At 36.4% G+C, this 144179-nt stretch overlaps 1 protein-coding gene across 1 annotated transcript; it reads right to left on the bottom strand.

Annotated features, from left to right (window-relative positions):
- Positions 1-79057: 79057 nt before the first annotated feature.
- Positions 79058-143491, bottom strand: SLCO4C1 (solute carrier organic anion transporter family member 4C1). The gene is made up of 13 exons (XM_033179026.1): positions 142516-143491; positions 138050-138313; positions 116008-116190; positions 108674-108770; positions 106917-107038; positions 105280-105386; positions 102789-102933; positions 101953-102148; positions 93259-93409; positions 90877-91067; positions 84483-84547; positions 83009-83146; positions 79058-80780 (listed from the first exon to the last, which is right to left on the bottom strand). Exons 1-13 carry the CDS (start codon positions 142868-142870, stop codon positions 80620-80622), a joined length of 2175 nt encoding a protein of 724 aa, XP_033034917.1. The 5' UTR covers positions 142871-143491; the 3' UTR covers positions 79058-80619.
- Positions 143492-144179: the final 688 nt, after the last annotated feature.

The following is a 144179-nucleotide window of genomic DNA, read 5'->3' as shown; positions in this document are numbered from 1 at the left end:
TATTATTTTCAAAAAATCTTCATCTGAAACATAAATGGCATGTTCTGGTGTGGCTACGTATAAACATCTCATTACATTTGCCTGTAGAATCATTAATTCATCAGTATTTGTAAACTTCTGTATTGAGATCTAATAAGAAAAGTATGAATTTTGGAAAGTAGAAGTGGGTTGTTTTTCCATAATACTCCAAGGCAGGACAATTTTCAAAAAAATAGATGATATAGCTGGGTGACAAAGGAAGAAGCTCCTGCTAAGTTGACTGGAGAGGTGGAGCAGGGGTTAGGTAGTTAGTCAGGAAGCCTGGAAGGAGGAAAGGAGGAAATGAGGCAGCCCAGGGAATTTAAAGAAAAATTACAAAATCTGAAACATTGCATCCTAGTGTCTCAGTTTGAGACTACTTTGCAATCTAAGACCCATAACTGTCTCCCTATGCACTCTAAGGAGAGAATGCAAGGGATAGAAAGCAAGTGGAAGTCCCCAAGAAGCTGCCACTCTGAAGAGAATGAGCAACCACAGGATGAAAAGGCTCAAAGACCTCCAGCTTAATTGGTAGAGCATCTCTGGAAGTGAACTCTCCAAAAACACAATTTAACCATTATGCATGCATTATATTTATTTCCAAAACCCTATTCATCATGGAAGATTTTTACTGAGTAATAACCTCAGAGTAAAAACTAATTATTGCCACTCTTCAACTGACCCCAGCTATCATCAAATGGTGGGAAACAGTTACATGGTTTATTAGGTTTAAAGTGCCATTTTCCATTTACCTTGAATCCCCAAATTTCTTTTAATCTTAAAAATGTTGTGTTGTCTTACTTGGTTTCCCATTGACTCTGGATTTGTAAATTTTTGTAAATAACAGACATATGTATCTCCAACTCATTAAATTATTTCTACTCCTTGTATTTATTGTCTACTCTTAAGAGGTTTGTATCAAAACCATACTTAGTGGAACATCGGTGTGCTTATATTTGTGAATGCTCACTTTAGAAGTTTGATCTTGGCCAGGTGCAGTGGCTCACACCTATAATACCAGCATTTTGGGAGGCCGAGGCAGGCAGATCACTTGAAGTCAGGAGTTCGAGACCAGCCTGGCCAACACGGTGAAACCCCATATCTACTAAAAATACAAAAATTAGCTGGGCATGGTGGATGATGCCTGTAATCCAGCTACTCAGGAGGCTGAGGCAGGACAGTGAGACTCTGACTCAAAATAAATAAATAAATAAATAAATAAATAAATAAATAAATGTTAGAAGTTAGAGCTGTTACTCCACCCCACATATCTACCTACAGTTTGATCACTATGGTAATTGCCTACCAGTGGTCAACAGGTCACTAGAAGTATTTAGAAATAAAATTTAAAAATTGACCTGCTCTTGAAGTAGAAGAAAACAATGAAATCATTTTAATAGAAATAGAGATTCCACTCATCTCAAATATCAATCCTCTGAAGAACATTAGTTTTAGGAAATTCTCATAAAGCTAAAGAATATTACAAGAATTTCTGGCTTAAGAAAATTAAAAATAAACTTTTAACATTTGGGAAAGTTGAAACACTTCAGTCTTAACTGACATCTTTATTTAGGTGCAGTCGTTTGTCAAAGAAACAAGCTCTGGAGAGTGAGACCACTGGGTCTTGGAATATTTATATTACTAAATTTACAAAATCTTGAGTTCAACTTAAGATTTCTGAATATGTCTACTAGTGTGTGTTAGAGGCCCCATCTTGAGCCCACCTTGTGTTGTTTGCTGAGAACCAAAGTTGACCACACGTCTGACATCTGCAGAAGAAAATGAACAAGCAGATACTTTTGTAGCTTCAGCTGATCTTTATGAGAAGTAGATGCACAGAGTCTTAGCCTATTCCAGACCAGAATCTGAGCCAACTGGTGAATGTGGCTGAGGGCAAATAAAATTTATGGCATATTAGCCTTGGTGCTAGTCTTTGCAGATAATCAACATCCTCTCCAGTTCTACTAAATACTTGGCATTGGACTGTAGCACTCACCACTCTGAATCTCAGTTTTTCAAGTGTCAGAATCTGGGTTCTGACACTGATCCTGCTGTTGTCGCAGTGGGCATTAGCAGTACTGACAGACACATACCCAAAGCTTTTATAGCCAACAGCTGTAGAGAGGGTCGGAGATGCAGAGAAAGAATATGGCAGATGTCCACAAGGTAACCAAAGAGAGAAAAACATTTTGCATCTTCTTTCTGCCCTTTCTTTATCTTCCTGTGGATTGGCAGCGAGCAGCATAATGAAGAGCAAGCCTTCTAACATACAGCATCAGCCTTTAGCCAAGCCCAAGTCTAATAAGGTTATTTTCCTGGCCTGATATTTTACCTTTTTACGAAACCATAAACTCTTCCCTCCCAATGCCTCAAAAATGAGTGCAGCAGTGTGACTGCAGGTTACTCACCTGGAGCCTTTACCAAGAGTCAGTACTGCAGAGCAAAAGCAGCCCTTGGTGTTCTAATCCTCTTTCTGCATCAGTATGATTGCAAACGTCATTCATTCTTCAGGATTTTTAGCATTGGTGATATGTATTAATTTGAAAGCATGCAGCTTAATTTTGTGATAATCAGTTGAGTTCACAGCACAGGCTCTGAAAAATTATGCATTTAGTCTGACAGTGCAATTGATACAGAAATTATAGTTGGTTAATGAATATAGAACACTTGAATACTATTTTTCAGATTACTTTCATGGGTTTTCTTCAGTTAATTTTATTATAATCACATAGTCTTTTCATTTTTAGCTACCAAAACAGAAAAGATACGGACAGTAAATTCAATAAACCTTAGAACGGAAGCATATACATCTAGAGTTGCCCTGACAACACTGAGCAAGATGCTGCTGGTGTTCTCACTCCTTTTAAGGCCTTGTTGCTGGCTACCTGTTACCAACACTCTTCAATCCATAAGCTTGAAAATGGCATGTTGTTGAACTGAATTGCTTTTTAACTACCAAATCTGAGACTCTTCAGGATACAAAATCAATGTGCAAAAATCAATACCATTCCTATATACCAACAACAGTTAAACTGAGAGCCAAATCAGGAACGTACTCCCGTTCACAATTACCACAAAAAGAATAAAATACCTAGCAATACAGCTAACTATGGAAGTGAAAGATCTCTACAGGGAGAACTACAAAACACTGCAAGCAATCAGATGACACAAACAAATGGAAAAATCTTCCATGCTCACGGATAGGAAGAATTGATAACATTAAAATGACCACACTGCCCAAACAATTTATAGAGTTGATGCTGTTCCCATTAAACTACCATTAACATTCTTCACAATAGACAAAACTATTTGAAAATTCGTATGGAACCAAAAAAGACCTCAAATAGCCAAGGCAATCCTAAGCAAAAAGAACAAAGCTGGAGACATCACACTACCCAACTTCAAACTATACTACAGAGCTACAGTAACCAAAACAGCATATTAGTACAAAAACAGACACATAGACCAATGGAACATAATAAAGAACCCTGAAATAAGACCACACACCTACAACTATCTGATCTTCAACAAACCTGACCAAAACAAACAATGGGGAAAGGATTCCCTGTTCAATAAATGGTGCTGGGATAACTAACCATTTGCAGAAGATTAAAACTGTACCTCTTCTTTGCATCATATACAAAAATTAACTCAAGATGGATTAAAGACTTAAATGCAAAACCAAAACTATGAAAACCCTGGAAGAAAACCTAGGTAATACCATTCAGGACACAGGCATGGACAAAGAGTTGCATGACGAAGATGCCAAAAGCAATTGCAACAAAAGCAAAAATTGACAAATGGGATCTAAACTAAAGAGCTTCCACACTGCAAAAGAAGCTATCGGTAGAGTATGAAAAAATAGTCAACATCACTGATTAGAGAAATGCAAATCAAAACCACGATGAGATACTAGCTCACACCAGTCAGAACTGGATTTTTTAAAAGTCAAAAAATAACAGATGCTGGCAAGATTGTGGAAAAAAACGAATGCTTACACAGTGTTGGTGGGAGTGTATATTAGTTCCATCATTGTGGAAGACAGTGTGGCAACTCCCCAAAGACTCAAAGACAGAAATACCATTCAACCCAGCAATCCCATTACTAGGTATATACCCAAAGGAATATGCATCATTCTGTTCTAAAGACACATGTACGCATATGTTCATTGCAACACTATTAACAATAGCAAAGACATGGAATCAACCTAAATGCCCATCAAAGATAGACTGGATTTTAAAAATGTGGTACATATACACCATGAAATACTATGCAGCCATAAAAAAGAATGAGATCACATCCTGTGCAGGAACATGGATGGAAATGGAGGCCATTATCCTTAGCAACTAACACAGGAACAGAAAACCAAATACCACATGTTCTCACTAATAAATGGGAGCTAAATGATGAGAACGTATGGACACACAGAGGGAAACAACACACACTGGGGTCTTTGGAGGGTGGAGAGTGGAAAGAGTAGGAGGATCAGGAAAAATAACTAAAGAGTATTAGCCTTCATGCCTGGGTGATGAAATAATCTGTACAACAAACCCCCAAGTCACAAATTTAACTGTATAATAAACCTGCACATGTGCCCCTGAACTTAAAATAAAGAAGTAAAAATAAAAATAAAAATCAGATTCCTTAACAATTAATTTAAAAAAATTAGAACACATATTGTCATTGCTATAATAATTATATTGTTTGATCTCAGTTTTCCAATTTAATATTTTCTACTTCCGTTTTCCTTTGACACTTAAAAACATTTGTCCTCAATGTATACACTACAACATGTTTATGCTTGTTTTTATCATTATTTTAAAAACAAACATCCTGGATATTTTTACTATTAACTATTCTAAAACATAATTTTTAAATAGCCTTAATAAATATCCTAGAATTCTATTTTAAAACACATAATTAACAAATATCCTTTTTCTGATTCAGAAAAAAAAAAAAGACTTTTAATTTGCTTTTATTGAAGGTTACTATGAAAAATTAAACTTTATTGTCACATATTACAACAGGGAGACATCTTAAAAATTCTATGTTGAATTCAGGGAACTGAATTTGAGACTGCATGATTTGTCTTATTATTGGTCTTTATCCTTAGAAAATAAGTCCATTGCAATAAAAATAAAACATGAGCATTATTATTGTAAAGAATTCCACCTTGTCTTTTTTCTTGTGTTTACCATAGTTCTTGACACATAAGTTCATTTATTTTGTCATAATATTAAACATAGATCCACTGCTTCATGTTGATTCTCCATTTATATTCTATTTTCTCTTTCACAACAATGATTGCCATGTTCCTTTTACTGTTCTATTTCTATCTTGATTAGACAGCTGTTGCTAAATTATCTTAATTCTCATATTCATCATACATGAAGGAAATCACAAGTGCTTTGAACTCTATTTTAAGCTGTTTATACCATTTTTAGTCTTATGGTTTAGATGTCTACCTTTTCCAGAAGTACAAGTAATCTTCATCTCCCCCAGAATCATTGTTCTAAAAAATATCATTGTAGGACTTCCCCTTCAGTTATGGAGAATTAAATTGTGTGAGACATACTTTCCCAATGAGAAGAAAACAGAAAATATTGATAAAATATTTTCTAAGTCTCTTTGATACCATTAAGGGCTTAGAAAGACAGGTTAAAGTTTTCAGATCCTTGTAGTAAACCAATTTCAAAACCGGCCTCAGGTCCCTACACTTTTCTTTTTCAACTCACTGCCTTTGCAGTGTGACTTTGTAAATCATATGATCAAAAGATAGACTCTCTTCTGATATCTCTTGTATATAGGCTGTATGTGCGACTTGGAAAGTTTTTAAGTTTTCTGATTTCTCTCTTGGTTCCTTCTACTGCTATGTGTACATGTTCTGTAAATGAGACATACATGTAAGATGACATACTAATAGCTAAAGTGCTCAGGCTTACAGCCAAACAACTTTTAGAAGTGGAACTTTCTCGTTGATTGGTAGCTGATTTAAGACAATTGAGAAAATCTAGTTGAAACAAAAGTTCTCAGCAGAGTCTGCCTAAATTGCAAAACAACACAATCATAGTTCAATAAATGTTTGTTATTGTAAGTTTCTAATTTGTGAAGTGGTTTTTTACATAGTATTTGCTGACTGGTATAATCCTGGAAGAAAGAAAAGTATAAAAAGTGAGTTCTAGTGAAACTATCCTTCAAGAATAGAGGATATAAAGACATTCTCAGACAAAGAAAAATTAAAAGAATCTGTCACTAGAAGACCTAACATTAAAGAATGGCTATAAGAAGTTTTACAAAACAGAAAGTAAATGATAAAAGAATCTTAGAACACAAAGAGATAAATAACAATAGAAAAAGCAGAAATATAGGTACATACAATAGCCTTTTCTTCTCCCCACCAGTTATCCAAACTATACGCAATAACTGAAGCAAAAATGTTTAACACTAACTGATACTCAAGACAATAGTATGGAGAGTAAAGTTCCTAAATGAAAGTAAGTTTTCCATACTTCACTTGAAATGTTAAAACATTGATGTCAGAGGACTGATGAGTCGCATATGTATATTGTAATACTTAGAGAAATCACTATAAAAACTATTCAAACAGGCCAGGGACTGTGGCTCATGCCCATAATCGCAGCACTTTGGGGGGCTGAGACAGGCAGATCAGCAGAAGCCAGGAGTTCGAGACCAGCCTGGTCAACATGGTGAAACCACATCTCTACTAAAAATATAAAAACTAGCCAGGCATGGTGGTGGATGCCTGCAATCTCAGCTATTTGTGAGACTGAGACAGGAGAATCTCTTGAACCTGGGAGGCAAGTGAGCCAAGATCATGCCATTGCACTCCATCCTGGCCAGCCTGGGTGACAGTGAGACTCTGTCCCCCAAAAAATAAAAAATAAAAAAACTATACAAACAATACACTCAAAAAAGTATTAAATAAATAAAGATCTAATCTTTAAAATGTTCAATTAACCAACAGGAAGTTATAAAAAGAGTAACAAAAAGTGAGAAACAGAGGGAACGAAAAGATATCGTATAATAAAATGACAAACTTAAACCCTAAGATATCAATAATTACCTTAACTAAAATAATCTAAATACACTAATTAAAAGACAGAGATTGGCAGACTGAATTTAAAAATAAAAAGAACACTGACAAATAACATTAAGGGAACATCACAGTAATAAGATGCCTTTATATTATATACCTTTAATATAACATGATAAAAATGACACTACCTCTGTCATATTCCTCCCCAAAATTCATGACCATAGTCTTATCATGAGAAAAACAACAGACAAAAGTCAGCTGAGAGACATTCTTCAACACTTCTGACCAATAATCCTCCAAACTGTCAAGGCCATCAAAAATGAAATTCTGAGACACTGTCAAAATCCAGAGGATCCTGCAGAAACATAGCTACTTGATAGGACCCTGGCACAGAAAAAGGACATCATAGAAAAACTAATGACGTTTGAATAAAAGGTGGATGTAAGTGAATAATAGTGTATCAGTTTTGACAAACATATAATAATATAGTTAACATAAATGCTAATAAGGAAAACTGGGTTCAGGGTATCTAAGAAAACTTACCTTGCAAAAACTTGCATGCAAAAATTCTGTAAATCAAAAACTTCTCTAATTCAAAAATTGTTTTTTAAAGATTAAATAATAAAATTATTATCCTAATCTAGTTGAAACAGCTGTCTTATACCCTTCTTTCTTAAAATCCTGAATCTGGTCTCAAAAAAACAATCCTGAATCTGATTATTTTACATCAGCTCTAAACCAAGGAGTGACAATAAAACAATCCAATTTGTGCATTTGGAAAAAAAAAAAAAAGAGGTACTACTTAATCAAAATTATCAAAAATAGACAGGGTGCAGTGGCTCATGCCTATAATCTCAGCACTTTGGGAGGCCAAGGTGGTTGGATCATTTGAAGTCAGGAGTTCAAGACCAGCCTGGCCAACATGGTAAAATCCCATCTCTATTAAAAATATAAAAAGTAGCTGGGCATGATGGCATGAACCTGTAATCCCCGCTACTCAGGAGGCTGAGGCAGGAGAATCTCTTGAACCTGGGAGGCAAAGGCTGCAGTGAGCCGAGATTCTCACACTGCACTCCAGCCTGGGTAACAGAGCAAGACTCCACATCAAAAACAGAAATAAATCTATTGAAATAAGAGGAACACAATATTATGCATAATAGAGTTGGCAAAGCATACATTTTAGTCCAAAATGGACTGCATATACAAAGGTGATTCCCTAAGATTATAACTGATCTGAAAAATTCCTAGTGCCTAGAGACATCTTGATAATCCTGACCCTGTGTAGGCCTAGGGTAATATGTGACTTTGTGTCTTAGTTTTAACAAAAATATTTAAAGAGTAAAAATTTAAAAACTCTTTTAAATAGACAAACTTTTATAATAAAGATTAAATAAAGAAAATATTTTTGTACAGATGTATAATGTGTTTGTGTTTGAAGCAAGTCTTATTACAAAAGAGTCAAAAAATTTTAAAAATCACTTGAGCTCAGGAGTTCAAGAGCAGTCTAGGCCAAAAAGTGAGATTCCCATCTCCACAAAAAATTATCTGGGTATGGTGGCACACACCTGTAGTCCTAGCTACTCAGGAGACTGAGCTGGGATGATCCCTTGAGCCCAGGAGGTCGAGGTTTGCAGTGATCTGTGATTATACCACTGCACTCCAGCTTGGGCAACAGAGCCAGATGCTGTCTCAAAATAAATAAATATATAAGTTGAAAAAATAAAAAAAGTTTGTAAAGTAAAAATGTTACAGTAAGCTAAGGTTAATTTATTATTGAAGAAAGAAAAATTAATTTATAAATGTACTGTACACTAAATGTACAGCATTTCTAAATTATATGGTAGCATCCTGGGGCTTCACAGTCACTCATCACTCACTTCCTGGCTCACCCAGAGCAACTTCCAGTCTTGCAAGCTTCATTCTTTGTGAGTGTCCAATATAGGTGTACCAATTTTTATCTTGTATACCATATGTTAATTATATCTTTTCTATGTTTCTATGTTATATGTTTAGACACACAAATACTTATTAGTGTGTTACAATTGCCTCCAGCATTCAGCATAGTAACATGCTGTACAAGATTGCAGCCTAGGAGCAATACCACAAATGGTATTGACCACTACACACCTATGCTATATGATATATCCTAAACTATATAATATATGTGGTTTGTGTAGGTATACTCTGTGGTGTTCAGACAATCAGGAGATCACCTGATTGATCTGATCTGATCTGATTGATTTCTCAGAATGTATCCCCATCATTAAGCAAAACATGACTGTAATAATATGCATGTTAACATACTATATATTATATACATAACAATATATAATTGTATATTAATTGATATACACTGTTATGTAGTGTATATTGCTAATAATAAGAGTATATGATATTTCTGAAAGAAATGAAGGAAGGTCTAGATAAGTATAAGTGGAGGTATATACCATATTCATGGATTAGAAGGCTCAATATTACAAAAGTATCTTCTTAATTCAGCAAACCCAATCAAAATCCCAATAGGATTTTTATAAAATTTGACAAATTGACTTCAAAACTTATAAGGATAAAAAACATTATTGAAGATGGAGGAAATAAGTGAAGAACTTAATTTCTCAGACAAAGATTTGTGATACTGGTGCAAGAATGAACAAATAGACGAATGAACAGAATTGACATGTTGATTTATTATTTAATTACAAAGACCATAATGTAGAACATTAAATGTTTTTCAAAATAAATGTTATTGAATTAATCATTTACCCAAAGAGAGGAAAAATGAATCTTAACTCATACCTCACATCATACACAAAATTTAATGCCAAGAGGATTGTTGACTTACATGTAAAAAATAAAAGGAATAAAGTTTCTGAAATATAAGAGGGTAATATTGTCACAATTTGACATAGAAAAATATTTCTCAAATGGACCATAAAAAGCATAAAGAGAAAAAGATATATAAATTGAGATTGTATTGAAAATGAATTTATGTTGTATATTAAAAACCTATTGAAACAAGAAGTGAGCAATCTATATATTTAGATAATATTTGTAATACAATTGCTTAAAATGTAAACACAAAAACAATCTCTACAATTCAGCAAAATGTCAATCTAACAGAAAAATAAAAGGTATTCTACAATATAGCATATGCATTGGTATATTCTAAAGGCTATACCAATGATCAGTAAGCATTTTAAAAGGTGTTCAAATTCATTATTTATCAGGACAATGCAAATTAAAACAAAAGATACCATTATACTCCCACAAGTTTTGCTAAAACTTTTAAGACATTTTCAAATATTGGCACAAATGAAATGCAACCATATTTGCACTCTCATCCACCACTGAAGGAGAGTAAATCGATAACATTATTTTAGAAAACTGCCAGTTTCTCATATTTATGAACATACTCATATTACATTCTAAGAAATTATTACCCAAAGTGTGTACTGAACAGAAATGGACAACTATATGCCTAAAAAATATGTATAAGAATAATTATAGCAGCATTTTCTGTGATTTCCCCAACTTAACAAGTACAATGTCAATTTAAAAATTGTGTGATATTTCTATGACAGAATATTGTATGAGCTGCAACTATATGAAATCATTAGATAAATGTGACAATTATATTGTGAAGAAATAAGACAGAAAAGAATGTCATGTTTTAATTCTTGAATATTCAAAACCTTGCAAAACTAACTCAGAGTGTTCAAAGATGAGATAGGTATTATCTTTGCAGTAACTTGACATGGATGGTAATTACATGAGTATATTTATTTTGTATACTTTCTTCCTAGTATACATGCTATTTCTTAATAATAAAAAATATTACATCTAAAATAACATTTCTAACCATATGCTGTTTTTCCCAGGAATGAAAACATCAGAAAAATGTATATATGAATGTTCATAGCAGCTTTATTATGGCCCAAACTAAAAACAACCTAGATGTTCTATAATGAAGGGATATTAAACAAAGTGTTGTACATTTATACCATGAAATGCTATTTAGTAATAAATTGAATAATTCCTGACATACACAACAACTTGGATAAATGTCAAGGCAATTACCCCAAGTGAAAGAAGCCAATCCCAAAAGGTTATGTACCGTATGAGTCCATTTACATAAGATTCTTGAAATGACAGAAAGTATAGAGATGAAGATTAGTGATTGCAATTGCTATTGACTGGGGTGAGGATCAGGCTGTTAGAGGGAGGCGAGAAGTCAAGAACTGAGGTTTTGGAACCTCTGCCTAGATACCAAAATATGTATGGAAATGCCTGGATGTCCAGACGGAAGTTTGCTTCAGGGAGGGGGACACTCACAGAGAACCTCTGCTAGGGCAGTGCAGAAGGGAAATGTAGAGTTGGAGCCCCCACACAGACTCCCTACTGGGGAACCACCTAGTGGAACTGTGAGTAGGAGGCCACCATCCTCCAGACTCTAGAATGGTAGATCCACCAACAGCTTGTCCCGTTCACCTGGAAAAGCTACAGACACTCAATGCCAGACCATGAAAGCAGCTGGAGTGGGGAGGTTGTACCCTGCAAAGTCACAGGGGTGGAGCTGCCCAGTAGCAAGGGAACCCACTTCTTGCATCAGCATGATCTGAATCTGAGACCTGGAGTCAACGTAGTTCATTTTGGAGGTGTAAATTTGACTCCCCCGCTGGATTTCAGACTTGGGTGGGGCCTGTAGCCCCTTGGTTTTGGCTAATTTCTCCCATTTGGAATGGCTGTATTTACCCAATGCCTGTACCCCCATTGTATCTAGGAAGTAACTAACTTGCTTTTGATTTTATAGGTTCATAGGTGGAAGGGACTTGTCTCAGATGAAATGTTGGACTGTGGACTTTTGAGTTAATGCAGAAATGAGTTAAGTCTTTGGGGGACTGTTGGGAGGCATGATTGGTTTTGAAATGTGAGGACAGGAAATTTGGGAGAAGCTTGGAGGGAATGATGTGGTTTGCTGTGTCCCCACACAAATCTCAACTTGAATTGTATCTTCCAGTATTCCTACATGATGTGGAAGGGACCCAGGGGAACGTAATGGAATCATGGGGGCCAGTCTTTCCTGTGCTATTCTCATGATAGCGCATAAGTCTCACGAGATGGGTTTATCAGGGGTTTTTGTTTTCACTTCCTCCTCACTTTCCTTTGCTGCCACTAGGTAGGAAGTGCCTTTTGCTTCCTGTTATGATTCTGAGGCCTCCCCAGCCATGTGGAATTGTAAATCCAATTAAACCTCTTTTTGTTCCCAGTTTCAGGTGTGTCTTTATCAGCAGTGTGAAAATGGACTAATAAAAAAGGTGATGGTGGATACTTAAATCTGTACATGTGATAAACTTGCATATAATTAAATACATGCACAAATACATACTCAAATGAGGAAATTAACAAAATTGGGGAAATCTTAGTAAGATTGGTAAAGTGTATCAAGGTTAATATCCTGATTGTGATGTTATAGTATAGTTTTACTAGATGTTAGCATCTGGAAAATCAGACAAAAGATATAAAGGATCACCAAATACCTTTATATATTTTTTTACAATACCACATGAATCTACATTTACCATAAAATAAAAAATTAATTAAAATAATGCATTAGCGTCTGTTAGAATTCAATGCACAATAAGTATGTTTTTAGATAGAAAGAAACTGAAGGAATATTTCTCCTAAAATAAATACTGAATACTAGTCTCATTTGATCCAGCAATACCACTACTGTGTTATCTACCTCCCCCCAAAATATTATTATACCAAAAAGCTACCAGCATGCATGTTTCTTGCAGCCTATTCATAATAACAAAGATATGGAATAAACGGATGGTTGGATAAAGAAGATGTGGTGTGTGTTTGTGTGTGTGTGTGTGTGTGTGTATGTTTGTGTGTGTTTAGAGAAGAGTGTGTGCGCGTGTGTGTGTGTAGAGAGAGAGAGAAAGTATGTGTTCGTGTGTGTTTGTATGTGTATGCACACTATGGTTACCACTCAGCCATAAAAAAAGAATAAAATCACATCTTTTGCGGCAACATGGATAGAACTAGAGGCCATTATCTTAAGTGAAATAACTCAGAATGTCAAAATATCACATTTCACTCATAAGTGAGAGCTAAATAACGTGCACACATGGACATAAATGGTGAAGAAATAGTGAAGAAGCAGAAATGTGGGTGGGTGGGAGATGAGGAATTACTTAATGGGTACAATATATGCTGTTTGGAAGATGGCTACACTAAAAGCTCTGAGTAGAATTAAGATATAATAAATAAAAACATAAAACATTGATGAATCATAAAACTCAATATTGTAAAGATATCATTTTTTTCTTAATTGATTTGTAGATTTAATGTCATTCCAATCAAAACCTAAGCAGGTCTTTTTATGTACATGCTGATTCTAAAATGTCTATGAAAAGGCAAAAAAGCAGATATGCCTCAGGCTATCTTAAATAAGAACAGTAAATTTGTAGGACTATAGCAATTAAGAGAATATGGTACTGGTATAAATAGCACAATAGAACAAAATATGCTGTGAGAACCACACATCAAACCTGATTTACAGCAAAGTTGGCATGCAGTAGGAAACAGCTATATTTCTAATCACTTTTTTATGATTTATTGGCTATCTATTTAAATATGAATTCATTGCTATCTCAAAACACACACACAGGAATCAGTGTTGTATATTTTAATCTTGATGGTGATTACATGGGTGTGTTAACTTTCGGCAAAAGTCATACTTCACACTCATTTGTGCACTTTTCTTTATGTGTATTATATGTCAGATTATGTTACATAAATATGTACAATTTTACATATTTATGTAGTAAATAGTATGTATTTATGTAGTAACTATTTAGCATTAAATATCAGAATACACTAAGAAGTGTACTATAAAAAATATCCTTACAGATTTATTTTATACATTGATGGCACTGATGTCCTGTCTATAATATATCCATTCCTTTTCTTCTGAAATTTTATACAACCCACCTACATTAGTCTGTTAGGGCTACCATAAGAAATACTACATATTGGGTGGTATAAGCAACAGGAATTAATTTTTCACAGTTCTGCAGATTGAAAGTTCAAGACCAAGGTGCCACCAAGTTTGATTTCTTTTGAGGTCTCTCTCATTGGCTTGCAAATGGCTATCTCATTACAGTGTTCTCATCAGGACTTTTCTCTGTCTCTTACATCCCTGGTGTCTCTCTTTCTTCTGATGAGGACACCAGTCATATTGAATTAGAGCTCCATCCTTATGACATTATTTAACCTAAATTATCTTTTAAAAGGCTCTACCACCAAATATAGTCACATTGGTGATTAGGGCTTCTACATGTGAATTTTAGTTTGGGAAGATGGAGGGGGTGGGCATAGTTCAGTCCTTAGCTGTACCAATTCTGATTTTAGGATCAGCCGTGTGACTTGCTCTGCCAAATTGGATATGAGAAAACATAATGCAGAGTCATGAGCCTTGATTCAGCTATAAAAATACAACAGTGAGGAAATAGCAAGCCATTAATCTATCTAAAAATATAATGAGAAGTTTCAGTAATAAAAGCAGAAAAAAAAAAGTCGCATAATATGGCCCTATAGACTGAAAAAAAAAATTATCCAATTTTTTTTTACATAGAAAGAACATACATACATACAGAGAAAGAACATAAGGTGACTCACATATCCTCATGCCCTCCTTTGGCTTTCACCAAGATTAGGATCAGGGATAGTATATTGGATAGCTTGAAAGGAATGTCAAGGACAGAGGAGTTAGGCAATCGTATTATCTGGAAAGAAGTAACTTTGTAGGCTGACCCACACCATATTGCAGACAGTCATGTTAAGATAAGGCTGGGCGCGGTGGCTCACGCCTGTAATCCCAGCACTTTCAGAGGCCGAGGTGGGCAGATCACGAGATCAGGAGATCGAGACCATCCTGGCTAACACGGTGAAACCCCGTCTCTACTAAAAATACAAAAAAATTAGCCGGGTGTGGTGGCAGGAGCCTGTAGTCCCAGCTACTCCGGAGGCTGAGGCAGGAGAATCGCGTGAACCCGGGAGGCGGAGCTTGCAGTGAGTCAAGATGGCGCCATTGCACTCCACTCTGGGCAACAGAGCCAGACTACGTCTCAAAAAAAAAAAAAAAAAAGATAAGGTAAACCACATCAAGTCAATGAAGATGGCTTAAGTATACACCACATGCTTAGATCTACACTAGATGTTTTTAAGAGCACATGCCAGATAACGTTTTCTCCCTGCTTTCAATGAATGCACCATCATTTTTGAAGAAGACTACACTCATCAGACAACAGTACTGCAATAGTGGATACAGATGGTCAGATTTAAGAGTCATCTAATCAGTCATAGAGAAACAGTAACTGTTTTGCTGCAAAGTGTTGTGATGAAAACTTTGTTTAAGATTAAGTTTGATACTCAAAAAAGAATTCCTTGCCAAAAATCTCATTGCAATATGTTTTAGAGTATATTTGTACATAAATATTTCATGTCACTTTAGATCAATAAAGCCAAATGCCACCAAGATTTCCAGCCTCCCTTCTATGAGACAACATGTTTATATTTATGGAAACTGAGTTCACATTAACCACCAAATAAATATGTGTCTACTAGCTTAAGAAAATTATTCACAAATAGAAATGAGGCCAATTACGTGATGTACTTGAGTGTTTTTTTATTTTATTTTCTCATTGATTTGAGAGGAATAACTGGTTTAGATGTTATCATGTTTCTCCATGGCCTTAGTCAAAGAATTCAGATATGCAGACCAATTCTCCCTCTTTATGCATGGTTTCAAAACAGAGTATAAAATGTACTCGGTGTTTTGCTCTTCATGGCTAAGAGATGTATGGAGTGTGCTGAAGGGGTTGAGTTCAGGGCACATTTTACTCACATTATAAAACACTTACAAGATAATAACAATTTTCAATTATATCCAGTCAGGCAGCAACACTCAAAAGAGATTTTAGCAAAATCTCCTTCCTAGTCTTCCAAATAAGCAGTGCTTTTTCATCTAGAGGCGTGTTTTTCAAAGTGTAGTTGCAATTTTCCATGGACTTGTAAGTTTTTCTTAAAGCACAGAGCTCTGAAGCAGGACTGTATACTCAATTTGTTGATAATTCATGTTCTTTCTTTCCCCATCTTTTTTTCTTTTCTTTTTCTTTTTCTTTTTCTTTTTCTTTTCTTTTTTTTTAATGACAGAGTTGCCTTGTCATCCAGGCTAGAGTGCAATGGTGCAATCTTCTCGGCTCACTGCAACCTCTGTCTCCCGAGTTCAAGGGATTCTCCGGTCTCAGCCTCCGAGTAGCTGGAATTATAGGCACATGCTACCATGCCTGGTTAATTTTTGTATTTTTAATAGAGACGGGGTTTCGCCATGTTGGCCAGGCTGGTTTCGAACTCCTGACCTCAGATGATCCTCCCATTTCAGCCTCCCAAAGTGCTAGGATTACAGGCGTGAGCCACCACGCCTGATCCACTTTTTTCTTTACTACCATAAGGATCCTTGTTCAATCATCCTCCATCCTCCACCATTGTTCTGCTTTCTCTAGTTTCTCCATCTCTCTCCTTCATTTACTGGTGTTGCTTTACTGTCTTTTCTCTCTCCTCCCCTGCTCCTTGTCCTTTTCTCTTCTTCCTGCTCTTCTTCACACAGCCACAAGAACTTTTGTCTTCTGCTCTCTCTAGAGCCAGATGTTAAGAAGTATGTTCCCCCCATACAGTGAGATCTGAGAGACAAATGGAAGTTACTCACGAGCAAATAATGACACCCCTGCAGTGGCAGCAGTTCTTATTTTCCAGATGATCTGTGGACAGATGATCAAGACTGGGCCAATAATAGCACCCTACTTATATTTGCTAAGTTTGGGGCAAGAGACATGAATCAGGCAAAATAGAATCTTACCCTGGTGAATTTTCTGTTGATGCTGATGAAAAAGAACTTCCCTTTGGATAGAAATTAGAAGAACATGACCTCAGGGATGCTCAGGGCCAGGCTCTTTATCAAGGAAAGAAGTCTGAAGGAATGAAGGTGGCACCCTGAGAGAAAAAGTGAGGAGTTGCAAAGGAGGATCCATGTTGCATAATTTCCTAATTTTAATCTATAAATACAACAAGCATTTTTGTTTTTTATATCCATTTGTTCAAGTCTTCTTCATATTTTTTGAATAAATATTTTATTTACTTTTAATTATTTTGCTAGGTTTATTACAGTTCAAACTGTTTCAGTTATTTGCAATTGAGTAAGTTCTAATTAATATAACTATTTTATACAATCCTATTCCTTGCCAAGACTTTCTGACATTACAAATTCCACTTTTAAGTTGTAAGGAAATTATAAGGAAATGTTCACACACATTCTGGTACAGATGTAATAAGACACTACATGTATGGAGAATGATTTGTTGATATTGACCAGAATATAAAATGAACCAAATCATTCACCTCACAATTCCACTTTTAATAATTCAATCTAAAAATATACTCACCCTGTGATAGAATTTATATATGTGAGTATATATACTTCAGTATTTCTTTTTGTTTGTTTGCTTTTTTTTTAAATTATACTTTAAGTTCTGGGGTACATGTACAGAATGGGGAGTTTTGTTACATAGGTATACATGTGCTATGGTGGTTTGCTGCACCCATCAATCTGTCACCTACATTAGGTATTTCTCCTAATGTTATCCCTCCCCTAGCCCCCCACATCCGGCAGGCCCTAGTGTGTGATGTTTCCCACCCTGTGTCCATGTGTTCTCATTGTTCGACTTCCAATTGTGAGTGAGAAATTGCGGTGTTTGGTTTCTGTTCTTGTGATAGTTTGCTGAGAATGATGGTTTCCAGCTTCATCCATGTCCCTGCAAAGGACATGAACTCATTCTTTCTTATGGCTGCATAGTATTCCATGGTGTATATGTGCCACATTTCCTTTATCCAGTCTATCATTGATGGACATTTGGGTTGGTTCCAAGTCTTTGCTATTGTAAATAGTGCTGCAATAACATACAGGTGCATGTGTCTTTATAGTAGAATGATTTATAATCCTTTGGGTATATATTCAGTAATGGGATTGATGGGTCGAATGATATTTCTAGTTCTAGATCCTTAAGGAATTGCCACACTGTCTTCCACAGTGGTTTAACTAATTTACACTCTCACCAACAGTGTAAAAGTGTCCCTATTTCTCCACACCCTCTCCAGCATCTGTTGTTTCCTGACTTTTTAATGATTGCTGTTCTAACTGGTGTGAGATGTTATCTCATTGTGGTTTTGATTTGCATTTCTCTAAAGACCAGGGATGAAGAGCATTTTTTCATATATCTGTTGGCTGCATAAATGTCTTCTTTTGAGAAGTGTCTGTTCATATACTTTTCCCACTTTTTGATGGGGTTGTTTGTTTTATTCTTGTAAATTTGTTTAAGTTCTTTGTAGATTCTAGATATTAGCCCTTTGTCAGATGAACAGATCGCAAAAATTTTCTCCCATTTTGTAGGCTGCCTTTTTACTCTGATGGTAGTTTATTTTGCTGTGCAGAAACTCTTTAGTTTAATTAGATCCCATTTGTCAATTTTGGCTTTTGTTGCCATTGCTTTTGGGGTTTCAGTCATGAAGTCCTTGCCCATGCCTATGTCCTGAGTGGTACTGCCCAGGTTTTCTTCTATGATTTCTATGGTCCTAGGTCTTACTTTTAAGTCTTCAATTCATCTTGAGTTGATTTTTGTATAAGGTGTAAGGAAGCAGTTCAGTTTCAGATTTCTGTACATGGCTAGCCAGTTTTTCCAACACCATTTATTAAATAGGGAATCTTTTCCCCATTGCTTGTTTGTGTCAGGTTTGTCAAAGGTCAGATGGTTGTAGATGTGTGGTGCTAATTCTGAGTCCTCTGTTCTATTCCATTGGTCTATATATGTTTTGGGACTAGCACCATGCTGTTTTTGTCACTGTAGCCTTGTAGTGTAGTTTGAAGTCAGGTAGCATGATGCCTCCAGATTTGTTCTTCTTGCCTGGGACTGTCTTGGCTATGCAAGCTTTTTTCTGGTTTCATATGAAGTTTAAAGTAGTTTTTCCAATTCTATGAAGAAAGTCGGTGGTAGCTTGATGGGGATAGCACTGAATCTATAAATTACTTTGGGCAGTATGGCCATTTTCACAATTGATTCTTCCTAAGAGCACGGAATATTTTTCCATTTGTTTGTGCCCTCACTTATTTCCTTGAACAGTGGTTTGTAGTTCTCCTTGAAGAGGTCCTTCACATCCCTTGTAAGTTGTATCCTAGGTATTTTATTCTCTTAGTAGTAATTGTGAATGGGAATTCACTCATGATTTGGCTCTCTGTTTGTCTGTTATTAGTGTATAGGAATGCTTGTGATTTTTGCACATTGATTTTTTTATCCTGCGACTTTGCTGAAGTTGCTTATGAGCTTAAGGAAATTTGGGGCTTAGAAGACAGGGTTTTCTTGTGTTGTATATTTATACAATCATGTCATCTGCAAACAAAGAAAATCTGACTTCTTCTCTTCCTATTTGAATACATTTATTTCTTTCTCTTGCCTCATTGCCCTGGCCAGAACTTCCAATACTATGTTGAGTATGAGTGGTGAGAGGGCATCCTTGTCTTGCGCCAGTTTTCAAAGGGAATGCTTCCAGTGTTTGCCATTCAGTATGATATTGGTTATGGGTTTGTCATAAATAGTGCTTATTATTTTGAGATACTTTCCATAGATACCTAGTTTATTGAGAATTTTTAGCATGAAAGGCTATTGAATTTTGTCGAAGGCCTTTTCCGCATCTATTGAGATAATCATGTGGTTTTTGTCGTTGGTTCCGTTTATGTGATGGATTACATTTATTGATTTGCATATGTTGAACCAGCCTTGCATCCCAGGGATGAAGCCAACTTGATCGTGATGGATAAACTTTTTGATGTGCTGCTGGATTCAGTTTGCTAGTACTTTGCTGAGGATTTTTGATTGATGTTCATCAGGGATATTGGCCCGAAATTTTTTGGTTTTTGTTGTGTCTCTGCCAGGTTTTGGTATCAGGATGATGCTGGCCTCATAAAATGAGTTAGGGAGGATTCCCTCTTTTTCTATTGTTTACAACAGTTTCAGAAGGAATGGTGTATACGGAACGGGTGGGTTCTTGGTCTTGCTGACTTCAAGAATGAAGCCGCAGACCCTCGCGGTGAGTGTTGCAGTTTTTAAAGATGGTGTGTTTGGAGTTTGTTCCTTCTGCTGTTTGGACGTGTCCAGAGTTTCTTCCTACTGGTGCATTCGTGGTCTCTCTGGCTTTAGGAGTGAAGCTGCAGACCTTCGCGGTAAGTGTTACAGCTTTTAAAGGTGGCACATCTGGAGTTCTTCGTTCCTTCTGGTGGGTTCCTAGTCTTGCTGGCCTCAGGACTGAAGCTGCAGACCTTTGGGGTGAGTGTTACAGCTCATAACGGTGGCATGGACCCAAAAAATGAGCAGCAGCAAGATTTACTGCAAAGACCAAAAAAACAAATCTTCCGCAGTGTGGAAGGGAACCCAAGCAGGTCGCTGCTGCCAGCTCAGGTGGCCTGCTTTTATTCCTTTATCTGGCCCCACCCACATCCTGCTGATTGGTCCATTTTACTGAGAGCTGATTAGTCCATTTTAAAGAGAACTGATTGGTTCACTTTGACAGAGCACTGATTGGTGCATTTACAAACCTTTAGCTAGACACACAGTGCTGATTGGTGCATTTACAATCCTTGAGCTAGACACAAAAGTTCTCCAAGTCCCCACCAGATTAGACACAGAGTGCTGATTGTTGTGTTTACAACCCTTTAGCTAGACGCAGGGTGCTGATTGGTGCATTTACAAACCTTTAGCTATACACAGAGGGCTGATTGGTGTGTTTATAATCCTTCAGCTAGACAGAAAATTTCTCCAGGTCCCCACCCAACCCAGAAGCCCAAGTGGCTTCACCTCTCATTGGCACTTACCTTGGGACTTTGTGACACCTAGCCCGGTCACTCTGGCAGCCCAGAGGAAGCTCGTCCCTAGATCCAGCCCACCAGGTGCTGGCCTGCTGCACCAAGTGTGGGGCCACCAAACCCACACCCACCCGGAACCCGAGCACTGCATGCAGCCCCAGCTCCCACTGGCACCTCTCCCTCCACACTTCCCCAGGAGCAGAGGGAGCCGGCTCTGGCCTCGGTCAGCCCCAGAGTGGGGCTCCCACAGAGCAGCGGTGGGCTGAAGGACTCCTCAAGCGAGCGTGGCCAGAGCAGATGCCAAGGCTGAGGAGGCGCCAAGAGTGAGCAAGAGCTGCTAGCACATTGTCACCTCTCGATGATACCAGCTCCTCTTTGTACCTCTGGTAGAATTCGGCTGTGAATCCATCTGGTCCTGGACTTTTTTTGGTTGGTAGGCTATTAATTACTGCCTCAAGGTAAGAACTTGTTGGTTTATTCAGGGATTCAAGTTCTTGCTGGTTTAGACTTGGGATGGTGTATGTGTCCAGGAATTTATCCATTTCTTCTGGATTTTCTAGTTGATTTGCATAGAATTGTTTATAGTATCCTCTGATGGTAGTTTGTATTTCTGTAGGCTCAGTGGTGATATCCCCTATATCATTTTTTCTTGCATCTATTTGTTTCTTCTCTCTTTTCTTCTTTATTAATCTGTCTAGCAGTCTATCAATTTTGTTGGTCTTTTCAAAATCCAGCTCCTGGATTCCTTGAGTTTTTGAAGGGTTTTTTGTGTCTTTATCTCCTTCAGTTCTGCTCTGATCTTAGTTATTTCTTGTCTTCTGCTAGCTTTTGAATTTGTTTCCTGTTGCTTCTCTAGTTCTTCTAATTTTGATGTTAGAGTGTCCATTTTAGATATTTCCTGCTTTCTCTTGTGGGCATTTACTGCTATAAATTTCCATCTACCCACTGCTTTAAATGTGTCCCAGGGATTGTGGTATGTTGTGTCTTCATTCTCATTGGTTTGAAAGAACAGCTTTATTTCTGCCTTCATTTCATTACTTACCCAGTAGTCATTCAGGAGCAGGTTGTTTAGTTTCCAAGTAGTTATGTGGTTTTGAGTGAGTTTCTTAATCCTGAGTGTTAATTTGATTGCACTGTGGTCTCAGAGATTGTTTGTTATGATTTTCCTTCTTCTGCATTTGCTGAGGAGTGTTTTACTTCCAATTATGTGGTCAATTTTAGAATAAGTGTGATGTGATGCTGAGAAGAATGCATATTCTGTTGATTTTGGGTGAAGAGTTTTGTAGATGTCTGTTAGATCTGCTTGGTCCAGAGTTGAGTTCAAGTCCTGAATATTCATGTTAATTTTCTGTCTCATTGATCTGTCTAATACGGACAGTGGGGTAGTAAAGTCTCCCACTATTATTGTGTGTGAGTCTAAGTCTCTTTTTAGGTCTCTAAGGACTTGCTCTATGAATCTGGGTGTTCCTGTATTTGGTGCATATATATTTAGGATAGTTAGCTCTTCTTGCTGCATTGATCACTTTACCATTATGTAATGCCCTTCTTTGTCTCTTTTGATCTTTGTTGGTTTAAAGTCTGTTTTATCAGAGATTGGGATTGCAATTCCTGCTTTTTTTTTTTTTCTTTCCATTTGCTTGTTAGATCTTCCTCCATCTCTTTATTTTGGCCTATGTGTGTCTTTGTATGTGACATGGGATCTCCTGAATACAGCACACTGATGGGTCTTGACTCTTTATCCAATTTGCCAGTCTGTCGTCTTTAATTGGGGCATTTGGTCCATTTACATTTAAAGTTAATATTGTTATGTGTGAATTTGATCCTGTCATTATGATGCTAGCTGGTTGTTTTGCCTGTTAGTTGATGCAGTTTCTTCAAAGTGTCAATGCTCTTTACAATTTGGTATGTTTTTGCAGTGGCTGATACCAGTTATTCCTTTTCATGTTTAGTGCTTCCTTGAGGAGCTCTTGTAAGGCAGGCCTGGTGGTGACAAAATCTCTCAGCATTTACTTGTCTGTAAAGGATTTTATTTCTTCTTCTCTTATGAAGCTTAGTTTGGCTGGATATGAGATTCTGGGTTGAAAATTCTTTTATTTAAGAATGTTGAATATTGGCCTCCACTCTCTTCTGGCTTGTAGGGTTTCTGCTGAGAGACCTGCTGCTAGTCTGATGGGTTTCTCTTTGTGGATAACTCGACCTTTCTCTCTGGCTGCCCTTAACATTTTTTCCTTCATTTCAACCTTGGTGAATATGATAATTATGTGTCTTGGGGTTGCTCTTCTTGAGGAGTATTTTTGTGGTGTTCTCTGTATTTCCTGAATTTGAATGTCGGCCTGTCTTGCTAGGTTGGGGAAGTTCTCCTGGATAATATCCTGAAGAGTGTTTTCCTACTTGATTTCACACTCCTCGTCACTTTCAGGTACACCAATCAAACGTAGATTTCATTGTTTCACATAGGCCCACATTTCAAGGAGGCTTTGTTTGTTCCTTTTTATTCTTTTTTCTCTAATCTGGTCTTCTCTCTTTATTTCATTAAGTTGATATTCAATCACTGATATCCTTTCTCCCACTTGATTGATTTGGCTATTGATACTTGTGTATGCTTCATGAAGTTCTCGTGCTGTTTTTCTGCTCCATCCAGTCATTTATGTTCCTCTCTACACAGAAGAACATACACATTTATGTTCTACACATTTATGTTCTTCTCTGCTCCATCCAGTCATTTATGTTGTTCTCTACACATTTATGTTGTTCTCTCTAACTTATTCTAGTTAGCCATTCATCTAATATTTTTCAAGGTTCTTAGCTTTCTTGTGATGGGTTAGAACGTGGTCCTTTAGCTCAGAGGAGTTTGCTATTACCCACCTTCTGAAGCCTACTTCTGTCAATTCATCAAACTCATTCTCCACCCAGTTTTGTTCCCTTGCTGGTGAGGAGTTGTGATCCTTTGGAGGAGAAGAGGCTTTCTGGTTTTTGGAATTTTCAGCCTTTTTACTCTGGTTTCTCCCCATCTTTGTGATGTATCTACCTCTGGTCTTTGATGTTGTGGTGACCTTTGGATGGGATCTTTGAGTGGACATGCTATTCCTTTCTAGTCATTAATTTTCCTCCTAACATCAGGCCCCTCTGCTGTTGGTCTGCTGGAGTTTGCTGTAGGTCCACTCCTGACCCTGTTTGCCTGGGTATCACCAGCAGAGGCTGCAGAACAGCAAAGATTGCTGCCTGTTCTTTCCTCTGGAAGCTTTGTCCCAGAGGGGCACCTTCCAGATGCCAGCCAGAGCTCTCCTGTGTGTGCTATCTGTCAGCCCCTACTGGGAGATGTCTCCCAGTCAGGATACACGGGGGGCAGGGAACCACTTGAGGAGGCAGTCTGACCCTTACAACTCGAATGCTGTGCTGGGATGTCCATTTGTCTCTAGAGCTATCAGGCAGGGATGTTGAAGTCAGCTATAAGTCCCTGACTGGCGCTGCTGCCTTTTTTTCAGAGATGCCCTGGCCAGAGAGGAAAAATCTGGCAGTCTGGCCACAGCAGCCTTGCTGAGCTGCAGTGGGCTCCACCCAGTTCGAACTTCCCAGAGGCTTTGTTTACACTGTGAGCATAAAACCGCCTACTCTAGCTTTGGCTATTGTGGACACTCCTACCCCTACCAAACTGTTGTCCCAGGTCGATCTCAGATTGCTTCTGTGCTGTCAGTGAGAATTTCAAGCCAGTGGATTTTAGTTTCCTTGGCTCCATGGGAGTGGGACCTGCCAAGCCAGATGACCTGCCTCTCTGGCTTCAGCATCTCTTTCCAGGGGAGTGAACAGTCTGTGTTGCTGGCCTTCCAGGTGCCACTGGGGTATGAAAAAAAAAAAGAACTCCTGCAGCCAGTTCAGTGTCTGCCCAAATGGCTACCCAGTTTTGTGCTTGAAACCCAGGGCCCTAGTGGGGTAGGCACCAGAGGGAATCTCCTGGTTTTTAGGTTGCAAGACCACGGGACCAGAGCAGTATCTGTGCTGGAGCTCCTTAGGCTCAGTCTCTCATGGCTTTCCTTGGGTAGGGGAGGAAATTCTCCAACCCCTTGTGCTTCCTGGGTGGGGCAATGGCTCACTCTGCTTCAGCTCACCCTCCATGGGCTGCACCCACTGTCCAACCAGTCCCAATGAGATGAACCAGGTACCTCAGTTGGAAATGCAGAAATCACCCACCTTCTGCATCAGTCTCACTGGGAGCTGCAGACTGGTGCTGTTCCTATTCAGCCATCTTGTCAGCAAGTCCCCAGTATTTCTTAAATAGCAAAATATTAAAAATAGCTTAATCAAACTGAAATAGTGGTAAAGAGTAAATTGGTAAACTATAGTATGTCATTAGTCACAGTATAACACAATATTTAAAAAATGAAACAAACACATGTGAAGTTATGTGGAATAATATCCAATATAATAGGAATAAATCTAAGTGAGGTGGCAAATGATCTGTTCATTAAAAACCATAAAACATTAATGAAAGAAATTTAAAAAGACACAAATAAATGGAGAGATAGCTCATGTGAATTGAGTGGAAGAATTAGTATTGTGAAAATGTCTATATTACTCAAAAGTGACCTACAGATTTAATGCAACACCTATCAAAATCCGATGGCAATTTTAATAGAAATAAAATAAAAATTTAAAATTAATATGAAACTATAGAAGACCCTGAATAGTTAAACCAATCTTAAATAAGAAGAAAAGAGCAAGAGGTATTACACTACCTGATTGGAAAATGTATTACAAAACTACAGTAATAAAAACAGTATAGTACTTACTTAAGAATAAGCATATTGAAAAATGAACTACAGTAGAAAGCCCAGAAATAAACCTACACATATATGGCCCAATGACCTTTAAAATAATGCCAAGAATACAAAAGAAGAAAGGACGCTGTCTTCAATAAATGATGTTTGGAAAATTAGATATCCACATGCAAAAGAATGAAATTGAACTTTTATATCACACCATACACAAAAATCAACTCAATGTGGATTAAATACTTAAATGTTTTGCCTGAAACCCAAGAAGAAAACAAAGGCAAATGCTCCTTTGGCATTGTTCTTGGTATTATAAATAAAGTTTCGGTGCCACAAAAGAAATAGCACTTGAATATAAAATTTTATTTTTAATTCTCAGCAAGGCAATGCACTTCTATAGAAGGGTATGCCCTTACAGATGGAGCAATGGTGAGCACACACCTGGACAAGAGAGGCGAAGTGGTTCTTATTCCTGATGCACGTGGCCCCTGCTGGCTAGGGTTAGACCACACAGGCTAAACTAATTCCAGTGGACTAATTTAAAGAGAGTGATGGGGTGAGTGGTTTGGCAGGAAAAATTTTTATGGCGGAGCAGGAAATTGGAATGAGTCAGGGTGGAGAATGAGTTAGGGCAGAGCAGGTAATTGGAATGAGTCAGGGTGGAGCAGGTAGTCAAAAAAGGTTGCTTTACTAGGAAGTTAAGTTCAAAAGTAGAAGGCAAAGAATTGAACATACTGACATATTGATTCTTTGAAGAGAAATTTATAACTCATATCTAACAACCCCTCCTCTTGCATTTCCTTACAGTTGTTTCTCTTCAAACTTCTTTAACATGTCTTGGCTTAGTTGTTCTGCTTGATTTTCCAAAAGAAGAAGCTTTTCTGGATAAGGTGGAGGATAGTTATGGGAACTTTTAGCAAGTGCCATTTTTATGAGCCTCTGCACCAACCCACAGATGCATGGTGTGACACAGCACCTGACAAGAATAAGTACACCCATTACAGCTGTGAGGGAAGTAAGAATTGAGGCTATTTGTCTTTTCCATTTACCAAACCACTTTTCAAGCCATCCTGTAAAGGAGTCATTTACCCCTGAGTTGTTGGCTGACTCATTGGACAAAGCAGTCAGACCTTACAACGCCTTTGTTATACTTCCATCAGAGGCAATGTTGTTTGTGATGTAGGTACAACATTGAGTTTTAATTATGATGCATACTCCTCCTTTTCCTGCTAATATCATGTCTAAGGCTATCTTATTTTTCCCAAGCCATCTGGCTACCAACCCCTAATTGCTCAGCTATTCCTTTAACAGCATCTCTACTGTAGTTAATAGATCACTGCTGATTGTAATAGATGTAGTTTAACCGATTTACATTTTATTAATTGTCACCCACCAAAATATTGACTCAAATCCTGCAGCTATTTGATTTCCAACTTTAAATTGATCTGGTATTCCCCATGGGATGGTAATTGTGTCTAAATAGACTTGAGAGTTGAAAGACCCATAAGGGGCTTCTTTTTTTACAATGTCTTACTTTTCCTTTCTCTGGTTTCTGAAATGCAAGGGTGAAAGGGATTTCCACTTCAGTTACTTCAGTTACTCAGCAGAGTGTCCAGTAAAGGTCTACCATAATACCACTATGCATCTGCTCAGGGATGAAAAAGGGCTGACTGATTGGTAAGTTTTTGAAAATTTTTAAGCTCACTGCATCCCTTCAGGTCTCCAAGGAATGCTAAGTTTCCCTCCCTGTCATGAGAGACATGAAGTGAACTTAGTGTTGGGAGATGGAAGTTGGATGGTCCCTGAGGGCTGACCCACAGGGTGTCGATCTTCGGGATAGAGCAGAGAGAGAGCTTGGCATGACTTGTTACCCCAGGCTGTAGAATCCTGGAAAAGAGCTACCACAGAGCCCAGGCCTAGTCGACTGGAGGACCACCCTAGTGGAAAAGGGATAATTTGGGCTTCTGTCCTGCCGTGTGCATAAGCATAACAATTACCTTTGTTTAACGTGTGGGCAGAATGTTTAATCCATTTTAACCAGACATTTACATCTTTATACCCTGTTTCAACGGCTATGGTTTGCCTTAGGTCTCCTATTTCTGCTACTGAGACCTTGCTTTTGTCATTTGGCGTGAGGCATGTCATAGTTTGATTTTGTAGGTTTGGGAAAAGGGCAGCCATAGGAGGTGGAGGAGGGAGAATAAAGGGCACCTTAAAGAAGTCTATAGGATCCTTTCCAGTGACCTCTGCTCCTAAACCATAGAAGTGCTCCAAAGTGGGGTTAGAGTTGCTAGTGGTAGGACTAGTGGTAGGACTAGTGGTAGGACTAGTAATGGATATAAGCACTGGGTAAACAACCAACTTTAAACAACCAAATTTATTGTAGGACAAGAATTTACCATATAACATTCCTTTTTACAAAAATTCCCCCCCCCCCACTTTTTTTTTTCTCAAATATGATAACCATTCTTTTCAGAAGTGAACTTCCTTCATGTCTGCAGACTAGACTGTCTAAGGCCATAAGATTAGAAGTTAGGATAATACATGGTACACTGTTAACTTTTAGCAAACTTTACTTTTATTGAAAACCTTGTAAGTTTGGGATTTCAATTATTCTTTGCTATTAATAAGACCTCATTCAGTCCATATTAACTTAGAATTGATATAGATGGCTCCTTCCTGATTCTATAAGTACTTTAAGGCTTGACTGAGTACAAACAGCTCCCACATTTGAGCAGACCAATTATTATGCAATTTTCCAATATCTGCTTCTGTAAGAGTGTCCTTATCACTTACTGAATACCCATTGTATCTTTCTCCCTCAATCACCTGGGAGGAAACATCTATCATCCTGTCTGAAGGGAGTTCCTCCTAGGTCTGGTCGGACTTTTGTATGGTAATTAAGATTTAGATCCCCTGTTAGGAAACCTGCTGGGTTAAGGGAATTTTCAGTGGTTAATGTTAAATCATCTTTTTCTAACAGAATAGTCGCATACTTTAAGGTTCTTGAGTCAGTAAGCTACCTTTTCACTTTTTTTTTTTTTTTTTGAATTAGGATAGTTCTGACCTGATGAGATATGCTCAATGAGGTTTCCTCTAAAAGGCATTTTTCTACTTTCTTCTGTTAGCAAAGCAGTTGCCGTTACATATTCGATGTATTTGGGCCATCTGCAGGTTACTGGGTTAAGGACTTTTTATTAGGAAGGCTATGGATTGTCAGTGACCTCAGGCTTTCAGGCTACTCCCTTGTTTACACTGACAACAACGTGGTATTGGAGTGTTATAGGGTCAGAGAGAAGACCTTCAATTATTAATTATAGGTTTTAAATTTACCCTGACTTTTAAAGGAATAGGGTACACTGTTTTCTCTACTACTTCTATCTCTCTCTTTTTCTCTCTCTCTTTCTCTCTCTCTCTTTGACTCTCTATCTCTCTCTTTCTCTCTCTCTGTCTTTGACTCTGTCTCTTTCACTCCTTTTCTCTCTGACTTCCTCTCCCAGTTTCTCTTTCCTCTCTGCTGCTTTCCCTGCCTCTGCCACCTGCTTATGCTGCTGTTCTCCCCTCTCCTTCCCCTTCCCCTAGGGGACGGACCAGCAGGAGTGGAGCTGCTCTTTCTTCCCCCGAGAAGAAAGGAAAGGGGAGTTCTGAATATTTTTCTTATTACTGGAGGTTTGTGTGAGGTTCTACCCCCTGAAATTTGCAGAAGGTTTAACGCCTCAAACCAGGGATGTCTCGCCTTGCCTGTCCCAGAAGTCTCAACCCCTCAAACCAGGGATGTCTTGCCTTGCCTGTCCTGGAAGGCTCAACCCCTCAAACCAGGGGGTATCTAGTCTTGCTGCTCTGGAAGGTTGACCTGTTTCCTCCCTTTCCCCCTCTGAAGGTCCCTTGCACATTTCCCACTCGTGTTATCCTCTCTGGCTGCTGCCCCAAGGAAGAATTAGGCCCTTCTTAGTGTTGGTGTGCCCGTTTAAATTCCAAGGCAGGATCAACCCTAAGCCATAATGAGGTACCTACGGAACCATGGAGAGGACCCACTCACTCCGTCCAGCAGTAGGGCTTATCCACATCAACACAAACAACACCGCAAGCAGGGTTGTTTGTGATCATTCACGCACACACACACTTAACCTTCCAGAATTTGACCACCAAGGAAGTACTTTACTGGCTCCCATGGCTTCTCCTTCCTTGGTCTGTGCACAGAGTCATCACTGCAGTATGTGAGGATCCTTTAAGCTAGGTTGTTGGGCAGTTTATTTTTGTGTTGCTGAGAGCTCCAGTTATTCCTCACACTGGGTGGGTCCTGACTTCTCACCCCTGAGGCCACCACAGGGGGTGGGGTGTGCCTCCTCACAAGAGAGAACCAGAGACCACCCCCAGAGGGGAATGTAATCCCAGATGAGGCCCCAAATTGGTATAAATAAAGTTTTGATGCTGTGAAAGAAATAACACTAGAATATAAAATTTTGTGTTTAATCTCAGCAAGGCAATGTACTTCTATAGAAAGGTGTGCCCTTACAGATGGAGCAATGGTGAGCACACACATGGACAAGGGAAGGGAAGGAATTCTTATTCCTGATGAACGTGGCCCTTGCTGCTGTGTCATTCCTCTAGTGGCTAGGGTTAGACTGCACAGGCTAAACTAACTACGATTGGTAAATTTAAAGAGAGTGATGGGATGAGTGGTTTGGCAGGAAAAAATGCTTATGGCAGAGCAGGTAATTGGAATGAGTCAGGGTGGAGCAGGTAATCAAAATGAATCATGGTGAAGCAGGTAATTGGAATGAGTCAGGGTGGAGCAGATAATCAAAAAAGGTTGCTTTACAAGGAATTAGGATTAAAAGCAGAAGGAAAAGAATTGAACATACTAATATATTGATTCATTGAAGAGAAATGTAGAACTTACATCTAACATTGGAAATAGTTGTTTGGGTATGACACCAAAAGCAAGGAAAAAGTAGACAAATGAGATTGCATCAAACTAATTTCTCTACAGCAAAGGAAAGAGTCAAAAAAAAAGCAACCTAAAGAATGGAAGAAAATATTTGCAAGCCATACATCTGATAAAGGGTTAACATCCAAAACATATAAGGAACACATACAACTCAACAGCAAAAAATAACAATAACCTGATTTTAACATATACAAAGGAGTTATGAAAACACAGACATTTCTCCAAAGAAGACAGACAAAAGAATGGCCAACAGGAATATGAAAAGGCTTTTTTCAACAACACTAATCATTGTGGAAATGTACATCAAATCTTCAATGAGGTGAACACCCCATACCTGTTAGAATGGATATTATCTCTGGGATTTTCCTTCAAGAGGCTAACACTCATTCTGCAGATTTTAATAGTAGTGTTCTCTTGGTCTCCCAGAATGTATCAACAAATTTATTTTCCAAATAATCAAAATCATTCATATTCCTGTAAGTAGTTTTTATTGTTGTTGTTGCTGTTGTTGTTTGTTTGTTTTTGTGGTGCAATCTGGACTCACTGCAACCTCTGCCTCTCAGGTTCAAACAATTATCCTGTCTCAGCCTCTGGAGTAGCTGGGATTACAGGCATGTGTCATCATGCCTAACTAATTTTCGTACTTTAGTAAAGATGGGGGTTTCACCACGTTGGCCAGGCTGGTCTTGAACTCCTGACCTCGAGTGATCCACCCACCTCAGCCTCCCAAAGTGCTGGGATTACATGTGTGAGCCACTGCACCCAGTCTGTAAATAACCCTTAAGACTGAATTGTCTGTGAAAATATATTTCAGTTAAGTTGTCCAGTTATGCCACATAAAAACAAAATCAAGCAGAAATGATAAGCATAATCATTATAGCCAGGAAAAGTCTCCCTGATTTCAGAAATGTTAAATGTCTGGAAGTATGTATGTTTGTGTAACTATGTACACACATGTTTGATTATATATACAGAATATTCCTGGAGATATGGGAGAGAGTGGTAATAAGGGTTTTCCCTAAGGAAGGAACCAGATGTTTTGGAGACAGAAAAGTGGAAGGGAGTATTTTTTTTTTTTAACCTTATATCCTATATATCAATTGAATTTTATTCTGTGAACAAGTATTATATTTTCAAATATAACTTTTAAATATTAATCAAAAGTCTACTCCTATTGATTTATTCTCTTGTGTTAAGGCAATGTTTTTTAAGGGATGCTGTATTAGAGTTCTTCAAAGAAATATAACCAATAATATATATATCAAGATTTATTTTAAGGAATTGGCTCATGTGCTTGTGATGGGCTGGCAAATCTGAAATCTGTAGGCCATGCCAGCAGGCAAGAAATTCCAGCAGGGTTTCTTTGTGGCAGTCTTGAAGCTAAATTTCTTCTGCAGGCAACTTCACTCTGTTCTTATAGCATTCAGCTGATTGGATAAAGCAGGCTATGGAGGGTAATCAGCTCAAAGTCTACTGATCATAAACGTTAACCGCATCTGAAAAATACCTCCACAGCAACTTTCAGACTACTGTTTGACCACACATGTGGGCACCGTAGCTAAGCCATGTTGACACATTATATTATCACAGATAGTATATGGACAACTAATTGTGTACAACTGATTGGAAATGACATATTAATAAACTTTTTGAAACAGTTATATATGATACTTCTTTCTACATGTACTTGAAAAAACATACCTAAAGTATTAAATCGAAGATATCAAGCAGATTACTGCAAATAATAATTCCAAATCTATTTAAGATAAAATAAAGGTGTTAAGTAATAGTACAAATGGTATGTGGCAAAAAGTTGGAAACGGTGCTAAAATGACTGAAGTTTGAAAAACCTTGGCCTAACACCTGCACCCTTACAAATGAAACCTTTAATAATGAAACTAACCGATACTTTCCCGGGAGTGGATTTTGGTGAATGAAAGCTGTATGCTAAGGATAGCATAGCAGAGTATCTTAGTTCATTCTAGCTGCTATAACAAAATGCTATAAATTGTGTGACTTATCAACAAGAGAAATGTATTTTGTTATAATTCTGGAGGCTGAAAACTTCAAGAATGAGACACCAGAAGATTAATTGTATTATGAGTGCACATTTTCTGGTTCATGGTTGGCACTTTTTCATTGTGTTCTCACATAGTGGAAGCTACGTCTCTGAATTCTCTTTTTATAAGGGCATTAATGTAATTCATCAAGGCCCCACCCTCATGATCGAATGAATCACTCACAGTATCTCCACATACTGATACCATCAATTTTTATCACATACTTTGTTTTTAGTTTTGTTTCTTTCATAACTGTTTCTTTTCTTTCTAATTTTAGGTCAAGGAGAAAAACATGAGAAAAAAATAGTTTTAAATAAGACATATCATTTAAGATTATAGGAGGAAATAAATGCTGATATGGTTTGGCTGTGTCCTCACCCAGATCTCATCTTGAATTCCCATGTGTTATGGGAAGGACCTGGTGGGAGGTGATTAAATCATAGAAGTGGATCTTTCCCATGCTATTCTCATGATAGTGAATGAGTCTCACAAGATCCACTATGGTTTTAAAAGGGGGAGTTGCCCCACACAAGCTCTCTCTTTGCCTGCTGCCATCCATGTAAGATGTGACTTACCCTTCTTGCCTTCTACCATGATAGTGAGGCCTCTCCATCCATGTGAAACTGTAAATCCATTAAACCTCTTTTTCTTCCCAGTCTCAGGTGTGTCTTTATCAGCAGTGTGAAAACGGACTAATATAGATGCTGAGAAGCAGTGAGCTAGTTGCAGGAGGTTCATGATGTTCAAGTGAATGTTATCGACTGGTCACATAATGAGCAATACTTGGGTGGAAGCACAGACTATTCAACCACAGTTATAGAAGAGAAGACAGAGTAAAAACATGATGATGCAAGTCAGTGTGCAGAGTTGGAGGTGAAAAGATAACATAGTTTCTTAGGATTCTTCAGATTTTCTTCGCAAAAGTAGAGATAAAATCAGCAAAGGGTTAAGATGAGGGAGAGTTAGTCTAGACGTTTGAGGTGAGATGAAATGGGCAAATAGTTTTCTTGCAAGTAGAAGAATGAGTGGACACTCTGTCTTTACTTCTATCACTATGGTTACATAGTTCATGCTCTTACTCAAGTCTTGCCCATCCTGTGACCAGTGATACCATCCACTCTAACATCAAGAATTTCCTGCAGCTAGACCATTGCTCCTCAGCATGTTCAATGTTTTCTTCTCTATTGGGTAATGGTTTTGCTAGACAATCCTGAGGACCACTTAAGATTTATGATCATAAATTTAAAATGAAAACAATAATTGGGTGTTTTTCTCTAACCACATTCAGCTAGTTGGGTAGCTAGTGGATAGAAATTTGGATTTAAAGAAGTCAATCTTCTCTTGAATGAGTACAAGTGATGGAAAGAAAAGCAAGGGAGTTAGATGGTCCAGTACTTCAGATTCTCTAAGCTAATCATCAAGAATGCCTCCTGCTTCCCTGGCAACCCACTGCTTGTATGCACGCACAGATACACACACACACACACACACACACACACACACACACCCATATACATCAAATAAAGTATTTACATGTCATATGAATATTCATAAGTTTGCTGCATACTCAAGCGTACTATGTACAAGCGTCTTGAAGTTTTCTAACCATGTTAAGATGAACTCACAAAGGAGACGATACAGCATATGCTGAAAAATCAAAATAGCTTTTGATCAGCTCAAGGAAACCTTAGACACCAGGTAACAGATACGAATTCAAGCATCCAAACATCACGCCTTATGAATAATTTCTGATGCAAAAATTGTAACAAAACCCTACTACTATTAAGAATCGAAGCATCAGTCAATCCAATTTGATGTGAGGTTAAGAAATATATAGCCGGGCGCGGTGGCTCAAGCCTGTAATCCCAGCACTTTGGGAGGCCGAGACGGGCGGATCACGAGGTCAGGAGATCGAGACCATCCTGGCTAACATGGTGAAACCCCGTCTCTACTAAAAAATACAAAAAACTAGCCGGGCGACATGGCGGGCGCCTGTAGTCCCAGCTGCTTGGGAGGCTGAGGCAGGAGAATGGCGTAAACCCAGGAGGCGGAGCTTGCAGTGAGCTGAGACCCGGCCACTGCACTCCAGCCTGGGCGGCAGAGCGAGACTCCGTCTCAAAAAAAAAAAAAAAAAAAAAAAAAGAAATATATAAATAAGTATGTTTTGATGGAAGAATATAAACTATAAATTTTAGAAGCTGATAAACCATGTGTGGTGTAAACACAATTTGAGCACTGCACATAGTTGCTAATGCTACAATATTATTCCTAAACTGTCCTTCTGATTAGTTTTTCACTTACTTAAATCATTCATGATCATTATGTTTTACTTAATTTATTTGAGAAAAAAGAAAGATGTGATATGAATATTTTAGCATTACTAAGAAAAACAAAGTAACAATTCAGTCTTTCAAGTGCCTGTTTATTGGTATAAACTTACACAAGTAGGAAAATCAAAGAATAACATATGTTGAAATATCTCCCAATTTATATTATCCTCTTTTTGAAGTTGTTTCCCTCCTCCATACTCCCTGCCTGTGATTTGGATATCAAGAAAAAGAGAGACTACAATTAAGAAAGGATATATTGACTTAAGGGAATTGCTGACACACAAGAAGAGAATAGAGAGGTACCCCTTGAAGTCCCAAGAAGAAAAGATGATGGTGAAAGAAGTCGACCCACGACCTCATTTTTCCTTTCTGGAAAAATCTTAATGGGCATGGTAAATCTTAAGAACAGGAGAGAAGGAGAGAGGATAGTGACACATTTTATCCAGGATACCCTGGGAAGGTTGTAAGTCTCTAGAGCAGGAGTCAGCCAATGTCTATGAAAGGTCAGATAGTAATTTTAGGCTTTCTGGCCCAGGTGGTCTCTGCCACAACTACTCAAACTTCTTCCTCCTAGCACAAAAGCAGCCATAGATAACATATAAATAAATGTGTGGCTGCGTTCAAATACAATACTTTTTCTTTCACATCAGGTGGCAGGCAGATTTGGCCTATAGGCTGTAGTTTGCACACCCTTGTTCTAACAGAAGACTTGTATGTGGCCACGTTCAACATGACATGTCAGAAATCATACAGCGTTGGCAGCAGGAAATGGTTAGAGAGATAGCCTAAGGTTGCCCTCTCCTCTGGCTCCCCTCCAATTATGGGGACCCTAAAGAGGTTTAAATAGTTTTCTTAAACCCTCCTAAAGAGATACAGTGGACCTTCAGAAGAATACAGGATTGGCATAAAGAGAATGCTCTGAGTACCTATTTTATTATTGATGGCAAAAGGTGGTATCCATGTATTTCAAGAGTACATGTGTCAGCACAATGCCCAAGCATCCATTGCCCCAGCACAGCAATCACTAGTTCAAAGAATCTAAATAACTAGTCACACCAACAGCAGAGGTCAAAGAAAATGACTGGATTCCACAGATCTTGTATCCTGCCACCACTATGGGGGCACATAAACCCCACATCATATTATCAGAAGGCATGTTGGCCAAAAGCTGAGGATGACAGAAAAAACATTTGAGAAATTAAGTCATCCCAAAAAGAATAAGTTTCCAAGTTAATTGGAATAAAAGAACTTAAATTGCTGGATGTGAAGAGTTTACTGTATTGCAAATGAACATAGTGAGGTGTGGATGGGAGGACATGGGGACTCTGTTTCACCCTACAGTGTCAAGGCATTGAAAAGATCACATAAATTACAGGATGTAAAGGCACCCTTCTATTTGAATAGATAAGTATCAAAAATAAATACTTAACCCTACTACACATTTCACATAGAATATTTCTTGTTCCTAGAAAACTAATTTTGTGAACAAAAGATGTTAGTTCAATGGTTATACTGACAATTGTGTACCCTTCCTACATATCAAGAGAGAAAAAAAATCCCAATGCAATTTTCACCTTTAAGTCAAAGATTGTTACATGGCTTGAATTCTAATGGGAAGAGAAAAATCAAACAAATAGTATGGTCCCACAGAAAAATGTGTTTTTTTTTATTTATTTATTGTACTTTAAATTTTAGGGTACATGCACACAACATGCAGATTTGCTACACAGGGTATACATGTGCCATGTTGGTTTGCTGCACCCATCAACTCATCATTTACATTAGGTACTTCTCCAAATGCTATCCCTCCACGAGTCCCCCACCCCCCAACCAGCCCTGGTGTGTGATGTTCCCTGCCTTGTGTCCATGTATTCTTATTGCTCAACTCTCATCTATGAGTGAGAGCATGCATTGTTTGGTTTTCTGTCCTTGTGATAGTTTGCTTAGAACGATGGTTCCCAGCTTTATCCATGTCCCTGCAAAGGACACGAACTCAAACTTTTTTATGGCTGCATAATACTTCATGGTGTATAAGTGCCACATTTTCTTAATCCAGTCTATCACTGGTGGACATTTGGGTTGGTTCCAAGTCTTCATTATTGTGAATAGTGCCGCAATAAACATAGGTGTGCATGTGTCTTTATCGCAGAATGCTTTATAATCCTTTGGGTATATGCCCAGTAATGGGATTGCTGGGTCAAATGGTATTTCTAGTTCTAGATCCTTGAGGAATTGCCACACTGTCTTCCACAATGGTTGAACTAATTTACACTCCCACCAACAGTGTAAAAGTGTTCCTATTTCTCTACATCCTCTCCAGCACCTGTTGTTTCCTGACTTTTTAATGATCACCATTCCAACTGGCGTGAGATGATATCTCCCTGTGGTTTTGACTTGCATTTATCTGATGACAGTGATGATGGGCATTTTTGCACGTCTGTTACCTGCATAAATATCTTGCTTTGAAACGTGTCTGTTCATATTCTTTGCCCACTTTTTGATGGGGTTGTTTTTTTCTTGTAAATTTGTTAAGTTCTTTGTAGATTCTGGATATTAGCCTTTTGTCGGACTGGTAGATTGCAAAAATTTTCTCCCATTCTGTAGGTTGCCTGTTCACTCTGATGATAGTTTCTTTTGCTGTGCAGAAGCTCTTTAGTTTAATTAGATCCCATTTGTCAATGTTGGCTTTTGTTGCCATTGCTTTTGGTGTTTTACTCAGAAGTCTTTGCCTATGCCTATGTCCTGAATGGTATTGCTCAGCTTTTCTTCTAGGGTTTTTATGGTGTTAGGTCTTACATTTAAGTCTTTAATCCATCTTGAGTTAATTTTTGTATACGGTGTAAGGAAGGGATCCGGTTTCAGCTTTCTACATATGGCTAGCCAGTTTTCCCAGCACCATTTATTAAAGAGGGAATCCTTTCCCCATTTCTTGTTTTTGTCAGGTTTGTCAAAGATCAGATGGTTGTAGGTATGTGGTGTTATTTCCGAGGCCTCACTTCCATTCCATTGGTCTATATATCTTTTTTGGTACCAGTATGATGGTGTTTAAGTTACTGTAGCCTTGTAGTATAGTTGGAAGTCAGGTAGCATAATGCCTCCAGCTTTGTTCTTTTTTCTTAGGATGCTCTTGGCTATGCAGGTGTTTTTTGTTTTGTTTTGTTTTTCTCTCCAAATGAACTTTAAAGTAGTTTTTCCCAATTCTGTAAAGAAATTCAGTGGTAGCTTGATGGGGATAGCATTGAATCTATAAATTACTTTGGGCAGTATGACCATTTTCATGACAACGTTTCCTCCTATCCACGAGCATGGAAAGTTCTTCCATTTGTTTGTGTCCTCTTTTATTTCATTGAGCAGGGGTTTGTAGTTCTCCTTGAAGAGGTCCTTCACATCCCTTGTAAGTTGGATTCCTAGGTGTTTTATTCTGTTTGTAGTAATTGTGAATGGGAGTTCACTCATGATTTGGCTCTCTGTTTGTCTCCTATTGGTATATAGGAATGCTTGTGAGTTTTGCACATTGATTTTGTATCCTGAGACTTTGCTGAAGTTGCTTATCAGCTTAAGGAGATTTGGGACTGAGATAATGGGGTTTTCTAAATATACAATCATGCCATCTGCAAACAGAGACAATTTCATTTCCTCTCTTCCTACCTGAATACACTTTATTTCTTTCTCTTGGCTGACTGGTCTGGCCAGAAATTCCAACACTATGTTGAATAGGAGTGGTGACAGAGGGCATCTTTGTCTTGTGCTGGTTTTCAAAGGGAATGCTTCCAGTTTTTGCCCATTCAATATGCTACTGGCTGTGGGTTTGTTATAAATAGCTCTATTTTGAAATACATTCCTTCGGTACATAGTTTATTCAGGGTTTTTAGCATGAAGGGCTGTTGAATTTTGTCAAAGGCCTTTTCTACATCTATTGAGATAGTCATGTGGTTTTTGTCATTGGTTCTGTTTATGTGATGGATTATGTTTATTGATTTGCAAATGTCAAACCAGACTTACATCCCAGGGATGAAACTAACTTAATCGTGGTGGATAAGCTTTTTGATGTGCTGCTGGATTCAGTTTGCCAGTGTTTTATTGAGGATTTTTGCATCGTTGTTCATCAGTGATATTGGTCTAAAATTCTCTTTTTTTGTTGTGTCTCTACCAGGCTTTGGTATCAGGATGATGCTACCTCATAAAATGAGTTAGGGAGGATTCCCTCTTTTTCTATTGATTGAAATAGTTTCAGAAGGAATGGTACCAGCTCCTCTTTGTGCCTCTGGTAGAATTTGACTGTGAATCCATCTGGTCCTAGACTTTTTTTGGTTGGTAGGCTATTAATTACTGCCTCAATGTAAGAACCTGTTATTGATCTACTCAAGATTCAACTTCTTCCTTGTTTAGTCTTTGGAGGGTGTATGTGTCCAGGAATTTATCCATTTCTTCTGAATTTTCAGATTGATTTGCATAGAGGTGTTTATAGTATTCTCTGATGGTACTTGTATTTCTGTGGGATCAATGGTGATATCCCCTTTATCATTTTTTATTGTGTCTATTTGATTCTTCTCTCTTTTCTTATTTATTAGTCTATTAACGGTCTATTTTGTTGATCTTTTCAAAAAAACAGCTCCTGGATTCACTGATTTTTTGAAGGGTTTTTTTTGTGTCTCTCTTTCAGTTCTGCTCTGATCTCAGTTATTTCCTCCCTTCTGCTACCTTTTGAATTTGTTTGCTCTTGCTTCCCTAGTTCTTTTAATTGTGATGTTAGGGTGTCAATTTTAGATCTTTCCTGCGTTCTCTTGTGGGCATTTAGTGCTATAAATTTCCCTCTACACACTGCTTTAAATGTGTCCCAGATATTCCGGTACGTTGTATCTTTGTTCTCATTGGTTTCAAATAACATCTTTGTTTCTTCTTTCATTTCATTATTTACCCTGTAGTCATTCGGGAGCAGGTTGTTCAGTTTTCAGGTAGCTGTGTGCTTTTGAGAGAGTTTATTAATCCTGAGTTCTAATTTGATTGCACTGTTGTCTTAGAGACAATTTGTTGTGATTTCTGTTCTTTTACATTTGCAGGGAAGTGTTTTACTTCCAATTATGTGGTCAATTTTAGAATAAGTGTGATGTGGTGCTGATAAAAATGTATATTCTGTTGATTTCAAGTGGAAAGTTCTCTAGATATCTATTATGTCCACTTGGTCCAGAGGTGAGTTCAAGTCCTGGATCCCTTTACCATTATGTAGTGGCCCTCTTTGTCTTTTTTAATCTTTGTTGGTTTAAAGTCTGTTATGTCAGACTAGGATTGCAACCCCCCCCCCCTTTTTTTTTTTTTTTTTGGCCTTCCATTTGCTCAGATCTTCCTCCATTCTGTTATTTTAAGCCTATGTGTGACTTTGCACATGGCATGGGTCTCCTGAATACATCACACTGATGGGTCTTGACTCTTTATACAATTTGCCAGTCTATGTCTTTTAATTGGGGCATTTAGTCCATTTACATTTAAGGTTAATGTTGTTATATGTGAATTTGATGCTGACATTATGATGCTAGCTGATTATTTTGCCCATTCGTTGATGCAATTTCTTCATAATGTCAATGATCTTTATGTTTTGGTAAGTTTTTGCAGTGGCTGATACTGGTTGTTCTTTTCCAAGTTTAGTGCTTGCTTCAGGAGCTCTTGTAAGGCAGGCCTGATGGTGACAAAATCTCTCAGTATTTGCTTGTCTGTAAAGGATTTTATTTCTCCTTCTCTTATGAAGCTTAGTTTGACTGGATATGAGATTCTGGGTTCAAAATTCTTTTCTTTAAGAATGTTGAATATTGGCCCCCACTCTCTTCTGACTTGTAGGGTTTCTGCTGAGAGAGCTGCTGTTAGTCTGATGGGCTTCCCTTTGTGGATAACCCAACCTTTCTCTCTGGCTGCCCTTAACATTTTTTCCTTTATTTTAACCTTTGTGTATCTGACAATTACGTGTCTTGCGTTTGCTCTTCTCGAGGAGTATCTTTGTGGTGTTCTCTATATTTCCTGAATTTGAATGTTGGCCTGCATTGTTAGGTTAGGGAAGTTCTCCTGGATAATATCCTGAAGGGTGTTTTCCAACTTGGTTCAATTATCTGTGTCACTTTGCGGTACACCAATCAAATGTAGATTTGGTATTTTCACACAATCCCATATTCCTTGGAGTCTTTGTTCCTATCTTTTCACTCTTTTTTCTCTAATCTTGTCTTCTGTCTTTATTTTATTAATTTGATCTTCAATCATTGATATCTTTTCTTCCACTTGATCGAATTGGCTATTGAAGTTTGTGCATGCGTCTCAAAGTTCTTGTGCCATGGTTTTCAGCTCCATCAGGTGATTTAAGGTCTTCTCTACACTGTTTTTTCTAGTTAGCTATTCATTTAACTTTTTTCAAGGCTTTTGGCTTCCTTGTGATGGATTAGAACATGCTCATTTAGCTCGGAGAAGTTTGTTATTACCGACCCTCTGAAGCCTACTTCTGTCAACTTGCCAATCTCATTCTCCATCCAGTTTTGTTCCCTTGCTGGTGAGGAGCTGCAATCCTTTGGAGGATAAGAGGTGCTCTGTTTTTTGGAATTTTCAGTTTTTTTGTTCTGGTTTCTCCCCATCTTTGTGGTTTTATCTACCTTTGGTCTTTGATGTTGGAGACCTACAGATGGGGTTTAGGTGTGCATATCCTTTTTGTTGAGGTTAATGTGATTCCTTTCTGCTTGTTAGTTTTCCTTCTAACAGTCAGACCCCTCAGCTGCAGGTCTGTTGGAGTTTGTTGTAGGTCCACTCCAGACCCTGTTTGCCTGGGAGTCACCAGAGGAGTCTGCAGTACAGCAAATATTGCTTCCCAATCCTTCCTCTGGAAGCTTCATCCCAGAGGGGTACCCACCTGTTTGAGATGTCTGTCAGCCCCTACTGGGAGGTATTTCCCAGTCAGGCTACACAGGCGTCAGGCTTCCACTTGAGAAGGCAGTCTATCCATTTTTGGAGCTCAAATGCCATGCTGAGAGAACCACTGCTCTCCTCAGCACTGTCAGATAGGGACGTTTAAGTCTGCAGAAGCTGTTCCTGTCTTTTGTTCTACTATGCCCTGCCCGCAGAGGTAGAATCTATAGAGGCAGTAGGCCTTGCTGAGCTGTGGTGGTCTCCACTCAGTTCCTGCTTCCAGGCCTTTTTGTTTACACTGTGAGCTACTCAAGCCTCAGCAGTGGCAGATACTAATCCCCCTATCCAGCTGCACTGTCGCAGGTGGATCTCCGACTGCTGCACTAGCAGTGAGCAAGTCTCTGTGAGTGTGGGACCCACCGAGCCAGGCATGAGAGGGGATCTCCTGGTCTGCCGGTTGCTAATACTGTGGGAATAGTGCAGTATTTGGTCAGGAGTGTACCGTTTCTCCAGATACAGTCTGTCATCGCTTCCCTTGGCTAGGAAAGGGAAATCCCACCGACCCCTTGCACTTCCTGAGGTGACACCTCATCCTGCTTCAGCTCACCTTCTGTGGGCTGCACCCACTCTTCAATCAGTACCAATGAGGCCGGGCGCGGTGGCTCAAGCCTGTAATCCCAGCACTTTGGGAGGCCGAGACGGGCGGATCACGAGGTCAGGAGATCGAGACCATCCTGGCTAATACGGTGAAACCCCGTCTCTACTAAAAAAATACAAAAAAAAAAAAAACTAGCCAGGCGAGGTGGCGGGCGCCTGTAGTCCCAGCTACTCCGGAGGCTGAGGCAGGAGAATGGCGTGAACCCGGGAGGCGGAGCTTGCAGTGAGCTGAGATCTGGCCACTGCACTCCAGCCTGGGCTGCAGAGTGAGACTCCGTCTCAAAAAAAAAAAAAAAAAAAAATCAGTACCAATGAGATGAACCAGGTACCTCAGTTGGAAATGCAGAAATCACCCATCTTCTGCACTGATCAAGCTGGGAGCTGCAGACCGGAGCTCTCCTATTCAGCCATCTTGGAAGTGACTAGAAAAATGTTCTAAAAATTCAAATAGGTAGTTTTACTTGTAAGGTTAGAACTTTCCTTTACTTTACCTTAATATTAGTTTGTCTACTTCCAAATTTCAAATAATGAAATGCCAACTTGTGAATACTACAAATGACTAAACAGTTTTTAAGTATATGAGTTTAATCCAAACTGAGTGATAAACAGAGAGATATTTTGACGTGATAACAGTAGCTTTTCCATCCTAGGTAGATTTATTCTTCCTTTAAATTAAGAACCCCTAAGACTATCCCATGTCATCTTTGTATCACAGTGGTGGTAGTTGGGAACAAAACACAGAGTTGATCCATATTATTCTAGAGGCAACTTTCCTCTAGCTGTTTATTGAAGTCACATGCCAGTTTCTAAAATATTATAACCAAAGACAGAAATTAAGCTCTATTTTGCCAGATGACTCTTCGAAAATATCAGTGACAGATAACTACAAGAGTTTGGCATTATGGCAGGAGTTTAGAGTTTTTTTTTTTTAATTAGTTCTAAAGCATTTTATTAGGATACTTCTTTAAAGCCTCAGTCAATGAGGTGAAAAGCCTTTCCAGAAACTCCATGCCTATTATTTTGTTACTACAATAAAGCTTTTGCAAAGGTCTCTGCAATTTTTTTTTACATTAATAGAAGCCTCATTCTTAAAAACAGAGATTCTCGTCTGGTTTCTCTATGCTGTTAGAATATTGTGAAAAATGGAAAGAACAGGTCCTTAAAGTTACATGTAACTAACAGTATGTGAAAAAGCAGGGTTGAATGTTCAAAACAAAGTAGTAAATCAGATATTAAGAAGTAATACCTTATTTAATTAAAAAAATCTATATTTTTCCTGATAATTTCTCTCTAATTGAAGGGTAAGTAAGAGGTATACAAGCATCTGGGTTCTGATCTATGGATACCTTCAACATATTCATTAAATCTTACCACCGCCGGGCGCGGTGGCTCAAGCCTGTAATCCCAGCACTTTGGGAGGCCCAGACGGGCGGATCACGAGGTCAGGAGATCGAGACCATCCTGGCTAACACAGTGAAACCCCATCTCTACTAAAAAAAATACAAAAAACTAGCCAGGCGAGGTGGCGGGCGCTTATAGTCCCAGCTACTCGGGAGGCTGAGGCAAGAGAATGGCGTAAACCCAGGAGGCGGAGCTTGCAGTGAGCTGAGATCCGGCCACTGCACTCCAGCCTGGGCGACAGATCGAGACTCCGTCTCAAAAAAAAAAAAAAAAAAAAAAAATTCTTACCACTGAATGAAGAATAATGACTGTATGTAAGATTTCCTTTTAATTAAGGATATAGTTAATTAAAAATAAAAGAGCACTCTTAAGACTTCTATTTCCTAATATTTATTTCTTTTAACTATTTAATTCCACAGAGTAAAATGTGTCTAATCATGAGGAAAAAAGATCAATCATCAAACCTTTCTTTTTAAGTTCTGAATTTGGAATTTTCAAGCAACATTTTTTGTGAGATAAATAAAAACAAGTCAATGTACTTATACTTGTTATAGTTTATCCTTTTCTACTATCAAGGAGATAAGTAGATCTGTAATATTTCCCTCCTAAGAGAGTTTTTCAAAGAAGGGAAACAAAATCTTCTTGAAGTTAAGAATTTTTTCTGATTTTTGAGAAATATTAGTATAATGAAGAGATTATTTTAAGTGTGATTAGTGGGGAGAGAAAGAACCAAATTTTTTAGAGGATTATGACCCTTGATACTGGGAAATAGGCTATTGGGAAGTAAATCAGAAGAAAAGGAGAAAAAACTAATGCAATCATTTTTTTTTTTCCCTGAGACAGCAACCTTGCAGAGTTCCTCTAGGGACGTTTCACAATTTCCCACCTCTTCATATTTGCCAGTGGCAATAAAAGCCAAAAGAATGGGTTGAGAATGTGAGGAAGGAGTCAATCGTAGATTAGAGGAAGGTGAAGAGATGTCTAGTAGAGAAAGTAGCATTCACATTTCTATTATGAATTCCCTGCAGGGGCAATGCTGGCCTAGATGTGTTTGATAACAATATAACCTAAGTTCTAAGTTATTTTATGAAGAAAAGTAAAAGTTACAAAATATAATATATTAAAGTATGAAATATTCCTATATATCCTTGCCTACTTCATAGTGTGTGAATCAATAAAGGTTAGGTATATTAGGAAACTGTTTTGTGCCTGAAACCAGTTCAAGTGTCAATTGGTGTTATTTCATTTTGTTTTTTCTTTTTATTTAGTTACCAGAAAAAGAAAATCAAAAATATTTTTTTAAATCTAGATTATTTCTATTGTTTTCTACTTATTCAAGGTTTCCATTAGGATACAGTAAATTTTATGATGTATGCTATTAATGATAAGTATTGAAACTCACTTCCTGGACTATCTTTATTCTTTGGTCTCAGATTGACTGCAGGAATAACGTTGTCTGTAGATATTTTTGGGTAGTTGTCTGTGAGATGGTCACGATCCTGTTGGTTAAAAATCTTTGAAAAAGGTTAATTAGGCAGGGTGAAAACATTAGTGCTAGGCATATTATTAGGAGATGGCCCAGTGAAAGTTAAATACTTTTTGTAAAATATATTTTGTAAAAGTTACAAAATATAAAATATAGTGATTGCAATTTATGTATTTCATTTTGTTGTTTATTATTTAGTTACCAGAAAAAGAAAATCAAAAATATTTTTGTAAAAATCCAGATTATTTCAATTGTTTTCCACTTATTCAGAGCTTCCATTAGTATACAGTAAATTTTATGACATATGCTATTAATTATAAGTATTGAAGCTCACTTCTTGGACCATTTTTAGTTATAATTGTTAAGAACAATTATTTACTAGACCCAAAATGGCTCAAAGACATCTCTTCTGTGTGTTGTGTGGAGGGAAGAGGGAGTGAAATCTTGATGTTATTGTACCTATTCAGCCTTAAAGTATATTCTTTCATTCCTTTTATAGTAGTAAGTTTAGATAACAAATAGCAATTTAACCTTCTCAAATCTCTATTTCTTCATCTGTTAAAACCACCCATAATGGTTATGCAGACTAAAGTTAGTATACATGAAGACACTTGAACCAGTTTCAGGCACAAAACAGGTTCCTAATATACCTAATCTTTACTGACTCATTAAGTGCCCACTATGAAGTAGGCAAGGATATATAGGAATATATCATACTCTAAATTTCTGAGGCACATTCATGACTAGGTCAGTAGCAGAACCTGAAGCATGACCCAGTAACCTTGTTACATACTAGTATTCTGTCCCTAACAATGGTTTGTGAGAAGTCCTTTATGTACTTCCTACCTAGGCTATCAGGAGCCTTTCTACCAGAAACTCAGAACTATTACAGCACTAACTAGTCAGTGATACCAGCATCATCTGCAGCACATGAAGATTCTCTCTGGGCTAGAGGTCTGCATAAGGCACCCTGGCTCTAGTTCCACCATGTTTCTCTTCCCTGACCCATGGTGCTTCACTATCATTCCAGTTATCACCTTGCTTTACTGCCTAGGGCAAAATTTCTAACAGGTCATAGGTAAGCTGCATAGGAAATAGGAGTCTCATAATTAATATGCCATAGAACAAAATGACTGACAGATAACATCCTGCTATAGGAACTAGGGGAATAGGTAACCCATTTGCTAGATTTGTGTGACAAAGAGTGTAATTTTTGTGATGTATTTAAGGCAAGAATGTCCATATCTTCTTTAAAAGATTAGGCAAGACAATAAAATAAATGTATGTGTTATGCTAGCATCATAAGGACATCTTGACATTTCTTTTCATTTTATGACAAGTGTTTTACAAGTTTCTCTCTAATGTTTTCATAAATCAGTAGCTAAGTATATAAAATCATGATTCTATATCTCTGGAAAAAATCACAGAAACTTTCTTTAGGTGATTAACTTCAATATTTTCCAAGTTCATATATCTTAAATGTTAGCTTAAATGTTAAGCCATCAACCTCCTGACACTTCCAGCTTGCCCTATACATGACACAAGCACACTCCCACAATCAGAGACTTTCCTCATGGAATGAACTGAAGGAATATGATTGGGCATTGACAGTATCTTGGTAGAGTAAGGAATGCTTGTAAGAGTTAAAGAAAGAGAAAAGAAACATGAAAAGCGGCTTAACGGTCAAAGACAGGTTTATTTTGAGAATAAATGAGAGGGGCTTCTGGCTGATTTTGATCAGGAGCATTCTCTCTTACAAACTAAAGGTATTTAAGGGTTTAGAGGGTGGGGACTTATTGCAGGCTCGGAATGTTTCTGTGTGAAGGAGAGTTTGATTGGGGGGTTGGAATGTCTCTAGTCAGAGGGCAGGTTATCTCAGGATTGGCATGTTTCTGGTCAGAGGGGGTTTATCTCAGGGTTGGAATGTTTCTGGTCATGCTGACATTAGCCATTAGGCTGTTTTGGGGGCTGGATTTAGGTGGTTTTTAATCAAGGGGGAACTTAAAATGGCGGTGTTTGTCCACAATGGTGATGCTCCTGCTCCGTCAATCCAGATCCTATAGTTATAAAAGGACAAAGGGCAGTGTGTTCTTTCTGGCTACTTCCTGCTGAGGTGGGGACAGAGAATTCTTTGATCTCAGATTGACTGTAGGAGTAACGTTGTCTGTAGATGTTTTTGGGTAGTTGTCTGTGAGATGGTTGATCCTATTGGTTAAAAATCTTTGAAAAAGGTTAATTAGGCAGGGTGAAAACATTAGTGTTAGGCATATTATTAGGAGATGGGCCCGGGAATGGGATGACCCATGGTATGATTTTGTTCTAAAACCAAGAATCTATTTGGTTGTTTTGGTATGCTTTTGGCATTTTAGCCCTTTCTTTAAGTTTTTCAGCAGCGTTTCTTAATTGGCCCAACTGGATGACATAGAAGCAACATTCATGGCAATGTTCCTCCTCTGTCAATGCTAACGAGTCAAAAATATTTAAGATTGTTTGGATCTGTGTGACTGAGACGCAAGTAATGGAATAAGTATAGTCAAAAAGAACAGCAGTGTTTGGACTCTAAATCTAGTCTTGGTAGCACTGGGCAAGTGAGGCTACTGGAACAATCAGAAATATGTGTCTGAAACCTGAGAACTGATGCGGGTAATACCTATACAGCATGAACAAGGCTGAGATTGGTAACAGTAGAAAAATTGGCATCTAGGAAGCAAGAAGAAAAGGGGCACCCTAAAAAGTAAGCATAAAGATTGAAAGAGAGCCAGACTTTCGTGGCATTGAACTAATAGCATTATGCTAATTTTATAACATAGAATTTTTATTCAAGTTAATTTTCCTTGAATATTATTAGGTTGGGGCAAAGTACTTGTGACTTTTGCCATTGAAAATAATAGCAAAAGCCATAATTACATTTGGACCAATAATAATTCAGAGATGTACCAAAGTTTATGGAATATTAAGTTTTAGGATATTAAGTTGCATCTATTGCTGATTTAAGAATGGCAATAAGATAAAATATACAGATTAATATTTACAAAAGTAGACATTGTTTCCAGGGATTCAGTTTTCTAGTACTGCTCAATATTCTTCCACTTTCAGAAACATTATCCTCAGGAGAGCCATAGAACAAATGTCAAAAACTTACAACTAGATTTTAACTTGATTTTAATTTTAGTTGGAAACAAGATTTTAATCACTTGGAATTAACTAAAATCAAACCTAGTTTTAAATACCACCTTAAATGCATTATTTTAGATCACTTGAAATTAACTAAAAAGAGAGAAGCTTGTATAAATGCCTACATAGAAAAAGAAACAAAGCCTCAAATAATCTAAATGTATAGCTTAAGGCACCAGAAGAAGAACAAACTAAGCCCAAAGTTAGCAGAGGGAAAGAAATAATAAATGTTAGAGCACAAATTAATCAAATAGAGAATTTAAAAAAAGAAAACTCAATAAAACTGAATACTTTTTAAAAAGATAAAATTAAACATCACTTCATGTTAAAAACTCTCAATAAACTAGGTATTGATGGAGCATATCTCAAAATAGTAAGAGCCATTTATGACCAACCCACAACCAATATCATACTGAATGGGCAAAAGCTGGAAACATGCCCTTTGAAAACTGGCATAAGACAAGGATGCCCTCTCTCACCACTCCTATTCAACATAGTATTGGAAGTTCTGGCCAGGGCAGAAAGAAATAAAGGTATTCGAATAGGAAGAGAGGAAGTCAAATTGTCTCTGTTTGCAGACAACATGATCCTAGATTTAGAAAATCACATCATCTGAGCCCCAAATCTTCTTAAGCTGATAAGCAACTTCAGCAAAGTTTCAGGATACAAAATCAATGTGTAAAAATCAAAAACATTCCTATACACCAACAACAGAAAAGCAGAGAGCCAAATCATGAATGAACTCCCATTCACAATTGCTACAAAGAGAATAAAATACCTAGGAATACAGCTAGCAAGGGATGTAAAGGACCTCTTCAAGGAGAACTGCAAACCACTGCTCAAGGAAATAAGACAGGATATAAACATGGAAATATGCTCCATGCTTATGGATAGGAGGAGTCAATATTGTGAAAATGGCCATACTGCCCAAAGTAATTTACAGATTCAATGCTATTCCCATTAAACTACCACTGATGTTCTTCACAGAATTAGAAGTAGCTACTTTAAAATACGGAACCTAAAAGGAGCCTGAATAGCCAAGACAATCCTAAGCAAAAAGAACAAAGCCGGAGACATCATGCTACTCAACTTCAAACTATACTACATGGCTACAGTAACCAAAATAGCATGATACTGGTACCAAAGCAGACAAAGAGACGAATGGAACAGAATAGAGATCTCAGAAATAAGACCACACATCTACAACCATCTGATTTTCAACAAACCTGACCAAAACAATGAATGAGGAAAGGATTCCCTATTTAATAAATTATGCTGGAAAAATTGGCTAGCCATATGCAGAAAATTGAAACTGGACCCCTTCATTATACCTTATACAAAAACTAACTCAAGATGGATTAAAGACTTACATGTAAAACCCCAAACTATAAAAGCCCTAGAAGAAAATCTAGGCAATACCATTTAGGATATAGGCATGGGCAAAAATTTCATGATGAAAAAATCAAAAGCAATTGCAACAAAAGCAAAAATTGACAAATAGGACTTAACTAAACAGCTTCTGCACAGCAAAAGAAACTATTATTAGAGTGAACAGAAAACCTATGAATGGGAGAACATTTTTATAATCTATCCATCTGACAAAGATCTAACATCCAGAATCTGTAAAAAATGTAAAGAAATTTACAAGAAAAAAAAACATCAAAAAGGGGACAAAGGGCATGAACAGACACTTCTCAAAAGAAGACATTTATATGGCCAATGAATATATGAAAAAAAGCTCAACATCACTGATCATTAGAAAAATGCAAATCAAAACCACAGTTAGATACCACATCTCACACCAGTCAGAATGGCGATTATTAAAGAGTCAAGAAACAACAGATGCTGGCAAGGTTGTGGAGAAATAGGAACACTTTTACACTGTTAGTAGGAATGTAAATTAGTTCATCCTTTGTGGAAGACAGTGTGGTAATTCCTCAAGGACCTAGAACCAGAAATACCATTCAAGCCAGCAATCCCATTACTGGGTATATACCCAAAGGAATATACATCATTCTATTATAAGGATGCATGGATGAGTATGTTCATTAAAGCACTATTCACAATAGCAAAGACATGGAATCAGCCCAAATGCCCATCAATGATAGACTGGATAAGAAAATGTGGTACATATACACCATGGAATACTATGCAGCCATAAAAAGGAAAAAGATTATGCCTTTTAGAGGGACATGGATACAGCTGGAAGTCATAATCCTCAGCAAACTAACACAGGAAAATAAAACCAAACACTGCACATTCTCACTTATAAGTGAGAGCTGTACAATGAGAACACGTGGACACGGGGAAGGGAACAACACACACCGGGGCCTGAACAGGGGGTGGGAGAAGGGAGACCATCAGGATAAATAGCTAATGCATGCGGGGCTTAATAGCTAGGTGATGAGTTGATAGGTGCAGCAAACCACCATGGCACATATTTACCTGTGTAACAAACTGGCCCATCCTGCACATGTATCCTGGAACTTAAAATAAAATAAATTAAAAAAAAAAAACTTTTTTATGAAGCTATCATCGCCTTTATACCAAAACTAGAAAAAGACAGCACAAGTAAATAAAGCTAAACATAGATGCAAAAATTCTCAATAAAATACTAACATAGATGTTAGTATTTTATTGAGAATTATCCCTGATAAATATCCATGATAAACATAGATGCAAAAATTCTCAATAAAATACTAACAAATCAAATTCAACAGCACATTAAAAGGATCATACACCATGACCAAGTGGTACCTATTCCTGGGATACAAGTATGGTTCAACTACACAAATCCATCAAGTGATACATTACACTAACAAAACAAAAGGGGGAAAAATCACCTCAGTATATGAAGAAAAAGCATGTGAAAAGTTCAATACTCATTCATGATTAAAACCCTTAACAAAATTGACATAGGAAGAACTTAACCTTTTTTTTTTTTTTTTTGAGACCGAGTCTCGCTGTGTCGCCCAGGCTGGAGTGCAGTGGCCGGATCTCAGCTCACTGCAAGCTCCGCCTCCCGGGTTTACACCATTCTCCTGCCTCAGCCTCCCCAGTAGCTGGGACTACAGGCGCCCGCCACCTCGCCCGGCTAGTTTTTTTTTTTTTTTTTTTTTTTTTTGTATTTTTTAAGTAGAGATGGAGTTTCACTGTGTTAGCCAGGATGGTCTCAATCCCCTGACCTCGTGATCCGCCTGTCTCGGCCTCCCAAAGTGCTGGGATTACAGGCTTGAGCCAACGCGCCCGGCCTAGAAGAACTTAACCTTAACACAACCAAGGCCGTATATAAAAAGTACTGCTAGTATAATCAATGGAGGAAAACTGAAAGCTTCTATCTAAGATTCGATACAAGACAAGTATGCCCACTCTCACCACTTCTGTTCAGCATAGTACTCGAAGTCCCAAGCAGAGCAATTAGACAGAAAAAAAAAGAAACAAAAGTTATCTAAATCAGAAAAGAACAAGTAAAATTATCTTTGTTTGCAGTTGACATAATAATATATGCAGAAAACCTTAAAAACTCAACAGAAATTTTATTAGAACTAAGAGAAATTCAGTAAAGTTCCAGGGTACAAAATCAGGATGCAAAAATCAGTAGCATTTCTTTCTTTTTCTTTTTGAAACAGTCTCACTCTGTCACCCAAGCTGGAGTACAGTAGTTCAGTGGAACAATCATGGCTCACTGCAACCTCTGCTTCCCAGATTCAAAAATTCTCTTCCCTCAGCCTCCCAAGTAGCTAGGATTCCAAGTGTGTGCCAACATGCCCAGGTAATTTTTGTAATTTTGGTAGAGATGGAGTTTCACCATATTGGCCAGGTTGGTCTCGAACTCCTGGGTTCAAGTGATCCACCCACCTTGGCCTCCCAAAGAGCCGGGATTGTAGGTGTGAGCTGCCATGCCCAGCCAATCAATAGCATTTCTATATAATAATAACAAACTACAGATATTAAGAAAATAATTCACTATAGCAACACAAATAATAAACTACTTACGAATAAACTTAATAAAAGAGGTGAAATACTCATACAATGAAAATTATAAATTTCATTAATGAAGGAAATTAAAGAAGACACAGATGAATAGAAAGGCATCCATTGTTCATGGATTAGAATTAGTATTGTCAAAATTTCCACACCACCCAAAGTGGTCTACAGATTCAATGCACTCCCCATCAATATCGCAATAGCATTTTCTATAGAAAGAGAAAAAAATATATAAAATTCAGAGGAAATCTATAGAGACCTGAATGATCAAAGCAGTCCTGAGTAAAGAAAACAAACCTGGAGGCATCAAACTTTTTGACTTCAAAATATGTTACAAAGCTACAGTAAAGTAATCAAAACACTACAGTGATGGCATAAAAACAGTCATATAGAATAAGAGAACAGAATAGAAAGCTTAGAAATAAATCCACTTAGTTACAATCAACTGATCTTTGACAAGGATGCCAAGAACACACAAGGGGAAAAGAATAGTCTCTTCAATAAATCGTGTTTGGAAAATTAGACAGCCACATGCAAAACAATGAAATTAGACCCTTATCCCAGAAAATATACAAAAATGTATTCAAAATGTATTAAAGGCTTAAAAGGAAGACAGGAAGCCATAAAACTATTAGAAGAAATGATAGGAGAAAAAATTATTGACATTGGTTTGGGCAACGATTTTTAAATTATAACACCAAAAGTATGAGCATCTAAAGCAAAAATAGACAAATGGGATTGCATCAAACTAAAAAGCTTCTGTAGAGCAAAGGAAACAATTAACAGAATTAAAGGTAGCCTATGAATGGGAGAATATATTTGCAAGCCATACCTCTAATAAGAGTTTAATATCCAAAATATATAAGGAGGGCTATGCACAGTGGCTCATGCTTATAAACCCTGTATTTTAAGAGGCCGAGGTGGTGGATCACTTGAGGCCAGGAGCCCGAGACCAGCCTGGCCAAGATAGGGAAATCCCAAGTCTACTAAAAATACAAAAACTAGCTGGGTGTGTTGGTACACACCTGTAATCCCAGCTACTCGGGAGAGTGAGGCACAAGAATTGCTTGAACTCAGGAATCCGAGGTTGCAATGAGACAAGATTGCACCACTGTACTCCAGTCTGGGTAACAGAGCAAGACTCTGTCTCAAAAATACATATATGTGTGTTTTTTATTAAAATATACATATATACATATATTTTTATTAAATGTATACATATTTTTATTAAAATATATACATATTTTTATTGAAATATATACATATGTGTGTATATATATACATAAATAAAAGGAGTTCACACAGCTCAGTAGCAAGAAAACAAATATCTAATCTTAAAATGGGCAAAGGACTGGAACAGACATTTCTCCAAAGACATACCAACGGCCAACAGATATATGAGAAGGGGCTCATCATCACCAGTCATCAGGGAAATGCACGTCAAATGGAAGTGAGATATCATCTTACACCTGTTAAAGTGATTATTATCAAAAAGAAAAGAAAAGATGTGTTCCAAGGATGTAGAGAATAGGGAACCCTTGTACACTGTTGGTGGAAATGTAAATTGGTACAGCCATTATTTAAAAAACAGCACAAAGTTTCCACACAAAATTAAAAGTACAACTACCTTATGACCCAGGAATCCTACTTCTGGGTATAAATATAAGGAAAATGAAATCAGCATCTTTAAGAGAGATCTCTACTCCATGTTCATTGCAGCATTATTCACAATAATCAAGATACGGAATCAACCTAAGTGTCCATCTGTGAATGAATGGATAAAGAAAGTGTGGTATATATACACAGTGGAATCTTACACAGTCTTTAAAAAGGAAAAACTCCTGACATTTGTGACAATCTGGATGAATCCAGAAGCCATTGTGCTAACTGAAATAAACCAGACAGAAAAAGACAAATACTGCATGATCTCACTTATATATGGATTCTGAAACAATCAAACTCACAGAAATAGAAAGTAGAATGGTGATTTCCAGGGACTGGTAGTGGAAGGGGAAAATGAGGAAATGTGAGTGATAGGTCTGAAATTTCAGTTATTCAGGTCTCAGTTATGCAGGTTCTGGAGAGCTTACATATAGCAATGTGAATATTGTTAACAGCATTGTATTGTACACTTAAAATTTGCTAAGAGAGTAGACCTTAAATGTTCTCATTACACATACATGCACACACACACACACACATACAAATCAATGATTAGGAGATTATTTAAATTAAAGACAGCATATTTTGTGAAAAGCTAGTTTATAATCCTAGCTATTGTATTCATTATTACATACCCGTAACATAGTCATTTGGTCCAAACAACTTTTCCCTTTGTTTAATAAGAAACAATTATTTTGTTTCTTTTCCATTTTTGTTTCAATTTTTTCCTAATTCAGAAAGAAATTAAAATGGCACTGCCACTGCAAAGTTAGCTATTGTTGGGATTGCAAATGTTGTTCTCCTAATCGATACCATACTTCAGGTCCAGGTGCCTAGCAGTTTTGAGACTAGAAAAAATATAAGGTAATAAAAGCATGTCAGAAATGTGCTAGCAGGAAGAAAGAGGGAAAAGACAATGAAGTCCTTTTTGAGAGATTCTTCAGGCTTATTATATCTCATTGTAGTATCTCAGCAGCATAAATAACTGGTTTTCTTTTATTGTTTAATGTTAAAGCTTCTAATATCCAGATATTAAATGAACTCAGTGATAATTTTAGTAGATTAGTTCTCATTTTTTCAGACTTTTAGTTTTACTGCTTATCAGTAATGGAAAAATAATGATTACTTTCTTCAGAGTGTTTTATGGTAACTTATCCACAGATATTAGATTAACAAAGCCATGTGAAGCACATAGTTCTTAAAGGCCATATTGAGCCAAAATTTATCTCACATTAAAAAAAATCACAGAACTTGCCTTTCTGACCAATTTCTGATTATTTTCACGCCACAAGCTGACAATATTGAGTTTTCAATCAAATAAATTTAAGGTCATGCTTCTGACCATAAACATAAGTATTCTGTCTCCACATATTTTTATTACTTTGTTTAAAAATGTTTACTCCTATAGGGTTTTGTGTGTATGTACAAAAGCTAGAAGTTACAATATTTAGTCAATTACAAAGCAGATTTACTTTCAAAAACTTCCCTAGATGCTAGAAATGACTAAATGCATGTCTGTAAAAGACTGAAAAAAAAAAATGGCAATGAGACAAAAGACTTTTTGCATTCCCTTGATTGCCTAAATTCTTCACTTTGGAGCTGATTATCCTGGCATCATGTAGACTGTAGACAGAATATTAGTATTCTGTCTATTCTAAATTTCCAGACAAATCACATATCTTACAAATTGGCACTTGGACAATGTCTTCAAACTCCATGTTTCACTTTGAGATCCATCAATTTTGGGGCAACCTCTTCTTAAGTACATGGGAGAAGCAGAGTGAAAGAGGATATCCTACGAAAGGTGTCTCAAAGCTTCAGCAATCATAACTGAAGGCACATTCTAGATATTGCACTAAAAAATTCACTAAACTCTCCTAAGTCATTTTTCCCTTTAAAATAATCACTTCTGCTCTAAGAATCAAGAGGTTATGTAACTTTAATTTAGTCTTTATCAAAAAATATTCAAAGAGTTTGAAATGTCAAATAGTTCTGAAAGCTTAACAAAAACAAGTTTTCACATATCCCTACCTCTTCACCTCTCCCATACACAAACATCATCCTACTGATCATAGGCAACCATTTTCATGTTTATTGCCCATTTCTTGTTATTTATTTACTTTTCTATTACTAAATAATATATTTGTTGTCAGATCTTTGTTCATCAAATCTAGCTATTATCCTTTTGCTTCCCATTATAGTAAGCGAAAATATCAGGTCCATTACAATCTATCTTGCCCTCCACTCATCTATCCACCATAATATAATTTTTGCCTAATCTCTATTTATTCATGTATTGTTTGTATTACCACATATTTCTTCACCAAATAAGCATATTACAAGTATGTGTCTTTTCCTGTCAACCCTTGTGGTAGTGTTTGCCTGGCAATTTTTTTTTATTTTATTTTCATGGCACTTATTTTTGAACAATGGGCAGTTTTTCCTGAAACAGGACCATTTTTCCATAATAAGCTAAAAGCACTTCTTAGGAAAATGTAATTAAAATAAAACCTCGTCCTCGTCCTGAAAACTTCTTCACAAAGGGTAAAAGAGAAATAAAGCAATTTTATTATCTAACAAGCATTAAAACCAGAATGTGATGTGCATCATAGCATGATCCACTAAAGAGATTCCAAGAGCAGAAAGGGTTATCGCACTGTTATACAGCCAAATAGATATAACTCACATGCATATTCTCAGAGTAAACAATAACTAGTTCCTCAGTAAACGGACCTGTCAGCACCATCTGCCATACGTAGAATTAAGACTGGTAAATTTACTTAGTAACTGAACTGGCTTTATCCAAAGGAAAAATAAACTTCTCCTATCTTTATAACAGGAGGTAGCTTGAAACCAAAGACCTGACTACTTTAAGTTCCTTCCCTCCCATACAACCTGGGAGATAGGGGCTCTATCTTCCTTGATGATTACATTTCAAAGCGATGGTTCCCAGGTTTTGAAGAAAAAAACATTCCTGGGTCATTAAGTGGGCAAGAGGCTCTTTTAGCTTTTGAAAAGATTTACATACATTTCAAATATGTATGTTACTTATTTCAAGTAACAGAAATAAGTTACAATTACAGGTTTTGTAAAATAAATGCTCTAAGCAAAGGGAGGGGAGAGAAGTCTCTTTCCTTATTTTCAACAGGGAGAATTAAACCTTTTATTTTTAATTTGCATTTACCTTTACACACCCCATCATGTGGTAGCAAACTCACAAAAACCCTGCGGAATATTTTTAAAATTTTTAGAAAAGTAAAGGAATACTTCATATTTGTTGAACTTTGAACAAACTGCTAGATTGAGGAATTCAGAGTCTTAACATTTAATTGTACTGTATTCCTTAGGTGACGTCGTATCTTTGCAAAGCTGGGTCTTCAACAATCGCTATGATAAAAAGAAATTACTTGTGAAAATCAATGTGAGATACAAAAAGAGGAAGTCGCCTGTAATCCCAGCACTTTGGGAGACCGAGACCGGCGGATCACGAGGTCAGGAGATCGAGACCATCCTGGTTTACCCTGTGAAACCCCGTCTCTACTAAAAACACAAAAAATTAGCCGGGCGCGGTGGCGGGCACCTGTAGTCCCAGCTACTCAGGAGGCTGAGGCAGGAGAATGGCGTGAACCCGGGAGGCGGAGCTTGCAGTGAGCCGAGATCGCGCCACTGCACTCCAGCCCGGGCAGCAGAGCGAGACTCTTGTCTCAAAAAAAAAAAAAAAAAAAAGAGGAGGAAGTCGATATCCAAACCAATTCCGAGGTTTAAGTTGTGCAGTCTCTGGCAGGTACACACATTAGTAATTGTGACTATTTAATAATGAAATAAAAATACATATACCTTATGAGTATTGTTTTCCTATAACTATCAAATTTTAGGAAATAAATATTTACTAATATTTGGACCTATTTAGTTAATAAAAAAAAAAAAGCCATTTCTTAAGGTCTAGGTATTCCAGGAAAAAAAAAATACGGAAACATTAAGTTTGCTGTGAACAGAGAAAATGTGGGAACCCCTGGACTAGTATCTAATCTCTGAAAAACTGCTATACTAATTTATAGGGTTACAGTAAACTCACCTCAGTGTGTACGCCTTTTCTTCATTTTTTTTCCTTTGAGACGGAATCGCCTCTGTCACCCAGGCTGGAATGCAATGGCGTGATCTCGGCTCACTGCAACCTCTGCTTCCAGGTTCAAGCAAGTCTCCTGCCTCAGCCTCCCGAGCAGCTGGGATTACAGGCATCCGCCATCATGCCCGGCTAATTTTTGTATTTTTGTAGAGACGGGGTTTCACCATATTGGCCGAGTTGGTCTTGAACTCCTGACTTCGGCCTCCCAAAGTGCTGGGATTACAGGAATGAGCTGCCTCTGAGAGTTAGGGTTATACTCATTAGAATAGGAATAATTTGAAGACGATCATTTCACCTAGCAGGAGAAAAACACAAATCCAAGATGGCGCCTAACTAATGCTTTGTTTACCCCGCCCACTCCCCGCCCAGGTCCGCTGCTCTATTGTCATGGGAATAACAAGGCTTATTATTCACATTTATATGTGCATGAGAGTAAATTTATGAAAAAAAAACTTTCCACCAAAATAGAAACATCCATCCAACAGAGCGCCAGACCACCTGGGCCTAGTAATTCACTGAAAATTGGGAAAATGCTCTCAAAACACATCCCTTCATAAACCAAATAGTTATCAATGTTTAAGTACAGCAGTTTTGTGACTGGTGAAAAGGGTGTGACATTGGAAAAGTCCAATCTTCTAAGTATAGCCCATTGCATCTCCATTCTTGGTGATTTTATGTGTATACATTGTGTATCTGCAATGCAGCTAATTATCCAACCCATAAAGGGAAAATGATAAGGAAAGAAACAAGGAAAAGCAAAAAGGAATTAACCTGTATGCCATCAACTATTGAATGACTCTGTGCTCTTTTATAAATACTAGATTCATGAACCATTTCCAGAGAAGGTCATTCACTTTAACTGGAATAAAACACAATAGTGAAGTAATTTTCTTAATCTCCTGTATGAGTTTCCTTTCGTGCACCACATTTCCATCCCTCATTTCTTTTGTCTCGTTTCATGTCTTCTATTATAGTGGTTTTAATATGCTTACTCCCCAGTCTTTTATTGGCCCACATTCAAACCATTTACTGTAGGTAATTAGCTTTAGTCTGTCTGAGCCTGTGTTATCTCAGCCTGCTCTGTTCACAGCAGTCTTTTATGAGTACCCTTCCTATATCAGAATTCAAAGCAGAAAAATAGGATCAATGTCTGTCGAGGACACTGTGGCTTAGTTTTTCAGTTTCTAGCAACTAATTGCTCTGTTATACTCATTTGATTAAAACCACAAATCCATTGACAGATATGCTGTTTAATGAAAAAACAATAGGTTAAGCCTGACTGAAATTTAAGAAGGGCTTCTATGTTAGTGAGTACCTGAATCCAAAATCAAATACCTAGCAACCACAGGATAAGCTACATAAAACTTACTTAGAGAAACTTTAAACAAATTGAAACCAAGTCAAAGAATTTGCATCCCCCTTAACTCTGACAGCTTTCACATTTCCCTCAGTTTGACTAAACTTTAGACTTGCTTTTTCCTGATTCTAGGCACCTGACATCTCTTTTCCTAGAGCACTTACTCTGAAAAGCTTGTAATTCATACCTTTCCTGCCCCTCTGAGATGTAAATAATGGGAATGTCTTTCTCAAATAGCTAGGGGCCATCTGGTGAAAACTCAATCATCAAGGAAGGTAGTGCCCCTATTTCCCAGTTTTTGCAGAATAGGAGCCTAACTTCAGTGGGCCCCTCACACTAAGTTGTAAAACTACCTCCTGTCTTGAAAAAAAAAAAAAAAAAGTTTACTTTTTCTTAGATTAAAGCCAGCTGGGTAAACACAGATGGCTTATGATCTTTCTGTTAACCTACCTCCTAAACACCTTACCTGCTTTTGTTTGAGCAGAGTTGAGTTCTGGTCTTCCTCTTCTATTGCGAATAACCTTGAATAAAGGCTTTCTTGTCTATTTAACTTTACCTGATACAGTTTTTGCTTTGACACCCCAAGGCTGGACAAAATTATTAAAATTTTTAAAACTACCAGTTTTACTTTGTAGCTTTTTCTGGGACTGCTTCTGGGCTATCAGCCAGGTATTATTAAGCTGGAAAATAAGAATTCAAAAAGAACAAGCATTTCCATTTCCAATTTACATCAGAAAGTGATACATATTGAAGATTATTAAATTGTCATATATATTCATGAGAGAAATAATGCTTGAAAATAAAAATTAAGCCAAGAAATTAAATTAAATATTTTGTCACTCTTGATTTTTCTCTAATTATTTCTTGAGAATATATATAGGTAATACAGGAAAATGTTTAGTCTGTATCTACATATGGCATTCCATTATTCTGTTTTTACACGGTATAATCCAATATCTATTCAATGAAGAAATTTTAAATGATGTTTGTGCATTATCCTTTCTGTGAAATTATAGTCACTACATGCAATATTTGATGCTAGTTTATAGTTCACTGTTGACATAGGGACTGCTGATGGGTTTAGAATGCAAAGGCAACAGGTAAGGTACTGCCGTTACTCAAAAAGAAGAAAGCAAGAAAGATAGACTCCTGGGAAGCGAGGTCAGGAGATCGAGACCATCCTGGCTAACACGGTGAAACCCCGTCTCTACTAAAAATACAAAAAAAAAAAAAACTAGCCGGGCGAGATGGCGGGCGCCTGTAGTCCCAGCTACTCGGGAGGCTGAGGCAGGAGAATGGCGTGAACCCGGGAGGCGGAGCTTGCAGTTAGCTGAGATCCGGCCACTGCACTCCAGTCCGGGCAACAGAGCGAGACTCCGCCTCAAAAAAAAAAAAAAAAAGATGTTGAGTTCAGTTGCTGACAAATTGAGTTTATGATGCTTATGATTTATCCCAAAAGAGATGTCTGCTATGAGCAAAGATATGAGAAGGCAGATTAGGCTTGGAATTGGGCATTTGGTAAGCATGAGGGGAGAGGGAGAATATTCTACAGAAGAGAGAACTTGGTCTTCAGATGGGAAAAAGATGAAAGAGAGAAGCAATTAATATACTCTAGAGAGCAGAGAGAAATTAATTGAGCAAGGCCCCAAAGAAGATGATCGGGAAGAGTCATAATAGAATGAAAGGACTAGATTAGTAGGTGACCCTGAAAAAGAAGGGACCTCTTTGCCATTGAGATGAGATGAAATAATAGATATATGTTAATTTGTAAATGGGAGGTAAAGTGGTGTAAATGAAAGATGAGAATGATCCTATTTAATAGTCTGTCTTTTCTCTCTGAAGTAAGAAGTAATACCATCCATGGCAAATAATATTAGGATGCGAAGCACGATAGAAGTTTCTGGATGTCTCCTCCATTATGGAGATAGCTCTAACTAAACCATTTTCAGCATAGAGCTGTGCAAGTCATTTGTGATCAGGCATTGCTTTGTAACATTATGTCAATTCATCACTTTCTAAATCACTAACACAGCTGTCACTGTCCTGCATAACAATCTCAGAGTTGGTGAGTCACTTTCACTGTGTGTTGTGGTGACAATTTGAACACTCTATATTGTATGTCTTCACTGCTTTATTGACTGTATGTAAGCACTGGCTGGCAGGGGTGGAGTATATCTCTATAAAACTGGTGTTAAACTTGACTCTCTAAACACCTCCTCAATAAAGTACCTTGTGAAAAATTGAATTGTTTTAATAAAATTGATTAATTCCATGTCTGCAGACGTATCTTTTTTACTTTGCTTCACTTTATCATGCTTTGCAAGTTTTGCAGTTTTTACAAATTGAAGGTTTGTGACAAATCTGTGTTGAACACCTCTGTCAGTGCCATTTTTCCAACAGCATGGGTTCCCTTTGTGTCTCTATGTCACATTTTGGTAATTCTCACAATATTTCAAAATTCTTAATTATTATCTCTTCTGGTGATCTGTAGTCAGTGCTCTTTGACATGACTATTAAAGTTGTTTTGATGTGCCATGAACTATACAACTTTAAGATGGCTAACAATAAACAAATACTGTGTGTGTTCTGACTGCTCCATGACAGGGAGTCCCCCCATCTCTTTCCCTCTTCTTAGGTCTCTCTATTCTCTGAGACACAACAATATTGAAAATAGGCCAATTAATACCCTACAATGGCCTCTATGTGTTCAGGTAAAAAGAAGTCACACATCTCTCACTTTAAGTCAAGAGCTAGAAATGTTTGAGCTTAGTGAAAAAGGCATGTGAGATAAGCTGAAAGCTAAGCCTCCTGCACCAAACAGCCAAGTACTCAGTGCAAAAAGAAATAACTTTTGAAAGAAATTAAAAGTGCTACTCCAGTGAACACACAAATGATAAGAAAACAAAACAGACTTATTAATGATATGGAGAAAGTTTGAGTGTTCTAGATAGAAGATCAAACCAGCCACAACAATCCCTTAAGCCAAAACCTAATCCAGGGCAAGGCTCAAACCCTCTTTAATTCTGGGAAGGTTAAGAGAGGTGAGGAAACTACAGAAGAAATGTTTGAAGGTAACAGATATTGTTTAATGAGGTTTAAAGAAATAAGCCATCTTCCTACATAAAAATGCAATATGAAGCAGCAAGTGTGTAGAAGCTGCAGCAAGCTACTCACATCTAGCTAAGATCATTGATGAAGGTGGCGAAACTAAACAACAGATTTTCTTTTTCTTTGTTTAACATCTAATAATTCATTTTTTACTCCAATAGATTTTTTGGAATCAGATGGTGTTTGGTTACATGAATAAGTTCCTTAGTGGTGATTTTGGAGATTTTGTACATCTATCACCTGGGCAAACTACACTGTACCCAATGTGTGGTCTTTTATCCCTCACCCCTCTCCTTCTTTCCCCCAGGTCTGCAAAGTCCATTGTATCATTCTTATGCCTTTGCGTCCTTACAGCTTAGCTCCCACTTATGAGTAAGAACATATAATGTTTGGTTTTTCCATTCCTGAGTTACTTCACTTAGAACAATGGTCTCCAATTCCATTCAGGTTGCTGCAAATGCCATTATTTTGTTCCTTGTTATGGCTAAGTATATTCCATGGTATGTATATACCACAATTTCCTTAACCACTCATTGATTTATGGGCATTTGGGCTGGTTTCATGATTTTGCAACTGAGAACTGTGCTGCTATAAACATGTATCTACAACTATCTTTTTTGTATAATGACTTCTTTTCTTCTGGGTAGATATCCAGAAATGGGATTGCTGGATCAAACAGTAGTTCTAATTTTAGTTCTTTAAGAAATATCTACACTGTTTTCCATAGTGGCTGTACTAGTTTACCTTCCCACCAGCAGTGTAAAAATGATCCCTTTTTACCATATCTATGCCAACATCTATTATTTTTTATTTTTTGATTATGGCCACTCTCGCCAGAGTAAGGTGAATGTTATTTGCATTTCCCTGATTATGAATGATGTCGAACATTTTTTCATATGCTTATTGGCCATTTCTTTATCTTCTTTTAAGAATTGTCTGTTCATTTATTTTGCCCACTTTTTAATGGAATTGTTTGTTTTTTCTTGCTGATTTGTTTGAGTTCTTTGCAGATTCTGGATATTATTCATTTGTCAAAGGTATAGTTTGCAAAAATTTTTCCCACTCTGTGGGTTGTCTGTTTACTCTGCTGATTGTTTCTTTTGGTGTGCAGAAGCTTTTTAGTTTACTTAAATCCTATTTATTTTTCTTTGTTATTGTTGCATTTTGACTTTGGGTTCTTGGTCATAAGGTCTTTGCCTAAGTCAATGTCTGGAAGGGTTTTTCCAATGTTATGTTCTAGAATTTTTACAGTTTCAGGTCTTCGATTTAAGTCCCTGATCCATTTGAGTTGATTTTTTTTAGAGAGATGAGGATCCAGTTCAGTCTTCTACATCTGGCTTGCCAATTATCTCAACACCATTTGTTGAATAGGTTGTCCTTTCCCCACTTCTTGTTCCTGTTTGCTTTGTTGAAGATCAGTTGACTGTTATTTGGCTTTATGGGTTCTCTATTCTGTTTCATTGGTCTATGTGTCTATTTTTATAACAGTACCATGTAGTTTTGGTGACTATGGCCTTATAATATAATTTGAAGTCAGGTAACGGGATGCCTCCAGATTTGTTATTTTTGCTTAGTCTTGCTTTGTCTATGCAGGATTTTTTTGGTTCCGTATGAATTTTAAGATTGTGTTTTCTAGTTATGTAAAGAATAATGGTGGTATTTTAATCGAAATTGCTTTGGATCTGTAGGTTGCTTTTGGCAGTATGGTCATTTTCACAATATTGATTCTACCCATCCATGAGCATAGGATGTGTCTCCATTTGTTAGTGTCATCTGTGACTTCTTTCAGCAATGTTTTGTAGTTTTCCTTGAAGAGGTCTTTCACCTCCTTTGTTAGGTACACTCCTAAGTATTTTGGAGTTTTTTTGCAGCTATTGCAAAAGGGGTTGAGTTCTTGATTTGATTCTTAGCTTCATTGCTGTTGATATATAGCTGAGCTATGGATTTGTGAACATTTATTTTGTATCCTGAAACTTTGCTGAATTAATTTATCAGTTCCAGGAGCTTTATGGAGGAGTCTTTAGGATTTTCTATGTATACAATTCTATCATCAGCAAACAGTAACAGTTTGACTTCCTCTTTACCAATTTTTGTACCCTTTATTTCTTTCTCTTGTCTGATTGCTCTGGCTAGAATTTCCAGTACCATATTGAATAGAAGTGGTGAGAGTGGGCATCCTCATCTTGTTCCAGTTCTCAGGAGGAATGCTTTCAACTTTTCTCTATTCAATGTAATGTTGGCTGTAGGTTTGTCAAGGCTGGCTTTTATTACATTAAGATAAACAACAGATTTTCAATGTAGACAATACAGCCTTCTATTGAAAAAGATGTCATCTAAGACTGTGCTAGCTATAAAGAAGTCAATGCCTAGCTTCAAAATTTCAAAGGGAAGGCTGACCCTCTTCTTAGAGGTAGCCAGCATCTTTAAATTGAAGCCAATGCTCATTTACGTTTCTGAACATCTTAGGGTCCTAAAGATTTATGCTAAATCTACTCTGCTTGTGCTCTACAAATGGCACAACAAAGCCTGGATGACAACACATAAACAGAAAAAGTTCTTGGTTTACTGAATATTTTAAGTCCATTGTTGAAACCTACTGTTCAGAAAAAAAAAAAAAAAACTCCTTTCAAAATGTTACTGCTCATTGACAATGCACCAAGTCACCCAAGGGCTCTAATGGAGTCACCCCCATGAATGATTTTGAAAGGTTCAAGATTTCAGTGAAGGAAGCAACTACAGATGTGGTAGAAAGAGCAAAAGAATTAGAATTAGAAATGGAGCCTGAAGATATGACTGAATTTCTATAATCTCATGATTAAACTTGAAGGAATAGGAGTTGCTTCTTATGGACAAGCAAAGAAAGCGATTTCTTGAGATGGATCTACTCCTGGTGAAGATGCTTTCAACACTTGTTGAGATGATAACAAAGGATTTAGAATATTTCATAAATGTAGTTGGTAAAATAGCAGCAGCAGGGAGTCAGAGGATTGACTTTAATTTTGAAAGTAGTCCTACCATGTGTGAAATGCTTCTCAAACAGCATCACATGCTGCAGAGAAATATTTCCTGAAACAGTCAATCAATGTAGCAAACTTGATTGTTGTCTTGTTTTATGAAACTGTCACAGCAACCCCCGCCTTCAGCAACCAACCACCACCTTAATTATTCAGCAGCCATCAACACCGAGGCAAGAACCTATCAAAAAGACTACAACTCGCTGAGGGCTCAGATGGTTCTTACTATTATTTTAACAATAAACTATTTTTAATTAGGCTTACCAACTTTTAGAAATAATACTGCACTTTTAGTAGACTACGGTGTAGTGTAAACATTAACTTTTATAGGCACTGGGAAACCAAAAACACTTGTGTGCCTTGCTTTATCACAGTATTTGCTTTGTTGCAGTGATCTGGAACCAGACCCACAGTATCTCTGAGGTATGCCTGTATTCACAGAAATCACAGGCCTCTGAGAATAAATATTGACAGAGTATCTCTCTTTTTCTATCTCCCTTTGCTCATTTTTGGAGCTCACAATAGTTCTTTGCATTAAGTAAAGGGTCAATAAATGTTTCTGGAAGATGACTGTATTGTCTTTCACTTTTTGTTTATATCTTGTATTGCTTTACTTTTAAACTTTTCACATATTTGTGCTTTATTTCCCCAATTAGATTTTAAGTTTTTGAGGAGAGTAACTCTAGTTACAACATCCCATATTAAATAAAGCCTGAATTGACTTAAAAAGAAAACTTTGGGAGAGGCATTTTGTAAGAAAGCCACATTACATAATTCATCCCATGGCTAGCCAAAAATAGTTTGAGAATTATAAGCACAATTGAAATATTTTAATAGAAATTATATAATAAGTATAAGAACATATCAATTTTTTCAGATTTGATTTTTAAATTTTATTTTGAAGCAGTCTTACTGATATTCATGGGAGAAAATGCTAGTATTAATAGTAGAACATGTTAATATTTTTAGTATATACAGAATTCATGCGCATCAGTGAGAAGACAATCTTGTAAAAATTTTGAAGTTTTTTATTTGTTAGTACATTTTTCCAAATGTACTATGGATGACAATATAAATAGCTATTCGGTATCTTAAAATAAACTACAGAATAGTACAAAAATTTGTTTTTGGTCAATATCTGCAGTGAAACTTGTGAAATGAGAAATGTGCTATTCTATTTCCAACCTAGAAAGGAACTGAAAATAGTGAAAGCTGCATCCACAAAATAATTCTCATTCGTTACTAGTTTTTCTTTTAACTGCAAATCTTTCTAATGATCTGCAATGAGAAAAGAATTCTTGCAAAATTAGTAGGAGTATGGGAACAAAGAAAATGAACAAATGCAAATGCAAATACAGTTTTTACTCCAAGAACAGGAAAAAAGTTTAGCAAACAAAGAAACGCATTGTCTTAGTATTATAAAAGCAACACCGCCACCTTCTGGTAAAAATAGAAATTGCAATCCCAGAAAGACTGAAAGGACATTTAACACATTTTTTTTCTTTTTTCTTTTTCTTTTTTTATTTGTTGCAGGTCCAAAACTTAGTGAAGATTTTCTTTTCTTGAAAATATCACATTTTTATGTCTAGGGCCTCAAAATTGTTCAATTGCTTAATTAAATATGATTTTTAGGATTAAAAGAGAGACTAAAAGTTGCGAGTTATGTTCCTTTTAACCTATAAAGTGAACTTCAGCATATACTAGTGAAAAGAGAAAACCTGGACTTTGGAACCGCAGATACCTGGATTCAAATTCTACCTCTGATTCTACCTTTATAGCCTTGACAAATTAATTTCCCTGGGTTTCAGTTGTTTCACATGCAAAGCAATAGTGGTGTCGTGAGCATAAAATGCGTGATACATCTAGTACATTTTGTCATACCAAGTAGATAAACAATAACTGATAACTACCTCATTTTCATTAGAATTACCTGATTTCTGCTATACTTTTTTTGAAAGTGTTTTCATGGATAATGTTATTCAACATGGTTTTGCTGCTTATAATTAATTTTCAGACCTTTAAATCATCTGTCAAAGATACCTGGTAGCTGGGTGTGGTGGAGCATACCTGTAGTCCTGGCTATTGGTGTGGCATAGGCAGGTGGATTGCTTGAGCCCAGGAGTTCTAGTCTGCAGTGAACTATGAGGGTGCCACTGCACTCCAGACTGGGTGTCAAAGTGAGACCATGTCTCAATAAATAAAGACATATGGTAATTATCAATATGTTATTTACTTATATAAAAGGAAAGCCAATAATAGATTTATTAATCTTACCAAGCGCCAAACAGGATGTATATAGGACAAGGAAAAGAGAGGGAAGAAGGAAAAAATTTGAACATATCTGATATTGTGATTTATGTTCCACTTCCTTGGGTAAGCTTTGCTGACAACAGTCAGAGACCAATCAAAATATTGTGTCATTGTGCAGCCAGACAGATCAGTTGTTTACATATTATTAGAAAGATTTCAAGAATATAGCTGCAGAACATGTCCTAGGATGTCTTTTTTTTATGTCTGAGTGTCTTTAGCACCTGTACCTTAGTTATGCCAAATCTGCCCCATTTTCCTTATCAGAATTTCTCATATTACTATCACCATATGTTGCCTGTACTCTGCCAAATTACTTCTGGATCTATTCGTGAAATATCCAGTAGTGTTGTGTTCATACTATTACTGAAGTAGCTCACGAATGCAGAGAAAGAGGGAATTTACCAAGCGATATTCTCTAATTTGTTGTTGTGGTTATTTCTGAAAGGAAGAACCCTGGGCAAAATTTAAAAATAGAAATTTCTCTTCCCTGCTTCACAATTTTCTGACACCCTTTCTTCCCCAATTAACCTCATTCATCCCAAAGAACACATACTTCCATATTTTCAGATGAAACCTGAGTAATGTCTCAACCTCAAATTATCCCATTATTTTTCATGTCTCTTTTACTTTCAAAACTAGACGTTTATTCTCTGAGACTAAAGTTAGAAATAAGAAATCTTGATTAAATCACTGACAACAAAAAGTGAGTCATGTCTCCCTCCCGCACTGCATCTTCTTCAATGCGATAGCTTATACTCAGCAGTTTCCAACCCTAACTTAACTTTAGAATCATCTGGGAAATTTTTAACAAGTTAATTGAATTTGTTCTGGATGGAGCTTGAACATTGTTAATTTTAAAAATTCCACGAGTGACTTCAATTGTAGCTATTGTTGCCAGTCCTCGACCTAAACCCTAGTTAATAAATTTCATGAGGTAAGGAATAGGTTTTTTCATAGGTTTGAAAGGGAGAATTGTACTAAAATTATGTTTGTTTTCTCTGTATAAGTAAAGCAAGAATACAAAGACAGTAAAGTAACTGGAAGAGGTCGGACTGATAGGATTCAATCTATAAAGAGCCTTATTTTTATCCCATTGCTATCTTCAAGTATATTTTGTAGGATCTACCTTCCCCACTTTCTTGACAACAGTCTAAGATTTCATAGCCATATGGCAATTTTAGGCAATAGAAAAGTCTCATTTCTCTTATACCCCCAAATTAGAACTCACTCATGTAAAAGGTACCAATAAGGGAAGAGAGGGTAGTTCTTCATTAGTCCATTTTGTTTTCTGTGCTCTTTGCATCAGGGAAGGGATGAAAGAAACACAGGAAGAGGGGCAAAATCCTTACATGACCAGGGCCTACACCATCTTCTCTTGGCTGACACTGGCTGACTTCCATGCCCTCCATTACGGCATGGCTTCAAAGACTGCTTCATTTATGAGGTGCGATGTTAGGTCCATGTTTACCTCTGAACTGATCAATTCCCAGACAGATTGACGCTCCCTTGAGCTGACTTCTTACAGAACTATCCTCCTTTGTTCCTTACTTTAGTAGGAAGGACCTCACAGCAAGGAGCCCCTGAGGCAGAGTTCCATCAAGTATAGTCATACCTCATGGCATCTTATTGCATGGGAAATTCTCATCCTCAGATGTTAGGAATGCAGCTATTCCTGTAAGACTCCCTCTCTTTGCATTGGGGGCCCTAGGCTTAAAACAGTAACCCATTTCCAAGTTCCTTTACACCTCAACATATTGGGGTTCATACTCCTTTCTGGTTGGACTGCAATTCAATAAGCATCCAACTACAAATATTTTATCAGTCTCCTCACTTACTCCTTCATCACCAGGGCTCTCTCATTCAACTTGGTGGAAGCGATCAACAACTGTTTGTTTTTTAAATAGCTTAGTTTTTTTAAATCATTGTTTCTAATATTATGTTCTAAAATTTTCAAATCAGTGTTATTAGGGAAAAATATATATCACAAAATGCACCATTTTTAAGTACACAGTTCAATGATTTAAAAAAAGACACTAACATTGCCGTCACTGCTGTGCCCTTCTCCAATAGAGCATTGGCCATGTCGCCAGAGAGCTCTAGTTCGTTTGTTTGTTTGTTTGTTTTTATTAAAAATGGTTTTTGGAAAGCAACATCTGTCTGCTTACATGTGCTCATTACTGCTGGATTACCAGTATCTCCAGCCTTTTCGACAAACAGAATCTATTCCACCTCTTCATGTGCTTATTTGCCATGTGTGTCTCTTTTTTGGAGAAATGTCTATTCAGATGCTTTGCCTGTGTATTCATTGGCCCATTTATCTTTTTGTTGTTGAGTTGTAACAGTTCTTTATATATTCTGTATGCAAATGAATCCCTTATCAGATATATAATTTGAAAATATTTTCTCCCATTTTTGGGTTATCTTTTTATTTTTTATGGTATTGTTTACAGTATGAAGTGTTTAATGTTAAGTCAAATGTTTCCATTTTTAATTTTGTCACTGTGTTTTTGGTGTCATATCTAAGAAACCATTGTCTAACCCAAGATCACCAAGATTTACCTTTTTTTCCTTCTAAATGTTTTAGAAGAAATATTTACAAACTTTAGTTCTTACATTTAAACTTATGGTCTATTTTGAATTTAGTTTCATATAGATGTGAGGTAGGGGTCTAACTTCATTTTGGCAAATGGATAAATTATCATTTAAATCAGTTAAGATAAATATGAGAAAATATATATATAGTCTTTCATATTCACCCATGCACTTACCTTTTCTAGTGCTTTTTATTTGTTAATATGAATTAGTTACAATCTAGCGTCATTTCTTTTCAGCCTTTTCAGCACATCATTCTATTTCTTTCAGAACTTACTTGAGTGTTTCTTGTAAGGCAGGTTTGATAGGAGGAAATTCTTTCATTCTTAGTTTATCTAGAAATGTCATTTCACCCTCACTTTTGAAGCATATAGTTGCTAAATATATATTTTATAATGATTTTTTTCTTTCAATACTTTGATTCTGTCATTCCCCCGTATCTTCTAGCCTCGATTATTTTTGGAGAGAAGTCAGCCATTAGTTGCATTGTTTTCTTCCTGTGCATGTTGACTGGGTTTCCAGTTGCTGTTTTCAAAATGTTCTCTGTCTTTTAATAGTTTGAATAAGATGTGTGTAGCTATGAATCTCTCTGTGTTCACCCTACATTGGACTTTGATGATCTTCTTGGCTATGTAATTTAAAATTTTCAGCAAATTGGGAAGCTTTTAGCCATTACTTCTTAAAATATTTTTTGTCCCTTTATTTCCCTCTATGATTCCTATTACCTTATATATTGGTGTGTGTGATGGTTTCCCATAGTTACTGAGGCTCTTATTTTTACTTATTCTTTTTATTTTCTAGTCCTCAGATAGAATAATTGGGAGATCTTCAAGCTTGCTGATTATTTCATCTAATATTTCTAACATGGGGTTGTTTCCCCAGTGAATTTCTCATTCATTACAGTTATTATACTTTTCAATTCCAAAATTCCCTTTTCTTTTCTATAATTATTCCTTATTAATATTCTCTTTGAGGTATTTTTATCATAATTTCATATAACTCTTTAAACATGGTTTCTTCAGTTATTTGAGCATATTTGTAATAATTGTATTGAAGTCTTTGCATGCTAAGGCTAATATCTGCTCCCTTTCAAGACAGGTTTCATTGACTATTTTCCCTGAGTACAAATTAGTTTCAGTATTTCTGCACATACACTGTAAAAACCTGATCTACTGGAATGATGAAATGAGAGGTTCATCAAATCCTCTCCTAAAATGCAACAATACAACAAAACAATACAAAATTGTCAAAAACAACCACTTAAGTTCCTGGAAATCAAGCACAGGCATATGACAGACTGGGAAATATTTATTCACCAAAAAAACCTACTAAATATTGTATAAGAAAAGCGGACCATGCATGGTGGCTCATGTCTGTAATTCCACTAGCTTGGGTGGCTGAGACAGGTAGTGTGATGAGTATGGTGATGATTTTCTGCTTTAGATGCTTCACAATTTTTTGTTGGAATCCAGACACTGAAGAAAATATACTACAGCAAACTTTGAATTTGTTTTCCCCTCTGGGTGAGTCCAGAGATCCCTGTTAAATTTCTTGATACTCTGATAGCACTGCATGTTTTAACCAGCATCTCAACCTCAGACTAGCTGCAACACTGGCCACTGAGATTGTCAGTGACTGAGAAAATGCCCATGGGCCTTGAGTTTCACTGTATTCCACTCCAAATCAAGACAGGCTCCTCTACCTGCGAAACTGCTGGTTTTCACAGTCTGACACCCTTATAGTACCACCACGATGATGAAACTTGTGAAGGAACAAGAGCCTCCCCAGGCTAAAATAGATCAAAGACTCCTATCTTTTTTTTCCCCCCTCAAGACAGGGTCTCACTCTGTCATCCAGTCTAGAGTGCAGTGGTAATCACAGCTCTCTGCAGCCTGGACTACCCAGACTCAAGTGATCCTTCTACCTCAGCCTCCCAAGTAGCTGGGACCACAGACATGGGCAATATCCTCGACTAATTTTTCAAATTATTTGTAGAGACAAGGTCTCCCTATGTTGCCCAGGCTGGTCTCAGACTCTTGGGCTCAAGTGATCCTCCTGTCTCGGCCACCCAAGCTGGTGGGATTACAGACATGAGCCACCATGCATGGTCCGCTTTTCTTATACAAGATTTAGTAGGCTTTTTTGGTGAATAAATATTTCCCAGTCTGTCATAAGCCTGTGCTTGATTTCCAGGAACTTAAGTGGTTGTTTTTGACAATTTTGTATTGTTTTGTTGTATTGCTGCATTTTAGGAGAGGATTTGATGAACCTCTCATTTCATCATTCCAGTAGATCAGGTTTTTACAGTGTATGTGCAGAAATACTGAAACTAATTTGTACACTTATAAGGTGTATTAGACAGAATTCTAAAGATGCTTCTTCCCCAACATTCCATACCCTGGGCTATTCAAAGAAGCTCTTAACTGGATACTGTGGTCAAGAGACTTTGTAAATGTAATTAAGATGGTGAATCTTAAAGCAGAGAGTTTATCATGACTTGTCCAGGTTGGCCCAATCTAATTACTTGAGCTCTTAAAAGCAGATCATTTTATCCAACTAGAGTCATAAAGCAGCAGCAAAAGAGAGCAGGAGAGATGGGACACAGGGGAAGTCAGAGAGATTCAAATCTTGAGAAGGAGTCCACACGTCATTGCTGATTTTGAAGATGAAGGAAGTCAGGGGAGGTGCATAAACCAGGAAATGTGGATGTTCTCTAGGGCCCAAGAACAACCTCCAGACACTATTGCAAAAAAAATAGGGACCTAAGTCCTACATTGCTATGTGTATTAGTCTGTTTTCACATTGCTATAAAGCACTACCTGAGACTGAGTAATTTATGAAGAAAAGAGCTTTAATTGACACACAGTTTGACAGGCTTAACAGAAACCATGACTGGGAGGTCTCAGAAAACTTACAATCATGGCAGAAGGTGAAGGGCAAGCAAGCATATTTTACCGTGGTGGAGCAGAAGGGTGGAAGTAAGTGCTAAATACTTTTAAACTATCAGATCTCGTGAGAACTCACTTACATGACAGCACTAGGGGGATGATGGTAAGCATTTAGAAACTGCCTCCATGAGCCAATCACCCGCCACCAAGCCCCTCCTTCAACATGTGGGGATTACAATTTGACATGAGATTTCAGTGGGGACACAGCCAAACCATATCATTATGCAAATCAATTTGCCCAACAACCTGAATGAGCTTGGGATTTAATTCATCCCCAGAGCCTCCAGAAATGAATACAGCCTTGGACAGCAACTTGATTTCAACTTGTGAATCCTGGAACAGAGAACTACCTGAACCACACTATTCATGGGCTTCTCACCTACAAAACTGTGAGATGTAAATGGGTATTATTTTATGACATAAAATTTGTAGTAATCTGTCATGTCAGCAATAGAAACTAATACTCTATCTAGTATTGGACAAATAATGTGAATAACAAAAGTCAGTTTTCTTACTCTTTAAGAAAATATTTGCAAATGAGGAAAAGGAAGATTAACATAAACTCTATGGTGTTGGATTGCAATTGGAGGTATCCATATTCATACACACATAAATTAATATAGAAATAGAGGTTATGCATGTTAACATGCACATTTTGGTTTTCAATTATTTGATCCTTAAATAATGGAAAGTATAAGAGGAGCCTGGACTATCTTGTGGTGCTAAACACTAAGGATGTCCTCAAATAATGATGTAAATATGTCCAAAAAACACAGGAGCCAACATAATGGGGCTCCAATGTCTACATATAAAACAAATTGACCAAAAAAAAACCAAACTAGTGGATAATAACCTAGTCAAATAATTTATATTTATTCAAATAATAAAGTAACTTTAAATAAACAGAAAGGGATGGTTCTTTCTTAGATTACAATACCAATTAATACATGTTGAAGAAGTGATGAATACAGAAAATCACTATTAGCAAAAACCACATTAAGCATGCAAGAATCAAAAATGGATGCTAAAATTAGTGGACGAAAGTTTGCTGAGAAACAGGATATTTGCATGCTCTCAAAGTATCCCTTCAAGAGCTAATTATTAATAATACAGGAGAAAATAAAATTAGAGTGGTCATTGCTGGCAGATATATACCTTAACCATGTGATCAAAGTTCTATCATATTTAGACAACATGTACTCTCTAATATGTGCTCTGAGAAGAATATATCATTTTTGAAAAAAAAGTATAATGTTAATATAATCATGAGAAAACATCAGACTAATCCAAATTGATATTCTACAAAATAATTGGCCAATCCTTTTCAAAATTGTCAAAGTAATATATGGTAGCCAGCCCCCAATATCATCCCAATGATAATCACAATATTCATGCCTCTTGGCACTCGCCTTTTGTCTTTTCTTCCCACACTACACCAGGCATGGTAGGCAGAATTGTGAAGATGGCTTCTCCTCCCTGGCGTATTCAACCAAGTATATGAATCAAGGTGTTGTAGTTTACTTCAAAGTTCTTTTCAATCCTTTTAAGGACTTTGCAGCTGGAATTAAGATTACTAAGGTCACCTGTATGACCAGTAGACTGTGGTAGAAAAGATATGTCACTTCTAAAATTAAATCATATAAGACACTGTGATTTCAGTTTTGGTTGCTCTCACTCACCCTGGGGGCAGTCAGCTGCCATGTCACCAGACCCATGAGGAGGCTTACTGCCATGTCACCAGACCCATGAGGAGGCTTACTGCCATGTCACCAGACCCATGAGGAGGCTTACTGCCATGTCACCAGACCCATGAGGAGGCTTACTGCCATGTCACCAGACCCATGAGGAGGCTTACTGCCATGTCACCAGACCTATGAGGAGGCTTACTGCCATGTCACCAGATCTATGAGGAGGCTTACATGTTGAGGAATGAAGTTCTTTTTCAAACAAACATGTGAGCACACTTTCTTACAAGCAGATTATTCAATCCCAGAGAACCCTTCAGGTGATTACAGCCCCAGCCAATATCTTTATTGAGACCTCTTGAGAAACTTCAAACCAGAGCCACTCAGCACAGCTGCTCCTGAAATCCTGACACACAGAAATGGTAGGATAAGAAATGTTTCCTGTTTTAAGCCACTGAAGTTTAGAGTTATTGGACATATAGACATAGAGAGGAAATATATCATGAAGAAAAAAGACTGGGGAACCATTCCAGATTGGAAGAGATTAAGAAGCAGTAATAAATAAATTTAACGTGGGATCCTTGACTAGGTTCAGATCAGATAAAGACCACTGAAGCAGGAAATTACCCTGATCCCTTTGAAGGCAGGAACTGGAGTGTGGGCACTGGAGCTAGCTGGTTGCTTTGGTGCCAGCAGGGGTAAACTCCACTCAGTAGAACCTGTTGTGCTCAACCCCTTGTGGAAGAGAGCACATAAGTGAGTGGATGCAGGAGCCAGGGTGAGTGCTTCTGGGCACCAAAGGGAAACTCCATGCAGGCCCCATGGAAGCATCTAATGGGGAGTACCTGTGACCCCTGAAGCCCCAGTTGCATGCTTTACAGTGTTCTTTTAGCTTTGCTGTCTGCTGACGGCTTAAGTGTGAAACAGCTAAGTAGGCCCTCTGTCTTTTGGCTTGAGGCAGTTGCTCTCCACCAGTGAGGGCAGAGGGTCAGAGTGATAGCCTTTAGCATTCACACCTGTGGCACCTGAACTGTTGTTCAACATCCAGGAAAAATCAGGTTGCATGAAAAAATTGAAGGGTGGTGAATGTGAAGGACTTCATTGCCTATGAAAGTGGTTCTCAGCTGGAAGGGGAGCTAGAAAAGGGATGAAGCAGGAAGATGATCTTTTCCCGAAGTCCAGCGGCCTGGACTTCTTCTCTCCAACCCCAAACCATAGTTTCCAATGTCCAGCTGCTTTTCATTTTCTCCTCTCCTGCTCTGCTGGCAGAGCCTGGGACGGCACAGGATAGGCGGTGGAGTGGGCCATGGGTGGTTTTGGAAAAGGCAACATTTGAGCAGAAAAACAGGAATGCATGTTCTCACTTTGGGCTGTGGTTCCAGACTTGAGGGTGGGGCCTTTACCAGGACCCTCTCTCTTCTGCCCAGAATTTCTCAGCCTCCTGTCCTTGTCACCACTAGTGTTATGGCTGGCAAAATTATAATAAAATCAGTAGATTAGTTAATAGTATCATGCCAATGCTAGTTTATTTGTAATTGTTTCTAGTTTTAGGTAATTGTTCTATGGATTTTTAAAATATTAACACTATGGAAAGCTTATAGAGGAATTTTATGTGTACTATTTTACAAAGTCACAAAATACATTTTTAAATGGAAAGTCAGACACACTAAATTTGAAAAGAAAAAAATGATCAATTCTTGATAATTTTTAAAAGTTAAATTAATTTTAGCTGAAGCACTAAAATGTTATAATCCAATTTACCCACTGAGTTTTTCAAAGTGGATTGTCTTTCATCTATTTTTGATTACTCATATGTGCTGTAAAAGCTAGTGTTTATTAGACTTTACTGAAAAAAAAGCTGAAGGAGCCTAGGGGGAAAAGAACATTACATTTCAAATTAATATCTAATAGTATTTCCTTAAAATATTTTACTATTATAATAAACTGAGATAAATACATCCCACACTTTTTTATCAGATATTTTAAAAATAAACCATCTGTAAAATGTATCCTACTCATATAAATCTTATATATTAATCTGTCATATATAGAAACTTGTGTAAGAGAATTTTCCTAATACATATTTCATAATAAATGTGGTTTGTATTGAATTAAAAACATCTGTTGAGACACAAGAAATCTCTGGATTAAATTATTAATACATTCACCAAGTTCAAAAGTAATACTAACTTCCCTTTCCCATCCATAAAATATGCTTATGTTCACAGAGAAAAACCAAGTTTCAAACCTGTGTCATTTAATAAGCTCAAACATGACAATTTTGTAATAAGCACTCTGATTTAATAAATGGTATGAATATATATTTTGCATACTTTACAATAAAGACAATTTTGAAAGAAAATGGATATAAAACTGTTTCCCTCCAATTTACATAGTAAAGTCAACTGCATACAGTTCTTTCCACATATATTTTCTACAATTAAATAAATCTAAATGTTAAATTTTAACACATATATCCAATTATGTACAAAATTACAATGTCAATTTATAAGTCAATCTTACTTAAAAATCATAAATTACAAAAAACACATTTTGAATAATTTTGTTCTAGAAGTATCATAACAACTCATACGATCTAGGTGAACCCAAAAGTAAAAAACAATGATCATAAATTATGGTAGTGTCTGTAAAACCCTGTTATAAAGGAGGTGTTCTTTTAAAATATGTACGTTATATATAAAAGCTCTGGACTCCTTTTAAGAACCAAAATTATGTTCAGTTTAACCATTTTCATAAAAAGCTTATTTAAAAAGTATCACCTTATAAAACTGAATATATAAAATACGATGCAGCCCTTGATAACTAAGAATCTTTATAAATGCCAATTATTTAGTCACCTGTTTATCAAACTATTTCTACGGATGGAGTGATTTTTTTCTTCCTCTAAATTAAGTGGCCCTAGACTAATATATTTGTAGTTATTCTGTTTTCTTCCTTACTGTCATTTCACATCTCTATCAGTGAGTTCCTCGGGATTTGCCTTTATTCTACAACTATGAAAGTCTTCAATCCAATTCTCTGCTTCCACACATGGGACACAGAAAGCCTAAACTTTCCTTTTTTCTGGGCTCCAACAGGAAGCAGCATTTACAATGTGTCTAGCTTGGTGGGAGGGAGATTGTCAACTGAGGTATCATGTGTGTTCACCTGCCTATCTTGCCCTGTTTCTCTGGCTGCTATAAATTTCCTGCTTCTCAAATATCTGGATTTTTGGCTACCTATTTGGCTTCCGTCTTTGGTGTTTATATCTGTCTGGTTTTAGCATGTCTCTCTGATTCCTGACCCACAGCTCCTCTCCTTCTCTAATATTCAAGTGTGCTTGCTTGACTAACTTCTCATTCCTTCTCCTTGAATTTCACTTTACAATTGCACTACATTCTATCATCCCTGGCCACGGATTACCACAAAACATAATTTCTTAAATCCTGCAAATTTCTAATGTTTCTAATCTTGGTTTCCTACAAGATCTAACACTAGGCTTGTGTTATCCTTATTACAGTGTATATAAAACAATGCTTGTGGAAAACTAACCTCGGAGAAAGCTTTTAGGGGAAACCTGATAATGAATTTTATTAAATTAATAACCCTTATAAAAATTTCAAATGTAATAATATCTGGATTTGAATTTCAATACTTTTCTCAAGTAAAATTCTTAACCATGGTAGAAGTTATGTTTGTTGATGTTCACTCATCTATACCCTCCATATTCTCAGCAAAGTTGGCATAAATAGGACCTGTATAAATAGGGTTAAAACATTATCAGGCTTGTAAAATACTTTATTAAATCAATGCATCAGTTAAAGCAGGGGTCACCAACTCTGAGCTGTGTGTGGCCTGTTAGGAATCAGGCCACACAGTAGGCGAGCTGAGAGGCAGGTGAGTGAGCATTACTGCCTGAGCTCCGCCTCCTGTCAGATCAGTAGTAGCATTAGATTCTCATAGGAGTGCAAACCCCACTGGGAATTGCACATGCAAGGGATCTAGGTTGCACTCTCCTGACGAGAATCTAACTAATGCCTGATGGTCTGAGGTGGAGCAGTTTCATCTCAAAACCATGCCGTCTTCCCCGCTGGAAAAATTGTCTTCCACAAAATTGGTCCCTGATGCAAAAAAGGTTGGGGACTGCTGAGTTAAAGGGTAGGGTTTAATGTTTTAATTAAACAACAATAATAGATGACTACACTATGCAAGGCACTGTTTTAGGTGCTATGAGTAATATGTTAAGTGATTGGCTTTTCAAATTAGAAAAGTTAAAGGTATATAAGTATTGATCAATAGTTTCATGTTTATTTGGCATTTTTCTTTACTGACTGGTACTTTCCTCTGAAATATATGTAATTGAATAATACTATCACAGAATCAATAGATGTGTTAAACATTGTAATATCAACAAATTACCTCTTGGAATTCTTGAGTTAAAGTGAAAATATGCATATACAATGCTGATGTTTTTGTATTCACTATATACCAGGACACAAGGATGATAACTAACATATTCTAATAGTTCAATAATTTGCTTTGAGAAAGGCCAGACTAGTATACATAGATTTAAAAACAAATTACATGACAAACCTGGTTTTAAGTTAATAGGCTTTCAATAATAATTCCTGGAAATCATCACACAAGTTTGATTAGTTTAAATTTTTATACCATAAATGTTCTAAGCTCAAAATATTGGCAATGAAAATTAAAATTAAACAAGTTGTAATGGGGATAGAAACATCATTGTATTTTAAATGTAAACTTTTCTAATTGTGGGCCTTTTTTCTTGTTATTGCTTGAGGATTTCATATCTAGACAATGGGAATGGGAAATTGTGTGTGTGTGTGTGTGTGCGCTGTGTTTTGAGGCTTTTGGTGGGCTTTGAAGGCACAGGTCTGTTTCTTGCATAAAACAAAAACTACATATGTAAAAAAATACATTTGATTATGAAAACATCAATTTTGTAAATGTGATTGTCCATATTGGATAGATAATGTTGTCACGGCAACGCGTGTTCTTAAAAATCGAGGTAAATTTTCCAGGTGTAAAACAGTCTTCTCTTTTCTCATTTCACCCTTCTTTTACTACTTTGTTGAGATCCTCTTCTGCTAAAACACTAGTCGCAACTGAATTCTCATTATGAAATGACACATCTGTGGCTGGTGGAGGTGGTCTATACAAAAAGATTGCAAATCCATTGAAGAACATGGTGATAACTTTACAAGTAACACCTAAGTAAAAAAAAAAAAAAAATTAATCATAGTTTTTGTTTTTAATTATGATAAAAATTATCACTGAGAAAAATCTTCATGAATAGAACATTTTCAAAGAGAATAATTACATAACCATTAGAGTTCTATGTTTAAAATTTTTGAAACATTAAGGGGAAAGAAAAAAACATTTGCATACAATTCAAGGCAGTAGTATTTATTTTCTTTCTAAGCAGTAATAGAGTACAATAATTAACTTATTCTTGGTTATGCTTGTACATTCTGGTAAAATAAGTGTTGTATAGAACTAAAAAGGAATTGGGCCACCATCTAGATTTGTTAACACAAGCCCATAATCCCAGTACTTTGGGAAGCTGACAGATGTGGATGTCTTGAGTCCAAGAGTTTGAGAGCAGGCTGGGCACCATAGGAAACCCTGTCTCTAACCAAAAAAAGTACAAAATATATCCACGTATGATGGTATGAGCCTGTAGTCCCAGCTACTTGGGAGGCTGACGTGAGAGGATAAGTTGACCCTTAGAGGTGGAGGTTGCAGTGAGCTGAGATCACACCACTGCACTCCAGCCTGGGTGACAGAGAGATCCCTTGTCTCAAAAATAAATAAATAAATTTGTTAACACAATATCATATCTATAAAAAATTGCAAGCAACCAAAAGTCAATAATGAGGGAAAGTAGTTTGTAACATTCTTGAACCTGAATAAATTGCAGAACATTCTGGTCCAGGATAGAAAATAATTCTGAAAATTAAAAAGGTTTTGGAGTTCTTAAAAGAAAGCCTCTGTGGGAGAATATCACACTCAATACTTAATCAATCTACTCTTCTTATCAGCTAAAAATATGAAACATTAAGATTCACTTCACAAACTTTGATTTATTTTCAAGTAAATCTGATTTTAATATGAAGTTATATGAAGTTAAACTAGTTCCAACCACAGTATAAGCATTTAATAATTGCCAGCCTAATAAATTCAATGTGGTTTCACAGTATAGTTCTTGCAATAGCTGGTTTCTTTTTGTTGATTATTAATATTTTGTTCAAAAACATCTATTTTAAAAACAGGAATGCTCATTCATCTAGACATTACTAGATTTATAGAATGATTAGTTACATAGGTACAACTTACAATTTTTTTATTTGTTTCATTCTGAAAATTTTCAGATTTTTATGTATTTTGTGGGGGAATTCCCACATTCATCACTGAGTAGGAAAATGAACAATTTGTTATCTGCCTATTTCTTTGACCAAAAAGTACAAACAAAACGAATTAAATAAATTTTAAACATAAAAACATTGTATGTAGTCATGATTGTGGTAAAAATATATAGCTTAAAAAATTGAATAAAAAATGGTTTTTAAAAACAGGTAAAGTAATGGGATGATTCATTTTGCCTATACTTGTCAATACTTACTCCCCAAGTGCTATATGAATTTATACATTATTTCTTCAGCAAATATTCTATTACTCTATCTCTATCAACTCAGAAAGTATACTCTGGATTTACATGCATGTAAAGAGTAATCATAAGCCTATCTTGATACTTGTGTCAAAATAATCAGTGAAAATCACACATTATATTAGATACATATGTATACATACGTTCAGGATTTCTCTAAGATATTTTAGTTTCTTAGGTTATTTTTCAAATTTTAAATTTCAACTTTTATTTTACTAGTATAAACTAGATACATTGTTCTACTTCCTTAATCTTGCCTTAAATTTCATTCATTGTTTAACCAAGACATTACAAACTGCAAAAGGCAAAAAGAATTGAACATCATAGCTAACCTTCTAAGCTATAAAAAGGTTCCTCACAATGTGCTTTAGAGACAAAAGATACTTCCCTGCCTGAGCTCTATGTGTTTGCAACACCTAGATAACTAGATGACAATCATTCCAGGGAGTTTCTCAGAATTCTCTTTTACCTTTCAAGTATACTTTTCAAAAATATTTGAGATAAGTTATTAAAAGAAAAGTATATACTGTATGATATAATGACGGCTAGAATTTTATTTTCTTGTATTTAACAAGAGCGTTGCAGACTCCATCCGTTCAAAGACTTTCATAACATGCTGTGATAAGTGTTCTCTGCTTCAGGAAGACTACTGGATGGTTCAACAATGTGGACTGAACAATTGAAAATAACTATGACCTAAGTAACCAACAATGAGATTTTTTTTTTAAAGTTCTTAGTTTACTCTAAAATTATCAAGAAATCACCACTTACTTATGGCTACTAGCATATGGGCCATCTTGATGTTATCGTAAATCCAGCAAGCTCCTTTAATTCCACAATCATTTATATCCCAAAGAATACATGTGCTGTCTATTGTGAAACCAAATATAATTGGTCCAGGTATTGTTCCTAAAAGAATTATGGGTGAAATACACAAGGGTAAAGATTATAGTTTAGAATTACAGATCTTTTTATACATGATCATACACATATTTTATAGAAATAAAAATAGATATCATCTGTCCACATGCAAATTAATTCATGTACGAGTCAAAGGAATATAAAGCACAGATACAATATTCTAAAATAATTACATGTAATTACTATGTATTTCTAATCAATTCAAAAAAGTATTTTAATAGAAATATCCAATATATATCGGGCTAACAGTTAATATTTCAATTCACCACTTTTCTAATATAATGAATAAATGTGCCTTTGAAATTAGCTATTATACTTTTTAAAAATCAAAATAAATTATTCATGATGCACAAATAAATCTGTTGAACTACAATATATGTTATATCTATGTGAGTGGGCATGTGTATATAAATTAACATGGACCTCTGTATGTATTAGTGTATGTATATACAGATATATAGTCTTATAATACCATATCTAGGAATATCACTATCTTATATACCCGCCACCATCTCCAAGAAGTCATGAAGTACTCAACTTCCATATAGCTAAGGAACTTCCAATTATTTGAGGCAGTAATTTTTAGACAAAGATTTCAGTTACATCCAGTCAGTTCTTTCATGACCTGTAGCATGATACAGTCAGAATACTAGACTCACAGTTAGGAATCATTTTCCTAGTTTCATTTATATCACTAGTTGTGTAACTATGGGCAAAACCCTGCACTTTTCAGAACCTTAATTTACTCATCTGAAAAAATCGGCAAGTTGGACTAGGTGATCTCTAATGCGCGCACTTTTTGTTTTTGTTTTAATAAATAATCTTAATATTATGTTTACTATGTCTGCCTTTCTTGTAAGTTGTCCTGTATCTGGAACTTTATAAAATTCTCTGGTATAAATTCTTTCTTCCAATAATTCTTAACTAGTCACAATATCCATACCACAGTTGCTATTGAAACATTTTAACATCATTTTTAATTGCTAATGTAACACAATAGTGTCACAAATAGAGACAAAAGCAGAGAGAAAAGGAATTATGTGTTGATGGTCATATTTTATATTTGAAACAGATATGATATACCTTTTAAGGTTTTATTTGCAATAGAGTTAGAACAGGTAACCAGGCAGGTAGGTTAAAAGTATGCAATATGTAAATAATCCTATATCTGAAACATTAGGAAATGGCTTCCTTCAACAAGAATGATGTAGCCTAGTCTTCCACTATAATTTTTTTTTGTCACAGGCCATAAATTTAAAAAATCAATAACACTATTGAACCACAATAGCCAACACTTAGCAATGAATAAAGAGAAATGGCATACCTAATAATCGAAGGAACATAAATTGTATTCCCAAGGCTAGGGACCGTTGTCTGTGATTAACACACCTGGAAACATTAAATACATATGAGACCAAAAAATGCGGAACAGTATATTCACTCTTTGAGCAAGTTCACATTTATAAGAGGTTAGCATTCCTATATTAAAAGTAAATGTTGTAAACACAAAATAAACAATGCATTTGTAAGAGCTTATAAATGGTTTAATCTTCCTGGAATTATAAAAGAAGAAAAATGTTATCTGACCTAAAACATTGCAAATAACACCAAAGAGTCACTAGTCTTTATTAATTGTAATAAATGTAAAGGAGAAAGGGTATTCATTCACAAGACATATTTTCCATGAAAGTCATCAATATATTATGTATAGGAGTGTACCTCAATATAACAGAGCCCAGATATAACAAATCCACAGCTAACATCATACTCAATGGTGAATACCTGAAAGCCTTTCCTCTAAGATGAACAGGACAAGGATGCCCACTCTCACGAATTCTATTCAGCATGGTACTACAAGTCCTATCCAGAGCAAGTAGGCAAGGAAAATAAAAGGTATCCAAATTGGAAAGTAAAAGTAAGATTATCTCTGTGAAGATGACATGGTCATGTATGTAGAAAACACTAAAGATCCTGCCAAAAAAGCACTACAACTAGCAGATGTATTTAGTAAAGTTTCAGTATACAAAATCATAGTACAAAAATCAGTTGCACTTCTATACACCAACAATGAACAAAAGAAATCAAGTAAAAAACAAAATTTAGACTAGCATTGAAAAATAAAATACTTAGGAATAAAGTTAACCACAGAGGTAAAATACTTGTACACTGAAAGCTATAAAACACTGATGAAAGAAATTGAAGAAGCCACAAATAAATGGAAAGATATCTCTTGTTTATGAATTGGAGGAATAAATATTTTAAAATATTTATCCTACATCAAGTGGTCTACATAATTCAGTGTAATTTCCATCAAAATTCCAATAGCATCTTTCACAGAAATTGAAAAAGCAATGCTAAAATTCATATGCAACGACAAAAAAAATCCAGAATAGCTAAAACAGCCAGAGGGTGGCACAAGATGAGGGACTGAAAAGCTCCAAGTTAATAATTATCTACACAGAAAGAAAAAAGAAAAACACTTTAACAAGAATCAAAAGTCAGGTGAGCACTCTTAATACGTGGTTTGACCTTTATATTTCTGAAAGAGGCACCGAAGAGATTGAATGAAACAGTCCTGAATCTCAGACACCACCCCTCCCCAACTCAGGCAGTGGCAGTGTAGTACAGAGAGACTCTCTGGGAGTGGGAAGGGAGAGTACAGCAGTTGTGAGGCAATAAAATCAGTGCTGTCCTGGTAGAGCAGAAAGGAAAGGACCAACTCACCTGACACCTGCCCACAGAGGGAGCATTTAAACCAGCCCTAGCCAGAGGGTAATCTCCTAGGCAGCAATCCAAACTTCAGTGCTTACAAAACAACTCACCACCAAGGGCTACAGCACTGTGTGTCCAAGTTAACTTGAAAGGCAGTCTAGACCATAGGGACTGCAACTCTTGCGCAAGTCTTAGTGCTGAATTAGGCTCACAGACAGTGGACTGGAGGCACACGTGACATACTGAGACACAAGCTGGGACAGACAATGGAGTCCTGGTATTACTCCTCCACTAATCCCAGGCTGCACAGCTCCAGGTTCCAAAAGAAACCCTTTCCTGCCACTTGAGGAGAAGAGAGGGAAGAGTGGTTATTGGGGTTCCCAATTCCAGAACTTGACTCTGACTCCAAAACTTGATTTCTGGACCTGTCCTGGGTCAGTGGGGAGCCCTCTGCCCTGAAGGGTGAGTCCCAGGCCAGGCAGCATTCACAACAACCTGACTTAAAGAGGCAGTGGGCCATAAGGGAACATTGGTGGTAGTCTGGCAGTACTCCTCGTGGCCTGGGGTGGAGGTGCCTATGGGGTGATGCTTGTTTGCCTTTGCAAAGGGGAAAGAAGAGTGGAAAGGACTACATTGTGTGGTTTTCGTGCCAGCTTAGCAGTAATACAACAGACCAGGTACACTTCTAAGGTTTTTGACTCTAGTCCCTGACTTCTGGGTGGCACTTCTAGACCCACCAGTGCCTGTAGGACCTCCGCACCCTGAAGGGAAGGACACAGGCATGGCTGGCTTTCCCACTTGCTGATTGTAGAGCCCCAGGCCCTTAAGCAAACAGAGCCAGTAACCAGGGAGTAGTTACAGAAGGTCTTGGGAAAGACCCAACACTGTGCTGGTTTCAGGTTTGACCCAGCGCAATCATAGTGGTGGTGGCCACAGAGGGGTTTGCATCACTCCACCTTCAGCTTTAGGTGGCTCACAACAGAGAGACAGAGATTCTGCAAAAACCACAGCAATACTGACCTTAGGGTGCCCCTTAAAGCAGATACAAGTAAAATCACAACACCCAAGTCCTTTCAAATATATGGAAAGCCATCCCAAGAAGGATGGCTACAAATAAACCCAGACAATGAAGACTACAGTAAATACTTAACTCTTAAATACCTAGATGCTGAAGAACATCTACTAGAATCAACACCATCTAGGAGAACATGAACTCACCAAACGAGCTCATGCCATCAGAGACCAATCTGAAAAACAGAAATATATGACCTTTCAGACAGAGAATTTAAAATAGCTGTGCTGAGAAAACTCAAATAAATTCAAAAAACACAGAGAAGGAATTCAGAATTCTGTCAGATATATTTTACAAAAAGATGAAGTGATATTGGCCGGGCATGGTGGTTCATACCTGCAATCCCAGCACTTTGAGAGGCTGAGGCAGATGTATCACTTGAGGTCAGGAGTTTGAGACCCAGCCTGGTCAACATGGTGAAACCCTGTCTCTACTAAAAATACAAAAATTAGTTGGGCATGGTGGTGCACGCCTGTCATCCCAGCTACTCGGGAGGCTGAGGCAGGAGAATCATTTGAACTTGGGAGGCAGAGGTTGCAGTGAACCAAGATCATGGCCACTGCTCTCCAGCCTGGGCAACAGAGCAAGACTCCATCTCAAACAAAAAAAAAGAATCAAGTGGAAATTCTGGAGCTGAAAAATGCAATTGGCATATTGAATAATGCATCAGAGTCCTTTAGTAGCAGAACCGATAAAACAGAAGAAAGAATTGGCCGGGCGCGGTGGCTCAAGCCTGTAATCCCAGCACTTTGGGAGGCCGAGACGGGCGGATCACGAGGTCAGGAGATCGAGACCATCCTGGCTAATACAGTGAAACCCTGTCTCTACTTAAAAATACAAAAAAAACTAGCCGGGCGACGAGGCGGGCGCCTATAGTCCCAGCTACTCGGGAGGCTGAGGCAGGAGAATGGCGTAAACCCGGGAGGCGGAGCTTGCAGTGAGCTGAGATCTGGCCACTGCACTCCAGCCTGGGTGGCAGAGCGAGACTCTGTCTCAAAAAAAAAAAAAAAAAAAAAAAAAAAAAAGAAGAAAGAATTAGTGAGACTGAAAAATATATAGTCATAGAAGACAAAAGAAAAAAGAATAAAAAACAATGAAGCATGCCTACAGCATCTAGAAAATAGCCTCGAAAGGGAAAATCTAAGAGTTATTGGTCATAAAGAAGAGGTAGAGAAAAAGATGGGTAAGAAAATCTATTCGAAAGGATAATAACAGAGAACTTCCCAAACCTAGAGAAAGATGTCAATATCCAAGTAGGAGAAGGTTGTAGAACACTAAGCAGATTTAAACCAAAGAAGACTACTTCAAGGCACTTAATAATCAAACTCTCAAACATCAAGGATAAAGAAAGGATCATAAAAGTAGCAAGAGAAAAGAAACAAATAGCATACAGTGGAGCCTCAATACATCTGTCAGCAGACCTTTCAGTGGAAACCTTATAGGCCAGAAGAGAGTGGCAAGACATATTTAAAGTGCTGAAGGAAACAAACTCTTACCTTAGAATAGTATATCTGGTTAAAATATCCTTCAAATATGAAGGAGAAGTAAAAACTTTCCCAGACAAAAGCCAAGGGATTTCATCAATGCCAGGCCTGTCCTATAAGCAATGCTAAAGGGTGTACTTCCATGAGAAAATGAACATTAATGAGCAGTAAATAATCACCTGAAGGTATAAAACTCACTGGTAATGATAAGTACAAAGAAAAACACAGACTATTATAACACTGTAACTGTGGTGTGTAAACCACCCTTATCCTAAGTAGAAAGGCTAAATGATGAACCAATAAAAAATAATAATTACAACAACTTTTCAAGACATAGTACAATAAGATATACATAGAAAAAACAAAAGGATAAAAAGCCAGGGGACAAAGTTAAGGTGTAGAGTTTTTATTAGTTTTCTTTTTACTTGTTTATCAATAACACTGAATCTAAAAGGACTAAACTCTCCAGTGAAAAAAACACAGCCTGGCTGAATGGATGATAAAACAAGACCCATTGACCTGTTGCCGACAAGCAAAACACTTCACCTATAAAGACACATACGACTGAAAATAAAGAAATGGAAAAACATATTCCATGCCAATGGAAACTGAAAGAGAATATGAGTCACTATACCTAGAAAAAAATTGATTTCAAAACAAAAGCTATAAGAAGAGACAAAGAAGGTCACTATACAATGATAAAGGGGTGAATTCAGCAAGAGGATATAACAATTTTAAACATATATGTAGCCAACACTGTAGCACCCAGTTACAATACAATAATAGCTGATACAATAATAGCTGAAGACTTCAACACCCCATGCTTTGCATTGGACAGATCTTCCAGATAGAATATCTAGAAAGAAACATCAGACTTAATCTGTACTATAGATGAAATGGATCTAATAGAGATTTATAAAACATTGCATCCAATAGCTGCAGAATACACATTCTTTTCATCAGCACATGGATCATTCTCAAAGATTGACCATATGTTAGGTTATAAAACAAGTCTTAAAACATTCAAACAAACTGAAATAATATCAGTCATCTTCCCTGACCACAATGGAATAAAACAAGAAATTAATAACAAGAGGAATTTTGGAAAGTATGCAAATACATAGAAATTAAACAATATACTCCTGAATGACCAGTGGGTCAATAAAGAAATTAAGAAGAAAATAGAACAATTTATTGAAACAAATGATAATGAAAACAACATGCCAAAATCTATGGGATATAGCAAAAGAAGTACTAATAGGGAAGTTTATAGCTATACATCGAAAAAGAGGAAAAATTTCAAACAAATAATCTAATGATACATCTTAAAGAATTAGAAAAACAAGAGGAAACCAAACCTAAAATTAATAGAAGAAAGGAAATAATGATCTGAGGAGAAATAAATGAAATTGAAATGAAGAAAACAATACAAAAGATCAATGAAAAATTAAACAAAATTGACAAACCCTTAGCCTGACTAAGAATAAAAGGAGAAGATGCAAAGTAATAAAATCAGAAATAAAAAAGGACACATTACAGTGATACTGTAGAAATTTAAAGGATCATGAGTGGCCACTATCAGCAACAATATGCCAATAACTGGAAAATCTAGAAAAAATGGACAAATTCCTAGATACATACAACCTATCAAGACGGAATCAAGAAAAATCCAAAGCCTGAACAGACCAATAACAAGTAGCAAGGTTGAAGCTGTAATGAAATGTCTCCCAGTAAAGAAAAGCCCAGGACCCAATGGCTTCAGTGCAGAAAAGCCAAAGCTATCCTAAGCAAAAAGAACAAAACTGTGCATGTACCCCTGAGCTTAAAATAAAAATCAAATAAACAGTAAAAAAAAGAAAAGGTAATGAGTAAATATTAAAGAACAAAAAAAGAAAAAAAGCTAGAATTCATTAGGAAAGATATACAAAGACTGATGACTCTATGGAAGGACAGGTATGAAATGTGTTTGTACAGTGGGATAGAAGGAGGAAGAGCAACTGGAAACATAAAACACAGGTGAACAACACAGGTAACAGCCAGTTTCTTATTGATTAGCACCGCTTAAGGAAGATTTAATGACACAGTGCCTAATGCATAAGGTAGAATGCCTGCCATTCTGATTCTGGCATATTGGAATGCATTTTATTTCTGTGATACTCAAAACTGAACATTTCTCCAGCTCACAACTGAAGTTTCATGAAAGAAGCAGAGAAAACACCAAGCACAAGCCAGGCAGGCAATGTGAAGACACTTTCACGTGCATATCATTTAAATCTTCTACATCTGGGGTTCTGTGGAGGCGCTTATCCAATGCCACAGAACTAATGCTCTTGTAAGGGCTGATTGGTATTGAACCAATGGTCAATATGAACCCCAAATGAACCCCAAGTCCATTTGCTTTCCATCAACATGTTGCCTTGGGAATGAAACTTTCTCAACATACTACATACCTTAGGATAGACACAGTTATAGGAGTACCGGCCATAAAGGTAAAAATAATTATAATAAAGAAAATGCAAAGGAATATGGGTAGGTTCGCACAATGAGTTTCACATTTTCCAGCTTTAGCTTCAAAACCCAAAGTTTCTGCAGTGGATGTTATTTCTGTTTTCCTTTCAATACAGGAACAGTTGTAATACACCTAAAAATATTAGACACAAAAACAATGAAAGTGATTATTTAGAAAATAAATTATTGTAAATTAGGTATTCTCTAGACATGGCAAACATTCTCATACTGTCTTAATCCATATACAACAAATTATGCTGAGAGAATATTTAACCCTTAAGAAAATAAACAAGTGGAAACAAACCATATTTATGATGTGGAATTACTTGTATTTGACTTTTGTGGCCACTACTTCAGCTTGTACCCTGCTATAGTAATAACTGACTTACAGAACAATTTAATGGGAATATAAGTTATGTGATCTTGCACATTCTAGGCTTCTTACAACAGCAATTATTTCTTAAAGGCATTTTACATCTCAACTCCATCGTTCCATATCCTTTATCCTTACTGTAAATCTTTTCTAGACATTAAGGCCTTAACGAAATCAGAGCACAGCCAGAGATATCAAAGAGAAGCAGTGCTTTCATTGTTCCAAAGGCCAGAAACTTTTTTTTTTTTTTTTGGTGCTAAAGCCATACTAAGACCTCTGGTACCAATTCAGGAAAACCAAATATGCAGATGACACCTCCAAAATTTACTATTACATATTCAGCAATCAGATATATCAAATAATGAGGTAATTCAGCCTTTAAAAGTTTTAAGGAGAGAAACTGAGAACAGTATTTTCTATCCTAATGAAACTTTACAACTCTCATTTGCCTGCAATATAGCAGTTAGTCAAGGTCAGATTTTATAGTTTGGGTCACTGGTGTGAAACATAAGATTAAAACTGTATTGCTGTGAATAAATGTATATGGGTGTTTATTAAAAGTATTATAAATATATATTGCCTATCTGAAATATTTCATAAGAAAAAAATATTGTGAATCAATTGATTATTTCACAGACTGCTTGGACATAAAAATGTCAGGACAAATAGAAAATTTGCAAGTCAAAATCATTTGCTCTTCCCCAAAAATTCTAGAAGACAACTTGCTGTGTAAGACAGTAATTATCTTAGCATTTGGCGAAAAATATAAATATTAAATTAACCATATCAAAATAACCAAAACTATTTTAAATATGCTCTGGGTATTAGATTTTCTGTGTTGTTTCCCTGTGCAGGATGGTATTTGTGTCTATATATATTTAGTCATGTGACTAAAACCCTTCCTAATAACTCCTTGTCATAATCTGCTTCTAATCAAAGTTAGCCAATAGCATTTATTGGTCATATATACAGAAAAAAAATTCAAATATTCAAAATTGTCATATAACTCTTACACATCTTCATTGTTTTTGTTTATACCACAGTATATATTTCCCTCAGATCTTTTTAAAGTTATCACATTATCTACTAATGCATAATATACTGTGTACTACTCATAATCTGAATATTATTTATTTCCAAGGTTCTTAAGTTTAGCTAAGATGAAATATTTAGATTCTAAGATATAGTACAATAAAATTGTATTGAGTTCTTTTAAACTATTTAACCACACAAAAAAGAAATAACATCCAGGCACATTGATTAGTATTCAGATCCAGAATTAAATATGAATTTGTATTTAAAAATAAATTGATTTGAATATTATAAATGTATTCATGGTACATCAAATAAAACAAATACTAAGTTTCTATTATATAAACTGTACCTAGTGAAAATAGGAAAACTCTCTTGCCTTCAAAGATCTTAAAGTATATTTAAGGAAAAATAAAATTGACCCTTGAACAACACAGGTTTGAACTGCACTGGTCCACTTATATACGGATTTTTTTTCAGTCAAACATGGATCAAGAACACGTATTCGCAGGATGCAAAACCCATATATACTGAGGCACTGACTTAAAGCAAGTTCTTCAAGGCTATCGGTAGGACTTAAGTATGGCATATTTGGGTATATGCAGGGGTCCTGGAACCCATCCCCCATGTATTTTGAGGGATGACCATAAAACAATTTGAAAAGGTAAAAGATATTTCACAACTGCAACAAAGTGATGTTGCTAAAATATTTGTAATTTCCAAATTGATTTTTCAACAATAACTGCAAGAGGCATGAAGGAAAAAGAATCCATTTCAGTTAGAGACATCATGGGCTGCTTAATGGAGGCAGTGGAGCAGGAAGGCAAGAATAGGCATTGCATAACCCCATTGGCGAAGTCAAGATAGAAACCCATAAACACATTGCCTTACTAAGGGAAAAGTAGGAGACATAAGCTACCTTTGGTTTCCTGTGTGAGACTGGGTTTGAACAGCCTGCAAAGCAGGGAGAAAAATATTGGACTCCATTTCCACAGACAGGATAATAATATGATCGCAAACAATTACAATTGGCATTACAAGGGGCTATCAAGCTTCCCAATTCTCCAGTCCTGTAAATAAGAAATGAAAGAAGGGTAAATGATCTACGTCATAACTTTTAACTAACAACTTTGAATCACTGTTATATCTTACCATTAGGTCATTTATTCACTCACTCAACACATAATTACCAAACAAATAAAAAGTCTTCCTTTGCACATAAAGTTTGACTTCTTGTCAGAGAGAGGCAACAAAAACAATAGTCATATAGCATAGTATCTGTCAATAATTAAAAATATAAGGCAGAATAAGTGAAGAAAACAAGAATTTATCATCTGGCACCAGATAATTCTCTTGTGGGGTTGGTTCTGTGGACTGTAGAATGTTTAGCAGCATCCCTGACCTCCACCAGACACCAGTAGCACTCTCCTTCATTACAGCAACCAAAATATCTGCAAACAGTGCCAAATACCTCCAGGATGCAGACAATATTTTAAACTTGGAAGGATGAACAAAATCATGCTGTTGAACATAATCATCTCATCAATGGGAAAACTGAGGTCCAGGGGGATTAAGTTACTTTTCTTTCCTTACCAAATATAATTTTCCCAGTCCCCAGGATCAGTGTCATTTCAAGCTGCCTCTTACAGAAAATATCTTCCCTAATATAAAGGGTTACACTAATCAAAAATGCATCCCTCATACCTCATTTGTTTATTTATTCTTACAAATAACATATATTGAGCAACTGCTAGGCCCTATGCTAGGTAACAGGAATACAAAGTAGAATAAGACAGTCTCTGTCCTCAAGGATTTCACAGTTTAGAGGTAGAGAGGGACATAGATAATTATTCACTGATATGCTAAGTGTGGTTACAGATATCTGCAAAGTGCATTTTAGAAGCACCAAGGAAGAACATCTATCACAAGTCAAAGTTTGGAGAAAAGGGGCTGGAGGAGCTACTGCCTGAGATGCAATTTAAAGAATGGGTATAACTAAAGAGCTTCTGCACAGCAAAAGAAACTACCATCAAAGTGAACAGTCAACCTACAGAATGGGAGAAAATTTTTGCAATCTACTCATCTGACAAAGGGCTAATATCCAGAATCTACAAAGAACTCAAACAAATTCACAAGAAAAAAATAAACAACCCCATCAAAAAGTGGGCAAAGAATATGAACAGACATTTCTCAAAAGAAGACATTCATATAGCCAACAGACACATGAAAAAATGCTCATCATCACTGGCCATCAGAGAGATGCAAATCAAAACCACAATGAGATACCATCTCACACCAGTTAGAATGGCAATCATTAAAAAGTCAGGAAACAACAGGTGCTGGAGAGGATGTGGAGAAATAGGAACACTTTTACACTGTTGGTGGGATTGTAAACTAGTTCAACCATTATGGAAAACAGTATGGTAATTCCTCAAGGATATAGAACTAGATGTACCATATGACCCAGCCATCCCACTACTGGGTATATACCCAAAGGATTATAAATCATGCTGCTATAAAGACACATGCACACGCATGTTCATTGCGGCACTATTCACAATAGCAAAGACTTGGAATCAACCCAAATGTCCATCTGTGACAGACTGGATTCAGAAAATGTGGCACATATACACCATGGAATATTATGCAGCCATAAAAAAGGATGAGTTTGCATCCTTTGTAGGGACATGGATGCAGCTGGAAACCATCATTCTTAGCAAACTATCACAAGAAGAGAAAACCAAACACCGCATGTTCTCACTCATAGGTGGGAACTGAACAATGAGATCACTTGGACTCGGGAAGGGGAACATCACACATCGGGGCCTATCATGGGGAGGGGGGAGGGGGGAGGGATTGCATTGGGAGTTATACCTGATATAAATGACGAATTGATGGGTGCTGACGAGTTGATGGGTGCAGCACACCAACATGGCACAAGTATACATATGTAACAAACCTGCACGTTATGCACATGTACCCTAGAACTTAAAGTATAATAATAAAAAAAAAAAATTCTAGCATTATAACCAATGTAATACATACCATGAGTAGATTAAAGAACCAAAACCACCTGATAATTTCAATTGATGCAGCAAATTTATTTAACAAAGCCCAACGCCCATTATAATAAAATCTTTCAAAAAAAAAAAAAAAAAGAATGAGTAAGAGGTTGGTGCAGTGGTTCACACCTGTAATCCCAGCACTTTGGGATGTCAAAGCAGGTGGATCACTTGAGGTCAGGAATTCCAGACCAGCCTGGCCAACATGGTGAAACCCTGTCTCTACTAAAAATACAAAAATTAGCTGGGCATGGTGGCAGGCACCTGTAGTCCCAGTTCGCAGAAGGCTGAGGCAGGAGAATCTCTTGAACCCATGAGGCAGAGGTTTCAGTAAGCCAAGATCGTGTCACTGCACTCCAGTCTGGGCAACAGAGTGAGACTCCAAAAAAAATAAAAAATAAAAAATATATAAAGAATGAGTAAGATAAGCCAGTCAAATGGGGAAGGTGAAACGTATTTCAGAAAAAGCTGGTACAAAGGCATAGAGTAGAGAAATAGCATCGTCTGTGGAGAAATATAAATGGTGTCTGAGGCACAGAGTGATAGGAAATGTAGCTGGAGAGGAGTAAAGGACCAGTTTAATTGAGAACCACATGGGCCTGACAAAAGGTCACCATTAAAGTAGTTTTAGACTGGAAAGTGACACTGTCAAAAGTTCGTTTTAAAGAAATAATTCTAGGAGTTGTACAGAGTATGAATTTGAAGAAAGGGGACCAGTTACAATACCCTAGACAGTAGGTGATGACAATATAAAGGAGAACTAAGATAGAACATACAATGATAGGAAGCAGATTAAATAAAACTTTTGGATGTAGAATCGGTAAGATTTGGTGATGGATTGGTGGAAGATGACTCTTCCTGTTAAAAATGGAAGAGGCCACTCAAGAGGCTTAGGTAGAAAGGTCACTTGAGCCCAGGAGTTTGAGGCTGCAATGAGTTATGATTGTGCTGCACTCTAGCCTGGGCAACAGAGGGAGATCCCATCTTTAAAAAAAGAATCAAAGAAGCATCAAAAAAGAGTCAAAGGTGACTCATAATACCTAACTTGATGTTTAGGTATAGGAGAACAAGTTTTGGAGAAGAGATGATGAGTATGGTATTGTACCTATTGAGATTAAGAGTATCTCAAATTTAGTGAAGAAATCTTGAATGGAGCTAGATTTCTTAATAACCATTTGGACATAGATGTAGCTGAAACCACCAGCATTTATAAGATCAGTCATATAGTGTGTGGAATGAGGAGAGTACTGAGGTCTTGGGAGTCCACTTATTTAATAAACACACAATGAACACCAATTATGTGCTAGACTACTCAAGGTGGTAGAATTATATTTAAAAGAAAGAAGGAGCTAGAGCTAGAACTAAAAATGACAGACAGAGGGAGAGAGAGAAATGGATGGAAGGAAGGGAATGAGGGAGTGAAGAGACAGAGGGAGGGAGAGGGAAGAAGGAAGGGAGAAAACAGAGAAGGAAGGGAGACGGGGGAAAGAAGGAAGGGAAGAAGGGAGGAAGGGAAGGGAAAGAGAAAAGGAAAGGGAAAGAAGGAAAGGGGAAGGGAGGAAGGGAGGGAGGAAGAGAAGGAAACCCCTGCCACCATGAAGCTAATTTTCTTGCATGGGGTCAAACACAGTAAATGAGTGATTTCTGTAAATATTAGAAGATAATTGACACTATGTTGCAAAATGATGACATACAAAGTAGGTGGAGAACAAGAAAGTCATGAAGAAAACTGATTAAAGAGAAAAAAAAATGACTAAATCAGTAGGGAGTCTGAAGGAAAGAGTGATCAAGATAGTAATCTCGACTCCGCCTGCAGTCTCATCTTATTCAAATCTATTCCACAGGATGCTGCCAGATTTATCTTTATCAAGTATGATGATATCAAGGGTTGGTCACGTTCACAAAAACAATCACGAGTGTCTGCTCACAGAGCTCATAACATAGATGCAGAAATAAGATAACCAGAGAAAAGCCATCCCTGCAACTTTAGAAATAGCCTTTACACAGCAATTTTTAAAGTTCCCAATAGATAATTCTCATATTATTGATAAATAATTACTGAAATCATACAAAGTATAAGACAGTATGATGCAAATTATAGTAGAAACAAAGAAGTATAGCTTATATTCCTTAATATCAAGGGTTGATCACATTTGTCTACATATTTTACAAAGGTTTACTTCTTGAAGTAACTAGAAAACTATTAGTAGAAAAACAGCAGATGCTTGTGAAGTTTATTAAATTTTCTTAGTGTATACATATTATTTAAAAATATATAGGCTGGGCGCGGTGGCTCAAGCCTGTAATCCCAGCACTTTGGGAGGCCGAGACAGGCAGATCACGAGGTCAGGAGATCGAGACCATCCTGGCTAACACAGTGAAACCCCGTCTCCACTAAAAAATACAAAAAATGAGCCGGGCGAGGTGGCGGGCGCCTGTAGTCCCAGCTACTCGGGAGGCTGAGGCAGGAGAATGGCATAAATCCGGGAGGCGGGGCTTGCAGTGAGCTGAGATCCGGCCACTGCACTCCAGCCTGGACGACAGAGCGAGACTCCGTCTCAAAAAAAAAAAAAATATATATATATATCCTATTTTGAAATGTTTACTAGTTTTTAAGATATAATAAAATAAACGTGCATATATACGTTTGTCGCAAGTAGAATTCAAACATTAGTTTCTTAAATACAAAGTATTATTCTATAATTATGCCTCTATAACAGGCTAAAATTTCCCTAAAACCATTGCAAAATATTAATATGCCTCTTTAAGATGCTATTTCATATAATCAGTAAAATTCTAGCTAAAGGCCAGATACAGAAAAAAATACTGTGTGTATACACTATGGTATTTCTATATTCTATGAGGTTTTTAAGTATTAAGTAAAACACAAATCATCATTACCACCACTGATCACCAAAGTAAGACTCAAAGTTCCTATAGATTGTCAAGGCAATAAAACAGCAATGGGGGAAAATAAACAGTATTCATGCAATCGAATTTAGTATTGTGCCCAACTAAAGATTTAATAATAAATTACTTTAAAATATTATTGAAAAATATCCTGACCATTATCTCAAGCAAATTAACACAGGCACAGAAAACCAAATACCACATGCTCTCACTTAAAAGTGGGAGCTAATCACTGAGTACTTATGGAATAAAGATGGCAACAATAGACACTGCAGACTACAAGAGGGAGAAGAGAAGAAGTGGGGCAAGGGTTGAAAAGCTATGAGCCAGGGGCAGTGGCTCACACCTGTAATCCCAGCACTTTGGGAGGCCGAGACGGGTGGATCACCCAAAGTCAGGAGTTCAAGATCAGCCTGGTCAACATGGTGATCAGCCTGGTCAATATGTATATATACATATATATATATACACACATGTATATATACATATATATATACACACATGTATATATATCCCCTGATCTTACATTTTTTGGATATGCTGTTATGTTAAACAGGAACTTTCAAAGAATATATCAATGAGCCTAATTCATTAATTCATGGATGCAAAACCTGTTTTTACCCATCTGTGCTTACCACGGTAAAGGTCAAAGATTCTTTGCATCCCTCTACTAGAAACCCTACATCCTCAGAACCTCTTCCGTCTCTCACTCCCTGAAAAGATATTTCTTGAGCTTCTTAGGCTGTTCTTTCCATAGACAGGCTTATCTAGCTTTACTTCACTTTGTTTTATCGTACTTGGCAAATCTTGTGTTTTTTACAAATTGAAAGTTAGTGGCAATGTAGTGATAGTGATAGTATTCAGTAAGTCTGTAAAGTGCCATTTTTCCCAGAGTGCACGATCATTTTATGTCTATTTCATATTTTGGTAACCTTGCAAAATTTCAAATTTTTTCATTATCATTTCTGTTACGGTGATCAGTGATTTCTGATGTTACTAAAATAATTGTTTCGGGACACCATGAACCATGCCCCTTTAAGAAGTAAAATTTAATCAATAAATGATGTATGTGTTCTGACTGCTCATTATTGTCTTATTTTAAGAAGTTGCCACAACTACCCCAACCTTTGGCAACCACCACCCTGGTCAGTCAGCAGCCATCAACACTGAGGCAAGACTCTCTACCAGCAAAAAAAATTACAACTTGCTGAAGGCTCAGATGATTGTCAGCACATTTCAGCAATAAATAATTTTTTAATTGAGGTATGTACATTGTACATTTCTTTTTTAGACACAAAGTTATTGCATATGTAATAGACTATAGTATAGAGTAAATATAAACTTTATAAGCACTGGAAAACCAAAATATCCATTTGAGTTGTTTATTGCAATATATGCTTTATTTTGTTGGTCTGGAACCAAACCCACATATCCTCAACATATGCCTGTACCTTTTCTTCTATACATGTTCCGTAGATGAGACTAGTTTGACTGACCTGTTTGTAATACACACATTTTAATACTCAGGGTACAGAAACTAAAACTAAGAATTTGGGGCCATGAGAAAAATATGATCTGAAAATGTCACACCTACTTGGTGACATTAAACTGTGTCCCTATTTCTATCTATGTACACACATATACATAAATGTGAGTAAAAACACATACATTTAGTGACATTTGTGTGTGTGTGTATATTTACTTTCAGTTTTTCTCATCACTAAGAAATGTGTATGTGTATTAAACACTATGTCCCAGATCTTAATATATCTTAATGGCCAACTCCTACACAAACCTCAGAATTACCCCATCACACATGCCTTCCTTTCTGATTACACGAAGGAAAGCACACCTGGTAGTAACTATCATTTAAGGTAGACAATATTAAATGGATTCACATGTACTTTGTCACTCAAGGTGATAAAACTATGTGTTAAACTATCCAGAACTTCCTTTTTTTTTTTCTAAAAGGAACATACAGAAAAAGTTTACTGGGATAAGTTTGGGTGAAGTTCACAGGGGTGAAAGTCAGGTCTATGCAACTTAACCTCTACCTACCTTTTGACATTCCAAAACATATTTATACTATTTCCAGACACATAATCTAAGTTCCATTCAACCTGGTCTCTGAAACTAGCCTTCACATTTAATAGCATTTATAACTTTGGTTTAGCATTTCCCTCTCCCTGTCTCTCTTCTCAAATCTTCATTTCTCAAAACTCTTTGTATCCTTGAAGGATTTTTAAACCCCATTTCACTATTATGCTATGAAGCCCTTCCAGATTCTAATCAAATAAAATTGAGAAGCTCACCTTCTTTTCAATTCCATAGCAATTTGTTTATCCCTCATTACCTAATTGACTATTCGTTCACTGTTTTCTTTCGCAATCTCTCCTTTAGAACAGGGATTTTGCCATGCAGGTCTGCTAGAGGAAGCATTCAACAAATATCGAATAAATGTAATGGAGCTTGGCCGGGTGTGGTGGCTCACACCTGTAATCCCAGTACTTGGGGTGGCCGAGCTGGGCGGATCACTTGAGGTCAGAGTTTGAGACCAACCTGGCCAATAGGGCGAAACCCCGTCTCTACTAAAAATACAAAAATTAGCTGGTCATGGTGGCATGAGCCTGTAGTCCCAGCTACTCCAGAGGCTGAGACAAGAATTGTTTGAATCCGGGAGGCGGATGTTGCGGGGAACTAAGATTGTGCCACTGCACTCCAGCCTGGGTGACACAGCAAGACTCTGTCTCAAAAAAAAAAAAAAAAAAAAAAAAATGTAATGGAGCTTAACTAAATACTGCTTTAGAATGCTCAGCATTAATGTAAAAGAATCACAGATATATTAGCAGCAACTACAAATCATGGTAATTGTCATTGGCAAACTTTTCTGAAGTAGATTATATTTATATCATCTGTAGATCATATTATACAAAATTATGGAGTCCTTGACCTAACGTACCACCTTCCTTGACAGCCTCAAACATATGCAATGAAACAAAGCAGCACTGTGAGGTATAAAATGTACTGCTGTGCAATACCCTCTTGCCTGACCACCTACTTAGGGCTTAAAATTTCAAAGGAAAACAAAGAAATATAAATGGTCAAATCTGTTATAGCTAGAAACATGTCTACAGGTGAGAACAAGTTATTTATTTATCTACAATAAACATAAACTTTTAAGTAGATACAATAATGCTTAGTATTAGCTAGGACTAGCTTTATTCTAATTTCTCTTCTTGTCTATTTGCAACCAACCTAATAAGGTAATTTTTATCATAGGGAGTTATTTCTATTTTAAAAAATTTAAATCAATAAAAACATATAATGTGAAATTCTCCCTAGGATATGAATCACTTAGAGGCAAAAATCCTACTGTATTAATCTTTGTATCCCTGAGGAAGCATAGTGCCCAGTATATGAAAGTTGCTCCTTAAATGTTCTTTGTATAAATATCCCCAACTTTTAAGAAGACATCAATTATCTAAACTAAAAACAAAATCACATGTTCTTACATAGGAAAAAAGGCCTTCCAAATTTTTAAAAAGCCAATTTCTCACCATTTTATTTAAGAAAACATATGCTTGGAAATGCTTAGTCTGTTATTCTGGTATTCATATCAAAAAGCACTGAGATATATTTACCCATTATACGATTCGGATACACCAGCAAACGGCTCATTTGCACAATTGGCATAAATAAATACAAAACTCAGCGTAAATGCAACTCCAGACGTAAACAATGCAAACTTCATTGTGTTTTTACATGTCATTTTGAATTTTGAAACAAGGAAGCCACCTAAAATTTGACCGAGAGCAGCTCCAGGAATTAAAACAGCCCCTAATAAGAAAGAAGAACGTGGATTGTGAGAAATCATACACATATACTCACTCATACTGACAACTGAAAAACATCAAAAACAAGTGCCAATACGGTTTTAACTTATATTCATTCACCTGATTTATAGAAATATGTGTACAAATGACTTAACAGGTCCATTAAGTAGGGAATTACTCAAATTAATGTATTGAACATTAAGAATTAAGATTAACATATATTCTCTTTAGCCATTTTAGCTTTTGTCTTTCTCTAGTTCATACGATAGACTGCCTAATGTCAGAAAATCAGAAATTTGTATCAAAATTAAGTTTAAATGTCTTTTTTTTTTTAGACAGGGTCTCATTCTGTCACCCAGGCTGGAGGACAACAGTGTAATCTCAGCTCACTGCAGCCTCCACCTCCCAGATTCTAGTGATTCTCCCACCTCAGCCTCCAAAGGAGCTGGGACTACAGGCACATGCCACTACACTCGGCTAATTTTTATGTTTTTTGGTAGAGACAGGGTTTCACCATGTTGGCCAGGCTGGTTTCAGTTTAAATTTCAAGGAAGGGCTATCTCAAATTATACATTATCCTAATAAAAATTTAATATGGTAACGTGAAATGTTTACATTAAGTTAAAATAAAGAAAATGTTTTACCTCCAAGAGTAGCTGCAAAGCTGGATGTCAATCCGAATTGATTTTCTATAAATTTAGGTAAAAATGTAGCAAATCCAGTAGTAATTAAGGCTTCTGAAGAAGTTGATAGAACTAAACACATAAAGACAGCATTCTTCATCAAATTCTAAAGAAAAAAATACAGTTCCTCAAATGAATAGCTGTGATTATACTGCAAAGTATAGGGTTAGAAGGTTAGCATGATGAAATAACAAAATTTTAGAATCATCTGTAAAATTTCAGCATTTCCTCCAAAACAAAAATGTAACTAGGGATAATTAATAGATTTACATATACATGATGAGAAAATTTATATGTGGAATACCTAGAAAATTGATAGATGATTCCTCAATATGGTGGTTATGCTTTTATTGCATTCCAAGGGCCACGGAAAGAAAGTAAAAGCCTTCTTGGAAAAGTTCTCTTCCCAAGTGTTACTGTAAATGTACACACTACAAATCTACCACCTATTTGGTATTTTATTGTGTTCTGAATTCCTGTGCTCAGTAAAGAAAGACTTTGAGACTATGAGCACAGATGAGAATGGTCTGTAAGTATCAAATTCATAGTATTGTTCCATGATTAGACTCAGCAATTAAAAACTTTAGAAACACAGTTAAGCAACTTTAAATAGGCGTCTATATGGCTAGACCTCTCAGAATCTTATTTATTGACAGAGGGGAGTATGGAGGTTGTGTTAATATATTTAACCACAAAATGAAAACCAAATTATAATTCTCAAATATTAAATGTCAAAAAATGTTTCATAAAACGAAGCAAAACACACACACACACACTGAATCACAAAGGAGCAAGATGGGAGCTTTAGAAGTCAGAGCCACATAGACTGACAAAGGAAGGAAAACGTACCTAAAAACATGCAATAATTTAAAATAATTCATAATAATAATAAATAGCAGTATTTTAAAAAATTGTCTTCAGATTGAAAACAATCGATTCTTGAGAAGAATTAATGAGAAAAGACATACACTTTAGAATAACTAAGTAAATTTCCTGTAATCAAAGATAAATGAAAAAACTTACCAACATACAGATGAAAATAAGCCAGAATCACACTGACATAAAACTTCTCAAATACAGCACAATTAAGTAGAGAAGAGCAAGCAATATTCACAGGCTACAGAGATTAAAGAGGAATGATCCAAAAGTATTCACCTAGTAAAATATATTATTCAAACATTCAAGGATATCTAGGTGGTATCCTATTTAAGGAAAACCAACAAGAAAATGTTGAATTCATAGAGATTGAAATCAGAATAGAGATCACTAAGCAGGAGAACACAAGGATTAAAAAAAAGTAATGGTCAGTAATGAGTCTAGATGGTAATGTAAATTAAAATGTATAAGATAAATTAAACAGGGATAATGAAATAGAACTACTGTAAGAGAAAATATTAGTAGTTGCAATTAAAGCATGAACAATATCAGCAAAACACAAGAATGTGCATGTATGGTGTGCAGAGTTGAAAGATGGGCTGAGTGGAGAAGTAAAAACATTTTAAGGCTTTTATTTGACCAGAAACCAAAAACAATGAAAAGCAAACAATTTCACATCTTGAAAAGGTAAAATTACAAAGTCCTTTATGAATAAAACTTTAATAACACTAAATAGAATACTTTTCTGCTGAGTACAACTGAATGGACCATAACATTTTTGTTCTTTATCCTCAAATTCAGACCAAGTTACCACTAACCACCTCTTTCACAAAAGAAAAATATTGGTTCAGAATTCTCAAATATATTTACAATTCAGTGATAAGTGACTCATCAATTTCATAAGGAAAATGTCATGGAATAATGGGCTGCTAGTGTTAACAAGGAATCACTGAATATGATATTGCCAATAAGACAACTCGTGCTCTTTCAACCATTCTACCCTAGAATAGTTTTCATTTACTCAAAGGACAATAAAACTGAATCCAAAGAGTTGTTTGTAAGAGCTCCAATTGTAGTAAACAAGCAAACAAAACCATACTCTGAAAAGATGGTGCATGTGTGTGTGTACGTGTGGGTATGTGTGGGTTTATGCGCGTGTTTATATGTATTTATACATATAATATACTATACATAATATATTATATAAATATTATATTATATATTAATATTTAATATATTATTATATATTATTAATTATATTATATCATATATTAATATTATTATATAATGAATATATAATATATAAATAATATATATTATATAAATATTATATTATATATTAATAATATATCATTAATAAATTAATTTATTTAATATATATTAAATAAATATATTATGTATAGTATATTATATATAATATGTATTATATACCTATTATGTATAATATATATTATACACATATTATACATAATCTATATAATATACACACACATCTATACATATGTACATGTGAGTGTGTGTGTGTATACGTATGTGTGTATGAGACTGCGAGAGACAGAGAAGAGTTTTATTTTACCTTTAGAGCAGCTGGAAAATCTTTAATACTTTTCCCAAATTTCGCATCTGCATTACCATTACTCTGATGAGCCTGGGAAGTTTTTCCAGCTTGAATTTCTGCTGTACCTAAAAAGAAAAAAAAAGTAGTAAGTAAACTTGCTCTATCACTTTATTCTTCATGTAAAAATGTGCTTACTTTCTAATTGACACATACTTCCGCTAGTATATAAATTCCATAAGAGGCTAGTTGTTCTGTCAAGAAAATTGTTCAAATATCTATGTCTGTAATCAGGATGCCCCAAGAACTAGTATCCATTAGTACTAGCTAAGGAAGTTCCAACTAGTCTAAACATTCAAATGAGACAATTTTGCTCCAATCACATATCTATGCTTTTCATTTAAAATCTCTTAACATTTTTTCTTCCTTTCAAATGGTTCTCTTTTTGATCCTTTATATATTAAAGTACTTTTGTCGCTCTTTTCCTCTGCTCTCTTAATCCTAACATGCTTGACAAATGAAATATTTACCATCTTATTACCATGTCTCTTTGATTTTTAATAATGGTACTGCCAAAAAATTTGAGAAAACAGTTAACATATGAAACTATAAATGAATGGCTCAGGGTAGAAAGAAATTAATGAATCTACCTACTCCCAGTCTGTCAGACTTTCTCTTGCCCATTTCCAAAAGTTAATCATCTATCCTGCTGAAAATAGCAATGTAAACAACTAAATACCTCCAACCCAAAGAAAAATACTTCTACAGATATGTTTTTTAACTACATGATTATACAGAAGCAAGAGCTCATAGAGAAAAATGAATATTCCTTCTAATTAACCTTTTCTTTTTGTATAGAATGTTTAATATTCAAGCCAGGAGTGGTGGCTCACGCCTGTAATCCCAGCACTTTGAGAAGCTGAGGCAGATCACCTGAGGTCAGGAGTTCGAGACCAGCCTGGCCACCATGGCAAAACCCCATCTCTAATAAAAATACAAAAATTAGCCGAGTGTGGTGGCACATGCCTGGAGTGCCAGCTGCTTGGGAGGCTAAGTTAGGAGAACTGCTTGAACTCGGGAGGCAGAGGCTGCAGTAAGCGAAGATCGCACCACTGCACTCCAGTCTGGGCAACAGAGGGAGACTGTCTCAAAAAAAAAAAAAAAAAAGAAAGAAAGAAAAGAATGTTTAATATTCACATACAGTAAAAAAATAAAAAAAGTACACTACAGAATGACTTCAGTGATAATTGAAAAAAAGTAAGTACTTGCACTTTTAACTACAAATAATTAACATGAATGATTTAAGATAGACTGAAATTAATGACTAACTGAATATAAATTAATAGTTTAAAAGATATTGTACCTTGTATACATATAAAGCAGAATTCCAGATAAAACATAAGAAACAAATTTATTAAGTACTAAAGAAGTAAATATTCATAGTTCTATCATTAAATGGAATTGAAAAAAAACCATGAATATTAAGATTGTTACCCAATAATTTCTAGAATGAAGAATATTCAAAATTTACATAGGCAGACAGTTGAGATTCTACAAAACAAACAGGGTGAATCTATAGTTCTTATTAATCATATAGAAAATAACAACTGGCCTACAATTAAAATGAACCTCTCTGGTTTTAAAGAAACCATGCTTACCTGGTAAATGTTTTGGAAAGCAAGAAAAAGGTATTATTAAAGACCAAGCAAAGATCCATGATAGAAGAAATCCAATCCACCAAGCTCCCAACCATCGTGGATCATCCTCAGTGACATCAGTGCTATATGATAGAAAAACAAGAGGTAAAAGTCAACTCTACCTTATTAATTAAACCTCAGTTAAGATAATTATATACTTTATACTTCAAGTGCATATAGTAGAATACGATTATAATATCCAACAGTTTAATGGTGCCATTGCAAAGAATCAGAAAACAGGTAGCAGACATAATTGAGAGTTATGAGAATAATGGTTTACAAAATGTTTAAAAATGGCAAATATGACATGAAAGTTTAAAATATCTAATAGTAAATATGACAAATATTTGAAAAGATACATAGAATTTCTCAACATTCTTTTAACTTTGGCTAAATTTTCTTCTCTACTGTATTAAATATATATCACAGCAAATCACTGATCTGTGTTAAAAAGCCCATAGAGTGTGCTTCAATTAGAGCATTTCTTTAATGTAAAATTATTCTTAAAGTGGCTATTTGTCTATTTATTTCCTTGAAACAGTGTCTCAGTCTATCACCCAGGCTGGAGTGCAATTGCATGATCATAGTTCACTGCAGCCTTGAACTCCTGGGCTCAAGCGATTCTCCCATCTTAGCTTCCCAAGTAGCTGGGACTACAGGCACAAGTCACGCCTGACCTCAAGTGATCTTTATACTTTGACCTCCCAAAGTGCTAGGATTACAGATATAAGTCACCGTGCCCAGCCAGGGGTCTCATATTTTAATACACTTTGGCCCTTTCCAAAAATACACTACTCCTACAACTCATGTAATTTTCCACTGAAATTAAAATGTCCTTTCTTAAATCTCTGGGTCACTACTTCTGCATGTCTTTTCATAGTCTGTGAAAGAGTAACCTAGGACTAACAGTTTAGAGACAAATCACATACCTATGACCATATTTTTGTATTCATTGCTCATGGTCATGTAGAGGATTGTGCAGTTATAATTCCCAGTGGCAAAATGAAAAAACATATGACCTCAGCAAAGGCACAAATTTCTCTAATCAGGAAATAGAGAAGGTAACTAACTCAGTGTTGAATTTTGGTCAAAGATCTATTTTAATTCATGTCTTAGACACTTACCAACCTGTGCGTATCAACTACTTTGTTGAATACTTGAGATAATTAAATAAGATAGCATGTAAAATAAGTTAACACACAAAACATATGGTGTCTGGTATACAGTATAGGACAAATAAATATTATCTATTACTATCCTTCATTGTCATCGTTGTTAAAATGGCATAATTGTGATCTCTATGACATTATCAGAGTTACTCTGGAACATTTTCTGAGAATCATAGACTCTTGAGACTCTTCAGACTATCTAGTCCCAACTAAATCCATGGAAAATATTGCTAATTTTTATTGAATTCTTATTTTTGAACAATGAATTGGGGTTCTACACATGTATTTTTAAAAATTTCACCAGACGACTTTATTAAATGTCATTATTTATGAAAATATGTTATTATAATAAAAGATGGTATAGCATTAACCCAAAAGGTAATGCAGCCAAATTAGATATTATATAAGAATCTTTTGTATTCAATTTTTTTTTCCTGAATAATTCTTCATGCTATACTGAGGGAAGTACTGTGAAAATGTTCTGTCTATGATATTGGCATAATTAAAATAAAATGACTTTAAATAAAAGAAAACTAGATACTGCCTTGCCTTTCTCCCACAGCAACATCAATGTACATGGTTAGCAGTTGTCCTCCCAATACATAGCCAATAGCAGGGCCTAAGATTGACATAGCATAACCAGTTCCTAGAAGAAGAACAGAAACATTGAATATGGTCATATGTACAACTTCACTTTGCCTATCTAACAGTGAAAACAAACGTCTTACTACAGAAAAATCTAAACAATTAAACATACCAAAATCACACATATTTGCATTAAAACAATAACATTTGAATAGACAGTCAAGGAGTCTAAAACATGTAATTCAATGTAAAAGCTATTTGTAGTAATAATTAGAACAAAACCAAAAATTATAAATCCATGGAAAGTGTTAACTGGCAGTAGAGGTAGTATATCTACTATTTATCCTTTACTGATAGTGATCATAGTTACTGTTTACAATATCACGGAAGAAAACAATGCAAGCAATGTGAAAAGAAGCCTTTTCTACTCTGTGCAACTCAGAAAGAATTTTGTATTTTGCACTACAGCAGCTGACTTCAAATCTGGATCTGCTGAAAAGTCTACTTCTTAAAAGTAAGCCATTAAACTTCTTCCTCTTAGGGACTCTCCCTATTTTTACTTGCAGTGGAATTAAATTGAGCTTATTTCTATCTGTGAGATATTTAAAATATTGCCATATATACCTCTGAATTTTCATAAAACAAAGCTTATTTGATCACTCATGTCTTTTTATTGTTGTTGTTGCTGTTTATTTAAGCTCCCAAGTATTTTGGGGAGTCAGTTAAATATAGTTTCACTTTTTTTCCTTTTTTCAGTTGACACATAACCATTGTACACATTTAGAGGATACATGGTTATGTGTCAATATATCTATACAATGTGTAATGATCAGATTAATTAGCACACTCATCACCTCATACATTTATGATTTGTTTGTGTTGGGAACATTTAACATCCCCTCTTCTAGCTTTTTGAACATATACAATGAGTAATGGTTAGCTATATTCAATCTACAGTGCTATATAGAACACCAGAATTTATTCCAACTAATTGTAGTTTTCTATCCATTAACAAATCTCTCCATATCCTCCCCTTCCCATATCTTCCCCAGCCTTTAATAACCATAATTCTGTTCTTGAATTCTAGGAGCTGGTATTTTTTCTTTTTAGCTCTCACATATCAGTGAGAACATATAGTATTTACCTTTTATGCCTGACTTGTTTCATTTAACAGGATGTCCTCTAGGCTCACCCATGTTACCATGAACGACAGGATTCTTGTTTTTTTTTTTTTTTTTTTTTTTTTTTAATGGCTGAATAGTATCCTGTTGTATCCTTGTTTCATTTAACAGGATGTCCTCTAGGCTCACCCATGTTACTATGAAGGACAGGATTTTTTTTTTTTTTTATGGCTGAATAGTATCCTGTTGTATGTACATTCACATTTTCTTTACCTATGCATCTGTTGACAAATGTTTAGCTTGATTCCATCTCTTAGCTATTGTGAGAAGTGCTACAATAAGCATGGGGACACAACTATCTCTTCAATACACTGATTTCCTTTCCCTTGGATAAATACCCAATAGTAGCATTACTGGATCATATGGTAATTATACTTTCCATTTTTGAGAAATGTCTATACTATTTTCCATAATGGCTGTACTAATTTACATTCCCACCAACATTCTATTTAAAAGTTCCCTTTTCTCTGCATCTTCACCAGCATTTGACATTTTGTCTTTGTGATAATAGCCATTCTAATTGAAGTGAGATAATATGTCATTGTGGCTTTGATTTGCATTTCCCTGATCATTGATGTTGAGCATTTTTTCATATACTTGGTGGTCATCTGTATATCTTATTTTGAAAAATGGCTATATAGATTCTTTGCTTATTTTTTAATTAGATTATTTGGACTTTTTGCTGTTGAGGTGTTAAAGCTCTTTATATATTCTAGACATTAGTCCTCTGTTGGATGAACAGTCTGCAAATAATTCCTCCTGTTTTACAGGTTGTCTCTACAATCTGATGATTGTTTCATGTGCTGTGCAGCAACTTTTTAGCTTGATATAGTCCTATTTGTCTAATTTTGTTTTTGTTGCCTATGTTTTTGCAGTCTTAGCCATATAATCTTTGCCAGGACCAAGGTAATGAAGTGTTTCCCCTGTGTTTTCCTCCAGTAATTTTATAGTTTTGAGTCTAACATTTAAGTGTCTGATTCATTTTGAGTTGATTTTTGTATATGGTGTGAGATAGGGGTCTAGTTGTATTCTTCTGCATATCAATATCCAGTTATTACAGCACCATTTATTAAAGGGTCCCCAGTGTATATCCTTGGTATCTTTAGCAAAAATCAGTTGGTCATAAATACACAGATTTATTTCTGAGTTCTCTATTGTGTTCCATTGGTCAATGTGTCTGTTTTGATATCAACACCATTCTTTTTTGATTACTAAAGCTTTGTCGTATAATTTGAAATGAGATATTGTGATGTTTTCAGTTTTGTTCTTTGTGCTCAGGATTGTTTTGGCTATTTGGCATCTTTTCCAGTTCCATATGAATTTGAGGACTGCTTTTCCATGTCTGAAAAGTGACATTGGAATTTTGATAGGGATTGCATTGAATCTGTAAATTGCTTTGGGTAGTATAGTCAGTCATTTTAACAATATTAAACTCTTTGAATCCATGAGCATGAGGTGCCTTTCCATTTTTATTCTGTCTTCAGTTTCTGTCATTAGTGTTTTGTAGTTTTCCTTTAAAGATTCTCACCTCCTGGGTTAAATTTATTCCCATGTATTTCTTTGTAACCATTATACATGATATTACTTTCTTGATATCTTTTTCAGCTAGTTCATCAAAGGTGTAGAGAAACACTACTGATTTTTTAATGTGACTTTGTACCCTGAAACATCACTGAATTTATTTAGTAGTTCTAAGAGTTTTTTGGTGAAGTTTTTAGATGTTTTTATATAAGATTATGTCATCTGTGGAGACAGACAATTTGGCTTCCTCGTCTCCAATTTGGATGTCCCTTATTTCTTTCTCTTGCCTAAGTGCTCTGAATAGGACTTCCAGTACCATGTTGAATAAGAGTGATGAAAGTGGGCCTTCAGCCAGGCCTGGTGTCTCACACCTGTAATCCCAGCACTTTGGGAGGCCGAGGCAGGTGGATTACCTGAGGTCAGGAGTTCGAGACCAGTCTGGCCAACATGGTGAAACCCCGGCCTCTACTAAAAATACAAAAATTAGCCGGGCGTGATGTGGGCACCTGCAATCCCAGCTACTTGGGAGGCTGAAGCAGGAGAATTGCTTAAACCCGGGAGGCAGAGGTTGCAGTGAGCAGAGATCGCACCACTGTACTTCAGCCTGGGCGACAAGAACGAGACCCCATCTCAAAAAGAAAAAAAAAGAAAAGAAAAAAGAAAGTGGGCTTTCTTGTATTTCAGTTCTCAGAAGAAAGGCTTTCAGCTCTTTCTCATTCAGTATAACGTTAGCTGTGGGTTTGCCATACATGGCCTTTATCGTGTTGATGTATGTTCCTTTTATACCTAATTTCTTAGGAGTTTTTATCATGAAGGGATGTCGAGTTTTATCAAATACATTTCTACATCTATTGAGATGATCATGTGATATTTGTCCTTCATTCTGTTTATGTGATGTATCACATTTATTGATTTCCATATGATGAACAAATTCTTGCATCACTGAGATCAATTCCACTTGATCATGGTATATCATTTTTTGGTGTGCTATTAAATTCAGCCAGCTATAATTTTGTTGAGGATTTTTGTATCTATGTTCATTAGGGATATTGGCTTGTAGCTCCTCTTTACCTTCTGTTTTTCTCTGGTTTTGGCATCAGGGTAATACTGATCTCAGAATAAGGAAGAATTCTCTCCTCTTCAACTGTTTGGAATAGTTTGAAAAGAACTGGTACTAAGTTCTTCTTTACAAGTTTTATAGAATTCAGCAGTGAAGCCATCCAGCCCTGGGCTTTTGTTTCATGGGAGACTGTCTATTATTGATTCAATCTCATTACATGTTATTTGTCTGACCAAGTTTTCTATTTCCTCCTGGTTCAATCTTGGTGGGTTTTATGTGCCTGGGAATGTATCCATTTTCTCTAGGTTTTTCAATTTGTTGGATGTATTTGTTCATAAGACTAATAATCCTTTGTTTTTCTGTGGTGTCAGCTGTGATGCCTTCTATTTTGTTTCTGATTTCACTTAGGTCTTCTCTCTTTTTTTTTAGTCTAGCAAATGGCTTTATTTTATCTTTTCCAAAAAACAATTTTCATTTCATTGATCTTCTGTAGTTTTTTTTTTTTTTAACTCTTGTTTAGTTCTGAGATAGTCTTTATTATTTCTTTCCTTCTACTAATTTTGGGTTTGTTTGTTCGTGCTTTTCCGTTTTCTTAAGGTACATCATTAGGCGGTTTATTTGAAATCTATTTTTACGATGTAGGTGTTTATTGGTATAAAATTCCCTGTTAGCATTGTTTTTGTGGTACCTCCTAAGATTTGGTTTATTGTATTTCTATTTTCATGTAATTCCTTCTTAATTTCTTCATTGGCATATTGGTTGCTCAGGAGCATGATATTTAATTTTCATGTATTTGTACAGTTCCAAAAGTTCCTCATTATTGATTTCTAGTTTTATTTCACTGTAGTCTGAGAATATACCTAATATATTATTAATATTTTAAAGTTTATTGAGACTTATTTTGTGGTTTCATATGGTCTATCCTAAAGAATGTTCCATGTGCTGAAGAGAAGAACATGTATCCTGTAGCTGCTGGATAAAATGTTCTGTAAATACCTGTTAGGTCAATTTGGTCTATACTGAAGTTTAAGTCCAGTATTATTTGCTGATTTTATGCCTAGATAATCTTTCCAGTGCTGGAAGTGGAGCATTAAAGTTTCCAACTGTTATTATATTGGGGTCCATTTCTTTAACTCTAATAATATCTGATTTATATACATGTATGCTCTGGTGTTGGGTGCATATTCGATTATAACTGCTGTATCTTCTTGGTGAATTTATTTTTGTATTCTTGGTGAATTCGTAAGACTAAAACAATATTCTTTGCCTCCTGTACTTTTTGACTTACACTATTTTGTCTAATTTAAGTATAGCTACTTCCACACACTTTTGGTTTACAATTACACTAAATGTATTTTTTTATCCCTTCACTTTCAGTCTAAGTGTATCTTTACAGTTGAAATGAGTTTCTTCTAGGCAGCACATGCTTAGATATACTTTCTTAATCCATTCAGCCTATCTATATTTTTAATTAGGGAATTTAAACTATTTACATTCAAGGTTGTTATCATTGATAGGTGAGGACTTCTGTCATTTTGTTAATTGTTTTCCAATTGTTTTATATATCCTTTGTTCATTTCTTCCTCTCTTGTTCATCTTAGTATTTTGGTAGTTTTCTGTAGTGATAACATTTTATTCCTTTCTTTTTCTTGAGTATCTGCTTTGCACTGAGTTTTATACTTTCACTTGTGTTCAAGGTGATAATTATTGTCCTTTTGCTTTCAGATGTAGCATTTTTTGTAGGGCTGGTCTAGTGATGATGCACTCCGTCAGTTTTTGCTTGCCTGGGAAAGACTTTATTTCACCTTTATTTCTGAAGAATAGCTTTGCTAGATATAGTATTCTTGACTGACAGCTGTGTCCCGCCTCTGACCCCCAAACCCCTGCCTTTGAGCATTCTTAAGTATATCATCCAATTCTCTCCTGACCTGTAAGGTTTTTGCTGAGAAATCTTTCTGATGGGAATTACTCCATAGGTGATTTGATGCTCTTCTCTTATTATTTTTAGAATTATCTTTGTCTTTGATTTTTACCAGTTTGAATATCATATACCTTGAAGAGGACCCTTTTGGGTTGAATCTATTTGGGAATCACTGAGCTTCCTGTATCTGGATGTCTAATTTCTCACCCACAACTTGGGATGTTTTCAGCATTATATCATTATATGGATTTTCTATACCTTTTCCCATTTCTTCTCCTTCTGAAATTCCTAAAATTCAAATATTTGTTTACTTAATAGTGCCCATATGTCGCATAAGCTTTGTTTATTTTTTTTCATATTGTTTGCTGTTTTGTTTGACTGGGTTATTTCAAAAGACCTCTCTTGAGGTCAGAAATTCTTTCTGTTTGATCTAGTCTATTATTAAGCCTCTCAAATATAATTTTTCATTCAACTACACTTGTAATTTCATTCGTTTAACTCATCAGTTGCATGATTTATATTTGGTTATTTTTAATGATATCTGTCTCTCTTGAATTTCTCATTCAGACCAGAAGTTGTTTCCTTGATTTCCTTGTATTGTTTATCTGAGCTCCCTTGATATAATACTGAGTTTCTTTAAGACCATTAGCTCAAATTCCTTTTTAGGCATTTCATAGATTTTTATTTTCTTTTGGTTCTGTTACTGTATAATTATTGTATTTCTTTCAAGGTGCCATGTTTCCTTGATTTTTCATGTTTTTGTTTTTGCTTGTTACTATATTGATGTCTGCACAGCTGGAGCAACAGTAACTCTTCCAATTTTACTGAGTAGTTTTCATAGGATAAGACATATTCCTATAGATATATCTATGGTGTTGGTTGGGTAGGTACCCTTTGGGTTTGATTCTGGGTGGGTGCAGCAGTGTAGTCTCCATTTGAATCCTCTGGCTGTAATCAAGGCCAATGGTTATTTGTGAGTTCCTCAGTAGCTTAGGCTGCACTGAACATACTATCTTACTAATGCTATGGCAATGAATCTCCTATGTTAGATTAACAGACTGATAAAGAGAAAACTCATATGCAAATAAAGTATTCAATAATTAGATGTAGGGCTGTGCATTGTCTAGTTAGTTTTACCTTTCAGGAACATAAGAGAAGGAATTTAAGAGAAACTTATGCTACCAGGAATTACATCACAAAGGAGAAACAATGGTTTCTTTTGTGGACTGTAAGTCAATATAGGATGTAATAAATCACACAGAATGGCAGAGCTCAATCTCTACACCTTGCAGAGATCTGCCTCTATGTCACTTGTGTAAGTTACCCTGAGATTCAAGCGATCTAGAGAGAATGCTGCTTAAATGGCTCTTCCTATCCTGCAAAGCTGGCCTGCCAATACCAAGAAATACAGCAAAGGGTCAACAAAAATGATGACAATTTATATTAACTGACATTATATGGCAGGAAATAAAACAAAAGTAATACTGCATGTATTTATTGGGAATACCTATGGCATTACAACTAACTTTTTAATAAGCCTATGTTATACTTTACTTCTAAAGTAAACATACAATAAGATAAAGTGATACTGAGACAGTTTAGAGAATAAACTTACCTATATAGAGAGAAGATTTGTGTGTGGGCACAGAATCATCAAGAAAGGCTGTTCCCAGAGTATAAAGAGGAGTTCCTCCTGCCCCCAGCAATAGTTGTCCCAAGACGAAGACATACAAGTAGTTAGAAAGTGAAGAAGTTGAAGAGGTACAACTGGTGCTATTGCTTGCTGTTACACAAGTGTCTTGGGGAAAAAAAACAAAATTGTGAATTTACAGAAATTTAACTAACAATTTAAATTTATATCATATAAATTATATTTGCCTAATATAACCTTATTTATTTCTTCCAATCATTTTACTTTGATTTAAACTATTTAAAAATAAATCAAGAGAAAAATATACTCTCTTACCCCAGCGTGCCCTCACTTTATGATGGTAACCCCTATTCACCTATGTCACTTAGATGAGGGTAACCACTGTTAACAGTTCTTTTCAATTTTTCAGACATTTACTCATACAGTTACATGTTGTATACCCATTTAATTTTTTTTACACAATTATAGGCATAATAAAACATACTATCTTTATATTCAACAATGTCCAGTTTTCACTTATTATATCCTGGACATCTCTGATATGGGCACTTAAAGCTATAAATCTATTTATTGGCACTGTCATAATATTCTACAGCATAAATGTCCTGTAATTTTATTGCCTAGTCCAGTACATGTATTTAATGATAAATATTGTTAATATTATATTGTATTATACATAGGTTTAAATCACTTTGTTATTTCCATTAGAATGTTATGATGTACATTTTTTTTTAAGTTTACCCTGGCACATTTTGGGCAATCCTATCTATAGGACAGGTTACAATGAGTGAAACTGCTAGGTCAAAGTGAATAAATATTTTGATACTACTAAACCACTTTATCAAAAAATCATACAAATATGCAGTCCCACCAACAATTCATTAACACTTCACATAATAAGACTTAAATGACTACCAAGCTCATTGGTTAAAAAAATATATAATTTTTAAATTTCATTTTAAAAATCCTCAGTGACATTAAGCATTTTCCCATATATTTATTGTCACTTACAGTTTTTCTAATTTTTCAATTAGTTCAATTTTCCTAGGTTCTGAGTTTGATACATGACTGTTCCTTGTTCCATAGTTACACAAACAATGGCTTTATCCTAGCATTTTTACTATTTTATTTAGATATAAGATAGGTGGATAAACATATACACACAGAATGGATCACATGGCTATGTCTATGTAATGTGTGTGTATATGTTGCAAAAAAAGCCTCAGAAGAAAAGTAGGTCAGAGGTCATCTTCTGCAACTAGGGTAAATACCTTAAGCCAATTAGCTCAGCCCAGGTGATTGCAATAAGCCAATTAGATCAGCACTGGTGAATATAATCAGTCAATTAGCTAACTTGAGAAAGCAGAGGCATCCAAGCAGGCCCCCAGTAGAAAATGTGAATAATACAGGCCTACATTGAGAAAGGACGCGGGACTGTGACGTGCTAATTCATATGTAATATCTTTAAGTGGGAGAAGACAGAGATCCAGCATTCTATTGCATTAACCAAAAGGACATCTTTTACTAACTTGACTATTTGTGAGTTTATTTATGTCCGCTTGATCTTGTGTCACTAATCTCTGCAATCCCACTCCAGTACAACTCTCTTGTTATTACTGAAGCTTTCTAAGGTTTAAAGGCATCAATATGTCAACCCATCTATAACTCATTTTACAGTGCTTCATGAAAAGTTCTATTGAATTGATCCATTTTCATAATACAGGCAGTACTGTATTATGAAGTCTAATACAAACACCTCACAAAAAGCTGACAAGGAATAATTCACCTCATTAAAAGTTGAATAAACACCAAAAAAGAAAAACAAATGACTAGTAAGGGAGAACAGTCTCCAGAAAAATGCTGTCATTAACGAAGATTTTAAAAGTACTATATTGCCATACTTAAACAAGGAATTGAAACAACTGCCTCTTAAAATCCAGAGCTCAAAACAGGGATTTAATAAGCTCATAGAAATATGTTGAGGCAGGGCGTGGTGGCTTACACCTGTAATTCCACTACTTTGGAAGGACAAGGTGGGCGGATCACTTGAGGTCAGGAGTTTGAGACTAGCATGGCCAACATGGCGAAACCCTGTCTCTACTAAAAATACAAAAATTAGCCAAGTCTGGTGGCACACCCCTGTAGTCCCAGCTACTTGGGAGGCTAAGGGCAGGAGAATTGCTGTAACCCAGGAGGAGGAGGTTTCAGCGAGCCACTGCACTCCTGCCTGGGCAGAAAAGCAAGGCTCCATCACAAGAAAAGAAAGAAAAGGACGGAAGGAAGGAAAGAAGGAAAGAAGGAAGGAAGGAAGGAAGGAAGGAAGGAAGGGAGGGAGGGAGGGAGGGAGGGGGGAGGGAGGAAGGCAGGAGAGAGAAGGAAGGAAGGGAGGAAGGCAAAAAAAAGAAAAAACTCAAACATGGGCTAAAATAACTCAGTATCAAGTTTTGTTCTATAAAACATAAAACAACAAAACTATCAGAAGTGGAGGTCACCCTGGAATGGTCAAAAAAGAATAGAGACTGTGAGAATTATGACAGAGAGAATAGACTTGAGAAATATGAACAAAATTAAATAAAGGAAAAATAAGACACCAAGATTTAAAAGGTTACAGAGAAAATTACAGATATAGAATTCAGACAAACGCAATCAAACATACATGTAATCAACCAAAATAGAAAAATGAATAAGTTTAAAGGTAAAATTATGGAAAACTTTCTGAAATAAAGATTGATCTATAATTTAAAAAGATATAAAGCATCCCAGGAAAATTTGCTGCAGGACTTTCAACAGCAAAATATTCACTGGTAAAGTTTGTGAATTTTAAAGATGAAAAGACTTTTTTGAACAGCTAAACAAGAAGGTAAAGCCACTTAGGCAGAAGGAAATAAAAAACATAAGCTTACATTCAGATTTCTCTAAAGCAACATTAATCCCATAGAGGCAGTAAAGGAATGCCAAAAAAGTAACCAGTGCAAGATAATATGACCCTCATATTTTATGCTTAGTCAAACTGTCATGTCAAAAAACAAAGAAAAATATTTAAACCTATATTATTTAAATCTATTAAATCTCATAAAATGAACTTGCCTATAGAGAAATACTTCATTCAGAGATGCCATGTGTACCTCAAGAAAATCAGAAGCAAATTTATATAGTTTATAAAATAGCTAGATTTACCTATTCAAGTAATTTTGTGAGATTATTAGTTGAGGAAACCATTTGAACCCAAAATTTCAACTTCTAATGAAAAATCAAACAATTTCTGACCAAATACAGTTAGCCCTTCATATCCACAGGTTCCATATCTGTGGATTCAACCAACCATAGATCAAAAATATTCAGGGAAGAAAAATAACAATACATCAATAAAAGAAATATAAACTAAAATATACTATAATTATTTATATAGCATTTACACTGCTTAGCTATTATTTGTAATCTAGAGATGATTTAAAGTTCATAGGATGATGTAGGTAGGTTGTATACAAATAACACACCATTTTATAGAAGGAACATGAGCATGCACAGATTTTGTTATCCATGGGGGTCCTAGAATCAATCCCCCATGGACACTGTACTTTCAACATTAATTAAAAAGCATGTGATTTGACGATACACCACAAGAGGAAGGTCCTATGTTGTTTATAAATTTGGAGGAACATTGCCAATAAAATTAAGAATTAGGGCCGGGCGCGGTGGCTCAAGCCTGTAATCCCAGCACTTTGGGAGGCCGAGACGGGCGGATCACGAGGTCAGGAGATCGAGACCATCCTGGCTAACATGGTGAAACCCCGTCTCTACTAAAAAATACAAAAAAAACTAGCCAGGCGAGGTGGTGGGCGCCTGTGGTCCCAGCTACTCGGGAGGCTGAGGCAGGAGAATGGCGTGAACCCGGGAGGCGGAGCTTGCAGTGAGCTGAGATCCGGCCACTGCACTCCAGCCCGGGCGACAGAGCGAGACTCTGTCTCAAAAAAAAAAAAAAAAGAATTAGAACTTTACCTAATGAAAAAAGAAGTGTCCAGTCTTATCCATTAACATTGGCAGGGCTGTGACAAAAGGACAAAAGGAAATCCACATACCATGTGTCAAAACATTTAGAAGATAAATACCAAGCTCAGCCAAATGCTCAAAGACCCACGGCCCGCTGCTCTCCAGGCATTTGCCCTAAAGACCTAGAGGCTAAAGGTACCTCTTTTCCTCTGGGCCTATCCTGCTGCCAGGGGTAGAGCAGAATGGACTCTGCTGTGATGTGATTCCTCTTCCCCAGCCACATATTTGATAAGATTCCCAGGAGATGCCTATCTATGCATCCTGGAGAGGGGAGTAAAGAAGCATAGTTTTTAGGGAACCAAGTCTCCCCAGTTACCTGCATCAGGTGCTTTGAGGTGACTAACTTTAAACAAATAATCTCTTTTTCTCCTTTCCCAGGGGGTAGCTATACTTTTCTTCCCTCAGTCTCACTCCTCATCTCCTAACCTCCTAATCACTGCCCTGAGGAAGGAGAAAGAGCTGCTGCTTTTGTTTATAGTTGACCACCTCCTAGTCTAAACAGCATCTTCTGGCCTGGAGAATTTAGCCCAATCCTACATTCCTCTCCTATCATCTCTGTTCACTTACCCTGTTACCAGTCTTTCAAAACCTCCCTTACAAAACTCGAGAAAGAAAAGTAAAGTATCTTCAAGTTTCAATGTTTGTGATAATGTGGGTCCCGCTACGCACAGGGCTCAGGGCAGGACCCTTCTTATCCAGGCCTCATGTCAGCTGGTGGCCGAAGATCCAAGAAGGCAGCAAGAAAAATACTCTTCCTAAAGGTGACAAGAAACACTCTAAAGTCCAAATTTATATCTCTTGCCTGTAATAGGTGTCAGTAGGGACCTTCTGGGCTGCTATGACTCATAAAACAGAGGGTAGGGTGAGAAGAGGTTGCACAAAGAATCTCACAGACAATTCAGCCCTCTCTGAGGGAACTGAAAAGCCAAGAGCCTTTATACGTGCAGCCAACCGCCTGGGATGCCAAATAAGTCACTCCCACCCTATGGGAGCCCAACGGAGTCAATAAAGTGATTTTCAAACAGAGCTACCACAGCATTTACAGAAAGATGTCATAAGAAAAAAAAAGCAGCATAATTTTATTACAGCTAAAATTAGGGCACTGACCACAAAAATATTTTCACAGAGCAAATTAGAAATGTGAACACACAGTTCATCATGAGATGAGGCAATTATTTATATAGAGAAATGATGTAACAGAAAAGAAATGATGAAGGAAAGAAAGAGGAGATCAAATGTTGGTAGAAAAAAGTAAAAGGAAAAAAACTAAAACCTCACAGAAAAGAAGATACAATGAAAAGGGGCACATGGGTAAACTGACTGAGAAAACATAGTTATGGGCATATAGAATACAAATGAGAAAAGTGAGCAAAATTAATGATAAAAAAGGAAGAAATGTTAATATAAGGAGGCCAAAGAAGATCATATATACACATAGTTGAAGTAGTTGATGTACCTAAGAAAACTAAAATCATAGAACAAAATACTTAAATACATAATTTAAAGAATTATCACTATACTTTAAAAGTGTGTATGTAAATCTCTATAGGTCAACCTGCATAACTGGAGGCCAGGAAACTATGACATGAATGGTCATCACCAGGACATAGTTTAGAGTAGACTTTGAAGACAGACTTCAAGTTGCAGACACACTTGGACTATTGAGAATCTTCTTTGTAGAGAACACCAGCAGTATACTGTATATTACATGTCACAAGCACTTCTGAATAATTTCAGAATGCACAGGCAAACAAAGGCTTTGTGTGCTTTCTATCTTTCCTTCTTGGAGAATAACAAGTAGAATCACTTATTTATATGTAACATGATAAAGAATGTTAACTTTAAAAATCATCTATCATATATTCAAGCTAGTTTTTTTCTTCATTAATGTCTAACATCTCCCAGAACTAGTGCTCTATAAATCACTTTGGTAAAAGACTGTTTAGAAGCATGACAAAAGTGTCAAAAAAACAAAACAGTCCTAGGTCATTAAAAATATTTAAATTTAGCCTTTATACAAACAGACTTAAATCCTAGAGGGTTACAGTGGCACACAGCCACTCCAAACCACACCAGTGGGGAGGACACCAGGAAAATGCACACTTACGACCTCTTTTTTCCCAACATGCACACTCCTGTTAGCTAACCCAACTACAATCCAGGGCAGAGAAAAGTGCCAGATTGACATAGTCTGTTGCGTTTTTCTACTAAAACGCAAAGCAAAAGTGATAAATAGTGCATATTGGCTCTGGAAGGACACAGAATATCCAACACAGCTCCCCCTCCTTCTTTAGCATCCGCTTTTATCTGTCTGAATTTAAAAATCTATACTTTTAAATATTTTAAATATTAAAATATATATTTAAATAATAACTTATTTGTCCGAATTAAAAACTCTGTATGTCTCCCACATTAAAAAACCCACAAAAAGCTATCAGCAAAATATCATCGTGAGGTAACATCCATTCAGTTATTCTCCCACCTGAAAGCAACACTGAAGTGTTAGCCCCAGCAGTGGTCTGCATCAAAGGTGGCAGAGGAAAACAAGAGCAAGGCGACAATTAACCAGCTCCATAGTTCTCTTTCTATAGTTGATCAGAGGGCCCGACTAATAAGCATAGCTTTCTTCTATCATGCAGTTCTTGTTCCCTTTACCATTGCCCATACCTTAACTGATCAGGTATTTTACAGCCTTTTACAAGTCTCCAGCTGTTCTTTCCCTATTGAGTTACTGAAGTTTTCTCTCAACAAGTACTGTTGGATATGGGAGTGTTAAGAGGCACCTAAGTGAATCTTGCAGTCCAAAAATATGCTGTTCCTTGCAACTGGAAAGGAACAACTCAATTTTCCCTCAGTAACTAGGATCCATTAGCTTTGTCAATTTAGCGAACTTCTCTCCCTGTTGAATATTTACTATGAAGAGATCAAAAAGGATTAGCGAACAGTTACAGTTAAGCTTTGGACTTAAGGGAATAATGACTGTGTGCCTTGATGGAAACTTGCATCCCTAGGGTACTAGAATTCAACAAGGCAGGGTGTAAGAATTCCACTAAGTGGATTATTAGCTACAGTAGTGAGAGGCACCAATTCATTGCCGCTCCTTAGTTCCCTAGACAGTACCCAATGAACATAGTGGTGAGTTTTTCCTGGGTTTTATTTTTGCTTATTCTACCCCAGATTTGCAGATGAATAAGTCAGCAACCCACAAATGCCAAAGGCTGCATACAAAAAAAAAAAAAAAACAGCCACAAGAAAATTATCATCATTCTAGCCAAAAGATCACGAAAGCAGCAGCTTGGCAAGGCAGAAATATTATACAGTAACCATGCTACTCTAGTCAAACACCACAGAAAAAAACTGCAATCTCACCCACACTCATCCCACAATATATATTGTAACAAGGTTGCCCATTCCCCCTTCCAGGGTGGTGTCAAAGAAGGCTGAGAAGAGACCCAGGACTTCTACCCCCATCAAGAGGTAATGATCCCCAACCCGGTGCCAGTGAAATCTACATTGGCAGCCTGGGTTTCCAGCTCTATGTAGCAACAGAAGCACCCCTCTTCCCTCTCTGCTAGTACAAGAGGAAGCCTAGTGAAGAGTCCAAATTTACACTGTAGTCTAGTTGGAATTAGGCCATACTTCTCCTCTGTGATGTCAGTAGAAGAGTAGCAAGTCACTCCCACCCTTCCCAGAGAGAGTGGTATCAGTGGAGTTCTAGTGGAGATCCAGGATTGCCACCACCACCCAACAATAACAAGGAGCCTGTCTTCCTAGTAGTTGTCAACTGAGGCCAAGAGGTAAACTTGGATTTCGATGCCACTCGGCAAATAAGATAACACCCACCCCCACTTCAAAGCCATCAGAGCAGTGTCAAGTAGTTAAGACAGAAGATTTAAATAAGAATCAGAGTCTAATAATATAATACCAAGAATATATTTATATACATTTAATACAATATCTGGAAAAAAAACACTCAAAAAGCTATACAAAGAAATACACTCAAAACACTATAGATAATCAAAATGGAATTCTAAAAATGTTCAACCAACCCACATTCAGGAAAGCAGGAAGCAGATAATAGAGAAACAAAAAACAAAGAACAAACACAAAACAAAATATTAAAAGTAGGGGTTTAAACTTTAACGTACTAGTATTTACATTTCATGTAAATGGTCTGAATATTACAATTAAAGGATATTGACATAGTGAAAAAAAAAACAACCCAACTGTACCATCTATAAGAAATCCACTTCAAATGCAGTAATGTGGGCAGGCTGAAATTTAAAGATTGGGGGAAAAAACATATCATCCAAGCATTAATCAAAATAATATAGGAGTAGCCGTATTAATATCAGTTGAAACTGACTTTAGAGCAAAAAAATTTACTTGACACAGAGAGACATTACATATTGAAAAAATAGTCAATTTACCAAGAAGAGTAACATGTATTCACCATCATAGAGCTGTAAAACATAAAGCGGAAATTTATAGAATGAAAGGAGGAACAGACAAACCCACAATTACAATCAAAGATTTCAGAACCCCTCTCTGAGCAACTGATAGAACAAAAAATCAGCAAGGATATAAACTAACTTATTGACCACATCTACCAACAGGATCTAACCAACATTTTTTAAACATTTTGTCAAACAACAGCAAAATACATTTTCTTTTCAAATGCCCACAGAACATATGCCAAGACAGACCACACCCTGCGCCACAGAGCAAACCTTAATAAATTTTCAAAAATTCAAATCCTTCATAGCACATTTTCTGACTACAATGGAATCTAAACATCATTAATAAAATGATAACAAGAATATCTCCAATCATTGGAAACTAAACAACATGCTTTCACACTTTCAAATAATCTATGGGTCAAAAAAGAAGTCTCTAAGGAAATAAAAACATTCACTGAATTAAGTAAAAATGAAAACACAATATGTAACAATTGTAACATACAACTCAAGCAATACTGAAAGAAAATTTTATCACACTAAAATGCATACATTAGAAAAAATAAAAATAAAATCAATAATCTAATCTTCCATGTCAGCTACCTAGAGAAAAATAATAGTAAAATAAATTTAAGACAAACAGAAGGAAGAAAATAAAGAGCAGAAATCAATAAACTGGAAAATAGAAAACTATAGAGAAAAATCAATGAAACTAAAAGTTCATTTTTTGAAAATATGAATTTAATTGGCTACATCTAGCAAGACTGACAAAGAATAAGTAGACAAATACTATCAATACCAAAAATCAAGCAAAGGATTTCACAACAGATTCAGCAGACAAAGAAAATATAATAAATACCAGGAACAGTTAGCTCTATATACATAAATTTGACAATTCAGATGAAATGAGCCAATTCCATTAAAAGCATAAATTATATCTACTCACCCAAAATGAAGTATAAGGTTGGTGCAAAAGTAACTGCAGTTTTTGCCATTAAAAGTAATGACAAAAATCACAACTACTTTTGCACCAACCTAATAGATTTGAATTACTATTAAATATAACTATTAAGAATATTAACTTTTTAATTGAGAAACTCCCCAAAAAGAAATCTATAGGCTGAAATAGTTTCACTTGCAGAATTCTAACAAACATATAAAGAAAAATTAAAATCAATTTCAGAAAATAGTAGAGGAGGAACATTTCTCAATTTATTGTATGAAGTTTATAATCCCCTAAAATCCACAAAAACTACAAAGCCAAATAGAGACATTACATAAAAGAAAATTAAAACTAAAATCCCTTACGAATATAGACACAAAAATGCTTAACAAAATAGTACCAAACAGAATTCACAAATTTATTGAAAGAATTGTACACCATTGGCCAGGACTGGTGGCTCACGCCTGTAATCCCAGCACTTTGGGAGGCCGAAGCAAGTGGATCACGAGGTCAGGAGATTGAGACCATCCTGGCTAATACGGTGAAACCTCGTCTCTACTAAAAATACAAAATAATTAGTCGGGCTTTTTGGCGGGAGCCTGTAGTCCCAGCTACTCGGGAAGCTGAGGCAGGAGAATGGTGTGAGCCCTGGAGGCGGAGTTTGCAGTGAGAGGAGATCGTGCCACTGCACTCCAGCCTGGGCGACAAAGGAGACTCCGTTTCAAAAAAAAAAAAAGAATTGTACACCATTGCCAAGTGAGATTTACTCTGGGATGCAAGGCTGGCATCAAAAAAATCAAAAAATTAAAAAATGTTAGCGACTGTATTAACAGATTGAAGAAGAAAAAAATCATATGATCATGATCACATGATCAGAAATCACATGAAAAATGGATGCAGAACAAGTATTTGACAATATTCAACAATGATTCCTGATAAAAATTCTCAGAAAAAGAGGAATACAGTAGAACTTTCCCAACTTGATAAAGAGTATTTCTAAAAACGTGAAACAGTGGTGAAAGACTGAAAGCTTTTTTCCCTAATATAGGGAAGAGGTAAGAACAATCACTCTCACCATTCTTACTCAAAATAGTACTGGAAGTTCTAACCAGCGCAATAAGGCAAAAAAAAAAAAAAAAAAAAAAAGAAAAAGAAAAAAAAGAAAATTAATGCCGTACAGAAGGTAAAGAAAGTAATAAAACTGTTCCTATTTGCAGAAGACATGACTGTCTACATAGAAAACACTAAGGAATCCACAAAATAATATCAAGAACCAATTAGTTCAGTAAGGTTACAGAACACACAATAAAACATACAAATATCTATTGTATTTCCATATACTGGCAATGAACATACAGAAACCAAAATTTAAAATACAGTACTATTTACAATCATTCAAAAAAAAGCAAAAATAAATACTTGAATGTTAATCTAGCAAAACATATACATAACTTGTATGCTAAAAATACAAAATACTGATGAAAAAAATTAAAGAAAATCTAAATAAATGGAGTATAAATCCATATATATTCATGGATTGGAAGACCCAACATAGTAACTACATCAATTTAATCCCAATTAATATGCAGGTTATATTAGTTCATTTTCACACTGCTGTAAAGATACTACCTGAAACTGGGTAAATGTAAATAAAGAAAAAAATTTAATTGACTCACAGTTCCACATGGCTGGGAAGGCCTCAGGAAACCTACAATCATGGCTGAAGGGGAAGCAGGTACATCTTATATGGTGGCAGGCAAGAGAGCATGTGAAGGAAGAACTGTCAAACACTGACAAAACTATCAGCTCTCATGAAAACGCACTCACTATCAAGAGAACAGCATGGGGGAAACCACCCCCATGATCAAATAACCTCCCACCAGGTCCCTCCCTTGACATGTGGGCATTATGGGGATTACAATTTCAGATGAGATTTGAGTGGGGACACAAAACCAAACCATATCAAGATTTAATACAATTCCTCTCAAAATCCTATTAAGATGTTTTGTAGATATAGAAAAGATTATTCTAAAATTTATATGGAAATAAAAAGGAATGAGGCAAACCAATATGGAAAAATAACAATGAAGTGAGAGGAATATCTATAGGATTTCAAGACTTATATAATAGTCAAGAATGTGATATTGGTGGAGAGATACATAAATCAGTGGAGCAGAGCAGAGATCCCAGAAATATAGCTATACAAATATGCCCGACTGATTTTTGAAAAGCTGCAAAAGTAATTCAATGGCCAAAGGACAGCTTTTTCAAATGGAGCTAGCTACAGCAATTGGACACTTACAGATAAAAAATAAAACTTGATCTAAACTTCACATCTTTTACACAAATTAACTCAAAATATATCACAGACTTAAATGTAAAACAGAAAATTATAAAACTTTTTCTAAAAATAGAAGAAAATCTTAGAGATCAGAGCTAGGCAAAGGGTTTGTAGTCTTGACAATAAAAGCATAATCTATAAAAGGAAAAAATTGATAAATTCAACTTTATTTAAATTGAAAACTTTCACTCTGTGAAAGGCCCTGTTAAGAGGATGAAAAGACATGCTACAGACTGGAAGAAAATATTTGCAAACTAGCTTGTGACAAGACCTAGTACTTAACATAAATAGCTCTCAAAACTCAACGGTAAAGAAACAAATACCCAAAGACATGAAAAGACATTTCACCAAGGATGACATGCAGATAGCAAATTTGCACAAGCAAAGATGCTCAATGTTATCAGCCATTAAAGAAATACAAATTAAAACACAATGAGATTTCACTGTACACCTATCAGAATGGCTGCACCAAATGCTGGCAAGGATTCAAATAAACTGAGTCACTCATACATTGCTGATGGGAATATAAAGTGCTACAGTGAATCTGGAAAAAGGTTTGTCAGTTTCTCAAAAAACTAAACATAGAATTTTCATATGATCCAGCAGTTTTACTCCAGGGCATCTACTCCAGAAAAAGGAAAACTATGTTCACATGAAAATCTGCACACTAATGTTTGTAGCTTTATTTGTAAAGCAGTTTCACTCCTGGGCATCTATTCCAGAAAAATGAAAACTATGTTCACATGAAAATCTGCACACTAATGTTTGTAGCTTTATTTGTAAAGCAGTTTCACTCCTGGGCATCTATTCCAGAAAAATGAAAACTATGTTCACATGAAAATCTGCACACTAATGTTTGTAGCTTTATTTGTAATAACCAAAATCTGGGAACAAACTAGATGTTCTTTAACAGGCAAATGGTTAAACAAACTATAGTACATCCATACCATGGATTACTAATCAGCAGTAGAAATAACAGAACAACTGATATATACAACAACCTGATGAGTATTCAGAAAATTACTCAGATTAAAAAAAGTCAATTCCAAAATATTATATACTGTATAATTACTGAAATATAGTAAAACCTTTAAACATAAAAATGTTCATCATGAGTTAATTTATAATAAAAAAACTTTTTATATGTAAAAACTGAGCTCTATGAGAATGTTTAAAATGTAAAACAGAATGCTATGCAAGAATAAAAATGCTCACAGGTTGCAACATATTTTATTAACTGTATTAAAAATAGGCACAGAAAAACAGTTAAGACAATTCTGAAGTTGTTTTCCTTGAGAAAAGAAAAATAGTGAATTGGGTTTTTCTCTCTTTCTACTTCTTAGTATCACCCAAATTGTCTGCATGACCCATAGAATCTCTCTAACCAGAAAAATTAAATGTATTAATAAAAAATATAACAAAGGAGGGTTGATTAAATAAGTTATTTATAAAATGAAATAATAGAAAAGCAAAAGGATTCTGCAGTCCCATCTTTACTAATATAAAATGTGTCTAATATATCTTCCAAGTAAAAAGAGGTCAACATCCATAGATTAAAAATCTTGTTTCCTTCAAACAAGGATTTTGAATGTGTTTGTGCAAATGTGAGGTAAAGATGTGTGAATGTTAATAAAATTATGTCAGTGTGAATGTGTGCATGAACATGTGTTAATGACTGTGTAGTGTAGTTTATGTGTGATAATATATGTATCAGTGTGTATATACATTTTAAAAAGACTGAAGAGTGTTAACTGAATAATCGAGGTGTATTATCATGAAAACTCTTTCTTTATTCCATTTTTGTTTGTATGTTCCTATTTTCTGAACATTTTACAAAGTATATATCATGTTCAAAGTCAAAAAATTCAAGACATTTTCAAAAGGCAACTTGGCTATTTAAAAGGCAATATTTTAATGTGTTATTCTAAGTGAACCCAATTAAGCTGAGCTACACCAAATGAATCATTTTCTTATCTCATAGCAATATGATCTTAGAAATATATCTAATTAAAACCCTTTCTAATGTACTAGTTCAAAACTGTTTGGTCAGACTTTGGGGATATGTCAACACCAAATGACATCCACAAAAAAAAGGGGGGGGGCTTTATTGTTCATTGCTACTATTTAATGAGCACTTATCACACACCAGGCACTACCTTATCCCCACATGTGTATACTCTTCCATGTGGCATTGATTATTATCAACATAATTTATAGTTAAAGAAACTTATCTCCAGGATCACTATAGTTCTATCACAGTGTGTGAGCAAAAACTTAAACTCACTCATTTCTGACTCTTACATCTCTGCTAAAGTGCTGAATACTTTCATTAAATAGGATGAGCTAACAGCATTAAAATGAAACACAAAAAAATACATTAAAACACATATTGGCAAATTTGTGCATTTTTAAGAACAGTGACTAAGAAACTAGAATTTCCTCATTTATTTCCTGCCACAAACCACCAACCTTTCTAAAGAAGGTACAAAAAAAAAAAAAAAAAAAGACATTGCTGAATCATCACCTTCCACACAATATATCTGGTTAGACACAACTATGTCTATGGCCACTTCAATGTCCTATCAGAGCATTTCATTTTATATATGAAGATTTTTTTTTTTTAAAAGTCCATGAAAAGAGAATTGCTAACATTTTAACATTAAGAGCCTAATGTCTTGTCCTTCCACAGAAGACAGTAAGAGTAGGTAATGGCAGATAAAGGCAATTTGGGATTATCTGTCCACATTTTCCATAAACTTGGGCTAAAAAAAAATGGAACATTAAAAGAGAATTTTCTTAGAAGCACTGACGTGAAATCTACATCTTAACAAGTCATTAAGACAAAAACCAAAAGTAGAATATCGAAGCATTCTGCTACTATTTCTGAATATGCTTCTCATTTTAGCTTACTTTTTCACACTGCAAATTTTTCAGATCCCAAATCTTACTCAAAAAGACTATGGAAAATAATTTTTACCTGTAACAACATAATTTGTCCCAATTCGGTCACCAGAAAAAAAAAAAAAAAAAAAGAATAAGAGAGAGAAAGAGAAAATTCTCTTTAAATGTTCCATTATTTTTTAGCCCAAGTTTATGGAAAATGTGGACAGAGAATCCCAAATTGCCTTTATCTGCCATTACCTACTCTTACTGTCTTCTGTAGAAGGACAAGGCATTGGGCTCTTAATATGCCTCATCAAAGGACTCCATTAATTAATACATGTGACAACTCAACAAATAGTTCATAAGCATCTGGTCTATATCACATGCTGTTCTAGGTGCTGATCATAATAAAGTTTCTAAACTTAACAAGGGCTTTCAAATTCACATAGTTAAACCCAAAGCAAGATAGAGATTTTACCAAAGTGTGTTCACTGCCTCCTTTACCTAGAGGAAGACAAAATAAAGGGTGAAACCTGGATGAAGGGGACAAGTGTAACAATGGAGCCTCTTCATCACCTCTACATATCATACCCCTAACTAAAGATTCACAAAATGCATTTGCTTTATAGTGCTGCAATAAAGTCACCTGCTTAGCTTTCTTCTTTTTTGTTTTTTTCCCAAACTCATTCAACCATTGAACACATTTTTAATATATTCCTAATACCTCTAGAAATTGTTCTCTGTAGATCATGCTTTCACAAATGTCTGGACATGTTTTTCTCTTGCAGAAAGCCATGGATTTTTTAAACCTCTACCTACCAGCAAACTATAGCTTGCAAGGAGAATTGAGCTTGTGCTAAAATTTCACTGACATATTTTTTTCCTACTTATTTTTCTCTGTAAGTTTCCTCTATTTCAGAAGTTTGGTCATTTGCATTTTAACAAAACTGGCTGCATTAGAGCATCCAGCATTTCATGATGATTGTGAAACTCCTATTTTAAAGGAAGACATAAAGCAAGAATCTAGAAAGGAAAAGAAACCTTTCTCTCTATATCCACAGTTAAAAGCTTTACAAAGTAATCAGACACTAAAATGGACATGTAGGTCCTAAGTTAGACTAAGATAACCTGGATAATTTTTTTAAATATTGATTCTTGAGTCCTACTCCAAACTTACTGAATCAGGATCTCCAATATTATATATATATACACACACACACACACACACACACACATATATATACATTTTTTTTTGAGATGGAGTCTTGTCTTGCTCTGTCGCCCAGGCTGGAGTGTGGTGGCCCAATCTCAGCTCACTGCAACCTCCGCTTCCTGGGGTTCAAGTGATTCTCCTGCCTCAGCCTCCCAAGTAGCTGGGATTACAGGTGCCTGCCACCATCCCCAGCTAATTTTTATATTTTTAGTAGGGACGGGGTTTCCCATGTTGGCCAGGCTGGTCTCAAACTCCTGGCTTCAAGTGATCCACCCACCTCAGCCTCCCAAAGTGTTGAGATTACAGGCGTGAGCCATTGAGCCTGGCTCAGGGTAATTCACATTATCTAGGAAGTATGAGAAAGACCAAAAAGCCTCTGATATAAAAACATTGTGATAGTTTTATCTAGAGCATTGACTACTGCTAAAAGGTAGCTCTAGGCCTTTTATTGTATTATATTTAAATTTGAATCATCTGTTTTATTACACCATTATAGCTTCTAATCTAAAAAAAAATCACCTCTCCTCATTATTCCTTTATTCATTTCAGTTACAAAGAAGTAAAATGTAAGAAAAATAAGTGATTTCTGTAAAGGAAAAAATAATATCAAAAAAGGAAAAACACTCAGAGGCCAAGCAAAATTAAAGCTTCCTGTATTGAATTTGTGCTTGAAAAGCTCTAAGATTCCTTGTCCTAGGTCTTCTCTCAAATCTAGGCAATCATTCCATTAAAGAAAAAAAACAAGAACAAAAGATAAAATAGTAAGTAGAAATAAAGTCCACTTTGAGTCCTACTCTAATCATTTTCCTAGCACAGCTTTTGTGAATAGTTACCAAGTATAACCAAAGTCCTTTGATGAAGCATTCTCTCTGAAATGCCAATCAAAAAAAAAAAAAAAAATTAGAAATTTAGTGCTACAGCTAATGTGAATTTTTATCATTTAAGGTTCCTTTGAGGGAAAGGGGATGGAAAAGAGAAACAAAGATATGGTGCAATGTAAGAAAAATTATCCAATTATTGGTCAATAAATAAAAAGAGCTTTCCTACGTTAAGTAACTACTTTTCTACAATTCCTCAGTATTTAATAATGCCTCTCCCCCAAAGTCTCAAGGAGACATAAAGATGATTTTGCATAGGAACATGAAAATAACACTCATTTAAAGACATTAAAATTGCTTACATGAAAAGATATTATGTAGTAAAGATGTATTTATTGCATTTTAAATATTTTAAAGTCATATTGCAATATGCTGTGTCATATTAATATTAAGTTGAAGTAAGTCAAAAATGAATGTCAAATATGACTTATTTGAAAGTGTTTTGACATTATTCTATGTTTGGGTTAACTTGTACAAAAAATTAGCCCTTAAGAGTATGTATTTGTTCTGCTTAATTTTAATACTTCCTCTTTTTTTAATCCAATAACAACCACAACTTCCCTTTGATCATCTCCATTCAAAGTTAATCACCTCTAATGCTTACGTCTTTCCAAAAGCTTCCCTTAAAGAAAAACTTTCTCTCCAACCTACTTAAATTTATTGTTTACAACACAATAGAAAGTCCAAGCTGTTTCCAAATATATCTTCCTAACTTTTGTTCTTAACATTCTTTTGTGTTATCTCACACCTGTAGAAATTATACACGCTTATCATATTTTGTTTTCTTTTTTACTACTTACTAGCTACATTACATTACTTTAGTCTCCTCTTATAGAGATTATCCCAACTAAAGTGAGCCCTGACTTTGATTTCCCACAAGAACAATAGAAAAAGCACACAAGGGTATGTTACTTTCCTCACTGTCCATTTTAAATTAAATTATATGTATAATTTCAATTAATAAAATCATTTATTAACATTATGCTCTATGTTATGTTAAGTTACTTAAGAAAATTACACATCCCTTTGCCTCTAATTAATTTACAGGAAGCTTTCAACTAATCTGTTTTCCTTTTGCAGTTTCCTTTTCCTAAGTTTTCTTCTCTACTCTCCCTAAAGTTTGACAAATAATTCAGATTTTTCATTACAGATTCCCATACTTGCAAAAGTAGATTAATACACACCACTGTACTGGACTACTAGAAATTGGGGAAGAAATGGTTGACATTCATAAAAAATATTAAAATCATTCAATATCATTAATAACTTAGTATGAGTAATAAGCATACACATTTGAAAAACAATAAACAAACCATAAAAATTAGGATTAGTTTTAGTTGTTGTTAACCATCTATTCACCTCTTGCCCTAAGGCTTACACTATAAAAAGAAGAGATTTTTCACTTCCTTTTTTTTTTTTTTTTTTTGAGATGGAATCTCTGCTCTGTCACTCAGGTTGGAGCGCAATGATACGATTTCAGCTCACTGCAACCTTCACCTTCCTGGTTCAAGCAATTCTCCTTCCTCAGCCTCCCGAGTAGCTGGGACTACAGGTGCATGCTACCATATCTGGCTAATTTTTTGTTTTTTGTTTTTAGTAGAGATGGGGTTTCACTGTTTTGGCCAGGCTGGTCTCGAACTCCTGACCTCATGATCCACCCACTTTGGCCTCCAAAAGTGCAGGAATTACAAGCATGAGCCACCGTGCCCGGCCGGGATTTATTATTTCTAACATCCCTTCCATTTCTAAATGTCTGTATTCCTTTAAATGTGTAATGCAGTTTCAATCCTTAATTTTGTGTCTGTCATATTATAAACACCTACACACACCACAGTGACATTTCTGTTAAGAAAAATCACAGGGCAAAAAAATGCAAAAATTCAACACAACAGTGATGCATTTTCATTCACCAACAATGGGGGAGTAACTAACACACCCCTTCCTGAAAGTCGGTGAGACATTATCTATGAAAAACTAGAATGAGGAAGCCCTTCAAATCTAGTATTTGCACTTTTAGGAATCAAACCAAATGAATGACTTGCACATTTATGTAAACACATATGTTTGACGATACACACTGCAACACTGGATATATAATATGCAGTTCATACTAAAAAACTTCAAACCCAAATTCTTAATTTCATTCCAATTCTGTTCTACCTCATCTTCCACCTTCTAGTAAAAATGGCCCCAGCTGATCAAGCCACATACCAAGGAGCTCTTCATTCCTCCTTCACAATAAATCCAACAGAGTCCTATTTCTTTTTCCTCTAAAACACACTGAGAATCAGTCACCTTCTGGATCTCTACTGCTACCATCCCAGTCTCAGCTGCATTTATCTCTCACCTGGACTACAATAAAAATTTCTAGAGTGATTGGCTCCCATTTACTCTTGTCTCTTGAACTCCAGTAAGATCATGCAATTCCCTGTGTAAAACTCTTCCACAAATTTGCATTGTACTTCAAGCACAATCTAAATTGTGTGTCTACCTGCCCCTCCCTAGTGTCTACCTGCCCCTCCAAAACAGTCTCTCTTGCTTTGATGATACTGGCCAAAACTGACAATTCCTAAAACCTACCAAGCCTTCCTCTGCTCCAGAGCCCTTAACCATGTTTTTCTCTAGCCTGGAAAGTATCTTTCAAGGTTAGCTCTTCATTATCCAGATATTATCATTGTAGCCTTTCCTGGCAAACACACTTAGCCTGTAACACAGTATTACTTCATTCTATTTGTCTCTTTACCCACTCACCTCAATTTTCAATTATCTTGTTCTTTTGTTTATTAATTGCATATTTCTTCCCACCAGTACATAAAATCCAGATGGCATGGAACTGTTTTACTGATGTTATCTCAACACCATATGTAGTCCATATCAATAAATATATGTTGTGTGAATGGCAGAATAACAGGAGGGCAAGCTGAGTTTTTGCTTTCATTTGCCACATCTAAGCTATTATTTAAATTATGAGTCAATTTACAGTAAAAATCTTAGATCAGCCAATTCCTCTATCTAACCTATTTCAATAATCTACCAAAATAATGAAAAATATAAATTAGATCAACAAGAACTTGGTGAAAACCTACACAGTACACTACTAAAAGTTTATGATCTGGCTTCAGCAATCTTAGCTTCATCTCTGGTCACACACAAACACCTTAATTTGTGGCAATTTTCCTTTAGGAAAATAAGTTCTTCAGAATGGCCATAATTAGAGGTATAAATGGCGAGGGATGAAGCTGAGAAGATCGTGGAAGAGAGATCTGGCTTTGTACTGGAAGAAGTATTTATGTTTCAGTTTAGAGAGTCATAGATTTTTGAGCCAGGTTTGTTTACTTAACAAGAAAGGCATCTGAGCAACTGAAAGGGTAAGGGCCTACAAACAGCACAAAGATTACCATCTAAACGCTATGAACAAATAACTGTCATAGAATCAGTATCATGTTTTCTTGTGTGGCAGATTAAAATTTAGATATTCCCTTACGATTTAGATTTCAATAGTGTTACACTAAAGCCTACGCTGAAATATGTGGCTTGTTCCTAAAACTACTCCCAGTGAAATTATGTCAGTTGCCTTGTGCAGTCTTGTCCAATCTTGGATAATGTGCTAGAATCTATGTAAGTGCTGTTTCTGCTGATAACATTTCTCCTTATTTTATTCATTCCAAACTCTACCACATTTTAAAAATACTCTCCATTCATCCACTTACTTATTCTATTTTTACTTCTAAAATGGAGCCTACTTACCTAATAAGTGCACTTCTAAAACCATGCTGTGTAATATATACTTTGTTAATGAGAATATTTTCCTGTTTGTTATCATTCTAGAATTGGAAAATTGATCTCGGGAAAGATTAATACTTTAATACTGTCTTAGCCCATTTGTGTTGCTAAAAAGGACCACCTGGGGCATTCATATGGAAAAGAAATTGATTTGGCTCACAGTTCTACTGTACAAGAACATAGTGCCAGCACCTGCTTCTATATGAGGGCCTCTAGCTGCTTCCACTCAGGGCAGAAGGCAGAGGGCAACTAGCCAGAGTCACAGAGATCACATGGGGAGAGAGGAAGCAAGAGAGCTAGAGCGGAGGGGCCAGAATCTTTTTTTGTTTGTAGAAAGTCTGACTATATTGCCCAGGCTGGTCTCTAACTCCTCAGCTCGAGGGATTCTGCCTCAGCCTTTCAAAGTGCTGTGGTTTTAGGCATCAGCCCCCATGCCTAGCTTAAACTCTCTTTAACAAACGGTTTTTGGGGGAACAAACAGAGAACTCACTGATCCTCATCTCCAGGGCACTAATGTATTCACAAACGATCTACCCCCATGACCCAAACACCTCCCTCCAACACTAGAATCAATATGAGGTTTAGGGGGACAAACATCCACACTACAGCAAATATTAATTTTCAGTATTAACACACAAATCTAACAATCTTAACTTTTTAAAAATAATATCTATAGCATAACAGGCTCCAATTATCCTTTGCCTTTTATTTTCAGGGGCTAAGTAAGTGAATAAAGCCTCTGCATTTATAACCATCTGATTTTATTCCTAATTATTTCAATATCTGCTATTAGAAGTCCCAGGAAGGACATTAAAATGTTAAGGTCTACTTTCATTTATCCACCCTTCTGGCTCTACTATATATTTTTTTAATTAAAAATGTCATTTGGAAAAAATACGTATATAATTAAATTTCCTTTCTGAGCCTTTGAATAACATATTTATCCATCTAACCAGAGCAACCTATGATGTAGGTTGCTCTAAAGTTCTGTGTTTCTTATTTAGGTACAAAGGTAGAGCTAGTTTCATTTCTTAGGAAAAGTTCCACTTTTCTAAATGTCACCTCTCTTTGTCTCAAATCAGGAATCAACACGTCCAGGGCGCAGAGCTGTAAACACAGCAAATAAAAGTACAAAGGGAAAAGCTAACAATTTCAGAACTCCAATGAGGTCACAACCTGCAAAGGAAAACAAGTCACCTCTTTTTGAGGAGGACCGTGTATTTAATATGGGGAATAAGAATCAGAGGCTTAAAAACTTGGAGAACCACTGAAACGATGAATAATGTACAGTCTCTCTAATCTCTATCTCATAGAGTTCACATAATGAACAAACCAGTGAGCCGTGGAAGAGATGTAAACCCTTACCATATTGTATAAGTGAATTGCAATATAAAGTTAATGACCTAGTTTTATCCACTTCTGTAGATTAAAACAAACATAAACACAACAGAAACTTACCTTCAAAAAGAGACCCCAATTTATATTTTCCACTGAAAAATTGTGGCAATGAGAATACAAGTGCTCCCAGTCCAATCATAAAGGCTGCAAATGCAAGCCACCTCGGCTTATGTCCTCTTTCACCGAAGAATGACACAAATAAAGACAACAAGCAGAATGAAATATCGTAGCTTGATGAAATCAGGCCAGTCAGGGAACTCTTCATTTCATAACGCTTCTCAATAGTGGAAATGCTAATATTCACTAGGCCATTAACTACAATACCTAAAAAAGAGAAAAATTGATGTGCATCATTAAAATGTTACCATATGATTAAGATTATTAACACAATGCAGTAGAGTTTGATTATTCGTTTCTTTTGTTTTTTTAAATGTACCAGTTTTCAAAGTCTCAGAGTTTCAAAGTTAGGCAACCTAAACATATTTCCTTGAAAATCAGTTTGCTTTTTACTTTTATTTCTTTATTTTTTATTTTTATTTTATTTTCATCATTATTATTATTATTCTTTTGAGACAGAGTTTCACTCTTGTGGCCCAGGATGGAGTGCAAAGGCGCGATCTTGGCTCACCGGCTCACCGCAACCTCCGCCTCCCAGGTTCAAGTGATACTCCTGCCTCAGGCTCCAGAGTAGCTGGGATTACAGGCACGCGCCACCACACCCAGCTAATTTTTTGTATCTTGTTAGTAGAGATGGGTTTTCACCATGTTGGCCAGGCTGGTCTTGAAATCCTGACCTCGGGTGATCCACCCGCCTTGGCCTACCAAAGTGCTGGGATTACAGGTATGAGCCAACGCGCCCGGCCCAGTTTGCTTTTTAAATTGTACATTTGTGAATTTTCAGGTGTCCAACAAAACTGATGCTTGCTACATACTAAATTATAGTTAACTTGCCTTAATTCATTTTTCTTTAAATGACAAAGTCAAACTGGTAAAGTCCCGTGAAGTCAGTTTGCTAGAGTTTCCAAGTATTAATATATCATACTCCCATGGCCCTCACTCAGAAGACTACAAAAGGTACAAGAGACCCCTTCGGCCATTACAGTTAGGCTCAATTGCTTCCCAAATTATTCAATCCTTAAACATATTTATCTATGACAAGAGATAACTTTGACTATTACTTTGTCTCTTCCCTCCTCTCCCCAACTCCAAAAAAAGAGATAATCTTGATTTAGTCTTAGGAAGAAGAAATTGAGCTCTCAAACCCTTATTTTTTCTAACATTCTTATAGATATTAAAGTTACCATGTAAAGAATTCTAGAGCAAAAGTAAGCATAAGTCTTTCAACCACTTGCGTTCTAAATTGTATGCAAAGTAAAAGAAAAAAACATAAATTTATTCTAACTATAGTGAAGGAATAATAGAAAGTAAACAAAGTAAAACCGAAAATCTGAAAATTTTGACTTACTTAAAAATGTCCTGTCCAGATATAGATTAAACTTACAGGAGTTTTAAACATAACCATAAATTGAAAATTTTAAAAATCTGATTGAATTAACTAGAGATTCCTTTTTACCTAGGTTTGATAAATTGTTTTCATTAACAGTCCAGATATAGATTAAACTTACAGGAGTTTAAACATTACTACAAATTGAAAATAAAAAACATCTGGTTGAATTAACTAGATACTTTTATTATTTAGGTATGATAAATTGTTCTCATTCAATAACAGAATGAGTATATACATACAAGTCATGATCTCCACAAATCTCTTTAAATTTTGATTTATCAAGACCGTAGCTGAAAATATATTTCAAAAAATAAATAAATAAATTCAACAAATTTAATAAGTGTCAAAACTCATGACATTTTTTACTTTTATACCAGTTTCATAAGACTATAAGCCAATTTGCAATTCTTGGGATTTCAAGATAAAGTACCTAAAGTACTTTAGGATGACATTTTTATACATTATCTAGGAATACAAAATTTTCCCCATCCAATAAAATCAACTTCCCTATTACCTGCCATACTGACTACAAATTAGTTAATAGAAAGCATTGTCTTTATGGTAAAACTTCTCTTTGAAAAAAAAATGTGTAAACTCCTCAGGAAGGATAGCACATTAATCGAATGACTCTTAAAATGAATTATATGCTATACAAGTTCCAAGAACACTACTTAAAAAAACAAAAACAATCTGGAAACATGCCATACTACATCTCTCTACTGTAAATGAATGACAATAGAAAGCACATTAGAAAATTAAGTACTTAGAGAACCCCTGTTTGTCTTTGAGAAATGTTGGGCTAAATAAACTCATTTGACAAATTTTGTTTTTCTTTCCAATTAAATGTATATTTAAATATACCATGGAAATAATCTTAAAGATCATGTTTGAGAAACATGGCAATAAAGTTTTCAGGCATTCAAACTTAAACTGAAAGGTAAACTAATAATTTATTGGGTCACACTTTTTATTATTATAATTTTTTTTTTTTTTTTGAGTTCTTGCCTCGCTTTGTCACCAGGATGGCATGCAGTGGCGCCATCTCGGCTCACTGCAACCTCCACCTCCCGGATTCTAGCAATTCTCCTGCCTCTCAGCCACCTGAGTAGCTGGGACTACAGGCGTGTGCCACCGCACCCGGCTAATTTTTGTGGTGTTTTGTTTTGTTTTGTTTTGTTTTGTTTTGTTTTGAGACAGAGTTTTGCTCTGTTGCCCGGGCTAGAGTGCAATGATAGGATCTCGGCACACTTCAAACTCCCTTTCCCGGGTTCAAGTGATTTTCCTACCTCAGCCCTCCAAGTAGCTGGGATTGCAGGCATGCATCACCATGCCCAACTAGTTTTTGTATGTTTGGTAGAGACGGGGTTTCACCATGTTGGCTAGGCTGGTCTCAAACTCCTTACCTCAGGTGATTTGCCTGCCTCAGCCTCCCAAAGTGCTGGGATTACAGGCGTGAACCACCACGCCCGGCCTACTGGGTCATTTTAATCTCAGATTAAGCTTCTTAAATTGAGGACCTATGGGTAGATGCTGCTCCAGACTAAACCTGACACAATTTTCTAGGAGTGACAATTATATTTGATAACAATTTTAGGCAATATTTTATATTAAATATAAAATGACATGTTCTGGAATAATATAGAAATTTCAGAGGAATTTTAAAATAACACACATTTTTTTACTTGTGTCCAACTTTTTTACCTTCACATTCCTTTGACACTGAGATGCTTCACAATTACCAGTTTTGTAAAACTATTATCAAGACATTAATGGAGGGGAACTTTGGTAGGGACAAGAAAAGTGGACAGGGAAATAATTCTTCGACACAAATCTACCTTCAGTAGAAGAGCTGCAGCTGACTTGCAATCAATAAATAGTACTTAGCATCTAATGCGCAAAGCAAGGGGCCCTGGGTTCCTTGAAGAGGAAGAATAAGAACAAAAAGTATGCTTTGACTTAGTTTTTTATTAACTTAAAAAAAAATGAGTTGTTTCCAACCCTCTAAAAAATATATTTCTAAGGTTGTATTTCTTCCAATTAATCCTTGACTGGTTATACAGAAAATATTATCAGACTATGACTCAAGTGACCAAAATATATCTAGGTGCCAATTCAACTAAGCTTTGGCATGTCCTTCGTGACTCTCCACCTCATCTCCACCTTTCCTCAAAGTCACCTCAGAGTAACTTCCTATTTTATTTCAACCTCTATATTAATCACACCATAGCAGCTTTAACCTTCTCCCTGCTTTCTTTCAAGGGAGCTGTTCTCCCTTCAGGATATCACTCCTCCAAATTGAGCTTAGATTGCAAACCCCTGAGGGTATAAATCTGAACTGAATCTGTAACTCCCGGGAGAACCTAAAAGAGATCCTAGAACAAAACAGATACTGGATAACTAATGTAACACAATGAAGATAAAGGCTCACCCTTTAACAACGTCGGGAGGCCTTGCTAATTTACTCATTGGGCTCCTCTGGTGCCCACATACTCTCAAACTAAATACACTCACAAAACATGAATGTCTGTATCTAATTTATACGATAGATTTTACACAGCTTTCTTCTTTGCAAGGCATCCCACTTTGACCTGCAAATGTACTACTCCTTCCCCTGAGGCAATGAAACAAATGTAAAATACTTTTAAGGAGGGACTCGGTAAATTTTTGTCTTTATAATGTAAAACAAACTCCCCCAGGGTATACCTTTCCCAAAGGAAGGTTCTTGTAATCTTCCCTGGAAGTTTTGAATCCGCTAAACTGAGGTAAAACACAAAAGAGAAAAAGGCTTGTACGGCAAGTTTGAACTGTAGCGATAAAGGAGAAGCTGAACTTTGGAAGGCTGGCTGGAGCCAGTAGGTTGACATTGGTGAGAGCGCACGCAAGTTCCAAACCCGGGGACACCTTGCAGGGCGCGTCCATCGCCCCGCGGACCCCGAGCACCTGCCCTCTCCCTCGGCTGACTCGCCGTGTCCACCTCGCTCTCCACTGGCCCGAGCCTCGAGCGGGCACTGGACTTTACCTTGTGTGACGGCCAAGAGGCAGTAGTGAAGCAGAAAGCCTCGAGGTGTGTTGAAGCGCTGGAGACATTGAGGATGGAAGTTCCTCCACCCGCAAGGCCCCTCCTCAAACTCGGACAGCGACAGTGACCGGAGCTGCTCTACGGAGACATTGGGAGGGGCTGAAGGCAGAGATGGCTCCGGTGACTTCTGGGGCTCCTGGGGCTTCTGAAGCTCTTGTGGCTGCGAATTCTCTTTCTGGGGATCAGAGGAAAAGGCAGAGACCTCGATCTGGGAGGGCGACGCAGACAAGCGGCGCAGGATGTCTGGGCTGGAGGGTACGAAAGCCAAGTTCTCGATACCTTTGGCGCTCTTCATGTCTGGGTGGCTTCTCCCGACTCCGGTGCTTCAGAGCAGCAGAGCCAGGGTCCCTCTCTGGCTCCTCCCACGGGCAGGTGACAGCGCCCCCGTGCGGGAAGCTCCCGCCTTCTGGCCCTCCAGCCTGCAGCGCGCTCTCCGCTACCGCCCGGACCTTCCTACTCCAGCTCGCGGCTGCCTGGAGCGCAGAGAGCGGAGCGCGGAGTGGGGGCGTTAGTGCCCCAGCCTGTGGCTTTGGCGCTCAGCTGTGCCTCACCCGTCGCCGCAGGGGCCAACCGGAAGGCGCGGCGTGGGCGTGCCACCCGGCGGCAGCCGAGTGGAGGGAGCCAGAGTTCTCACCCAACAGTCTTCGACCGGAGTCCGCCTCCGCCCGAGTCCTTGCGGTTCTGACCTGAGCCTCCAGCCTGCAGCGTGCCTCCCTTGAGCCCAAGCACTAGGAACACACAGAGATTGTGGGAGTCTCTGGCCAAAAGCTCCCCCTGGGTGCTGACATGAAACCTGTAAACACAGTTCCATCAGGAGATCGTTCAAGAAAATATCTTGCGTTTTTCTTCCTTTGCTGCTTACCAAACCAGGCTAGGCTTAGACTCCAGGAATCAAGACGTCAGAGGTATACTTTGGTTCATGAGCATCTTGATAAGACTTTTGCCTGTCATCCTGTTACTGGTAGAAGGTGTCCAGGTTCTTGGCATCTTGAACAAAGAATTGAAGAAAACACACAAACAAAGCAAGGAAGGAATGAAGGGATTTATTGAAAATGGAAGTACACTCCACAGCGTGGGAGCAGGCGAGCATAGGGGCTCAAGGGCCCGGTTACAGAATTTGGGGAGTTTACCCCCTAGAGGATTCCATTGGTTACTCTGGGTATGCCCTATGTAAATGGAGAAGATGAAGTAAAGTTACAAAGTCATTTATGGCCTACGCCCTATGGAGAGGATATTTCCCGTTATAGCTGAAGTGTGAATAGGCCTTATGTTTCCTGCCTCCAGACCCTATTTTCCTGCGTCAGTCCTCCTTAGAAAAAGAAATCCACCCCATCCCCATCACCACCAGGATGAACATCACAGTATAACCACTGCTTTGCTTTTACTTCTCCAAAACTGAAGGACCAGAAATTGTCTCTCAGCTGTATATTGCATATCTAAGATACACGGTGATGACAATTATGTAAATAATTTCTACCGGTACAGGCGCTGTGGCTCACGCCTGTAATCCTAGCACTTTGGGAGGCTGAGGCGGGTGGATCACCTGAGGTCAGGAGTTCAAGATCAGCCTGGCCAAAATGGTGAAACGCTGTCTCTACTAAAAA

Source organism: Trachypithecus francoisi, unplaced genomic scaffold (genome assembly GCF_009764315.1).
Source record: "Trachypithecus francoisi isolate TF-2019V2 unplaced genomic scaffold, Tfra_2.0 Lachesis_group2, whole genome shotgun sequence".
NCBI classification, from domain to species: domain Eukaryota; kingdom Metazoa; phylum Chordata; class Mammalia; order Primates; family Cercopithecidae; genus Trachypithecus; species Trachypithecus francoisi.
This window is presented reverse-complemented; position numbering and strand designations above follow the sequence as displayed.

What these genes read in the sequence shown, in the direction of transcription:
- SLCO4C1 (XM_033179026.1), bottom strand. Translation starts at nt 142,870, where the DNA reads ATGAAGAGCGCCAAAGGTATCGAGAACTTGGCTTTCGTACCCTCCAGC. An exon ending in TCTCACACAGGAAACCAAAG is followed by an intron (nt 91,068 to 93,258) that starts GTAGCTTATGTC and finishes TAATATTTTTAG; the next exon opens with GTGTATTACAACTGTTCCTG. An exon ending in ATAACTGTGTCTATCCTAAG is followed by an intron (nt 84,548 to 90,876) that starts GTATGTAGTATG and finishes TAATGTTTCCAG; the next exon opens with GTGTGTTAATCACAGACAAC.